This window comes from Callorhinchus milii, unplaced genomic scaffold (genome assembly GCF_018977255.1).
Source record: "Callorhinchus milii isolate IMCB2004 unplaced genomic scaffold, IMCB_Cmil_1.0 Scaffold21, whole genome shotgun sequence".
Lineage (NCBI taxonomy): Eukaryota > Metazoa > Chordata > Chondrichthyes > Chimaeriformes > Callorhinchidae > Callorhinchus > Callorhinchus milii.
Window position 1 is genome coordinate 6,872,749 of NW_024704762.1, and position 144,179 is coordinate 7,016,927.

A 144,179-nucleotide genomic window follows, 5' to 3' on the forward strand; every position below is an offset into this window, starting at 1 on the left:
TGGAAGTCTCCTGTTTGTTGTCAGTCAGGGTCTTGTGAAGACCTTCCTCGACCACTGGGCTTACTGTCACCTCCTCCACCCCCCCACCCCTGGCTCGGCATCAGGCTCCGAAACTCCTGCCCCGTGTGAAGGGCGCTGTATAAATGCAAGTTGCGGTTGTTGAAGTGGTTTTTGACTGTGTATTTTGTGGGCAAAACCCAGCATAACCCAATTACTTGTGGGAATTGGCTTACAGAAAAACATTCCTGTGCTCGGCACGAAAGTACACCATTTCACTCCAAGGAACTGCTGGATGGGAAAGCCCGAGACACCGATAATGCCACGTTGGAGCAGTAGGGGGCACTCTTCAAACATTGGTGCGGAAGCATATTTTTGCGGTTAAGGTGCTTTTCTCTGTATTTATTCCATGCTGTAAGGGGCAATGCATTTGTACCGTGTTGTACCAGATTGCTGGATAGCAGCGCAGAATGAGCTTTACAGCGATAGGTAGCCTTGCAATTGGGTTACACAGTTCAGAAACCAAGCGAGCACTTTTTTAAAAAAAAATAATTGGGATTTTAAAAAAAAAGGATACAGATGGAGAAGGAGTGATGGGACATGTGGCAAACGTGGGCGCGAGGACAGTATAGGCGATGAGATTTGACAAGAAATGGATAGGAGGAGAGGAGAGACTGCTTGGTGTGAGGGGGAGGGAGTGAAACAGCTCTCAAAACATCTTCCTGATGCTCACTAGACACACACACACACACACACAGGCTTGTCACAGCTCTTTCAGTGCAATGTTGAGTAGTACAGTGTATTGAGGCCCCCTAATTGGCGTTCTACTGCAATCTCAGGCCCTTTAACATCACCCACTGCTCTCCACTGTCAAAGAGAGCAGCCAGGAATTAGCAAACCACAAGCCAACTCTCAAATCCTTGTCACTCCCTTTTGGTACTCTGATACTCCATCGTTGTCCTTTTCTGGTAACTCCACACCTGCAGATAGATCCCTCAGTCCATTCTCACTGTTGTCCGGGGGTTCAGACATCCACATTATGGTAGTGTTCTTGACCCATGTCGCTTTAATAAGCTGCATAAAAATGCAAGCGTTTTAATGTAATTTGCCTGTTCTTTAGCAGGCAATCCTAGATTGAATTCCTCTCTGGAGGTGGAAATAGCAATGTAATGTACAGTCCTGTCTGGTGTCTCAGAGGATGGGAAGCAGGGAAACAATTAAGGCCCTTACATCCCCCACAACTTCCCCCAAAACCCTTGAGTCTCTCACCTTCTCATCAATCCACACCCCCTCCTCTCTCCCCATCTCTCTCCTCCCCTCCCCATCCTCCCCCTCTCCCATAATTCCTTACCTCCCCCATATGTCCCCCATCTCCCCTCACTTCTCTCCTCCCCCTCCCATACCTCCATCCAATCCCCACCCCCCCCCCCCCCACCCTCCTTCTCCCCCATTGAACAGTAGATGCTAACTGAGGGCAGCAAATTTGATTGAAAAGACTTAACCTTTGCTCTCATCCATCACTCAAGCCGTCTGTCTCCCCTGCCACCCCATCCCCCCATTGCTTTACATTCATAGCCAGTTCGGGAGGAAAATTCCTATCATTTTCAAGGCAGCAGCCCATCTGTTTGGGGATGGGATGGTGCTGATCCCAGCAGTTTCAGCCGGTGATGTCTTCCCTACCTTCCCAGAGAACAACGCCATCAGGAACATCATCATTTGAAGTCATATATATGTGTGTGTGTATATATATATATAAAAAAAAGCTCAAATGATTGATTGACTCCTCTGACAGTCTTTTGTTATTATTTAGGAGGGCACACACACTGTGTCAAGAACTATTTAATCAAACGCTTGTAACCAAGCTCATAAAAACTTCAGGCTTTATAGCCGTAACAGTGAATTACGTCCGATAAATGGAGTTACAGTGCTCGTTTCTTGTGTTAAATCGAATGTTAATTAATTTCAAAGGCGGCATGGGGATTAAGTAGGCGAAATCCCTTCTGAATTCAATGCATTCACCTGGTTTTAAACCCATCAGAGTTGAAGTTGCCTGACATTGGATTCTATTTCTTTTTTATCATTATTTCAGAAATGCCATCAAGCTCCCATACGGTGTGTAAGAATGAGCTTCAGACCTAATTAAACTTCTGCATAACACTTTTTTTTTAAAAAAGGGAAGGGTGCAGTCCAATTGGAAGCTCTGAGGGCTGGGAGATGCTGGAATAACTCACTCTGAGATTCAGCGCCATAGACGTCACCCAGTTAAAGAGTTATGTGTTTGTTTGGTTTCAAAGGGAAGCCACACCTAAAAACCGACTGTATTCCCCCCACCCCCTTATTCTCTGACAACCATCTCTCAAATATCACCAGGCAGCGGAATACTGCACTAAAGTACAGGGTGTTCACAAGGGGCTGTTACCCACTCCCCTACCCTGTTCTTTTCTTACACTGATTTTTTCCCTTCATTTTCCGTTGCAGGTGAGTCGAGTGCAACAATGTCGGTCTGATCCCAGTAATTTCTTTGTCACTCACTCACTCACTCACTCACTCACTCCATCCATCCATCCATCCATCCATCCGTGTTACGGAATGCGTGACACCGAACATGGCAACAGGTCACTATCCGCCGTGAAAATGATGCCACTCACACACACACACACACACGGATCCTCGGGATGTCTGAAGGCACTTAAACACTTGCACTGAATGCAATGAAACACTTCTAAATATAATTATCATCATTCTGTCCACGTGTTTCAGTTGTTGGTCAGTGCACTGCAGTGAAAAAAACTTTGCGAACACCCTGTAGAAGGGAATTTTTGGGTGCTCAGCCGGGTGTCCGACACATGCCTTGTGATGAGCTGCTTCAAATTGCCAAATTGTGGAATTATTTGTCTTAAACATCACATGGGGGGGGAGATTGTGGTTGATCATTTGGCGGATCGTAAAGAACACTTTGAGTGAAGAAGGCCCTTTGGCCCATTTAACGTCGTCGTTTTACAATCCCAACCCTATCATCTTCCCATTACAGAAGCCACCTCCACCTGTTTCTTAAATGAAACCCAATGTCCGGTCCTCAACTGGTAGCCCATCCCGGCTGTGCTTAAAGGAATACTTATTGGTGCTTCTGCCCCAACCATTTACGTTAAACATGACATTGGGTGAGCTTGTCTCTCGTGCCCTCCATTCCACCATTGGCGGCCGCTCTTTCAGCCACTATGCCCCCAAACCCTGGAACACTCTCCCTCCATCCCTCCACTTTGCCCCCTGCTTCCCCATCTGCAGGTCAAACCTAAAGACCTTCCTCTTTGACCGTGCTTAAGGTCACCTCCCCTGCTCTCCCGGCTCGGTGTCTGGCTCCACCTCTGCCGAGTGCTCTGGGACTTTTGTGTGAGGGGACGCTACATAAATGCAAGTTGTCCGTTGTTATTCGGGTTCGAGTAGAGTGGAGGCTTTCAATACCCTCGATCCACAAACCGTCAGGTCACTTAACGTTGTATTCCGTGAAGCGCTTCGGGACGTCTCGACGACGCGATAAAGGCGCTGTGTCGAACGCAAGGATTGTTACGATTACTATTGCCGTTCCTGTTATCATAACGAGACAGTAATAGAGCCCGTTCCCCGCTCTCACCGGGACTGATGTCAGGCTCAGTGAGTTTTAGGCAGAGCTAACAATGTGATGCTCTGCACTGAACCAAATTGAGATGTGATTTAATATGCCTGTCGCATCCATCTACTCTCTCTGTGCTCCCAGATAAACCAACCAAAGGGAACGATCCCCTGTCGTGAATGCAAGTGCTTGTGACTCAAACCCATGTCCCGTCTCTGCTTTTAAGAGCCCCGACAATAAATTAGCACTGTCACCAAAGGCAAAGGTACCAGTTCACAAAGCAGTTTCCTTCCCAAAATTCACAGGACGACAACCCCCGGCAGCTTCCCGGTTCCAGTATTCTTTTATTACTCTTATTATTATGATGTTTTTTTCTTAAATTAAAATGAAGACACTGCGACAGTGCAGTCACTCCGCTGTGGGTTTGGGTTGAGACGGAATCAAATGTCTTGACTGCATCTCAGCCCTTTGAATCCATTGAAGCCCCTATTGCTTCTCAGATCAGTTGGAAAATTTCTTTTTTTATATATATATATATACAGTGTATATTATTTACTGTGAGACATGCGTGGAAATCGGTTTCCTCGGCTGATCGTTCACAGAACTACTGTGTGTCAGTCTTTCCGAAGAATTCGCAGGACACTGAGTTCTGAATAAAAATGCACTGAGACGTTCTCATCTCCTCCTCCTCTTCTTTCTTTTTTTTATTTTGCATTTCTATTCAGAGGTGCGGGAGGGGTGGGAGGGTGGGGGGTCGGGAGGAATATATAGGAGGGGAAGGGGTTTTTTTGGGGTTGAAATCAGGAGTGTGACGATTTGTGCACAAGTTATTGTTCAGATGCTGCTTCTCACACACACACATACACACAAAAAAAAACACAGCAACAGAGACCGACTGCAACGCCAGAGGTTCCCACAACTCATCATTCAGCAAAGGAGAGCTTGAGTTGGGAGAAGTTTCCCCCCCTTTCCCCCCCCCACACCCCTCCCCAGAGTGTTTGAATCAAATTGCTTGTGTGTGTGTGTGTGTGGTGTGTGATCGGTAGGTCGGCAGCTGAGAAACACCACGAAAGGTGTGTGTGTGTGTGTGCGTTGTGTTTTTTTTTCTCTCTCCACCCAAACGGTTTGGAAGAATCGTTTTTATTTCCATTTCGCAACTCCTTTTTTTTTGACCACACACACACACACACACACACACGCACAAAATACACAAGAACGTGAAAAAAAAACACAACGTGTTTGGCATATAACCAGAACATCTCTGCTATTACAGAGATGCTATTACTGTACCCCCCCACCACCCCCCCCCCCCCCCACCACCACCCCCCCACCCCCGGAAAAAAAAAGTGTCTGCCTACCAGATATTACAGGGTCTTACACACAAAATCAGAAGAAAAAAAAAGCAGTATTTTTTTTTGCTTTTTGTGTGTACAGGTTTTTTTTTTGGGGGGGGGTGGGGGGGGGGGGGGGGGGGACGGGTTCCTGACCTGACCTCAACCGCCATCCCCCCCCAAAAAAGGATTATAACATTATTATTAATTCATAATCCTTACCCTTTAAAAGAGACGACCTAAACCCTCTCCCCCCCCCATGTGGTTGTGACTGCGACTCCCGCGCGGAGGGGACGTTTTACTGAATGGGGCCGAGATGGCAACATCGCCGAGGATTCCGACCGCGCCGATTGGCTGCCGCTCCTCGCCCAAACCCCGCCCCCCCCACTCCAACCCCGCCCACCAAAACCCCGCCCACCAGCAGCCGTGGGGGGGGGACGGGCGGAGGGAGTGGGCGGCGCTTCCATCGCGGGGCGGGAGCGCGTCCAATCCGCAGAGCGGAACCACCCGGAGTCCCGCCCGCCTTTATCTCCGATTGGCTCCGCGGCCGCCGGCCGGCGGCGTTTCGATTGGTGGACGGCGCCGTCGCTCGCCCCGCCCCCCTCCTCCAGCCCCGCCCCCCCCTCCAGCCCCAGCCCAGCAGGGTAGGTTGAGCGAGTGTGGTCGCCGCACCAGGTTAGGTTGGAGCAGAGGCTGCCGCCTCTCGTAGAGAGAGAGAGAGAGAGAGAGAAAAAAGTTGTGTGTGTGTGTGGGGTTCGCACTCCACCGCGTGGAGGCGGCGGCGGCGGCTGTCGCTCGGTGGGGGCTTCTCTTTTCGCGTTGATTCGATTCGGGCTAAAGGAGCTCTCTCGCCCACCCCTTACCCCCCCACCCCCCCACCCCCCGGGTCGGCCACGATGAACGTGGAGGTGACTACCCTCTTGGCCGCCCTGTGGGTTTGTGTTTGGACGGAAGACGCGGGGAAAATAGTCGCTGATCGCTACGCGGTTTACTGGAACAGCAGCAACGCCAGGTACCGGTGTGTGTGTGTGTATATGTGTGTGTGTATATGTGTATGTGTGTGTGTATATTATTTAAAAACACACACGCACACGCGCGTGTGGACGGACGCAAGAGCAGAGAGGGTGGGAGAGGATGGGTGGGTGGGTGGGTGGGTGGGGGTGCAAGTGAGATGGGTGGTGTTGGTGGTGGTGGGGTGGGGGGCGAACCAAAGTTGCACACTTGCACACCAGCCCCATCCCCCCCCCCCCCCCCCCCCCCCGCGTGTGTGTTTTTTTCTCTCTTTGACTTACCCTTTTAGGTGTAATAGATTGAAACCTACAACAACCCCCAACGCCACACGACACACAACACGACGAGGTTCTCTCTCTCTCTCTCTCTCTCGCTTTATTTCTCTCTTATCTCTCTCTCTCTGTCTCTCCTCAGTGGTGTGTGTGTGTGTGTGTTACAATTTCACTCTCTGTCTCTCTCTCTCTCTGTGTCTCTCTCTCTTATGGCAAAACTTAATTGTGTATTCATCCCTCGATTTGCATCGGATTGACTTGAGGCTTTTTTCCCCTCTGCGCGCACTCACACACACTCACTCACTCTCACTCTGACACACACACACACACACTCACTCTCACACTCACTCACACACGCAGAGAGAACGAATTGCCTTGAATTAGCCATAGAAATGCACAGGTCTGTTGACACGGTGGAGGCGAGCGGTCCATCCCGGTCAAGTAAGACGTCGGTGGCTTTTGTCCTCAGCCATTCCATCCCATCCCATCCCGTCCCATCCCATCCCGTCCCGTCCCATCCCATCCCATCCCATCCCATCCCATCCCATCCCGTCCCATCCCATCCCATCCCATCCCATCCCATCCCATCCCATCCCATCCCATCCCATCCCATCCCGTCCCGTCCGCCTGTCTTCCCCCGTTGTCGTTTTTTGCATCTCGTGAAATTCGCACCGTTTCCTCCACCGTTTCATGAACTCAGCGATGGCTCACACAGAGATGTGTGGTGTGTGTGGGGTGTTGTGTGTCCTTCTCAACCTAAAAGCAAAGGGAAAAAAAACCAAATAATTTGGTTGCAATGGGGTGAAAGGCTAAGAATGTCCTTTGGGCGGTGGGTGGGTGGGGAGTGGGGTGGGTGGGGGGGGTGGGGGGGGGGGAGTGGGGTGGGTGGGGTGGGTGGGGGGGGGGGGGGGGGAGTGGGGGTGGGGGGGTTGTTGGGGGGAATCGATTGCAGTCGAAATTGTGGGTGTTTTGTTCACGTGTGTGAAAAAATCTCAGAGCCCTGACATCGTGAAATTGAGGCACCCGTTGGGTCGGGACAAGACACACCAGAGATGCTGACAGGGACCTAAGATGGTTCCCTGGCGTTTAAGAGAGAAGCATTTTCTTTTATATATGTATATATATATCATATATATCTATATATCTCTATATATATCTATAAAAAAGCAGCAGAACAGAAAGCGAGAACAGTTACCGCCTCTCAATAATCCGAACCTTTTCAGCCCAACTCCAGGAACACAGGACAGGTTTCCCTTCACTGAAGTTTACAGAGCATTCCTCTGCCCCCACACCCCCCACCCACACCCCCACCCCACACTCCCACCCACCCCCACACACCCCCACACCCCCACCCACACCCCCCCCTACACCCCCCACCCACATCCCCACCCCCCCCACCCCCCCCCCCCACACCCCCACCCACACCCCCACCCACACCCCCCCCCACACCCCCACCCACATCCCCACCCCCCCACCCCCCCCCCCACACCCCCACCCACACCCCCACCCAATTCAAAAAGGCGCAAGTCGTTTCTGCCTTCTTCTCTTTTTTAATATATAAAAAAAATAATAATAAAAATTAAAAAAAAAGACAAAGGAAAAAGCTTCGGTCTTAGGAAAAGTTCACTCGTTTCCTCACTAGTTTTCACCCCCTGTTGAGGAAGTCCTAAATTCAAGTAGACGCTGTGTTAGGAAACACGGTGTGTGTGTGTGTGTGTGTGCGAATGATATATAATAATAATATAATAACGTGATATATATATAATAACAATATCGCATTCACGCTGTGGATTTTTAAGGCATCGATTTTGTTGTCTTATGTGAGTCAGAAATCATTCACTGCATTCGCTTCCAAACACGACCTGAACACCTGGAGATGAGGCGATGGAGATCACCGGTTGTCTCTGTCTGTTCGTTCTCCAGAAAACCCGCAGATTGGGAATATATATATATATGTATATATATAATTTATTGCCAGATTTGCCAAACGAACGGTGAATGAATTGCCTGTGATTTTTATTGCAGGTTTATCTTTAGTTATCTTTTTTTTGGGGGGGGGGGGGGAAAGGCTGATTTTTGGGTGTGATTAGCAGATAACTAATTTAGGGTATAACGGGGAGAAGGACGGTTCCCAGAGGTGGGAAAGCTTTTGTCGGACAGTGATATCAGTGACCAACTCTGCGGCTTTAGCTGTTGGGGGTTTTAACTTGGGATCTGGAACGGGCGCTGACAATTCGAGGCAATATCCACACCCACTGTGTTTCCTAATCATCCTTGTCCTGTGGGGAGGGGTGCAGTGTGTGTGTGTGTGGGTGGGGGTGGGGGGGGGCGTGGGGGGGGCAGCTTTAATTTAATTTCAATCTGCTATTAAGCACTGTATAGAATCAGCTCCCAATTGCCCAAATCCTTTTTTTTTGTCCAAATCCTCAGGGTTTGCAATCTCAGTGGGGTTTGCACCCCCCCCCCCCCCCCCACTCACACACACACATACCCCCCCCCCACACACACACACACACACACACACATACCCCCCCCACACACACACACACACAAGAGAGCCACTGGATGGCCTCTGTTTGTAACTGAAGACATTCACTCATAAAACGAGTGTGTAACAACCAACCACATAATCACCGAAACCGCCCAAGAAATCCCAAAACCTTCTCCCCCATATCTCTCCCCCCACACCCTCCCCCACACCCTCTCCCCCCCCTCCCCCCTCCCCCCCACCCCCACACCCTCTCCTGCCCTAAATCGAAATTGTTCCCACTGTGCAGAATGAACTGGGTCACTCTCCAACTCAGTCTCCACTCCGTTTCGCACAGAGCGCAATACAAATTAGATTTTTATTTTAACTTGAGGCTAAATAAATGTCTTTGGAGGATCCTGAGCCACAGCCACGACGACTGCATATTTTTTTTTGGGGGGTTGGCCTATCCTTCCCCCCCAAACCCCCCCCAACCACCACCCCCAACCCCCCCCCCCCCCCTCTCTCTCTCTCTCTCCTCTCTCTCTCTCTTGTCACCTCCTTTCTCTGGGTTCAGAGGGGGAGAAAGGAGCAGAAACCCAAGATTTCTGGCTGTGCATTTTTGGAAGCGAAACCTGTCTTAAAGTGTTCGTTTGTTTTCAGATGATTTTATGCTTCAGTTAAATGAGCCCAAATGCAATGGTGCGCGTGGAATCTAATGCTCATTTTTGGCTCTGTGCGTTTTTGTGTTTCAATCTATTCTACAAAAAAACTCAATCCGGATTTCTGGCCAATGCTTTGCTCCTCAAGTTCACGTTAATGATACTCACACACACTCACACTCACACACACTCTCACACTCACTCACACACTCACTCACACTCTCACACACACACTCACACACACACACACTCTCACTCACACACACTCTCACACTCACACACTCACTCACACACACTCTCTCACACACACACTCAGACACTCACACTCACACACACTCACACACACACTCACTCACACACACTCTCACACACTCACTCTCACACTCTCACACTCACTCACACTCACACTCACACACACACTCACATACACACACACTCACACAACGGTCCATTTTAAAGCGCGTTCGTGATGTGATTAATGTGGTGTTTTTTTTCACGATGGATTGAAAACGAAACTGGGGAATAAGTCTCCAGTGGAGATCCTCTGACTGAATGGGTCTAAAACTATTCCTCTGGTGTTTTTTTTGGTGGGGGGTGGGGGGGGGGGGGGGGGGGAGAGGGGAGAGAAATAAAACTGTGTGTGTGAATCAGAGAGACACAGAGAGAGAGTGCAGATCAGGACCAGTGATCCCTTTAAACGCGCTCTGTGACGCTCTGGTGACTAAATGTTGGGGGGTTTTTTGGGGGGGGTTTGGGGGGTCACTTTTTCACTGAAAATAAACGGGGAAGATTCTCTGACTGAACGGACTGGGTCTGAAACAATTTTGCTGGTGGTCGGATGAACACTTTCCTGAGTTTTCTCCAGTAAAGACTGTGTGTGTGTCTGTGTGTCTGTCTCTCTCTCTGTGTCTGTGTGTCTGTCTCTCTCTCTGTGTGTGTCTCTGTCTGTTTGTGTGTGTGTGTCTGTCTGTCTGTTTATGTGTGTGTGTCTGTTTGTCTGTGTGTGTCTGTCTGTGTGTGTCTGTCTGTGTGTGTCTGTCTCTATGTGTGTGTGTGTATGTCTCTGTCTGTGTGTTTGTCTGTGTGTGTCTGTCTGTGTGTGTGTCTCTGTGTGTGTCTGTGTGTCTCTGTGTGTGTGGGTGTGTGTGGGTGTGTCTGTCTCTGTGTGTGTGTGTGTCTGCCTCTGTGTGTGTGTCTCTGTCTCTGTGTGTCTGTCTCTGTGTGTGTGTGTGTCTGTCTCTGTGTGTCTCTCTGTGTGTGTGTGTGTCTCTGACTCCGTGTGTCTCTGTGTGTGTGTGTGTGTGTGTGTCTGTCTCTGTGTGTCTCTGTGTGTGTGTGTGTCTCTGACTCCGTGTGTCTCTCTGTGTGTGTGTGTGTGTGTCTCTGTGTGTCTGTGTCTGTCTCTGTGTGTGTGTGTGTCTCTCTGACTCCGTGTGTCTCTGTGTGTGTGTGTGTGTGTGTGTGTCTCTGTGTGTGTGTGTGTCTCTGTGTGTGTGTCTGTGTGTGTGTGTGTGTGTCTGTCTCTGTGTGTGTGTGTGTGGGTGTGAATTATTTGTGTGATCACAGAGAGAGCAGAAGGGCAGATCGGTTCAGTGATAACTTTAACCGTTTCTCTGCAACGCTCTGGTGAATAAATGCACAATAAATATAAAATTCACCCACCGTGTCCAAGCGGACTGAGTGTAAGCAAAACAACCCCCTTTGCACTTGCAGGAGGAAGAGGGAAGGGGGGGGGGGAAGCAAAAAAAAACACATAGAAAGCTAATCTCTATTTAAAAAATAATATTATTCACAATTAACTGGGAATGCAGTGAGCATCTCAATATCTATTTACACCTCTCTCTCTCCCTCTCTCTGTGTGTGTGTGTCTCTCTCTCTCCCAACAGCTCGTCATCACGTTGTGCAATTAAAATATCAATAAATATCTTAACTAATTTATGCTAATAGCAAATTTACAAAGGGGTTTGACTAATAACAAGCTGGACAGTCAAGCAAACGACTGGGCTCTGGGTTTTTGCACTCATTTGAATTTACAATGCAAATGACTTGAGTCCAAATGCAACGCAGGAGCTCAGACCTCATTATAATAAATTGTTGCTCTATCAAATTGATAGCCCCCAACTCACAGACAGACACCGGTAATGGGAGATTTTTTTTAATGAAAGTGGCCATACGTGGGTAATTTATACATGAGCTCCACAACAACACATTGGTTTGGGTGGATTGCAGTTTTTCCACACACACACACACACACACACAACCACACACACACACACCCCCCACCACCCCCCTGGTGTCTTGATGAGAGACCTCATCTAACCCCCAAACCAAGTAGCTATGCCAATCCATCCCTGGGACCTACCTAATCAACCCACACCCACCCCACCCTACACACCCTACACACCCACCCAACCAACCCACCCACCCACCCTAATGCTCAGATCAACCCAAATCCTGGCTAAACCCACCCAGACCCCAGCTATGCTCACAACACTGGTACAGTAAAATCCAAGGCAGTTCATCTCCCACTTCTCCCCCCAACCCCCTCCCAAATTGCCACCCCATAAAACACCAACTCTGGCAGTTTAATAGCTTTTTAATGGATTTTAGAACACAGCCCCAGTAAGTGGGGGGGGGAGGATATTTTTTATTTGGGCAATTTGTAATTTATTTGGGGTGTTTGACACATGCACAACCACTGTCGCCTTGAGCGCCCTGGGACACTACCCTGAGGGGTGCTGTATAAATACAAGTTGTTGTTGTTGTTGTTCGGTGCTTAAGAGCGAGTATCCAAACCACACAGAGTTCCATGGATTCCCACTTGCCCACACGTGGAAAAATTCCACGCAGATGATTTTAGGAATTAGGACAACTGCTAATTAGGGCAACATTATTAGTAGTTTTTGCAACTTGTATTATAGTGTATGATTGTTTTTTGTGTTTGTTATATATGTAATATATATTCTATATATATATTCTATATATATATTAGACATATATGCGTACAGGGTGATCAGAAAGAAGTGATACCATTACAATGACTATGCCTTAAAGAAATTATGATTTTTTTTAGATAGTAGGGTAGATATCATGAATTTTTGGACACCCTGTAATATATATATATATTGCAACATTATTAGTTTTTACAACTTGTACTATAATGCGCAATTGTTTTCTTGTGTAATATATATAATATGTATATGTGCTTTTTTTTTAAGCATCAACACACTGACTCATTGTAAATACTATAATTGTTAGGCAACCAGTGTCCCCATTCACGTTTCATTTGTCCCTGGGACACATGGGCAGTTGTCAGGAAATTAAATCTGACTAACGAGCACCTTTTTAAAATGTTATTTTTCGGGGACTAATAGTTCCCATGGGGGTCCTTAAACAGGCAAATCGATTAAAATCTGAAATTTACCAGGTAATGTTAGTGAATGTATAAAATACGCATGATAGGGTTTTGCATTTAGAAAGATTCTAGTTAGTGGGGGGAGAAAGGAATGAGGTCCATTTTTTGTTGGCAAACAAGAAAATGAGACTTGACTCAATAATGCAATACAATACAATGCAACACCTTTAAGCCTCTAGCAATGGACATGACTCTCATTCCCCCTTATTGCCAATTGCCATCCCATAAAACACTAACCTGGACAGTTTAACAGCTTTTTAATGAATCTTTTATTCAGCCAGTAACTGGGTGGGGGTGGGTGGGGGGGGGGGGGGCTTCCTTTTTTAAAAAAATATTATTATTATTTTAAAGAAGTTATAAATCTAAGAAGGAATACGAGAGTGAATTTCAGACCATCTGAAACCCCACCCCCGCCACCAAGAGGTTGCTTATACGGCCCCCGCTCCCATCCTTTGTTGGAGTTTTTCTCTGCCTTTTCAAGCCACTGTAGTGAGATTTAAATTCTAGACTGGAACCAGCCCGCACAAAATTATTCCCACGGTTTCGCTCATCCGTGGATTTTGAGGTGACTTTTGTTCCCCGCTTGTTGGAGGGGCTGCAAGTCCACGCCCTTCAATTCCATTTCTGGCTTTTCTTTCTCCGTTTCATTGGGACTCTCTCTTTGGGAAACGTTGACATCTTTCGTGGTGACTTTCTCTCTCTCCCCCCCCTCCCCCCCCCCCCGCCATGACAAAAAAAATGCACAGGTTTATTGAGCGGCTGATTTTCTGAAATAAATATATAGCTACTGAGAACCTTTCACTGACGTCTCTCTCTCCCAGGCTGTACGGACAGCTTCGAGACCGAGGGAAACTGAGGAAGCAAGGATTTGGGAGGTTTGGGAGGCAGTGACTAGTACCTGTGCTATTAATAATAGTAATATTCCATTGTCTGTTCCCTCCACCGAACCCTATTCCCAATCCCACAACATTTTAGCTCCAGCACCCCGGTCCCGAATAAAAGGTTATTGTATAATTGTCAGACGCAGTCAGCAAACGCGGACAAGTGCCTTGTCAGGTTTTTGTGTGAAATGTTGTGGATGTTCAGGGAGAAAAACAATGTGAGAATCCGTTGGAACCACAACCCGAGCACTTTTCTGCCACCTTTCGTCTCAGTTTCTGAATTCACTAATTAACAGGGTGGGGATAGAGAACCTGCTGTTTTAGCAAATCCTCTTGTTTTTTTATCCCCCCTATATATAAAGCTGATTATAACGCAACATTCCTCGGAAAACATCTCCCCCTTGTCTCTGGTGTAGCTGAATTTCATTAATAATAATAATAATAAGAAGAAGAATCCTTGCATTTGATACTGCGCCTTATCACGTCGTTGAGACGTCTCAAAGCGCTGCACAGAATATACTATAAAGTAGATTGACTGTGTATTCTGTAGGCAAAATGCGGTAGCCAATTGCCCACAACAGTATCCCACAAACGGTTGTGGATTGAGTGACCAAATTTTTTTCTGAGGGATTATTATCCCCCAGAAAGCGATCCGCTAATCAAATAAACAACCAGGTTCCTACTTACTGCTAGGTTACCAGAGGCGTGTGGATTGAACAAAACTTGCCTAAGGTTTCGCACTGACGGGAATCGAACCTGGGTCCTCTCGCTTGCAAAAGCGAGTGTACTAACCACTACATCACAATAATGCCTGGGCTTGGCTATGCCACGTTCTATCAGGTTGCAGGTTGGTTATTGAGTTATAAATGACAAGCCCAGTTTGAGTTGTTTGAATCTAAGCTGCTGATGGTTTACAGTGGCAAAGTGGTGCTATAACCCAGCTGTGCCCTCTGATGCCAAGTACTATTGTAAAACCAGGCGGGTGGTGCCCTAATAGTGGGCAATGTTGTCTGGCTACCTTGGCAGTGCCAAGCGGTACTTTGGTGCTGAACAGCTGTGCGTCTTTGGCTGTAGGTTTTTTTTTGCATCGGTTTCGATTTATAACCATAATAATAATCGTTGCATTTGATATAGTGACTTCAAACCAGACCTGAGCATGTCTCAAAGCTCTTTGCAGGATTACAGTAATACTAACGATAATCCTTGCATTTGATATAGCGGTTTATCACTTCGTTGAGGTGTCTTCACTGGAGAGTGGAGTGTGTGTGTGTGTGTGTGTGTTGGTGGGGGATGTGTTAGTCAATCAGTGTGAGGGGTGCTTGCCAACAGCAACGCCTTGTGTGGGTTGGGCAGTCAGGCTCTGTTTGGGTAGTGGGCTCACACTTTTGAGTCTTGAAGATTCACAACTTGACCTTGTGATTATCACTGTTACGGGGGTGCGCGCGTGTGTGTGAGAGAGAGAGTGCGCTTGGGCTTCCGATACCTGTGCACAAAACCTTTTATGTTTGGCCCACAAAATACACAGCCAATCCGCTTTACAGTGTATTCTGTGAAGCGCCTTGAGACGTTTCGTTGATGTGATGAGGCGCTATATTAAATGCAAGGACTATTGTGATTAACATTGGGGCTGTGATGCAATTAATATACAGGATCAACAACAACAAATTGCATTTATGGAGTGCCTTTCATGTCGGTTATCCAATCGTAGCCTCGAAAAAAACGAGTGGAAAATTCTGAACCTCACTTTTCTGAATTTGCGAGGAAGCAGACATTTTTTTGCAATCAATATTTTTGTTAAAAAAAATTGGGCTTTGATGCTAATTTGGTAGAAATTTCCACAATTCCTTGAGATCTCTTAACGTTTTAAGGTGAAATGGTTTTTTGAAGGCGGCTTAAGTCGGGTGGAATTTCAGGCGTCTGGGTGGCTGGGGACAGCCTGGGATTGCGGGCTCACAGTCCTGGACCTGGGGCTCAGTGTTGTATTGGGGTTTGAGAGGCGCTAACGGTTCAAAGCTAACAGTAGCCAACGCACGGAATTTGCATGTCTTTTGCAGCCGAGTAGAGAGTTTCTACAAATGGACATGTTTCGAATCAGTTGAGGGTTTTAAGGCTACAATGCAAACCTCTAACCTAGTTGCCCCTTTTCTCTCCCTCTCCCTCTCCCTCTCTCCCCACTCTCTACATGTAGCGGAGGGTAAATTGATGCCGTCACTTTATGCACTGCTTTGAGGGACGAGATTGAATTCAGTTCCCGATCGATAAGTCTGAACTCAATTCCATCCAGCTTATAAGCAGCCCATAATTATGCTTTAGACACAGTGGGCCTGTAATAGCCACACTATATATGCATCGCGCCAACACAGAGCAATCATTTAACCTGCTTTTTCAATATGCCTCACAGAATGTGTGCTCTCCCCCCCCCCCCCCCCACTCTCTCTCTCTCTCTCTCTCTCACACACACACACACAGTGAGCAGTCAGCCCAGCCTCGCTCTCTGCATCCGCAGGGAAAGATTTCACTTCCCCATTAACACTTGCCTCGCCGAGGATTAGTAACTGCCTCCAAGACGTGGGCATGAAACTCCCAGTTTATCACTTTTCTCCACACCGGCCTCTGTGTTTCAGTCATGATCTCTGTCTCTTTCTTTCTCTCTCTCTCTCTCTCTCTCTCTCTCTTTCTCTCTCTCTCTAACTTTTTGGTCACCCTGTTTATTCCCCCCCACCCCAAGGGATACAGGTCTAATCTCCTACACAACCATGGACCGCAAACACATCAGTTGGCGCGCGCAATGCTATGTAACACCCTAATGCTTTCTCCAGAGCAAAGCCTTAACTTGTCTGAGACAACTGGTGTCGAATTTCCCCTGCAACCAAGAGCTTCTGCTAGAATCGCAACGCTCAGATCAGATGCATTCTGATCCAGGTATATGTTTTAAAAAAAACAAGGTCCCATCCCATTTGTAAATATATTTGCCTACAAATACACAGTCAATCCACTTTACAGTGTACCCTGTGAAGTATTTGAGACGTCCTTCCGACGTGATAAGGCGCTATAACAAATGCAAGGATTATGATTATTAATTATTATGCCCTCGTTCCCACCCACTGCCCCACCTAGTCCAAGTAGTTGACAAAACAAGCCCTTATAGGGGCTGGGTTGGGGTGGAGATACGCTCCTATTGGCTTTGGGGATAGACAGCCTCACTCCCCCCAAAAAAACTTTAGAAAGTGCTTGCAACCTGCACCCAGCGATCTTGCAGTGATTTCTCACTGCGTTGGTGCTACGTCTCCTCATTCCTGTTGATTTCCCTTTCATTGAGGAAAGGGACAATGGCGGCTTCTCTGGGAAGAGTCCCATCATGAATGGGCATAATCCCTCTTTGATTAGGAAGCTGCTGTCAGGATGTGTGAAAGGACTCGGGGCTGCGCTAGGTGGGGGGTTGATGGGAGATGTCACTCACTGGTGTAGTCTGTCTAATCCTCTGAGCTCCTGGGCAATGTTCCTGAGACGCAGAGCCACCCTAGTGTCATACCACCTTGCAAGACTGGGGCAGTTTAGCTCTGAGCTGACAGCTGAATAAAAAAAACGTCTCCAGTATTTCATCTTCAATGGCTGCTTATAGGTCAGGGCTGGGATTAAATTCAGCGGCTTTCACACTTAGCTTCGTGTTCTCACAAGTCACTGACATCCAGAAACCCCCGCGCCTTTAAAATACTTTTCATCGGTCACCAGCAAACAGGCACATTTTAGGAATAAATCAAATGTATGTCTGACTGTGGGGGAGAGGGGTCGTTTGTAGTAATGGAGAGGGCTGTGTGTATTTTTGGGGAGCTATGTGGAGAAGTTGTATGGGTATAGGGGGCTTGATTGTGTGTCTTGGGTATACGGGTTGGGCTGTGTGTTAATAATAATAATAATGATGATAATAATCTTTGCTTTTGATATAGACATCAGTTTTTGTCTGAAATGTTAATTCGTTCATATTTGAAAATGAACGTTTCACCTTTTTTTCTTACCTGAGGGATTTGGAGCAGAAATGTGCGTGAATTTCCTTTGGAAAAAAATATATATGTATTTATTTAGTGCGGTATTTATATCTTTACAAGTTGCCATGTAGCCAAGGCTTAAAGTTGACTTGACTGCAGAGGGGAATGGAGGCTGCCCACCTCCCTTGCCGCTAATCCCTGAAGGCCCCCGCCCATCGAAACAAAGTCTTGGGCATTTCATTTCTGCACAAACCAGTTCGCTAAAAACAACAAAGCAGGAAACAGCCAATTCTCTCACTTGCAGAGATGCCTGTAGAGTATAATGCACATGGAACCAGATTGACAGCATAGAAGGAGGCCATTTATTCCCTCCCCCCACCCTCCCCAAAAGATGTGGTCTCTCAGTCAACGACTGTTTGTGGGACACTGCTATGCGCAATTGGCTGCTGCGTATCGCCCACAAAATACACAGTCAATCCACTATACAGCGTGATAAGGCACTATAACAAATGCAAGGATTATTATCATATTGTTTTCTTACTTTGCCCTGGAATCGTTTAAAAACAAGTGTAAGAGCTTTTGAATTACTAGTTTACCTGCAGGCCACCTGCCTGTATCTATCGTCAACCCTGGCAGAATGATTCAACACTCCAGCCCAGCCCCAAGTACATGTAACTGCAACTACAGGAAGCTGTGTCAGGTTTGTACACATCTATTCTCAGGTTGGAACCCCATTACTGTGGCCTGTGAGAAATGGAGAGGTTTACATTTGTGACATAATAATTCTTGCATTCGATACAGCGCCTTATCACTTCTTCGAGACGTCTCAAAGCGCTTCGCAGAACGTACTGTAAAGTGAATGGACTGTATATCTTGTGGGCGAAATGCGGCGGCCAATTGCGCCCGGCAGCGTCCCACAAAGAGTTATGGATGCTATGAAAAACAGAAGTTTGTTCTTGTGCGTTGACCTGGTAGATTGTGATTGGGGGTTGGGGGGGAATTGGGCAGAGAGAGAAAACACTAGCCATCATTCAGTGTATCGGATCAATAGATTAATTTTCCAGTTCCTGCTATCGATTCTCTCTTCGCCCCCCCACCCCACCCACTCCCCACTGCTCTCCACAGTGCAATTGGGCCAATGTTCTTTCCTACCTCCATCAGAACACAGCACTGCTTGCTGAACGCTCGCTGTGAGCAGCGCACCACCCAATCAATGCTGATCAAATTCCCATTCTAATGGCGGTTCCTGTTAAGTGTATGTTCTTGTGTGGTTTAATGGCAGGAGGTTGTGCTCTTTACTGCAATTGACTAATGCATCTGCTGGAAAAAAATAATCCTTTATGCCTCTGCAGAGGCCGGTGGAAGCCACAGCCGGTGATGGATGGCTTTAAAAGCAGAAATGCAGAGAGGTCTCGGGTAAAAATGAAATAAAAATCAATTGTTTCAGACTAAAATAAAATAAAATGCTTTGGATTAGGGAACAATGAGGAACGTTGGAAGTTTAACCATTTGAGAGCTGAAAAGATCAACATTTCTCGCCTTTTTTTGCCAGCGTCCTCTCCCGGAAGCGTGACCCAGAACGCTACCCTGCGTGAAGGGCGCTGTGTAAATGCAAGTTGTTGTTGTTGTCGACCCGTGCTCAGGGACAGTTCCACACGGGTGCTCCCGTGTTCATGTAACCTCTGAGGTGCTGAGGTCAATTGTAGGTCCAATTATTGCCCTGGTTGAGATCAAGTGAATGGAGACCTTGGGATGGGGTCAGTGCTGCCCAGTGCTGTTCTGACCAGTGTCTTTACCCCTCACCCAATGGACGAGTTGAATTGTGCCTTGGTTGGGGTGACTGCTGGAGTCTAACCAGCTAAAACCACATAGCTTGCCATCGATAGCACAGTCTGGCAAGCTTTCCTACTGCTCCTTGTTAGGGCTTTGACTTGCAGCAACAGCAACAAATCACATTTCACGTCGGGAGGATGTCCCGAGGCACTGGGCGGTCAAGGATTTGCAGGGTTAACAGGAGTTGAGTGGGAGGATTCCCTGCCCCCAGAGACTAGTCTGCCCTTACAAGTCCCAAGGATGGGCCAGGTTGTCTTGGAGGAGTTGAACTTATTTACGGTGGAAAGATATATCTATAGGATGCCCAGGTGGGTATGAATAAGAACAGAGTTCTTGACAGCTATGACACAGATGTGCTGTGCATGTTTGTCCAGGGAGAGGGCACGGGGACAGGCAGAGGCGAATCCTGTGGCTTCTGTGGGAGATGTTGCCATTGTGATGTGTTCGCTGCCTGACCTGACATGAAGCCGGTGTTCACATTGGAGAAGTTTACACATTAGTCACATTGCATCTGTTCCGTCCTGGGCTGAATCACTGGAAGAGTAACACAAGAGTGAAGTAACATGGGAGTTCGAGTTATGGCAAAGGAGTTTTACAACGTGATTGTGCAACTTTGCACAGAGTTATTTTATTTTATGGATCAGTAAATGGACCCACATAGCACAGTACGTACTTAGTCATTCGCGCTCTGACTCCCAGGGTCACACCTATTACATGTGTATTTGGTGACAAGACAGACAGTCTATCAACAACACCTTGGATTAACTGTGGAGCCTTTCGGCTTTGACTGGTGCACCTTATTCGAGCCAGTTCAGCTCCAGCCGAGGTTGGCATATACCACGGGACCCTTATAGGGTGTCTGCTTGTATTAAGCAAGGAGGAGTTGCGTTATAACCTGGCATCTATTTGCCCCGCTGCTGGTGGTGATGACTCGGAACATTGTGTGAGTGAAGGGAGTGCAGCGTCTTGAATTTACGTTAGTCTGCACGGCTCCTGCTTAATTTCCCGTTGAATGTCAGTCCGTCCCTGGGGCTGCAACCCATGTAAGTCAGCTTTAACACAGACATCCAGCGTAAATAGCCTTAATATCTAATAATGAACAGAGTGGCACATTAAGCAGCCGCGGACACAGTGTGCATGTGGGAGTCGGAACAGCTCAGTGACTGTCGTCCATCTATTTTGCAGCAATCGTAACACAGAGAGAGAGAGAGAAGAAAAAGAACTCACCTTTTTATAGTGCTTTATCTCGAAATATCTGAGGCTTTTACAGTAATTATACCTTAGTGTAGTTTTGTTTTTTGTAGGCAAATTACTGTGAGGAATTTTGAACTATTAAATGACTCCCTGTTTGCGGAATTCTTATTTTTATCCACAGCACCACATTACCATCGTGGTCTGTTAATTGATAATAATCCATGCAATTTATTTGGCGCCTCTAAGGTCAGAGTTTCTAAGTGTTTCTTGGATAATTGACGTCGAGTTTAGTGACTGAATTTTTGTAGCAACCATTTTAGGCAGGTTTCCTTAATCCACACGCCTCTGTTTACCTAGCAGTAAGTGGGAACCCGGTTGTTAGTCGATTGGCAGATTGCTTTCCGGCGGCAATAATCCTCCGAAAATAAATAAATAGGTGTCGTTCAATCCACATCTGTTTGTGGGACACTGTTGTGCGCAATTGGCTGCTGTGTTTTGCCCGATAAATACGCAATCAATCCACTTTACAATATATTCTGTGAAGCGCTTTGAGACGTCTCAATGAAGTGATGAGGCTCTATATCAAATGCAAGGATTATTATTATTACTATCTGCACTTACAATAAACAACTTATTTTTCTGGCCACGGAGCCTGAAGGGGTCATATTTTGCAAAGCATTTGAATTTCACTTTGCGATTTGTGTATACTGTACAGATCCAGAAATCTCCTGTTCCAGATCGATGCTGTTTATAGACTGACTATACAAACCCTAATTACTGATCAATTTTTCTCGGCTTTTAGCAGCGTTGACCTGAATGGTATAATGTCATTTTGTTTTTTGAGCATCGCTGATTTGGTGGAAGCTATTAAGCAGCATCCATTCTTGACGGTGGTCTCTTGCTTCTCTGTCAACAAACTGCCTTTGCATTTTTTTTGCTAACATATTTGTTGAGTTAATCGAATTGGGTGAGTTTGTAAATGTTTTAGATTTTAAAACCAGTTGAAAACATGGCCGTACAATCAACTCTCTTCCTCTCTCTTCCCCCCCCCCCCCCCCCAGCACCCCCGTTCCCCCCCCTTAATATTGCATCTTGCCTGAATAAAATCCTTTTGTTTCACAGCATACATTAGAAATATTTGGCTCATTTGCTTTCATTACAAATAATTAAATCAAACCGTGAAAGAGGAAATTGTCATTTGGAAACCAATATCATCCCCATTGCAGAAGATAAATTCGGCTTCAATGGAGGTGGTTTATAATTGATTACAGGCACTGAAACCCTGCAGTACATTCCATTTGCAAAGAATTTGTGGCCATAATAAAAGGAAGATAATTGCTGACTTGATTGACCTAAGAGAATAGCTTCCCCTCTCCCCCGGGGCAGAGAAATCTCCAGAGGCTGAGGTGTGGGTGTGCTGTGTGCAACTGAGTACTTTGAACTCAGCATTGGGTCTGACCCAATTTCCAGGAACCAGCCACAGGAATGCATATTGTGTTTGTGTGTGTGTGTGTACACCGCCGCCACCAACAACTTGTATTTATACAGCGCCCGTCACACAGGGTACTTTGTGTGCATGCGTGTGTATGTGTACATGTGTCAGTATGTGAGAGGATCTCGACCAGTTCACCAGCCGAGTGAGCGGAGACTTAGATTGGAAGGAAGAATTGCCACTTTGCTTGAGAGAATGCGAGTTCTTGGCCAGCCCCTGCACTAACCCGTTGATAACGCAACAAAAGCTACCCCATTAACCAGCTGGTGACCTTTCAGTTTGGATGGGAGTTGGCACTCGTGCAAACATAGTGTGAGTTGTGCAAAGAGCTCAATGCCTGTAGTTGCAATTTACAAGGACTAATATCAAGAAAGATTTCTTCACGCTGAAGGTAATTAACACCTGGAACTGGTGATAGAGGCCAGGCCATTGGATTCATTTAAGCTGCAGTTCGATGCCTTGAATGGAAAGGTAATGATAGGGTGGGTATTCTGGAAGAATGGGATCAAATGGACCTTCTTCATCCAAACCTCTCTCGTGACATTTTGTTAATCCTCATAAACCGGTGTGAAACAGCAGCTCTGAGCCAGTAGAACATCGCTGCAGTTAACTGTTCAGTCAATGCTGGTCTCGTTCGTTCATTAGTGACTTATACATGTATTCAGTGCTGGAGGGCTGGATTTTCCAAATTGGAACATATCATTCGTCTGTATCTGATTTATCTGCAGAATTCCTAATTGAAAGTTTCCAGATGTTTTCCATAATGGAGATCAAAGGGTGAGTTTCATACACAGACAAACACAGGGACGTATAATCACTTAATTCCAACGGGTTTCTGCGTCTTAACACAGGAAGCTTCAAAGTGACCAGTGTTTGATTAAATAATTCCCGTTTTTTTGATGCTGATGTTAAATAACTTTTTTTATATACTGACGGATTCCAACAAGTTTCTTTCAGTAGTGGTTGGAAGCAGTTAAAATCTGTCTTCACTAGTCTTGAGCTATCTAATCGCTCCGAAACCTGGGTTGGGCTAGGCAAGGCTTGGATTGAGCCATACCTAGGATAGCAGTGTCTTGAAAGGATATTATAAAATACATAGGAGCTATAGGGAAGTTGGGAAGTTCTCTAGGATTTTTTTAGAAAAAAATAACCATTTCTCTTACTAACTGTAGCGTAGTGGTTAGCACGCTCACCTCGCAAGCGAGACGATCTGGATGGGGTGAAACCTTAGACTAGTTGCCTTACTCCACATGCCTCTGTTTACTTAGCAGTAAATAGGAACCCGTCGTTAGTCGATTGGCGGATTGTTTTCCGTGGGTAATCCCCCCCTCTTCCCCCAAAAGAAATTCAACCCACGGATGTTTGTAGGACACTGCTGTGCCCCATTGGCTCCCACGTTTCGCCCACAAACACACAGTCTACTTTACAGTATATTCTGCGAAGCGCTTTGAGACATTTCAATGACATGATAAGGTGCAGTATCAGATGCAAGTATTATTTTTACACAGGCAGATTAATAATAAACACAGCAGAGATGCAGCTGTGTAGTAACCGCAGCTTTCTCTAATCTATGTACATCAGAGGTTAAGAAATAAAGCTTTGCCGAGGTTGTGCAACGATGTCCTTCACTCTTTAAATCCAAACTGTGTGGAAATCAAAACGGCCTCTCCTACTCCAATGCGTTCTCCCCCAGGGTTTCCAGCTGTCACACCTCCCCTCCCTTCCCTTGATAAAGCAATGAGAAAGTACAACTGATAAGATTTCATTTGCGTTTTAATCTTCCTCCCCACCTCCTTTTTATTGCGTCCCCAACTAATAACCTGAGCCCTCTTTCAAGTCTAGCACTCTCCACCTTGAATCTGCTTCCCCTGCTGCTGTGTGTTACCGATGTGCATCTAATGGGTGTTGGCTACCTTGTCTGTGCCTGTAGGGGGAACTCAAAGGGCAACAACCCCCTCACAGATACACACACACCTCCTCGAATGTTTCTTTGCCAGAGGAATGGCATCAAGTCTTCGCAAGCCTTGCCCTAGTGCAGCTAAACCCAAGTGAGCGTTTACACAGCGTCAGGACTTGGCGCTGAGTTGCACCAGGTGTACAAACACAGCTTTCCAGAGCACGCAAACTGTTCCCTCTCTGCAATATAAGTGCGTTGCTGGGCCTGGGAAACTGAGGATTTATACGAAGCTATGGCTATTGTAATACAATAATTCTGGGTTGATGGAATGTGGTTATTCGCCAACTCAAACCTCCTGGCTTATCAGTAACTAAACACTGAAGTCTGTTTTTTTTTACAACTGGCAGTCTGTACTGAACATTCCCAGGGCCTGTTATTGTATGGTACATATGGTGGTGAAACCAGGCAAGTAAAGGAAGCAAAGAGTGGTGGGAACACAAGCCACCGACAGAACATCTCACTCACAGAAGAGAGTAGGAATGACTGCTGTGATTCATAGGTTATAGCTGTCAGCTCGACTTATTTTATCACTTACTCATCTTTGGGTCTGAAGATTGTGGGCTTTAAGCTCCGCATCTCACCTCGAGCTCACAGTCCAGGCTGACAGTACTGATGGAGCCCTGCTTCGGTTCCGTCCTTCGGATGAGACGTTAAACCGAGTTCCCGTCTGTGCCTGTTGAGGCGTACGTTAAAGATCCTTGTGGCACTTTTCAAAAGAAAGGGAGCTTCTCTCTCCAGGTGTCCTGGCCAACAAACCCTCCCAAATAAAATTGGTCACTCACTCTATGGCTGTTTGTGGGACACTACTGTGTGCAACTGGCGTTAGCGTTTTGCCCACGAAAACAACCCCACTTTACAGTATCTTTTGTGAATAGGCTTCAAGACATTCTCAACGACATTATAGGGCGATATATCAAATACCAGGATTATTATTATTAATATTATTATTAAGTCTGCGGACTCAGGTGGACATTGAAAGATCGCACAAGGCTATTTGAAAGGAGAACGAACAGGATTTTTCCCAGTGTCCCGGCTAACAATCCCCCAAGGAAAGAAAATTGTGTTAATTCAGTGGCTGCTTGTAAGATCAGTTCTATGCGAACTGGCTGGAGGCTTAGCCTCTGAAATGCACAGTTGCTTTGTGAAACACTATGAGAGGGTTCAGCATCACAGGCACCATGTCAAATTCAAGGATAGATATTATTATACGGGGAGCGGGGGATAGGAGTTGGGGGGGTGGTCAATGGAACCTCATCCCAGCGTGAGGCAAAGTCTTCAAGAGGAGGGGAGAATGAAATTTCCCCCCGAAAAGATTAGCTGTGTTCCTTTGACCGATTTATAAATCCCAGCATCTGTCTGTCCTTTTCTCATTCAGTAGTTCTTACGCGTTTGAGACCTCGGCCATTCTTTAGAAAGTTAATGAATCATTAGCTGCCGTTCCTAAATGTAAAACTTTATGACGCAGCGTAACCTGAACAGCACAGCGAGGCTGATCCCCCTCAACAATGACCGGCTGTGATGTGGATTTAGGGAGCCGTTGGAAGTCAGGTTTGGGGGTCTGGGGGAGGCGGTGAAGTTGGAATGCGAGGCTGGAATCGGGCACAATGCAGAGCTGAGTCACTCCTATTAGTGCGGGGAAAGGAAGGAGCCGCGATTGCATTACAGGAGAGGTCAGTTCCTGATTCAGGGTCAATGAACTCTAAATGCAACACCCCCCCTCCCTTCTCCCCCCACCCAACCCCAGAGACGTTTTGAGGCCACAATATGTTATCTAAGAATAATTATAATCCTTGCATTTGATACAACGCCTTATTACGTCTTCGAGACGTCTCAAGGCGCTTCACAGAATATATTGTAAAGTGAATTGACTCTATATTTTGTGGGTGAAACGCGGCAGCCAATGGTTGGGTTAATGTGGGGTTACGAGCTGCATTGATGCCATGTTTTGGGACCAGGGCTGCCCCTAAATAATGCACTCAACGTTCTTGTATCTCTGCATGTACGGCTTGGTATGTACCCCGCTTAATTTCCCCCTCGGTCGTGACTAGTTAGCCTGACCTCGGGAAGTTTACTGCTGCCAGTAATGTGTCAGATAAGCATAAGCTTCTAAATATATCTTGGTTTATATTTCAGTTTATATACTGTCACATAGTACAGCGAATTGTCACAGGAATGCTGCTGTCTTTAACTAGCACTGGGCCAGGGGTGTTGAGGTCAATTATGGGCTCGATTACTGTTCCTTTGCTGAGATCAGTAACTCAGCACAGATCGGGGGATTAGAAACAGCTTCTTTTTGGTCTGTGTGTTTGTTGTATCATTACCCGTTGTGGCACAATATTACCTCATTCGAACCCTAACCTTTTAAACCGAAATTTGCTGCAAATCTGAAGGAATGAGTCACTGAGCAAGGAAGGTGTAACAGATTTATATCAAACTCCTTTAGCTATGCCCTTGCCTCTTTGGAGGAAGACAATACCAAAGTGTTGAACTCCAGCCTTTCCCAACGTCATGCCGAGTTTCTGCTAATTATTTTCACCCTTGATCCTTTTTATGGTGTCTTGTTACCACGTCAGCTTCACGTGGGCTCCGGGAGAATCAGAGACTGAAGGAGTGTCTGCTCTCTGTGAACACTGTCCATACCATTTTCCCCCCATGCAAAACAAGAGTGAGATGTGATCTGAAGAGAGACCTAATTGCGGAAACTCCCAATCTCTGGGAGAGATCTCCACTACAGTATTATAATCACAATAATCTTTACACTTTTATGATGCCTGGAACTTTGGAACGTCTCAAAGCCCTCCATAGGTAATTGCAACCAAATGCGGCGACTGTGTGTTTGTAGGCAAACTCAGTTGCCAGTTTGTACTCAGTACATTCCCACAAACAGCCATGAAGAGAAAGACTGATTTCGCTGCAGCTTTGTTGGCCAGGACACCTGAGTGATGAACTGAAGACCAAACATGGTCTTCTTTTGGAGTCCTGTAGTGTAGTGGTTAGCATGCTAGCCTCGCAAGGAAGAGAACCTGGGTTTGATTTCCGGCAGGGCAAAATCTTTGGCTTGTTTTCTTACTCCACACACCTCTGCTTACCTGGCAGCAAGTACGAACCCAGCAGTTAGTCAATTGGTGGATCACTTTCCTGGGGTGGTAAAGCCTCCAAAAACAGAAAACAATTAAATTGGGTCACTCGATCCACGACTGTTTGTGGGACACTGTTGTCCCACTGTTGGCTGCCGTGTTTCACCCACAAAGCATACAGTCAATCCACTTTACGGTGTATTCCGTGAAGTGCTTTGAGATGTCTCGAAGACGTGATAAGGTGCTATATGTATCAAATTCAAGGATTATTAATGCAGCGGGATTTGAACCCATAGTTTTCTAACTGGCACAGGCAGCGCAGACGGTGGACTTTCCAGTTACATTTCCAGCTGAGCAAACGCTGGGCGCCCGCGTCTGTCCTTGTGAATTGTTTCAGTCAGCGCTCCCTGTGAGACACTTGTCTGGGGAGTTGCGGGCGGGTGGTGGGGTGGGTGGGGGGTGGGGGTGAAAGGCCGAGCAGTGCGATGTGCTGCTGTCTGTTTCAAACAAAAAAAAACAAAAAAAAAATCTGCTTCGACCAGGATGTCTCTGATCCCAGGTTGCAATTATCTGTAGGAAATTTCCGGTGTTTAATGAGTGTAACAATGCAGATGTGCCCCTGTTTAATGCGCCGATGTGACTAGCGGTGGTGGGAGGGGGCAGTTCATCCCCATTGGGAATTGGCATAGGGAACATCTTGTGATCACAAACGTGTAATTGCTCCAAAACCCATGACTCTCTCTCTCTCTTTCTTTCCTTTCGTAATTGATTTTGATATTGCTCAGGATTAAACAGCTGAAACTGTGTTGAACCAGAGGAGAGCGAGCTAATCCACACAGGATCAAGAGGGCCGAGGGCTGGGCTCCGTTCTCTCCGTGGCTCCTCGCTAATTTCACACCTAAAATGTTTGTTTTATTTTCCAGTCGAGGATATTGTAACGAGGATTAACCCTGTGGGCATCAAGGTCCTTCAGCTGTGTCTCTACCCCTTCCGCTCGCTTTGGTGCGTGTGGGTGTGCGGTTGCACTGGTGCAAGGACTGCAGTGGTGCAAAGGCTGCACTGGTGCTATCGCATGCCAATGATTGGCGAGTTGCGGCCGTTTGCCATTGTTTACATTGGCTTGATCGGCCCCGGGAAGTGACTGACAGCGACGCACATTCCCAGCACCCGGGGACACAAGCTGCGCTGATAACTATTTACAGACACTTGCCTCCCTCGTGGCTCAATGTGGCTTCACGCTGGGATAATTTTGCCCTCGGCAACCTTGCTCGAGTGGCCATTCTTCAAGTATTGGCAGGGTATTTGACCTTAGACGTGGAGGGTATAACAGCTAAGCCCCAATCCTGCCCTCACCCGTCATGCACATCCGCAATGCAATCCCCAGCACGAGGGTCTCTGAATAGCCCCAGGAACAGGAAGAGTGGCTGACACCTTTGTCAGTGAAGGCAAGGCTGAACTCCATTTGTTTTACAGTAAAACTTGCACAAATCTGATCTGCGCAAATCGTACATCGGCCCAAGTCTCGTTCAAGAATTTTTATTCATGGCAAGTTTGACATACTTCAATAATAATAATAATAATCCTTGCATTTGATATAGCTGCTTTACATATCTTCCAGGTGTTTCAAAGCGCTTCGCAGAATATACTGTAAAGTGAATTGACTGTATAATTTGTGGGCGAAACTTTGCAAAAGTCGTATTAAATGGACCCAACTAATATGACTGATGTGAAGTTTACTCTTCCAGGAACTTAGCTGATATTAAAATTTGGCTGCCAAATCTGGGGAGAGCGGGTTTTTTTTTTTACACAGCATCTAAAAAAGCATTTTGCAAATAAAACCAAGGATAAAAAATTGAAAGTAAAAACAAAAAATGGGCCAGAAATTCAGTGTCAGCTCCCAAGTCTGACACATTTGCAAAACTACTCTGTTCCTCGCCTTAAAATATTCCACAGGGGAATCTTGGCAAATCCCTCAAGATAATTGAAATCCTTTGGGAGTGATTTCTGTGTGTATTTAAAGGCTAAATTATAAAAAAATGTTTACACCCTAAGCATTCCACTGGGAAAGGTGCAACTGTGTAGTAATAACAGTAATAATCTTTGCATTTGATGTCGCGCCTTACCATGTCAAAGGGCTTCGCAGGATATATTGTAGAGTGGAGTGACTGTGTATTTTGTGGGCAAAACGCTAACTAACTAATTAATTAATTAACGTGTGTGTACCTGTCTCTTGTCTGCCTGTTTCGCTCTCACTATTTGCACGCAACTTTCTATCCTTCTTTCCTCTTTCTCTTCTCTCTGTTCTCTCCTTTCTCTTTCTCTCTCTCTCTCTCTCTCTCTCTCTCTCTCCTTCTTTCTCTCTGAAGCAGGAGCACGATCCGGATTTTGTAGCTGATTTTTTTAAAAAAAACGAGCGGCTGTTATTTGTAGGGAGACTGGACTCTGACCTACTCGAGCCGTCACACGGCATATCCGATGCCTCCACATCCGTGACGACCTGATCTACACGATTAACAGCGATTTGAAAACCCACGAATTTCCCATTAATTCCAGCTCGTAAATTTCCTGTTAATTAAGTGAGGTTTGTCTACAAGCTCCTGGTGATATTGAAAAATGTTCTGCTGTGAATAAAACCCAAGTTACACGTCTCGCCAGCGATTCCCTGTTAATAACACATTGGATTTTGCGTTGAAACGCACTGGATAAGCATTATGAAATGGTCTCGACATTAATCCCATTAACACTACTGCAGACGAACACAGGCCCATCTAAGTGGGGCTGAATACTGCTGGTAATTGAATAACATTTTCTGTCAAACGGGTTAGTCGCTTCCCTGAAATAGATGGCACTTGACTGCTGTGTCGACCTTTTGAACGCTGAATATCCTTCGGTCTCTCAGTGCTCCCCTGGCTCTCATTGTGTTTTCCCCTGTGGTGGAGCCAAGCTCCGACTGAATATTGGTGTTAATTAGTCCTGTATCACCACAACAAAATGGTGTTTGTTTGGCATTTTGTGGCGACTTTAAAAGTGGTGTATTTGACGGGGAAGGGAGAGAGAGTAGAGTAAAAGTAGAACAGGCTCGAGGAGGGAAGTTAGTGTGTTGGAATCTTTGGACTCCGAGCAAGTAAATACTTGGATGTTTCGCCTGCAAAATACATGGACGATTCGCATCTCTCTGTTCCGGGTGTCTCTTGTCACTCTGTTTTCTTCCGAGACGTCTCAAAGACGTGATAAGGCGCTATAACAAATGCAAGTATTATTATTATTATTATTATTATAATACTGGCCGGCTATACCAATTGATGGTGCGCCTCATGATTGCAAATCATTTTTAAAAAAAATGTATATGTATTTATGTAAACGGAGGACTCCGTTTGCAGAGGTTAGCAGCGGAAGTGCACCCTCTTTCAAAATGAGGGCATTTCGTAAGGGGAAAAAAAACATGTTTTGAATGCAAGTCGTGTACATCTGAGGTGAGTGCGCATGCGCGAGGGGTCTGGCTGGAGCTCACACCCTCTCACGCACACACACACACACACACACACACAAACACCCACACACACACCCACACACAGTGACGCTTCTATCCACTGGCGTTAGCTGCAATGCTGAATTTTAACACGTGACGCGGTGAAAATAAAGCGAACGGACGTCCGTGTCCCTTTCTCTTCCACAATGTCTTGTCTGGCAGGTTTTCAGCTCCAGTTGTGGCGTTTGATTCAAAACCAGAAAATGGACACGCCTGCCCTGAAATTCAAGTGTTTAAATACCGTGATTTCTCAACCACCCCCTCTCCCCCCCCCCCCCCCCCACCCCACACACACATATATGTTTGTTGAAAACGCTCATTGAACGAGAGTTTCTGCCAGTTGGGATTGACGTGTCTGAGTGTCGTCTCTGCAATCATGGCGCTGTCAGTAGAGACGCCATACACGGGCGGGAGATGGTTAAGGAGTCTCAGGTTCTCACACTCTCCTGCTCCTTATTCAAATCCTCCCTCCCTCCCAAACTTCAGTCCCCACCGAGCACAGAGGCTTTGCTTCACTTTGTTCTCCTCTCAGCCTCCCGTGCATTGTCACATCTGCCGTACCCATCGCGCAGGGCATTAGCTCATGTTCTCAACAATCGCTGGCCACAAGAAAAGGGTCTGATGGTTTTCACTGCAAGGCCTTGTGTTTGGTCAAAGAGCGAGTGCACAAAGCACAGGAAGGGGGAAACGGGTGTATTGTAAGTGGAGTATCATATTATCCGGTCAAACCTCAGTCAGCACTTAACACATTATCCTGCCCAGCCATGCGTTCCACACTAAATATAGGCAACACCTCCTTTCCCCTTTCATTCTGCCTGGTCTCCGCATTCAGAATGGTGAGAGACGGCCATAATTCAATGGATTATTCCTGCCTTTGCGCCCATCGAGACGCTACAGAGAGAGCCCCCCCCCCCCCCAATGTATTCGGACTGCGTGAAAAAGCCATTGAAACACATCGAATTATCATCGGATTTCCCAAGCGATATTGTCCGCCCACATTCGCCTTTCCGAGGGCCGGATTTCCAGTGCCCTTCACAGCCTCGGACGCCCTTTCCCTTCACTTTCACCCGTATTGTATTCGCGTCGACTTGCAGGCGGCTTGGAATGTGTTGCAGAAAGCTGTGCGGGGAAGAGAAAGCCTTTGTCTCGCGAACACGCCCTGAATCCTGCACCGGCTCTCTCCCTCTCTCTCTCTCTCTCTCTCTCTCTCCCGTCGCCATTAATCCTCATCGATGGACATGCTGGAAAAATTGCGGGTTTGGATAAAAAAATATCGAATTCCAATGACTGATGCAAATGAATGCGCGAGAAAGGGTTTTATTTGAAAATGACAAATTGTTTATTGACATTAGGAGGTTATAGTGCACTGTGGATTATTGTGAATGCCAATGAATATTGCGTATCAGAAGTAAGCATCCTTCAGCTTTGATAGTATCGGAAATCTTATTGTCTAAGTGACCCTGTTCTGAACTAGCTTCTGTCTGTGCTATTTTTGTGGAGTACTGTAGCGTATTGGTTAAACCAATTGCCTCGCAAGCGAGAGGACCCGGGTTTGATTCCCGGGTAGGACAAAACGTTAGGCAAGTTTCCTTACGCCACACGCCTCTGCTTACCCGGCAGTACTTGGTTGTCAGTCAATCGGAGGATCGCTTTTCCGGGAATAATACCCCCCAAAAAATTAATAATAATTTGGTCACTCAATCCACGACCGTTTGTGGGACACTGCTGTGTGCAATTGGCTGATGGTTTTGCCCGCGACTTATCCAGTCAATTCACTTCACAGTATATTCTGTGAAGTGCTTTGAGACGTCTCGACGTGATAAGGCGCTGTATGAATCGCAAGGATTATTATCATCATTATTGCTATGGGTGTAAGAGTGTTTTGTGACGTGGATCAGTTCGTGTTTCTGTCACTGGTATGTAAAGTGCTGACCTGGATCAAATTTAAACTCACCCCAGTCCCGAATCTTTTGAATTTTAACTGCCCAGCACGAGATAAATCAGGTGTTTTACAGTTTTGCTCTTTCAAGAGATTTATCTTCCAAAGGGACCTTAGTGGAAGCGCCAAAGCGTTAAAGAACTTGCATTTTGATTTTGCTTCATTGAGACATCTCAAAGCGCTTCACAAGCATTTTGCCTTGGTGAAACATCTCAGAAATCTTTGCTGTCACTTGCAATGACTAAAATTTTGTCGGAATCACAAATTTCTCATCGTCTGAGCCTTACTATTCTCGTCTTAAAGTTTGGAGGCTGTGGGGGATTTTTTTGTTTTAAAAATTCTTCATTTGGAAGCTGCTTGTTTTGAAAATTTTAATAATTCCTTCCAAAAAAAGTTAGGTCGCTCGTTCCATGGCTGTTTGTTGGGACAACGCTGCGTGCAAATTGGTTGCCGCGTTTCACCCACAAAATATACAGTCAATTCAAAATACGCTATATTCTGTGAAGTGCTTTTGAGACATCTTGAGATGACGCGATAAAAGGCCTATATCAAATGCAAGGATTATTATTATCGTCATTATCATTGAAAAGGGCTTACACATATAAATGCAACGTGTTGTTGTCGTTGTTGTTGTTGTGCGCATTAAATTTTAATGCCAAGCACCGTTTCAAAATGTTCAGTCTTTTCCATTTGTCAGAGAGCGACTGAGGCTCGAAGGTAAATCAACCGCTTAAAGCGCTGTATTTCCATTCCATTAAAAGTTCCTTATTTTAGTGGTGGAATCTGTTCCCTAGAGCTCCGGAGAGGGTGATGGGCAGCTCAATAGCCTCACTGCCAGATAAAGCCTCCACGGTGTTTGACTCAGTATTCTCATGCGCTGTGCAGTCAGTGATGTATTGGAATCATGTTGGTATCCAGTGAGTGAGACTTCAGGAAAGCAGATGGTTTTCTGGGATAACTTGTTACGGGCAGTTTTTGTTCCGTTGTTGTGTTTCTTTTGAAAAAAAGTGCATGATATCCCGGCTGTCATGATTCTCTGGGACCTAAAATCTGATGCATCATTTTTTTTCTTGCAACTTGAATTCCGTTGTCTCTGAATCTCGGAGGGGAGGTGTGGGGGGTGGGGTGGGGGGAGATGGGTGAGGGTGCAGGCAAACACAGCAGACGTTCGTGTCAGATTGTTCCCATGTGGGGTTTGAACTCATAACCTTCTGAGCAAGAGGTGAGAGTGCTTCCGACTGAGCCAGGCTGAGACCCTTTGTGAGCTGTAACGGATCCGGTGTTAATCTAGTTCAGAGCGATATGGCTTTTAGGCCCCCAAATCCACCTGATCGAGCACTAATACTGTATTTACCACAGAGTCTAACTCGGAGCACAGAGAGATGATGGGTGTGAGAATTCACCGAGGGCACTCTTCTGAATTTGCACCACAAAGTCTCCACCCAACAAGTTTAAACCATGTGAAAATACCATCCTCGCTCAGCGGAGTGTGATATCTTGGTGACTGCTCCCTCCTCCAATCACAGAAACTAGAGGGAAAGGGTGTGGGAGTCAGAATGCCGAGAGCTGTAGTTAATGATAATCTCTGCTTTTGTGGCGTGGCTTATAACATCAAAGCATCTTCAACTGTGATTGCTGCCAAATGTAGTGACTGTATTTCTAGGCGCAATGAATGCAAAATCCCACACACCACTGCCCGAGTTGAATGACTAATTTATCTGGAGGGTTTTTGGCGGGACATGGGAGAGAAACTCCTTCCCTCCCCCCCTCCGTCCCCAAAAGTGCTGCGGGACCTTTAAGGGGAAGATCTTTGCCATTTGTTGGGGATTTTGGGGAGGTGAAATCCCCAAATTCCGACTTTGCCTCCCTCCCTCCCTTGCCTCCTTCGAGGCACGTCTCGAGACCCTCCTGTTCGACTGCGCCTTCGATCATTGCCCCCCCCCGTCCCCCACCCCCTTCCCCACTACCCTCCCTGCCCTCCATCCCTACTGATCCCAAACCCCCAGCTCGGGTCCAAATCTCTGGCTGTCCAGCGCCTTGTGACGTCCTTCCCAACTTGAAAGACACTCTGTGTAAATGTCATTTGTTGTTGTTGTTGGATCTGAATTCAGATCGTCGAGTTGTAGCTCGTTGGCTCTCTCTTCGGGCTGAACTTAACATTCGGAGTATAAGAGTTGATTTGTTGACCAGCTTTGTGCAGGGCAGGAAAGGACACAGCTTCACATTGAAGGGAGACAGACAGGAATCTGGGCAGCCCTTTTGTTTGTGCCGACATTTCCCATTCCGTGTTATTTTAAGTGCCTCTCCTCCCCGCCACGGATTACACAGAGACAGAAAGTGGATATTGGAAACAATAAAGCAGCATGAGAGAGAATATTCCACTGTTTGCTTTTGAGTTTGTCGCATTGAGTATCTGACGGTGAATTCTACCCGTGGCCCCTGACCATCAGTCTCTGCTCCCTCCCCGCTCGCCCCTCGCCCCAGTCTGCGATTTCTGCCCCCGTTTATATTCGATGTCCCTCTGTCATTGTCTGGCGTTGAGTTCCCGATGGGAGGAAGCAAAGGCTGACCTGAGCTAAATAATCCCAATAACTCAAGTGGTTCCAGCATTTCATAACAGTAATTTTATGCATTTTCAGACCGGCTACAGCTAGATACCAGTGCCCGCCACTTGGCTGGGTGCATAGAGTTTACAACAACGACAAATTATATTTGTCTAGGGCCTTTCACGTTGGGATGACTTCCCAAAGCGCTGGACAGTCAGGGATTTGGAGGTATTGATGCAAAATATGGCCCAAGCCTCCGCCAATGTGTTTCGCTTTCTTTCCAGTTAAACTTTCAAGCACTTTTACTTATTGACGGTGCTTCCTGTGAGGTGCTCGACAGACAAACTTTTTACTGGGAATCTACCTTACTGTATTGTCCGAGCCTGGGAATAACAGAGCTTCTAATAAAGCAAAAGACTTCAAAAGCTCCAGCTCAGTGTCCAATGCTGTGCTCTGACCCAAGTGGGAGCGAGCTAGTAATAATAATAATAATAATAATAATCCTTCCATTTGATACAGCGCCTTATCACGTCCTTCAGACGTCTCAAAGCGCCTCACAGAATATACTGTCAAGTGGATTGACTGTATATTGTGTGGGCGAAACACGGCAGCCAATTGCGCACAGCAGTGTCCCACAAACACTCGTGGATTGAGTGACCCAAATTATTATTGTTGTCATTTTTTGGGGGAGACAGGATTATTACCCTGGAAAATCCATAGTAACCAATTCCCCTGCATCCAAAGCATCCAAAGGAGGAGGAGTGCTGTACTTTAGCAATGTATTACGTATTGTTAGCAAAGATTTATGAATAATAATAAAAAATAATAATGAATTTATTTATTTATTGCGAAACACAATAAGATCATTCCTTTGAGAAAGTAAAACTGAGGTGAAACGCCAGCCAGCCTTGGAGTGCAATCTACCGACTAAAATAATGAGCTCAGTTTACACCGATTTTCACCGATTTGAGTATTTGTGTGTGAGTGTTTGTGTGTGTGTATTGGTTGGGTGTGTGTGTCTGTGAGTGTTGTGTATGTGTGTGTGTGTGTGTGTGTGTGTGTGTGTTGGTTGGGTGTGAGTGTGTGTGTGTGTGTGAGTGTTGTGTATGTTTGTGTGTGTATTGGTTGGGTGTGTGTGTGAGTGTGTGAGTGTTTGTGTGTGTATTGGTTGTGTGTGAGTGTGCGTGGCAAGGGAATCATTAACCCCTTCACTTACACGAGCCTATAGTTAGCGTTGAGTCAAGTGGGGCTCTGTGTTGTGCTATTGCTGTGAGAATGCGCTGTTTCACCAGGTTTCGTTCCGACAGCGAAGGAACAACAGTGCGTTGTTGGCACCTTCTGCCTTTTACGGAACGAAAACCTTCTGCCAAATCACCTTTACAGCCAATTAACTCCCTCGATTAGGTGCAAAGTATTCCTATTGTAATTAATATTCAATCCTCTAAATTAATTTAAAAGGGGATTTTGCGAGGCAATTTCATCTAAAACAATGTTTTTTTTAAAACACAAAGGACGCGGAGAGAAAAAGAGGAGTAGAATTGGGGATTTTATTTATAGGTACCAATGAATAAATAATTTTAGACATGAAAAAAAGAACATTAATTTTTTTAAAAAAAACACTTGATATTTTGGCTTAGCCAAAGGGGGAAATTTCAAGAGAATGAGAGAAAGAGAATAAGAGAGAGAGAGAGAATGAGAAAAAGAGAGAATGAGAAAAAGAGAAAGAGAATAAGAGAGAAAGAGAATAAAAGAGAGAAAGAGAATAAGAGAGAGAATGAGAGAATGAGAAAAAGAATGAGAGAATGAGAAAAAGAGGGAATTAGAGAAAGAGAACAAGTGAGTGAGTGAGAGAGAGAGAGAATGAGAGAGAAAGAAAGAGAATGAGAAAAAGAGAGAGAGAATGAGAGAGAAAGAGAAAAAATATGAAAACAGAACAAGTAATTAAGCCAACAATAAAAACCGGTGGGTATTAAACTGGACACGATTTTTGTTTCGTAACGAATTTATCAATCGATCTGCAAAACAGTCCCACCCGGTCCCTGGTTCCGTTATGTCGGAGAGTGATCGCGAACAGCGCAGCGCAACGCCTTCCGTTACGCCGGTGGGATTCTGCGCTTGCGACCAGGCGTTCGATTCGCAGCTCAGCGCCTGGACTGCGCTGTCACCGGGACATCGTAACAACAAGTTCTCTTTATTTTATTTTCCCCGTTTCTTTACCAAACCTTCTCCCCCCCAACCCCACCCCCATCCCACCTCCCCCTCTTCCATTCAACCCATCTCACAGCCCCTCTCCATCCCCTTCTCTCTCCCAGTCCCACTTCCTCCTTCTCTCCTCTCCCCCCTCTCTTCCCCCCCCTCTCTTCCCCCCTCTCTCTACCCTCTCCCTCTCTCTCCCCCCACTCTCCCCCCTTCTCTCCTCTCCCACCCCCTCTCCCCCTCTCTCTACCCCCTCCCTCCTCCCTCTCTCTCCCTCCCTCTCCCTCCTTCTCTCCTCTCCCATCCTCTCTCTTTACCCCCCTCTCTTTCCCTCTCTCTTCCCCCCTCCCTCCCTCCCTCCCTCCCTTTCTCACCACCCCCCTCTCTCGCTCACCCCCACTCTCCCCCATCCCCTTCTCTGTCTCCCTCCCTCCCTCTCTTTCTCTCTCTTTCCCTCTCTCCTCCAATGGTGCCATTGGATGTGACCATGGAAGTAGTACCACAGGATGGTAGAGAGAGAGAGGAAGGGGGAGAGGAAGGGTGGGAGAGAGAGAGGGGGGGAAAAGAGGGGTGGGAGAGAGATAGAGAGAGGGCGAGGAGGGGTGGGAGAGAGAGGGAGAGGCGGGGTGGGAGAGAGAGAGAGAGGGAAGGGGAGAGGGGGGTGGGGGAGGTGGAGGCTATTGGGTTAATCGGATCTGTACCACTTCTCTCTGAGAAAGAATTATCCGTTTCAGGCTATTTCTCCCCCTCCCCACATTTTTTTTTATTTCAAACGTGTGTTTTAATTCAATCCACAGTCACTCCACTTTACGGCATATCCTGTGAAGCGCTTTGAGACGTCTCAACGATGTGATAAGGCGCTGTATCAAATGCAAGGATTATTATTATTATTATATATAATTTCCCTCTGAAAGCAATCGTGAACCCTGCTTCCGTCACTGTTTTAGTGGGAGTTCCTGATAATTTATTGTTTTATTTTATTGGGAGTTTCTTTCCTAGGAAATTAGTTGTTATTTTTTCTCGTGTGAAACTTGGGGGGAGAGAGAGAGAGAGAGAGAGAGAGAGCGCGTGGGGCAGTTGAGCATTGTGAACAAGCACACTTAGGGGCGATGCATAAATTCAAAACAAATCTGCGGGAACCCTGTTTCAGTGAGCGAGCAATAAAACGTATGGGACAGGTTCCCTGAGGAGACGGTTGAAGCAGAAAGCGTTGGTTCTTTCGAAGGCAAATTAGGTAGATTTCACTTAAGAAATAATATCTCGGGAATCAGCGTACGGTTTGGGACATGACGTGAGCAAAAAGTGGCTGCCGGGACGACGAAAGGCAAACTGGATGGACCTCGGTCTTCCTTCATCCAGCAATTCTTATGTCCTTAAGACACTTCTTACTGCAGTGGATAGATGTATTGTGCAGTGAAGTGCCGTTACTCCTGTGTTGTGTTTATGACAGCGCGATGGACGGACAGAGGAGCCTGAGAAACACGTTACATCAAACAGCCCCCTCTCTCTCTCTCGCTCTCTCTCTCTCTCTCTCTCTGCTTGCCCTCAGCTCTGGGATTTTATTGTGAAAAGAGTCTCCAGACCAGGTTCCTTCGCTCGGGAGTGAACAGGCAGCAAACGCTCTCCTTTCAGATTAGTTTCTTTTAACAGAAAGCAACGCATAACAAAGCATCTTGAAGTCCCACACGCTCTTTCGCCCACAAAACACACAGCCGATTCACTTGACACCGCTCCCCGCAAAACGCTTTGAAATGTCTCAAAAGACGTGATACGGCGCTCTCGCTAACGCCAGCGTTTTTCTAATGATATTATCATTTAGAGTTGGAGTCTGTTACTTTGAAGGGAAACCGTACCAGATTTTTTTTTAAAAAAACAACAACAAAAGGCAAAAAAATCAACAGATTTTTATGCTTTTGCTTTATTCAGAAAAAAACATTGTATTTTGCATTTATTTGATTTGTTGATCAAGTTTCTGCCCGAAAATTAATTTGCACGGAGCACTCGATACAGCAAAACTGTATTTTTACTTGTGAATATACAGTACATATATATATATTTCTTTGCTGTTACAATCAGAGCAAATGCTATCTGCTTTGCACATAAACAGTGGGTATCAGAACAGAGAAATCCTCTAGCGATAACCATCTCCTGATAAACCACACTAGGAAAATTGACACCGGTAATATATATCTCATTCTAAAATAAACCTTTTCCCAACTCGATGCAAAATCCATTTTTTTTTATGTATTGTTTTTTTAAAAAAATGATCGAATTCACTCAGTTGAATTCAACCGGTTTAATTCAGACAGGCTAACACTTCAACCCACGCAAGTCACGTTATCCTTACTTTAATTTTTCATTTCGTTCATTTAATTTTATCTGACTTGAATTTTGCGTTTAATTTTTTATACACAATTGCTAATTTCTCAGGATTTGCCTTTTGCACAGCTTACGGGCCCTGGTTTAAAGGTGTAAAGGGTTTTATTTTACAAAGTTAGTGAGATGCATTTTTTTTTAGTGAATTGGGCGCATTTTTGCTCCCTATTGGAAGATTATTCGCTAGTTAAATGGTTGATTATTTGAAACGTTGTCTGTGAAATGCTGCTTTAAAATCTTGCCTGGCAGGAGATAAGGGGTGATTTAATTTTGGGGATTTCATACGAGTAAAATAAATCCATATCATTTTGTCTTTGCTTTGCTGGGACTAGGTATAGTTAAAAGATTGCATTTTTATATATATATATATACATTTATCTCTAAAAAAATATATATATATATATATAAAACGCGCATCTCCATTAAGTTTCTGCTTTGCACCCAGTAGGTTTGATATGTATTCCTGAACTGTAATGGAATTTTTAAGGAGGTTTTAAATAAAGATAAGGTACTTTTTTTTTATTAGCAGCGATACAGTCACAGGGACTGAGGGAACCTGCTTGTGGTTTTATCGCAGTTTCACTACTGACTATCCTTGCCACTGGTGTGTGTCTGTGTGTGCGCGTGTGTGTGTGTTTCACCCTAATACATTCCTTGGAACAGTTAATCTCATTTTACCCTTTGGGTGAAAAAAGCAAGCCATCAATTTGGCTTCCAGTTTTATTTTTTTTTCGAATTGATGAAAGATAAATGTAATTTCCTGTGAGTTGCAGGTACCGCGTAACTTTTTTCCCCCCACCTCTCTCTCTCTCTCTCTCTCTCCCTCCCCCTCTCTCTATCTCTCTCTCTCTCCCTGTGACATACTTTCTACGTGTTTCTACTTTATTTCTATTTGATTAGGCTGTGACTGTCCGAACTGGTGTTAAACGTGGGGGGGGCGAGGGTGGTGCGCGGAAGGATGAACGGGATCACGGTTTTATTTGCTGAATGATGTGTCAGTAATGAAGGAAAGGGGGAGTGTTGTGTGTGTGTGAGTGTGTTTGTGAGTGATTGTTTGCGTGTAGGGGATATTTGTGTGTGTGTGTTGGGGGGGGGAGAGAGGGTGTGGGATTGTGCTCTATTATTTAAAAAAAACAATTAACATTGTGCATATTTTTACACGGTCCTATTCGTATCTTTATGTCCAGTTTACAGTGCCAGACAGACAGCACTGGGATTAAGCAATCCGTTCGCTCCCCTCCAATAAACTAATCACTGCTTACGTTGCAGGATCTAAATCGCTTTCTCAAAAGGCTGGAAGAGTTTTCCTTTCGTTTGGTCTCTCTGCAGAAGGCGAGTCGAGGACTATTTTGGCCACATTAAATGCGAGTTATGTTAGCCAGAGCTGTGCTCGGTTCACAACATTAGTGAAAGATTTCTCTCTTTCATTCCCATTTCTCTCTCACACACACACACACACACACACACACCCTCTCTCCGTTGCGTTATTATTACCAACAAATCATTTGTATTTTTTGTAAAAAAAAATCCTCCTTTTTTTTCTCCTTTCTTTTTAATTTTCAAATCCGGGATCCTTTTTTTTCGTATGTTAAGAAAAAAATCTTTTTTTTAATATACGTATATAAAAAAAAGAAAAAAATCCTTTACAGGGGAAAATAAAGGAGTGGGGAGGAACATCCGAGCAGTTTACTGGCAGGTGAAAGTAATAAGAATAATCCTTGCATTTGATAGAGCACCTTATCAGCTCGTTGAGTCGCCTCAAAGCGCTTCACAGAATATACTCTAAAGTGTAGTGACTGTATATTTTGTTGGTCGGAACCCGGCAGACATATTGCGCACAGCGGCGTCCCACAAACAGTCGTGGATTGAGTGACCGATTTTATTTTTTCCCTGGAGGGATGTATTACCCCTGGAAAAGCTCTCCATAGATCGACTAACAACCGGGTTCCTAATTACTGTCAGGTACACAGAGGTGTTTGGAGTAAGGAAACCCGTGGATTGAATTTTTTTGGGGTGGGTGGGGGGGGGGAAGCGTATCGCGTTTCTGATCACTTCGCAAACCCGGCCCGTGTGTGAGTGTGAGTGTGTGTGAAAGTGGCCCCCGTGCCCTTGCCCTCAACGGAGGGTGACAGCATGTAGCGCTGAAAAGTGGGGTCAGCCAGACAGCGTGCCTGTGTTGTGGAGTCTCGGCTACACGTTTCCACAGCGACTCAGACAAATGCGGCGATGAGGTAATAGCCATAGGCGGAGAAGTATTCAAACGCGGAGAACGGGGGAGAGAGAAGGGGAGAGAGAGAGAGAGAGGGAGAGAGAGAGCGAGAAACTCCTTGCAAAAGCTGGCTGAATAGAGGAGGCCACCGCTAACAAATACTTTAATCTGATTAGCCTTTGAGTGACTGGAAATGCAAAGCAGAATGCGTCTCAGTGTTTGTTGTGATGGGAGAAGCGGGGACCCATTACACAGAGCCGAATTAGGTTGGGGGGGGGGGGGGGGAGTTTCTAAAAAGAAACAAAAGTATGTCTCTCTTTGCCCTCGACGACCGTAGACTTCAGCTCTTTGTGACGGAACCCTGATTAATGCCCGTGTGAGAGACAGGGGCACACTGGCATTAAAGGGGACGGAGACTGCATTAAAAGGGGGAGACTGGGGCAACCTGGCCTCATTCAGACTGTTTGTCAACCACTTGACACCGAGCAAAACTGCGTCAAAAACATGCTCCCCCGTGTGACAGGGGCGCAAAAGAAAGCGACACGAGGCGGTTTCTTGCGCTGCCACAATGCACCTGAGCGTGCGACTCAAGAGAGGCTCCGTGTTTCCCATAGGTTTTTCTCAGTGGTCAAGTGCGTGGACCAAACAGCTGTCAGTCTCTACGTTGAGGTGCAGAATGATGATGGGGGAGTGGGGTGGTGGGGGTGGTGGTGGTGGTGGTGGGGGGGGGAAGGATAGTGTCTTCGGAATGAATCCTGCCACTGATTTTAATCCGAGGTACTTTTATTTAAATTATTCAATGATCTGAATTATTTACCAAGACACATTGAGCTGCAGGGTTGTATGTTAATGGGCTGCACATTACCACCAACGTCACAAGGCATTCAGAGCATCTGGCAGAGGGCCTCGTGCCCAGGCTGGGTGTAATTGGCAATTAATCGATCCCAGCATTGGTTTACTTAATTGATTCAACCAGAGGAGGAGTGGGGGGGAGTGGTGGGGGTTAAAAGCAGTGAGCACTCCCTCTCAACCCCCCCCCCCCCCTTCACTGTCTCAAAGAAATGTTGAGTTATCCTGACTTGCTTTTCCTCTTTATGCAAATGTTGTCCCCGAATTCGCATTAATTGGTGACCCGTCTCCTCGTTTATACAATAGGAATGCGCTGTTGCGAATTAGCTGCCGCATTTGCCTTATGTGACAACGTTCACTTCGTTTGGAAGCAATTTTATTTGGTAAAGACCTTCAGAGTTTGTTAGGCGGAAGGTGCAAAGCCACATCAATGGCAGTTGTTGCTGTTATTGTAATAATTATTGGTTTTGCTGTTGGTCCAAAAAAAAACATTCAGGTTTGAGGGACTCTGTGATAGGGACTGAGTGGCTTTGCTTGATGTGGGGATGGAGTTCCGATTCCTTCATTAACAGTGCGCATCTCTGATCAGTGCCAGCCTGCCACTGTAATGTGCCCGAGTGTCAAACGTTTTCTGAGTCCCTGTAGGTCTCTGGAGAAGTCGAGCGGGCGGTTCCGTCACCTTTAGAGCTAATCGTTGGCGGAGCAACCAACCATTTCAGCAGTTGTTGGCACAGAGGGAGCCTGATCTCAATGTGAATGGTGGCGGGGTGTGTGTGTGTGTGTGTGGGGCCATTGCCCTGTGTGACAATGGATTCATAATTGTTTTACGTGCGTGTGTGTATGTATAATAATAATCCTTGCATTTGATTTAGTGCCTTATCACATCGTCGAAGGATCTCAAAGCGCTTCACAGGATTTTCTGTAAAGTGGAGCGACTGTGTATTTTGTGGGAATAGAAGGGTATGGGGAGATAGAGGCAAGGGAGAGTAGATTAGGATGAGTGGAGGCTTATGTAGAGTAGAAACACTGTCACTTTGCTGTTGATTCTACTGTATGTAATACTCAGGAAGATTAATTGACTACAAGCATTGACATCGTGTCATTACTGGAGCTGAATAACTACATATACTGAGATCAGATCACCTTTTGCGGCCAGTTCGGCAGAGAAACTTCCTTGTGATTCCTTTTCCCCGACCGTGCTCTCCCTCTCTCTCTCTCTCTCTCTCTCTAACTCCCCATGAAAAAAAACATCCTACAGAACGTAGGATTTGAAACCTCACTTGTAAAATAATTATTATTGCTGCTAAGAGTCTCTGCCAAACGGAAAGATACAATTGTAAAACCAGACTATTTATTTAGCCTACCCCTATATACACTTTGCAAAATCCCTTACAGCCGCTTTAATAAACATACCTCGAGTCCCAGATTTGCTTCATTTCACAAGGATTTCATTTTCCTTTCTAATCTATTATAGAGGAACAAGAGCAGACAATCTAGAGGCTGTGCTGTTCTTTCACCTCTGGGATACTGGTTCATATCCAGCCCAGACAGCTGGAATTAAGGCCTCTTCTCCACGACAGCTCTTTAACAATCTTAAGTGAAATAAGTCGAGACAGCCTGAATACATTTCTCAGTAGACGTGAGGCGATGGCGTAAGCACTAGGGAACATTTAGCCGGGCAGTGTCACACTGAGAGTTTGTTGTGGGCAAAGAGCGATCAAAACAACAGTAAAATGACATTTGTGTAGTGCCTTTCACGTCGAGAGGACGTCCCCAAAGCAAGGGGAGATGGTCTTAAAATTAAGACTAAGACAGTTAATAATAATAGTAATAATTATATTAATAATCTGCATTTTGTATAGTGCCTTTCACGTCAGAAGGACGTTCCAAAGAGCTTCACAAGATATACTGTAAAGTGGATTGTCTGTGTATTTGTGGGCGAAACGCGGCAGCCAATGCTGCACACAGCAGCGTCCCCACAAACAGCCATGAAATGAGTGACCATTTTATTTGGGGCGATTGTTCGCCAGGACACCAGGAGTGAGAAACTTCCTTCTCTTTTTGAACAGTGAGGCGGGATCTTTAACGTGCACCTGAACAGATAGACAGGACCATGTTTAATGTCTCATCCAAAGGACCAACAATGCAACATGACCCCAGCACTGCATTGGAGTATCAGTTTAAGTCCCGACGTGGGGCTTGAACCCACAACCTTCTGACTCGGAGGCAAGAGTGCTACCACCGACTGCGCCAGGCTGACACATCAGTTAGAAATGAAAGGAGGAACAGCGAGGTCACGATACCAAGAGACGCCTGGAATTTACGCTGAAACCCCTTTTAATCATATTTAGGCTGAAAATTCAAATAAAAAAAATAAACAGATTGATTTCTGATAGATTTCCTCAGTGGTAAAATACTTGCAAATGTTGACACTAGGTCTCGGCAGAGAGGATTAAACAAACACACCGAATACTCTAGCTGCCTGTGTCACACAAACGTTTCAACACATGTCGCCCTTCTTATTGTTTCTGCCCGTATCGATCCCACAATCAATGCCTGGGTCTTTTCTTGGCTGACGCGGTGCTCAGGAACGGTTAGAACAATTCCAGAAATTGATCAATGACGAGCAAACCGGGCCGATTAGTTGAACCGTGAGCAAAGCCCCAGAAAATCTGTCCCAGCACACGGTTGCTGATGGGTTAGTACGCAGTTCTCGACAGTGCAGTTACATAAGAAGTGCCAGCGGAAAAAAAGACCAAGCTCCATCTAATTTGCCTTCCACCTTCGTTCCTGGTGGTCGCATGCACATATGTCCCGAGCTACCTATGCACTCTATCCCATAATGTTATTTCCCATAAGAGTCGTATCAGTTGGGACCATACATTTAATACATTTCGTGCAAAGTATGAGTTACTACAAACTTGCATAAATTGTATCATCTATGACTTGTGTAAAGTTATGCATAAGTCGGATTTTATATGACTAACACTTAACAAATGCAGTACATAAATACTGTACTGGCTGGTGACACTCAGGCAAGGTTTCTGGACCATGTTTAACCCATGCATATTAAAGCTATGGAAGCCCATTCTTTCCATAAACAGTACATGGATTTAAGACGGTGGAATCTTTCCCTCCCTCGACCCTTCCTCTGTTTCCCGAGTCTTCCCTCCCTCCTACCCTTTTAAACACAAGCTATAATAATAATAATTCTTGCATTTGATATAGCGCTTTATCAAGTCGTCGAGACACCAATGTGGCAGCTAGTTCCATTCAGTGAGCTCACCAATGTGACCATCGCATGTGTGGTCTCGTATGATATCTGACAGTCAGTCTCCTGAATGGAGGTGCCACATTTCCTCCGTTCCCATTGACACACTTTGGGTTAGACTGACCTGTTGCGGCACCTCGGAGATCTGAACATTGGAGAGAGAAATGCATTGCTCCCACTTTCTCCTCAATCCGAGTGAGTGTTGGCTTCCGTAGTCAATGTGTTTAGAGTGACGGGGTGGGAGGGTGGGGGTCCCTCTTTGCCTGCTGGCTGTTGAGATCTTAAGCTTAAAAGGTGGCTGAGTGAGGGTCAATCCATTGCGGTTCACAGAAGTGCCTGTAAAATCAAGTTGGTGTTCAATATCTCCTGGGTCTGTGCAGTGTGCAGATGATGCATTGCTGGAAGGATGATGGATAAATCCCTCGGAGCTGCATTCTACACGATGAATGGAGACGGGGAAGGGGGATTGCGGGGGTTGGGGGGGGTAGTGCGGCTTTGTGGGGGGAAGGTTATACTGACTGACCCGCAGCCGTGGAGCAGTAATTTAACATCAGTCCACTCCGGTGGGTGACTTGCGAAATGTGTTCTTTTTGACCCAGAATTAAATCTGCCGTCCCGCTCTGAAAGCGATCTTGCCCCAAACACGTCGGATAAATTGTTCCACTTCGCTTAAATCAGGCCTCAAACTGAGAGACGCTTTCTCCAGATCCTGTCAGCTTAAGATAAAGGAATCTCCAGGAGCTGGAAATCTGAAACAGAACCGGAACCTTACGGCTGACAGCGAGAGCCAGAGACACAAAACCAGAGGTTAATATCTACAATCTGCTGGTTTCCGATCAAATCCGACCCCGGGTTTAATCATTTTAACCCCTTCTGAAGCGTTTCCTCGTATTTTGCTTTCATGCGTTTCAAGCCCTTTCCCAAATCCTTGACTGTCTTGTCTGTCTTTCCGTCGCTGATTGATTTGCCGATGTTTCTTTTCCTTCTCTGCTCTCAGTTGCTAAGTTATATGACTGCAGCTCTTTGCTTAACCTGAGCCTGTGTAAGAAACCAGCTTTAGTGCCACTTTATTGATCCCCCCCCCCCCCCCCACCCTTAGAAGTCCCCAAATCGTGACCCTCTCTAACCTGCACATAATCCTCTCCGGAATTAGGTAAGCTGTGTGTGTGTGTCTCCCTCTGGGGAGAGAGTGAAGGGCACATTCCTTTTCCAGACATGGATATCTCCATGTGTCGGTAGCTTACATGGAATTCTCGGTCTGGTTTGGATACTCTTGGAACTTTGGCGATAGGTTTCTGGACACGTCAGTTCAAAAAGTTGAAGTATACCAGACCAAACTCTCACCCAGAGTACTGCAGAGGGGCTCGAAAATCAGCAAGTTAATAGGGACGCAAGTATTTGGGACGTCCTTCCGACGCGAAAGACGCTTTTACAAATGTCATTTTGTTGTTGTTGTGTTTCTCCCGGCCTGAGCGAAGGAGGGAAACCCTGGTACCTTGTGGAGGAATCAATTAGTCGCCCAAACTGAAGAGTTAAAGGATATTTACGTTCATAGGTTCATTTATGTCGCAGTGAGAAACCATCTGTCTGGGTTGGGAAATGGGGTGGGGGAGGGCTGGGTGGCGGTGGTTCAGTGAGCAGCGAAGACGGCAGGACCTGTGAAACAGATCATCTGGAAAATCTTGCCATCGTTAAGGCAGAGCCGAGGCATCAGAACAGCATCTCGCTAATCTAGTCAGATCTCGGCCAGGTTTAGTGCTGTAAAACCTGATGTCTGGTCACTTCCCAGGAAGCTTTCGCCTGGAGTACTTCTGTCAATGAGACATATTAGGAAAGCACTGAATCTGTGAGCGTCCACCTGATAAAAAGCAATATAAGAAGAGGGAAAAGGGATTAGGGTTAATAGCTCTACTGGGGGAAAATAGCCCGAGCGCAGGCAGAATGGAGTTAGAGCAGGGGGATAGGATTAAAGTACGCAGTACACTTCACAATGTATCCCGTGAAGCGCTTTGAGACGTTTCAACCACTTGATAAGGCACTATATCAATTGCAAGGATTATTATCATTATTATAGTTCCAGTGAGGGAGTGATCACTGGCACAGATGGGCTAAGGAAAGGGTAAGGGTTGGTGTAGACAGTGCCAGCGGAGGAAGAGAGAGCGCCAACATGGACGCAGTAGAGGAAAAAAGTAGGTAATGGGATTAGAGGAGAGTGATGTGGTAGAGTCTCGCAGTACTTAACACGTCCTTTACAGCACTTCATAAGTGGCGGAGATTGACTGCTCGAATATATAGTATGTTATTGTATATTCTGCACATACACACCATCTGGATAATAATAGACCAATTCAGAGCGGCAGCAGAAATGGGGCATTTGGTTTGAGTAGAGCAAGCCGCTCAGAGGGACAGAGAGGGAAAGAGAGAGAGAGAGAGAGAGAGAGACGTGGACCTGGGTGAGACGTCATGGGTTTGCATGCCAGAGCCTCTCTCCTCTTTCCCTCTCTCCACCCCACACGCACAAACACACGCATGCACAGATGTTGCTGAGGAGACAAATCACTTCAACATTGAATTATTATTTAGGTGCTGGTTTGAATGGTCTTAACTGTCTTTAGTTGCAGTGGTGAGAGTGTCCCTGGTTGGGTTGGTGTGCATCTGTGGCGGTGGGGGGAAGGTGAGGGGAGAAAGAAACCCTGTGACCCAATAGCAAGTCCAGCCACAGCTCCTATCGATCTACCTTCGCCCCCGGCAACTCTTCCATTTGAGTGCGGATTTCGAACTGGATTTGCACGCGTTAAAAATTTCCGAGATTCGTGTTTGTTTGGAAGCGGCGGTTTCCATCGCGCCGTTTATTACAGATTTCCAATTGATTTGAGAACGAGATGAATGAAAGTGTTGCACTAAACTGCAGGGAGTTTTTAATTGGTTTTTTTTTCAAAACATAATTCAGTTTCCAGCACCCGGATCCGTCGCTGGCTCCATTCAGAATAGTTAATTCGAGCAGATTCTTAATTTACACTTTCTGTTGTAATAATTTCGGCTGTTTATGCTTTGCACATCCCCTGATATATTCAGTGCCAGTCCTCGCATGCATCTCTGCTTCGCAGATAATTACTGTCGAGTGTAGTGGCTGTTTTGTGTTATTGGTGATGTAAACTGAAAAGCACCATCATCAGCCCCCTTACCGAACACCAACCCTTTGGAGTTCAACGTGTGTTAAAACACAGGCGCATACATCCCAGAGCGAGTGAGTGAGCTTCTTTCCGTCACTGCCAGAACATTCCGAGTCAGTGGACTCTGTTGTATTTCCCTCTCACTGGATAACTACAAATGCATTTAAACATTTAAGCAAACATCAGACTTTAATCGCCCCTGAAATGCATAAAATTGCTTTCCACCTACGCGCGTTTAATAGCCTTCCACTGTGTGGAGAAACACAAGGCATAAGAAGTGACACACATCATTTTATTGACTTACAAATAAAACGCCATCAATTCTTCTCCGCGCAACAACAAAAAAAAAGGTCATTAATAAAAGCTGTTTCCCCCAGTTGCTTGTTGCTACAAGCGCACGGCACAATGGGAAGACGGATAACCTCTGACCGCAGCATTGCCACTCTCTGCTCACAGTTGGCGAGATCTTATCAGTGGGGGAGAAGGAATTAATTGTCGGCAGACAAAAGGCAGCTGTCACCCCAGGACCTTTCCCACCTCCTCCGTGGCCCCTTGATCATGTGCGACGTAAATCGCAGCCTCTGTGCACCATTGTTACTGATCAGCCATGTGTCGGGGCTACTTTAGCTGATGGTTGAGCTGGACACTGTGGCTGCGGCTCCAATTTATCCGAGGTTAGCCCATTCTATCGTCTACCTGCTGCTGTTTCAGCCACTTACACCTCAAAACTCTGGCACACTCTTGCTCTATCCCCTCCGCCTTGTTGCATCTATATCGGGATGGAATGCCAGAGGGTGAGGGGGTGGGGGGGGCGGAAAGCTTGAAGACCCGACTGACGATAGTGGAGCAGGTGGGGCAGGGGACATGGAGCAGATCAGGGTCTGCAGAGCGGAGGGAGAGGACGGGGATGGTGAAGATTTAATAGGTCGCAGAGGTAGGAACAAGCCACATGCGTGTATGAAATGGGGAAGAGTCCGAACGGGGCAGTGGATAGCGGTGACTGGGCCAGTCACACACTTTGATGGGCTTGCTGATGAACGTTAAGGTAGTTGGTAATTCTACCAATTTCACGTAATGAGCCACTATCGATCTCGCACGATCACCATAGATGGGTGTAAAGAGAAGGACCTGCCACCTCTCCATTACAACAAACAACAATAACAACAACACCATCGAGTTATTTCCTAAATGAGTTCAGCGTCCTGGAATTGACGTCCTTATGTTCTTGGTGACAAGCTATCGATTTCACCATCTGTGTAAATTCTTCCTTACGTCTGTCCCTAAGCTTTGCTTTCACCCGGTTGAACCAATGTCACCTGGGACGCAACCCTTTGTGAGGGGCGCTATGTAAATATAAGTTTGTTGTTGTTGTTGTTGTTGCCCTCTTGTCCTACTGCCTTGAAGCATCTAATAGTATTCCAGATTTACTTCCTCTAGTCCGCTAAACGCCTTGCCCACATCGAACGGTGCTGTGGCTTTTTGGAGCTCCCTGTAACCTTTATACAAGTGTACACAAACTCCCATTTTGTAGCTCGTTCGACTCAGAACCTCTGAATAATAATAATAATAATAATAATCCTTGCATTTGATATAGCGCTTTTCACGTCTTCTCGACGTCCCAAAGCGCTTCACAGAACACACTGTAAAGTGAATTGACTGTATATTTGTGGGCGAACGCGGCAGCCAATTGCGCACAGCAATGCCCCGCAAACAGTCGTAGATTGAAAACGACCGATTTATTATTGTTTTGGGTTTTGGAGGGATTATTATTGCATCCCGCTTATGAATGTATCCCGCTTGTGCGACCTGCACTAAGACCCAGAGGGCAGCCCTCGCTCAGCCCGTGGCCGGGCTAATTAGAGGGTGAAATGCGAAAAATTCTCTTCGATTAATATTTTAGCGTAGCCGAAAATTCTCTGAATCAAATCCCAACCCGTCAGTCAAACGGCCCCTCTGATGGGGGGGGAAAAGGCATCACAAGAACCGCATATTATTAAGGTCACTTCCGTTAAGTAGTGTCCTTTCATCTCTCATTCACATATCAAGAGGTGCCCCCCAATTAGGGCATTTGAAGTAAAAATGTACGGTTTCTCGCAGCTGCGAGTCTGCACGCCACATCAATTGATTTTCACATTAATAGGAGAAATGGATGCTTTTGCCCCGTCGCAGAGGTACGTGACCTCTTGCTCTCAGTGAATTGGGTTGCTGTAAAGGGGGCTGTCTCAAGCCGTGACCGGTATTTATAAAAGTCACGTCAACCCTGAATAATGCAGGCGTGAAAGTGACTGTGTTGAATGAGGCGAACGTGAGCTGTTTTGGGTCGGAATTAACTCGACTCTTTTTCTCTCTCTCTCTCTCTCTCTCTTTGGTTCGTCACGGCCGCTCAGGCACATTTGTGTACAGGGAGTCCAGTGGCGTAGTAGTTAGCTCGCTCGCCTCGCACGCCAGAGGATGCTACTGTTCGTGGAACGCTGCTGTGCGAAATTCTTTGCAAAGTTTCACCAACAAACTACACAGTCGATTCACTTTACAGTATATTCTGTGCAGCGCTTTGAGGCGTCTCAACGACGCGATAAGGCACTCTATCAAATGGAAGGATTATTATTACTATTAATATTAACAGGGCAACAGTTTGGGCTACAATTTGCCTCACCGTCCAGTTGTCTCAGTCAGTCTTGCAGTGCATTGTCTAGAGGCTCGAATAATTCACCGCCCGATGCCGACACTGCTCCTGGATTGCGCTCAGAGAGTAAGCCCCAGGCAGGGACACCACAATCCATCAGTCGGGGCGCAATTAAAGCTGCGTTTCCCCTTTCTCGGTAATTTACCCGTCAATTTTCCAGTCAGTTTGATCCATCGTGGACCCGCGGTTCCTGTGAGCAAACAGATTGACTGTAATGACAAGAACTTTAATACAAGGAATCATTGCGTGCAGATAATCCAAGTAAGTCTCAGCTGTAGGCAATGGGAGTTTATTAAGTTTCACCAGCAGCTTCTGCAGACATTATATCAGATCTATGGACTTGCTGTATTTAAAGACTCAAGATTTCCGTGTAATGTTATCGAATTTCTCATGCTCTCCCGGCCAGCAGTCCTCCAGATTAATCGGTCGTTCACCTCATGGCGGCTTGTGGGAACTTTGCTGTGCATAAACTGGCTGTTGAGATTGCCCATAAAAACACAAAGTCACCACACTTAGCAGCAATTGCCTGTAAAGTACTTTGAGGGGTTTTGACATGATGGGCACTGGAAGCAGAATTTCGCCTACAAAATAAACAGTCAATTCACTTTACATTATATTCTGTGAAGCGCCTTGAGACCTCTCAACGACGTGATAAGGCACTCTATCAAATGCAGGGATTATTATTATTATTATTATTATGATGATGATGTATCCAGGCTGCAGTGGGAATGTGTTGGTAGCTGTGAAGTTTGGCTCTGATCCAATAAACTACAGGAGATGGAGATTGACTCACAACAACTGGTTCAGTCCTTTGATGGGTTTACATGGATTCTTTTACACACAGACGGTCGTAAGAACGTAAGAAACACTGGACAAAAGAAAGACCAAGGACCATCTAATTCAACTGCCACCTTCCTTGGCAGTCGCTTGCACATATGTCCCGAACTACCTGTGTCCTATATTCCATTGAGTTATCAGTTTGGTTTGGACACTCTTAAGCATGGTGATGGGTTTCCGCGCATGTCAGACACCTGGCTGACCGCCCCAACACCGCCAAAAAACCATTAAGGTTGAATGTTAGAATCTTGCACAATTCTAGGTGGTTTTGAATTAGAAGACAAAGTGAACTCACAGGCAATGATATGACCAGGTGGAATTTCAGCCGTAAAGTGTCTTTAATGCGTGCGGAGAAAAAATTCAATAATTCCTGACGCTCGGGAAATACATTAGAGATTAAAATACAATGACGTTAAAGAGTGTGTGAGCGATGCCCTGCATTATGGACTCTAGGATCCGGACTTCAGTGTAGCCCAGATTGAGGGTAAAAGACTTCTTTGTTTGTTGTCTGTTGGGCTCCTTGTGTTAAACAATATTAGGGTCAATATTGAACTTGTTCCAGGTGGTTCCACACACCACAGTTGCCTGTAAAATAGCAATTTGTTTGCGGGAGCTGGAGGTGTCACTGATGAGTCCTGGATGCCCTTCCAAAAAATATACAGTCAATTCACTTTACGGTCTATTATGTGAAGTGTTTTGAGACGTTTCGAAGACGTGATAAGGCGCTATATCAAATGCAAGGATTATTATTTATTATTAGATCAGTCTGACTTTGTGAGAGTCTTGTGCTCTTGCTGATGTGGGGGGGAGGGGGGGGGGGGGGGCAAACTGAGGGCACAAATCCCCGAACTGGGTCAAGTGCTTAGCGCTGAGATCCTTCACCTCAATGAGCGCCAATAATTCACCCAAAGTGTGAATGAATTAAACACCCCTTGCATCCTCACACACTGTGCCAAGCCTGGAGGGTGAGGAGTGTCACTGTTAATCTACCTGTATTGCTTCACTCTCCACAGAGAGACCTGTGACCCCTTTACCTCTCGCATTGCAGGGGACACTGTGCTTCACTGACTGGATTGTTTGGGTGTTTACAGTATCGCTGGATTAAGAAAGAGATTGACGGTCCTTTGATTAATACCAATTGCTTCCAAGACCTGTATAATAGCAAAATTAGCGGAACTGAGGCAATACGAGCGGTAGGTAGCTCAGACGTGCGGGGATCCTGCTGGGTGAATCCCCCCCCCCTCCCCATTCAAGGCCACTGCCCCGCATTAGAGAAGGTCGGTCCGGGCTCGGGAGATTTGAGGATTGCAAATTTTTCCACTGCCTTTTTCATCTCTCTCTTTCCTTGAGAGAAAATAAATCAAAACGGATATCCCCCCAGGTCCAATCCATTACTGGGATGTCAGGAGCTCTCAGTGTTCATTGTTAACTGGGATTGTCTCATGAGAATCCAACCGTAGCCAGGAATATGCTGCCTTGGCTAACATCCGACTAGATGGATGTCCTATTCTGATGACGTAGGGTTTCAGGTGACCCAAAAACCTGGAGAGGCTCACACTGTACCTTGGCTTTGCCGGCCCAGAGTTTTTCCCCCCAACTAATATTCCTCCCTACCTCCATGACCTCCTAACCCTCTACCAACCCCTCCGCTACCTCCGCTCAGTGGGCTCCGGCCTGCTTCACTTCCCCCACCTTGCCCGCCTCTACCATTGGCGGGCGGGCCTTCAGCCTCTCTGCCTCACCCTCTGGAACTCCACCCGACAGTCCTTACTCATCACCACCTCCCTTGCCTCCTTCATGACCCATCTCAAGACCCTCCTCTTCGACCGTGCCTTCGGTCACCCTCCTACCCTTACCCTCCCCGCCTCCATCCCACCTGATCCCAACCACCAGCTCGGGTGGGGATCCCTGACTGTCCAGCGCCTTGGGACGACCTCCTGACGTGAAAGGTGCCGTGTAAATGTAATTTGTTATTGTTGTTGTTTGTTTGAAGTCCCTGAGCTGGATTGACATCGTTGTTGCCAGGGACAGGTTTCCCAACACTTGAGATAAGAAGACCTTCAATAATCTCAAGGTGGGCTCCATGGGCTGGTTAGCATTTCAGTGGTTTCTATCCAGCAATGGACACACATTGTATCTTTCGTGTGGATCTGTGTTTACAAATAATTGCTGCAAAGTCCATCAGGAAAATTTTTACTCACAATTTAATCTGGTTTGATGTGGGTGGAAGGGCTGTTGTTGAAAGCTGATATGTACATACACGCTCTGTTTCCTGGGGTTGTTATTTTTGTAGGAAAAGACACTTTGCCCTTAGGTGAGAGACACACAAGATACTCAATTGGCATCGACTCAATGTTGGTAAATCACCAAACAACTGAAAATCCTAAGTGGACCAGTGACAGGGAATTGCATTTCCATTGATAAATGACTCCTCGTGACAAAGTCCCATCTGTTGGGGAAATTGTGCTCAAATCTACACTTGGTCACAGCTTTGTACCACCTGCTTTTTGTTTCCCCAAATTGTCCTGTCGCTCCTTAATGTGCACAAATGAGGTATCTTATTTCTTCTGCCAAAGTGGTCTCACTTTCTCCCATGTCCAAATGCAAGGGGTGTAAGTGAAGGGATGGGCAGTGAGGAGATGAGGGGTAGAGGATAGCGGTTAGGGCTGGTGGGGGCTGCGAGTAGGGATAGGAGTGGTCAGAACTGGTGGGACAGGGTGCGCCAGGGACATGGAGCAGGTCGGAGCCCACTGAGCGGAGTGGGCGGGCAAGTCGGTACAGAATACAACACTGCATTGGACTGTCAGCACAGACTGAGTTCAAAGTCATAGTTAACATGTGGCTTGAACCCAAAATCTTCTGACCCAGAGGCAAGAGAGCTGCCAACAGGGCCAAGCTGGATGTGTCCTAAATAATGCATCGAATCTACTGTGCAAGACTTTCTGAAGCTGAATTGCAGCATGCACCTCGCTGCCTGCATGGAGAGTCTGCAGCCAGACTGACGCATCCTTCAGTGCAGTGGGCACGAGGCGGCTAACATTAGCAGGAGTTAATTCCCTGCTGATCTGCCTCGTTAATATTTCGGTCTTCTTCCTCGCTAACAGATCTGCCTTGCCTGACCCCAAAGCCACAGAAGGCTGAGTCAGACAGCACTTACAGTGACTTGTGGGACAGACACTGTCAACAAAGCACTTGGGAGAAAAGCGCTGAATAACGCTAGTGATTTTAATCCCGTGCGAAGATGGAAAACACAATGATATCAAACGCTTTGTGGCCCTTTGCCCAGATTTGTGCCAGGCTCCATTATGCAATGTTCCCATATCCACAGGAATTCCTGTACTTCTCGGGAACAAATGTGAGAATAGGAAAATAAAGGCGACTAGTATTCCACAGGGACGTGAGGAAATGGGAAATGGGGAAAATAGTAGCTGGCAATTCTCAGCAAAGGTCCCATCGAGATCTGAAAGAGAGATGTAGACTCCACCCAAAACACTAACCCAGCCACTCACATTCACAAGCCTGAAATTCCACATAGTCTTAGCCTGAGAGACTGTTTTTATCTTAAAAACACACATAGAGTGCAGAATTTTGGAAAATTCTTAAATCGTGTCCTTGAGTGGCAAACCAGTTTTCCCCTGTTCTTAGGGGGGCAGGGAATAATCCCACTCAGCTCCTGTTAACCCTGTAAGATTAAGCCCTAACAGGTAGGGTGGTCCGAGCTGGACAAGCAGGGGGAAAGCTTGCAGACAGCAATATCAATGGGTTTTTAGATGGTCAGGCTCTAGCAGTACCCCCAACACACACGCTGGGCTCCCCCAAGCCTTGACTCTTGCCAACCTGTGCCTGATATTAACACTTAGGACTGTGGCTCTTTTGCAATGCGTCGCATTGAGCCTAAAGGTAGCTGCCTGCCCTTGGCCCTCGATGAAATATAGTGTACAACTGTTTTTTTTTCTCTCTTTTGCCCCGTTCCCCAGCCATTTTAAACACAGTGGATCAAAACAAATTGCCCCAAGTGTGTAGTCTATTTCTGGAGGTTGCCAAGTGTTCCAGGCGATGTGCATCTGAGAAGCTCTCATCATTCAGGAGAGTCAATCGGCACATTGGGAATCAATTAGCCCCTGAAAAATGTTCTTCTCCCCTCCCTCCTTCCACCGTTCGAAGCAGCACTTGCCCCTATCAAGTACCAGTCATCTGTCAATAATAGTCCCCCAGGCCATTCCAACCATTGCAGTCAGCCTGTGTCTACTGAATAACAATGACATTGCTTCCAATCCTCTCCCGACTGTGGTTGCTGAGCACATGGAATGGTCCATCGCTGTAGAAGACTGGGAAACAATGGCTTTCATGTGGGAGTTAGTTCTTCCTTTTTATGTTTTGATAAGGAGCGTGGTAGGTTTACATAACACAGTGTGAGTGGGCTCTTGAGGTACGCTGACAAGTTTAGCAAGCTGTGCTGGGAAGATCTGACATTCCTGTCTGTAGTTAGCTGCAGGCTATAGGGGAGCTTGTGCAGCATTAATTTACTCTGCTAGCCCTCGCTCAGAGTTTATTGGCAAAGTATCAACTTTTACACTTTCTCTATCAAACTGGTTTATCTTTGAACAAATAGCACCTCAAACTGTTCCTTTACCAGCTTTCGTTTAGACCATCCCCGACAAAGAAGGAACTTAAATGCTGCTGTAATGTACGGGGGCTTTCAGGGAGGTGTCTGACTTGTTTAGAAAAATGCTTACGTGTCAAGGTTGATGCAAATACAGGCACCGCGGTATGCTGATGGGAGTAGTTGGGATAAGGTTCTTAAAGGTTTCAGGATGTTTCAGCTTTGTGGGGTGCAACTCTTATCTATGGTGTAAAGGCTGTTCTCCAGTTATTCTCTTTCTAGATAAACGTGTGGTTTTCCAATTCTAGTTCTAGAAGGACAGGTAGAGAGGGGGTGAGATGGAGGGGTAGAGGGAGAGAGTTTCAAAGGTTAGGGGCGTAGTATCTAACACAAGACACAATCATAGAATCGTAGGATTTTACAGCACAGAAGGAGGCCATTTGGCCCATCATGTCTGTGCCGACTCTTTGAAAAGAGCTGTCCAATTCAACCCCACTCCCCCACTCTCTCCCCATAGCCTTGCAAACTTGTCCTCCCCAAATAATTATCTACTTCTCTCTTAAAAATTGTTATCGAATCGGCTTCCACCAGCCTTTCAGGTAATACTTCAATTCATTTTACAATATATTCCGTGAAATGCTTTGAGACATCTCAACGACTTGATAAGGTGCTATGTCAAACGCGAGGATTATTATTATCTATTATATTACTTCATCTGCAGCTGATGCTGTCTGTACAGATTTAACTTATGTATTCCTGGCCCTATTTATAAAACCCACGTTCCTAGTGTGACTGTGAGAAGCTGTTGTTGCCAGACTTTGCAGCTCATTTCCATTGTGCGACATCCCACAACATGTCCCACTTACGCGGATACTTGCGGAGCGAGCGAGAACGAGAGATGGGGAAAATGAGATCCTTTTCACACTGAAACATAACCTCTTGCGTGACACAACTTGTGGATTGGACCCTGCGCACCTCGCCTCTCTTGGTGCCTGCCGTTCGGAGCTTGTGTTTGCATCTGGACAAAGTTGCAAGTGATTGCCACTGCTCCTCACACTGCATGTTCTGTTGTGTGGATCTCACACAGGATGTATTGCTGCTGCACAGTGAGGGGGCGGGAATCCCACTCAAACCTCATTATAAGAGACCTTCTCTGAGGAAACATGCTGCCTCAGTCTTTTTCCATTCTATGTGGATGAATCGCTGTATAGTTACTGTACAGTACTAAATTAAAGGGCCAATTGTGAGGTTGTAACTGATAAACCACAGTGTAATTGGGGTGATGGAACTAGACTGCGCATAAATAATAACATCTCATTCCAAGGATGGCCCCTCTGACAATGCTCAAGCCTTGATTCACTTGGCATTGAATCTGCAACCTTCACTTACAGGTAAACGTCCCAGAGGTTGTGATTCTGTTGCACAATTCTGAGGGAATCGCATTTGTGGGCGTGGAGAAAAAATGATGGTAATTAGGCTTCTCGTACTTAGCCGACTATTGCCACATATGGGCACCGTCAGAAAAACAACACCGTCAGATAGAATGGGGAACCAGAAACGAGTTGGGACTGTGAGAGAGAGATGTACCGATAATAATAATAATAATAATAATAATAATCCTTGCATTTGATAAAGCGCTTTTCACGTCGGGAGGACATCCCAAAGCGCTTCACAGAACACACTGTAAAGTGAATTGACTGTATATTTGTGGGCGAACGCGATGAGCGAGGGGAGAGGATAATAAATGAAGGTATCTGTCCTGCACCTGGAGCTGTCGGGTAAACTGTGAGGCCCTTACAGGGCCTTTGTGAGTGCGGCCACAACCCACGAGATGGTGGAGGGGATAATGGTAGGAGGTTGTAGAGCCAGCACAGAGTCCTTTGCTCAGTGGTTAGAGCACTTGTCTCGCAAGCGAGACGGCCCGGGTTCGATTCCCGGGCTGGGGCGAAACCTTAGACAAGCTTCCTTACTCCACACGCCTCTGTTTACCGAGCAGTAGGATTGTTTTCCGGGACTAATAATTCCCTTTTTTAAAAAAAAATCTGATCACTCGATCTACAAATCTTTGTGGGGCACTGCCGTGCGCAATTGGCCGCCGTGTTTTTGCCCACAACGTATACAGTCAACTCACTCTATAGTATATTCTGCGAAGCGCTTTGAGACGTCGCAACGGTGCGATAAGGCGCTGTGTCAAATGCAAGGATTATTATTGTCGGTGACAGCTCTCTCCTTGCGTCCACTTTTCTGGTGAAATCCAGGGTTTTGACTGTAGTGGCGAAGCTTGTGATTTTATTGCTTTGTGGTGCACTGGTTACACTGTGAGCTCCGACGATGCTGAGTTGAATAATCTGCAAGCATTCCTCCCGCTGCTACCTCAGCACAATGAGCCGGTATTACATTAATGAACAGTCTCTCCATGGCCCACATAATGGGAAGTGGATATGTTTTACAGGATTATGATTTTATTCTCTGGAAACCAGGCATTAATCCCCTCTCCCAAGTACCCCGCGCTCTTGAGAAAATGATAAGGCCAATAAAAAGTCATTTCTTTCGTAGCGCTTCGAAACAATGAAGCGATTGAAGTGTAATTGAAAATGCTTGGCACCTCAACACGTAGAATTTGTGAATTTTAAAACAAGATTGGCACGTAATCTCTGACTGCGGCACTTAAAGTGCGTTTTCAGTATTCAGCTGCTAAACAGTGACTCACGCCATCACTTTCGCAATCAATCTTAATCCCTTTTTTTTAACTGGTTAACTTTTGACGTCTTCCCCCTCTCCCCACCCCCATTCAATATTTTTCCCTGACCAGCGAAGGCTGATGATATAATCATCGTTTTTGCCTTGGTGGAGTTACTGATCCCAACAGGATGAGGGAACCGAACTGAGATGAATAAATACTCTCATCACCTGAAATCCTTCACTGATCATGTCGTTTTAACAATATTTCTGTGCTCCGCTAATGTGTGATGCGTTGATAACGTGACCTTGTTACTGTAGCTGCAGTGTAAATGAGTTGAGTTGTTGCCTCTGAACTGCATTAACTTCCCTTCACAAGGCGAAAGGAGCGTGATTTAGCATAGTTTTATTTTAATTTTTATAATTATGTACCATAATAATCCTTGCGTCTGATACAACACCTTGTCACATCATCGAAACATCTCCCAGCACTGTCATAGGAATTACTGTCAAGTCTAGCGACCGTCTGTTTATAGGTGAATGCGGCAGCCAATTTGCACACAGCATTGTCCCAACAAATAGCTAAAAGTGAGTGACTTTTGTAGGACTTTACAGTGCGGCACTGAGGGTGGAGGGGGAAATGGGGAGCGCTTCATGTGGGAAATGCCGTTCTTTAGATAAGACATTAAATCGAGGACCCGTCTGTCAACGTAGTTAGACATTAAAAGATCCTGTGATGCAGTTTGAAAAGAGAAGGGAGTTTTCTCTCCCGTGTCTAGGCCAAAAATCCTCTGGGTTAATCTATCATTCACCTCCTGAGTGTAGGTCCTTGCTGACACAGATGACTGCTGCGTTTACCTCTAGTCATGGTCACTGTGCTTGACAGTAATTACCTGTGAAGCACTTAGAGACATTTTGTGGTGACAGAGCACTTTAGAAAACGCTAAGTTCTTTCTTTAAGATGATGTTCTGCCAAAAAAACAACTCAGAAACTCATTGGCATCCTGTCGGGGCTGAAGTTTAATGAGCAGGATAAGGACAACATGTGGAATTAATTGAAGATATGTTACTTCGTAATGGACCCTGTGGAGAAGGGAAGATTCTCGTCCTTTATAAAATGTGGTGCACGATGCAGAAAAGTGTTTCTTTTTGCAATCCTTTCTTTTTGTGGCTAATTAGCGGAACTTCTTTAATATTATTATAATTTAAGTGTCTGGTTAGCATTGACTCGATAGAATCAATGGTCCCACTGAAGTTTCATTTGGAGATCCAATGCCCAATTGATTTTTTTTAATCACAAAAATTAGTAAGAAGCCAATCCATGGAGTTTTGTGTCTCGCTGTTCGAGGTCACTTATAGAATTCCATAGATTGTACAGTCCTTGCCATTGTCTATACCCTTCCCAACCCCATTCCCCCTTTGGCTCTTTATGTCTTTTTATTTTCTGCTTGCTTTTTTTTTAAAATACGACCCCCGCCCATCCCCAACCCCCCCCACACACACACGCGCACACACATCTCTAATTTTCTCCTCAATAGCTTTACGCGTGTCAAGTGACAAGTTTTCCAAAGACCATTCTCTCTAGGAGTGAAGCCAGATCATGAGTAGAACTTCTTCACTCACAGGGTGGTGAGAATGTCGAACTCATTACCGTAAGCTCTCGTTGAAGCAAAATGCATCAGTGTATTGAAGTGAGAACGTGATGTCTGCATGAGGGAGAATAGAGGGGTGTAGGAGAGAGGGAACAGGAATGGTGGGTGGTGGGGGTGGGGGGTTGTGTGGAGTTTAACCACTGGTTGGTGCCAAATGACATATTTCCGTGCAGTATCTCTATGTATTGTGCTGCAATTGGAATCGAATGCCACTCAATGATAACCTGGTTAGATTCCACCAGTACCCCAAACGCACACTCTGGGGTCCCCAAGCCTTGGCTGTTGCGTAATATTTTCCGGAATTGGTGAGAGAGTGCGCATTCCATACCAACAATCTATCTCTGGGATTTCCAATGTGTAGGTGGGTGGGATGCATAGAATTCCCAGTGTGGTTTGGAGAACTCTTAAGCATGGTGATGGGTTTCTATATGGGTCAGACTCCCCCCCCCAAAAAAAAAATCAATGATAAACCTCCGTGCAACAGAGTCCAGGCAAAGTCTTCGGACTCAGCTGGACATTACTGGAGATGTGACGGCTCCGTGACACCAAGCCATCCTCCGTTTTGTCTTGTTGGTTTGTGCCATAGTTCTGTATTCCCAAAGACATAACCCTCTTTGTATAGGGGTCAATCCACTGCCTTTATTGACTGAGGCTGCTAAAGCACGCTGGAATCAGCCAAACAACTGCAGAACCCTCAGTTAATGGATTAACATTTGTAACGGTGATCAAGGCGGGCATTAATCTGCGGCTTAAGATTGTATTTACAGACCACAAAGTGAACCAAATTAAATTAAGTTGAATTAAGATGGACCTTATTATTGTATATTTGCCCAAATGGGAGGATTCACACAATGAATGTGAGGAAATGGGAGCTGCTAGCTTGGTTGATTCTCTGCTTACGCAGTTCAGGGGGAGAGGAATGCACGGGGGCAGGGTGAGAGCGGGGGTAACATGCATAGGTTAAAGTGCCCCAACGGGGAGGGAGGTGTTGGTTGCTGGTCTGAAACACCGAGAGCGGGGGATGTAATACAGTGAATATCGAACACTAAACTTCCTGAAATCAGATGATATCCATTCAAAGCAGATTGTACAATCAACAGACTACACTGGATTACGTAGAACGTTACAGCACGCAAACAAGCCATTCGGCCCAACTAGTCCGTGCCGGTATTTATACTCCGCATCTTCCAATCCTTCTCTCCCACTCCTCTCTACCCTTTGTCCTCATGTAAGTGCAACATATTTATACGTATATATTTAAATAGCACTGATCCAAGGCTCTTTAAACTCATTGGCCTTTAAAGAGTTAATTGAGATTTGTTGACCTCCCCGCCACCCCCAGAGTATCTCGAATCTGAGGATAAGAGGAATTTGGAGAGTTGCATCCCTAATAGGTTAAATACAGTAATTCAAAGTAGTTCCATAATGGCAATATTGATTAGTCTCACTGCTTGAGTGCCTTTCTTAATGAGCAGTAATGCTAATGAGAGCTGATTTTACTGAATTACAGCAGCTGCCTTAAGCCCATTGAGATTTGATTACCAGGGAAATGACTGCTCAACGATAGCTATAGGTTAAATTACTGGCTTGTTTCCCTAATGATATATTCTTATCCTCCAAACCTTCCAGTTAATCTCATCATGCTAAGGCTTTAGGATAATGCAAAACTGATTTATATTAAAAGAAAAGTTTCAGGAACTAGAGTACGGGGTGTGAAAGGGCTTGTGCAGTGGGTGGGAGGGAGATTGATGTCTATTATTAATCCGGTGAGTGACGTTGATCTGAAGGTTTGAGGTGAATGGACGGACCCTCACCTCTTGCTGTGAACCTTTTCTGTTCATTAGCTCTTGTCGGACAGCGGTTGTCAGATAATAATGATAATGATAATAATAATGATAATGATAATAATAATCCTTGCACTTGGTACAGCGTCTCAAAGCGCTTCACAGGATATACTGTAAAGGGAATTGACTGTATATTTTGTGGTGTCCGGAGTCATTGCTGTGCTACTCTCTGCTGGGTATATCTCTCTCTGTAACGCCTTGTGTTATCACATGCTAATGCTTGGCTCCCGAGGACCACATTGTAATGCAGGTGGCACGGACCGCGAGTGACCTCTGCAGAGGTGGTTTGTAGAAATCACTGAAACTATTTTGTTCCGTTCACATCCTGCTTCTCAGAGGCTGCAGGTCCACAGGTACTGACAGCCCTCGGTACATCACCCAAGTGGTTGTTCTCCCATCAATAAACCCAGACAAGTGACCATGAGCAGCTTTATCGACAATCTTTATCCTGTCTGCACCGAACAAACATGCACTCACTGCCTAACAGTGCTCAGTAATAATAATAAAAATAATAATGATAATAAAAATAATAATAATAATAATAATCACCATATAGTATTTCAAAGCGCTTCGCAGAATATGCCGTAAAGTGATTGGACTGTATATTTTGCGTGCATTAGCAGTGCAAACCCTGACATCCCCCACCCCAGCTGAATGCGTAGTGACTGGGTGTTTTGTTGGGGAAATCAGGTAACTCAGCACTTGCCGACCGCAATTCTGTGCAGCACCTTCAACGTAATGTTGGCCGTTAATGGCATTGCCCCCATTTATGATCACCATTTTACAAGACGCTAGGAGTCACACCCACCAGAATTTCAACCCAGAAGTAGTTCATTTAACTAGCGAGTCACGGTGGGAGCTTCACCGAGGGGATGTACAGTTACACTGAGTAGAACAGCCGGGGGAATTGTATCCTTTCAATGACTGGAAAGACTTCGGAATTGAAATCTTCGAAGGGTTAAACGCAACCTGAAACGGAGAGAGAAGGTCACAGGTTACAAAAACGCTCATTTGAATGAAATTTTTTCGTTGCTTCTCTCATTATCCATTTATAAGCTGCTTGTGCTCCTGCGGGTGACAGTGCAGAGTGAGTGCGCGGGGAATCAAGGCTGCCGTACACAGCCTGTTTGAACCCATCTTCTGCGGATGGACTTTCTGCTTCATTGAGCCAAAAGCTGGTGAGGAAAATGAATTTTAAAACCTGCTGTTTTTCACCAGATGTGTGCCAGGTCCTGCTCGTTCACAGTGGCAGTACATCAGATGCCTCTTAATGGGAGCAAGAGGCATTTCGCCCACGAAATATACAGACAGTTGACTCCACAGTATATTTTGTGAAGCGCTTTGAGACGTCTCGAAGACGTGATAAAGCGCTGTATCAAATGCAAGGATTATTATTATTATTATTATTAATATTTAAATGTAATCTTGTTGTGCTTGCATTTGATGTGCCTGAAAAGACTCCTTCCACTAAATGTCTGTTCCCTGCAGCGATGAAATGAATGCACGGTTAATGTAAAATCCTAGGGATTGCATTGTCAGAGCTGTCCTTCGGATGTGACGTTAAACTGAAGTCCCGTCTGCTTGTTCAGGAGGATGTTAAAGATCCCACGGCACAACTAAAAAAAAACACAAAAGAGAAGGGAGTTTAAAATTGATCAGTCATTTCACGGGACATTCTGCAAATTGCAGCGTGAACCCACAAAATACAGTCTTTACACTTTACAGTAAATCCTGTATGAAGGTCTTTGTCACGTCAACCCGATATGAAAGGCGCATTGTATCAAATGCAAGAATCATTTATTTTTAAAACACCCTCTTACCTTAAAGAGCAGTTTGTATCTGCACTGTCCCAAGACAAGCCTTTGGATATGGTTCCTTCTTATCTCCCGATGTCCTGGCCAATAAATACCCTAACTAAAAATGGGGGCTCACGCCACGGCTGTTTGTGGGGCACTGCTGTGCGCAGCTGGCTGATGCGTTTCTCCCACGAAATACAGTCACTCCACTTTATGGTGTATCCCATGAAGTGCTTTGAAACGCCTCAATGATGTGATGTTGTATCAAATAAGGCGCTGTATCAAATGCAAGGATTCTTCTTATTATTGTTATTATTACCTGACCTGATTGTATTCGCCAATTCTCAGCTCACCCTCCCCAAATCCGAGCCGGGGGTGTAAGATCAGTGACTTGAGTTCATTGGAAAACCGAGGATTGGATCTTTGGGGAATCTCCGTCACGAGGAATATCAGGATACACTGAGGTTGTCATTTAGGTAGCTGCTCTGGAGATTTCCAAGATGCATGTGCAAAGGCCGTGGGGAATAAGAGCGCAAGTGTTCTGAGATTACATCGAGACAGCGAGAGAGGTGATTTCATTTGTGACCCATCACAGCTGTCAGTAAGTGCAGACTTTTATCTCTATTTCCCCCCGGGTTGGAGTCAAATTTGGGTCTCAAGGTAAAGGAGAATGAATGAATGTTTGATCACAGCACGTACAGCATTGAATTATCTCTTTGTTTTATAAACGTTTGTTGCTAATTTTCTCCTGTCTGCTCCAGGAGGCACAGAGATGTATGTCAGGATTACTGTCCACTGGGAATTTGCATTTCTTTGGTACCAATTTTCACTGACCAGATAATATGAGACCGACGCTAGATCTCTGTTGCTTTATAAATAACCTTACAAACTACGTCACCAAGACCAGCCATGAAAGGGGCAGGAATAGTGCATTGGGCAGATGTCAACTCAAATGTTCCGATCGGGGTGTTTTTATATTCAACCGCCACCACCGCCCCCCTCCCCGCCCCCGCTGGTTGGTTTGTGCCAGTTATTTGCATTGTACCTCGGGCCAGATTCGATCTTCACTTGTCCTCCAAGGATGTTCCTCTGCGTCAATTGTTGCTTGGTGTAACATCGTCACTGGCGAGAGTGAGTGGGTTACCTCGAGTGCAGTGTAAGCTTCTACAAAATAAGTGGTCCCATTGCCCCCATCCCCTCCGGAGATACTTCTTACCATGTCTCAATATCGATCCTTCGCTCCCACCTCTGGAGACGAGAGAAATGGGCGGCAGGGTAGAATGATGGGCTCGATGCTCCCCATTGCACTGGCTATATTTCTGGCTCCCGCCCCCCCCCCCCCCCACCCCCAATTTGTACACACTGCTGAAGATCACCAAGAGAGAGTGTGTTGCCCGTCACTGCTTTGCATTGTGTCCCACAGAGCAAAGCAACAAGAGCAGGAGCCCACCACCAGGAGCTTAGGGCAGCTCTGTTTTGATCTGCATCTCAAGTAGCCCGCAATATGCATGCAGCCCGCCAGCCGCTCTCTGAGCCCCAATCCATTCTGCATTATTACTGTGGCGCAAGCAGTGCCTGCTAACAAGTTCTTAAACGTATTGCGGTGCTCAGTCCAGCGATGGAAATCCATTTCGAGGAACAATTTGGAACATTTCCTAGGGCTTCGGGCCATGTAAACTAAAGAGAAGATCAAGTAAATGGAACGTGTGAAATTAGCTCCCATCAAAGGTTTGTGTCTAATGGTCCGTACTGGAACCTGTGGAGGTCTGGAAGGAAAGTGATGGAATAGTGCAGTGTGTTTGGCAGGCTGAAGCCAAAAAGCCCATCTCCTGCCACTTGGCTCAGTGCTGTGTAAAGACTGGCTTAGCACAGTGTATAAAGCTTGAGAGTAGACTGGGTGAGCAAGGGTTAGTTCATGTAACATTACAGAGGCTTGATAGCTCTCTCTCTCGCTTTCTTTCCCTCTCTCTCTCTCTGTCCTCACTGCATCTTCAGTGAAACACCTCCTTTCCAATTTCTTTTTAATTGTCTCTCGCATTCGCCTGCAAGGCAAACCACTACTATAATTTACGTTAAATCCTGCGAAGAACTTGGAGAACATCCTCCAGTATCAAAAGCAAGGATTATTATTAAATAATAACGCTAAAAAATATTACAGTAGAAAGCTGTTTATTTAGGGTTCACTTGTTTGGTCAAATCTTTTCTATTTACTTTATTCTAAGTGTTGTGCTCCTGGGTGAGGGATGTTAGTGCTGCAGAATTAAGCACATTTAATGATAATAATTGTAATAATTTCCATTTTGGCACAAAATATCAGCATCCAACACTGGTACAGATGCACAGGAAAAGCTCCCTCCACTCTGTCCTGTCCAACATCCCCAGTTCAGGTACAGCACAGGTTCAATGCAGAGCAAATCTCCCTCTACAATGGCCCACCAGCACTCCCAGTCAGGAACAACATGGGTTAGATGCAGAGTAAAGCTGTTCTATCCATTGTACGCAGCTTCAGTACAGCACTCGTTAGATAACGAGTTATATACAGAACATCCCAACTTCGGTGTAGAACATACAGAGACTGCTACAGCATGGAAACAGCTCATTCGGCCTGGCGAGTCTGTGCCGGTGTTCATGCTTCATACCAGCCTCAACCCCACCTGACTCCCTCTCCGCATTGCCTTCTATTCCCTTCTCCTTCACGGATGCATCCAGTTTGCTCGCTGACGTCACGGGTCAGACACAGTGCAAACCTCCTTTTACGCTGTGCGTACTTGCACAGGCTTCCGTTTCCATCGATACACCCCCCCGTCCCTCCCTCTCTCGGAACAACGCTCGTTTAACAAAGAGGGAATGGAAATGCACTCGGCAGCACGTCACCGTGCAGGCACGAGAATCATTCAGTGAACATCGCGCCTGGAGCCCAGGCCGCTAAAATATTCCCTATTTGCCGCTACTTGCCTCATTGCTCCTGCCGATGGACCACCTGGGTACTACGGACTTGCACAAGGGACCTTGGAGATGGAGACATGGCGGGGTGGGGTGGGGAGAGGGGGGAACGTGTGTGTAGCTCTTATAACTCTTACAAATTAATTACCTCAACTTTTTGTTTAAGCGTGTATTGTTTTGCTCTGGGTCCTTTTTGGGTTCCCTTCTCTCTGCTTGTGTGACAGCGGGAAATTAAAGATTAACACGGTACAAAGGGATTGTCAGAACAGGCAGCGAGTAATGAGCTCGTGTTCGACGCTCAGAAACATGAATTTTTATTGAAATGTGAACAGCTCCAACTTCCCTCAAGGTCATATTGTGTATTCTTAGTTCATGTAAAATCTTTCAGACTCCGCTGTTCGACTAAGTGTTACACTAGCTGTCTCCGATATCGAGTGATGGGCGCAGGAACGCTCGCCTTGTTTTTTTTTTTCTCTCGTTCAGGGGCCTTTTAAGACTTCGCCCCCAAGAGGCATCTCAGTCCCCGTGTCATTGAATGCAGGAGGGAATATCTGAGGATGATTTGGGCGAATTGTCTTGAGAATTTGATCCCCAGTTGTGGGCTAATAGCTGACTGGCAGTACGTTCGCTGGTATCGAAGGCAGCTTGTTTGCTCTCCACTCGGTCCCGCTGATTGTCTGCCAGTGTGGCGCTGTCATTGTGAACAAGAGATCCTATTTTTTAATGAGTAAACGAGAGAAGCGTAACTCTAATCGCAGCCGGCCTGATGCTGAGAAACTGCCTTTGTCTCTTTGGAACAATGGCTCAAGTAGATTTTTTTTTACACATCAATGTTTATAATATAATAATAATAATCCTTGCGTTTGATACAGCGCCTTATCACGTCTTCGAGACGTCTCAAAGCGCTTCACAGAATGTACTCTAAAGTGAATTGACTGTGTGATTTGTGAGCAAATGTTTGTTCTCAGGGGAGACGGCTGAAGTTAATACGCACATTAGACATTGTCACCTTTTGCTCATTCATGGCACTGAGCTTTCTTGGTTCAGATGGGACTCAGGTTGGACTCATCACAGACTCTCTGAATCGCTCTTGAGAATATCCCTTTATAGCTCTCCGCACTCCAATTACACCAGTGCAAGACATTTGAACCTCATTACGATCAATTTATTATTACAAACCTCTCATTACAAGGATCCCTGGTCCTAAAGCTCGTAATACAATCTGCGGAAGATCTTTTAAAAAACTTTGATAATCTAAGTCCCCTGATTAGAACAATGCCACTGATTCCATCCAGTTTGTAATAAGGGGATTGACTGTATTTCCATTTCCCACACTCTATCCTCTTGGTCTCACAGACAGAGTTTGCTAAATTAGACCCAATTACTGTCAAATCCTAGAGCAGATTCCCCGATAGCCTTCTGCCCATTGGGAACTGCATTGAAAGTGCCTCAATTCATTCCACTTAACAGCCACCAGATACAGATATGCTCATCTCCTCTGCCTCTCCCAAAGAATAGAAGGAACTGATTCAAACCCGGCTTCTGCCACTACAGAAAAGCACAGAAATGTTTTTTTTGTTGTTTTTATTTATATATATATATATTCCGGGAGGGTTGAGAAGGGAGACACATTGCAGGGAAATGCTTTTTTGCCGGTCTCGGAAGTGTTAACCACTAATGATTTGAACTGGTAATGATATGCAACAGTGTAAGGATTATTCAAATACGGTATTTGATTAATAATTTAAAAAAATTCCTGCGAATTTTACATCGACATCATTTGCACATCACAAGTGGCTCTGCAGTCCCACAAGGTTATATCTCGTACATCATGTGCACAGGCAAAGCAAGGCAAGGTTAATCTGCAGAGGAAACCTTTGTGGCTTGGGTGGGAGTTAGGTTAATGAGAGTGCCCACATCCCCCTCCCTCTCTCCCATGTTTTTCACATAAGCTTTATGTACATACATTTGTAAAACATGAGGATCTGTGAGCTGGAAAAGGATCGTAGATTGTAACCATAAAACGCTCTGATTACAATTATTTTTAAGCAACTGATAATTATTTTCCTGTTTATCCATCCACTGTTCTCTCAATCTCCCGTTAAATTACTATCTCTGATGGGGTGAAGGGGCCCTGAAATGGTTACGGCAATTGCAATCTCACCCATTGCTTCATCTGAGGTCATTCTAATTCAGCCAGACTGGGGGGGGTTGAACCCAGAATCACCCATGTCTAGATGGGTCATTGAGTTTACCAATTGAGTTGTTCGAGCAAACATCCCCTGTGAGGTAACTGTACAAAGCTATTTGCTTTTGTAACCCAATATCTGGGTTAAAATATTGGTGTTAAAGATCAAATCGACCAAATTATTTGGAGGTGGAACAGGGACCGTAAGGTGCTTTATTTTGCAATGGGCAGGAAAAAAAACAACAAATTACATTTGTAAATTACCTTTCACGTCGTGAGGATGTCCCAAGTCGTTGGACAGTCGGGGATTTGGACCCGAGCAGGGGTTTGGAATCGTGAGGTGCGGAGGGCGGGGAGGCTAGATGTAGGATCGGTCAAAGAGGAGGGTCTTTATAGACAGGCCTTGAAGGAAGCAAGGGAGGGGGTGAGGCGAAGGGAATGTGGATGGAGTTCCAAAGAGTGAGGGCAGAGAGGCTTGAAGGCCGATGGTAGGGTGAGACATTGGGAAGGTGGGGTGGGGTTGGGGGAGGAATGAATCAGGTTGTGCCACAATCGATCACAATTGTGCGGGGATGTGTTTTATCATTCCAAAAACCGCTGCCCACATGGGAATTTTCACTTTCGAAATCCTGCAAAACAGAGAATCGTTTCAAAGCCGGAGGGTTGGGTGGCGCTGTCCGAACGAGGAATCTCATCACTTCTTCGGTGTCGGGCAAGGAGGAGGGAGAAAAAAATTGGGTTGCCGTGAAAATAAATGACCTGCTCTGTAAATAAGTTGAGCAAAAGAGTAGCTGGTAGTTGCCAGAATTTTTTTTTTTTTTTTTTTTACCTTTGAAAACATTCACAGTTAAATTACCGGCAAAAAGTAACCAAGTCTGGGAAGAGAAATGGGGGGAAAATAAAGTATTGATTTCTCAAAGCACGTATTCGGTTGAATTTCTTCTGTTAGCGATTTCATTAAACACTTGACTGAATCCCAGTGATTGGTTGAAAAGGCAGGAACCCAGTGGGATTTGAGTGATATTCTTATGGGAATTGTATTTTTCTTTGTAAAAAATTTTTAAAGGGCGGGAGTTGTTTTGTTATGTTTTTTTTGCTTCTTTCGAGGCGGGAGAGAAATTTCTTTCACTTTCATCATAGTTGGTGAACGGTTCCAATACTGTGCGCCTTCTCCCTCCATCTCTTCAACTCGTTGTGATAAAAATGATAATTCATTGCGTTTGTTATAGCGCTTTTCATGGTCGAGAGGATGTAAAGTATAGTGACTGTGTATTTTGTAGGTGGATGTGGCAGCTAGTTTGCTCACAACAACAACAAATTACATTTGTAATTCACCTTTCATGTTAGGAGGACATCCCAAAGTGCTGGACAGTCAGGGATATGCACCCAAGCTGGTGGTTGGATCAGGAGGGGTGGAGAGCAGGGAGGGTAGGGGTAGGAGGGTGACCGAAGGCACGGTCGAAGAGGAGTGTCTTGAGACGGGTCTTGAAGGAGGCGAGGGAGGGGTTTTATTCGAGGTGGGAGGTCTATTGGCCAGGACACCGTGAGAAATTCCTGTTTCTCTTCAAATAGGTCCACGGAATCTAAATTCTAACACCACCTCTGGTCAAATTAAAGTGCGCTGAACGGCTCATTTGACACAGCGCCTTATCAGGTCATCGAGAAGTCCCACAGGATGCACTTGCGAGGTGTAGAGACTGAGTGTTTGAAGGGGAACAGTTGAGTTATTTGTATTGGAGGCCAGGCAGAGAAAAGGTACGATTATACATGTGACAACCCTGGGCTCAATCCAACCAGACATCCAGAGGCAGGTGATCTCTCCGTATTATCTGACAGGTACATAGACTAATGGGATTCTTCCACACGGAATGATGGCTGCAGAGCACAGAATAGAACGTGGCCACCTTTGGGAAATCAAGCGAGTGACTGTCCTTGCAGTAGGTTAACTGATTCTTCTGTGCCCGACTGTAAATATGTCAAGCAACTCGGGAGCCTCTGATGGTTTGTCCCATTCTCTTTGTAAACGATCAGCCATTTACAGTCTGATTTCTCTCCACACCGCTCCCAGCGCTCTGGACGAGGGTGGTTAAGTTGGAGAAATAACCAGAATTCCAGCTTTACTCCCTACTATTTTTTCTACAGTTATAATAATAATAATAATAATCCTTGCATTTGATATAGCGCTTTTCACGTCTTCTAGACGTCTCAAAACACTTTACGGAATATACTGTAAAGTGAATTGACCGTATATTTGTGGGCGAAACGCAGCAGCCAATTGCACACAACAGCGTCCCACAGACAGTCGTGGATTGAAGTGACCAATTTATTATTGCTTTTTTTTCTTGAGGGATAATTATTAGGGATGTGGAGTAAGGAAACTTTCCCAAGGTTTCGCCCTGCCGGGAATCGAACCCAGGTCTACTTGCTTGCGAGGCAAGTACTCTGACCACTGAGCTATAGGACTCCACGGTAGGAGAACCAGGAAGAAAGGAAGGAAAATGACTCCAGTTCCTCCCTTTCAAGCTGATGTGCCAGTCTGGGAATACAGTGCCGGGGGGGAGTGTTGGATTGTCGGAGAAGCTGTCCTTCAGATGAGACAAACCATAGTCCCCGTCTGCCTGTTCGGGTGCAATGTTAAAAGAGAATAGAGTTTCTCCCGCTGTCCTGGCCAAGTAAAATTGACCATCCACTTCAAGGCTGCTTGTGGGACATTGCTGCGTGCAAATTGGCTGCTGCGTTTGCCTACAAATACACAGTCACTACACTTCACAGTGAAATCTTGAGATTCACTTTGAACTGTCTCGACGAAGTGATAAGACGCAATATCAAGCACAATTCCCATAATTTCCAGGCTCTTCCTATCCTATCCTGGCTCACAGTCGTCGTAAGAACAGCCTCGCTGTGTCAAACGCACCTGCCCACGACCTGCCAGAGTTTGAGCTGGCGGAGGTGAATGATTGCTACAATAAAATTCTAATAACTTTCACAAAGGAGAAAATTGCGGGAGCGAAAATTATTATCTTTAATTTCGCTGTAGATTTTAATTAGAAATCATCACAAAGCTCAGAAGCGTTCAAATAATAGACTTCAGCAACAATGTGGTAATCGTACCAAGACACGCGAGTGCGTCTGTGCACACGTGTGTTTGTATACCTAGGCAGGTGTGTGACTGCACCTGTTTTCCCTGCTCTCATTTTCCTTCTTTCCCGGTTCTCCTGACAATTATTGCAATCCCCGAGATTGTAGGGATGCAGTTCAGTGGACGCACTCATTAGCCAAGTGGACATTAATATGTGAGGTCAGAGAGTGGGTGATGGATGGCTCAGTGCCTATGGGGAGCAGCTCAGCTGAGCCCCATCTGAGAGTGACACAAGGACACATCCTCGGAGCAGTTATTGAGCTGCTTTTTCCCTTTGCTGTCCGGAGGGGGGAATCAGGAGGGGGAGAAGAAGTTGAGGGCAATTGTTGCCCCCGCTGACATCCTACGAACGTTGTTCAAACTGAGTTTCGTGAAATCATTCCACTTTTATCAATACATTGACCGTGATGGAATGCAAAGCAAGATCAAACACTGCTTTAAAACAACACAGAGAGGAGTACACCAATAACTTGCATTTATTACAGCACCTTTCGCACGGATAACGTGTCAGAGCATTGATTAATGAATCGAAGGTTAACATATTTATTTTCAAATAGTACGAATGGAATGGACTATTCCTGCCTGAGATCAGGCCAGTATTATAATAATAATAATTAATAATAATCCTTGCATTTGAAAAAGCAACTTATCGTGTCGTTGTGACGTCTCAGAGCGCTTCACAGAATATATTGTGAAGTGAATTGACCGCGTATTTAGTGGGCAAAACGAAAGTATGTGTCAGGCCAGTTTTGTGGCTCAAAGCAAACCTGTGAATATTTAGAGAAAAGTGAGGATTGAACAGTAGATGAAAAGAAAATCCAGGGAGTGAAGAATAATTGTTTCTTTTTTTATTGGTATTCAGTGAGTGTGTGTGTGTGTGACAGAGAGAGAGAGAGAGAGAGAGGGGCAACGTGGAGAACTCATCGATGGGATAACCTTTAAATCAAAAGTATTTAAATCCTTCAGGTACTCAGGACGAAGGCTTCACGTAAGTGATGGAATGCATTAAACCAGACATCAGCATTAGTGGCACTCTACACAACCTGTCTCACTGCCTCTCTCTCGGCACACTGAAATATCATTCGCCTATTGTCGGGATTTTGTTAATAATAATAATCCTTGCATTTGATATAGCACCCGATGATGTCGTTGAGACGTCTTACCGAATATATTGTGAAGTGAATTGACTTTTGTGGGCGAAACACGGCAGCCAATTGCACTGTGACCTGGTGTTGAAAGGGAAAGAAACTTAGCCAGAGATCCTCCGGGTAGAAAGCATTTGTGGATAAATAATCTTCACATTGATACAGCACCTTTCACGTTAGGAGAAAGAGCCTCACAGGAACTCACTGTAAAGTAGAGTGACGGTGGGTTTGATGGCAGGGGAACATGTGGGGACAGGATTTAGGTTCGGCTCTTATATTTGAATAGTCTGCCGAAACTCATTGGCCAGACTTGTACACCAAAGGTACGGTCACTGAGGGGAGTGTCAGACAAGTCTGCTCCAGCATGAGAGAGAGCGCGGGGGCTGAAGCAAAGACTGATTGTATCTGTCAGTCAACAGAACAAGCGCCTCAGGACTATGGGAATGTGCATGCAGGGGAGAGGGAGATGGAGTGGGAGGGGGGGGTGTGGGAGTGAGCAGTCTGTCCGGGTGGGCAGGCACAATGGGGGCTGGCAATAACCGCGAGTCTGAGGGTCTTGCAGGGTGCAGCTTAGGCCTTGACCTTATCGCAAGCGAAGCACGCAGCTGGGGCCTTCGGACAATGGCAACCGCGCTGCTTAGAAAGCTAAAGCCGCAGGATAAGAGCCGTCTATCCCTCCTTGAACCAAAATCCTCGCTTACAATTAATGGGCTTTGATCTAATTCAACCCCGGCAGCTTCTGAAGCGCGCACCAATTAGTCTCTTAAATATTTTGCGGGATTTTTCCTGGCTCTCTGTAACCCTCGCCTCCTCTTTTTTTTTGTGTGTGTGGGGGGGGGGGGGTCCCAATATTATTGGGTGGCGTACAGTAACACTGCACTGTTGTGCCCCTTTTCAATGCAAAACGGCATTTCTATGCTGCACCCTTGATCTTCATTAGTCCCAGGCCGACGTCTCTGGGATGTAGCCTAGAAAACGTGCTTTGTTCGGGCTAACATCATTCACGGTGGGGGAGCGGGGAATTTTGGCTAATCGTCGCTTGCTAATAATCAGGCTCATTAGAGCAGCGCTGCTGAAGAAAGCGTCCAAAGCAATTCTGAAAGAGCGGCTTCACAGGGCTTTTGTGAGGGAAAATAATCCCAGATTCTGAGCTCCTCTGATAGATAGAACAGTCGGTAAAGGCCTCGGGCAAGGGACTGAATGGAGGGAGAAGGTCTCCAGTCTAAATGCCTGGTCTGTGCTGATCTCAGCAGAGAGAGACAGCAACAATGGGGTCAATTTAGGGGTACCATTCGGTGCCCAATGTCTGTACTTGTGTGTGGGTCATTCGCACTTGGGTGAAGCACCAGAGAGAGCAATCAATGGCTTATCCCCCAACAGAGAGGAGAAAATAAAACAGAATAGCAATTCTTTAGAACTCAACTTTGAGGATCTGAGGATAATGTATAAACACGTGGGCATCAAAGAACGTAAGGGGAAAGAGCTGGAAAATGGGACTGATAAAATGAGAGGGTAAGCTAGTAATATGAGCAACGTATCGCACACTTGATGGTTACCAGGATCGACTGGGTAGGTGAGGCCTTTTTTCGCCAGAGAAGAGACATTTAAGGCGGTGGGGAAGAACCTAATGGTGGGGTTTAAAATTATAACAGGTACGGAACAGGCTCCCTCGGCTATCTGGAGATACAGTATATAGTTTGGGACACGACATGTCAAGCGACTGCCAGGATGGTGGAAGGGTGAACTGGATGGACTTTGGTCTTTTTTTTCTGCCCAGCAAATTCTTACGTTCTTACGTTCGATAAGGTTAACGTAAATAGGCTAATTCCACTGGTTGAGGGAGGCCGTAAACAGGGGACACGTACATAAGTATACACAAATATACAGTCAATTCACTTTACAGTGTGTTCTGTGAAGCGCTTTGGGACGTCCTCCCGACGTGAAAAGCGCTATATCAAATGCAAGGATTATTATTATTATTATTATTATAAGACAGAGACCAGGGCATCAAAGCTTGCGTCACAGCCCAGCGCGATGGGACACATGAGCTCCCGGATGGCGTTTTTTTTTACACGCAAAAGTAGCACAGCGGGGCTTGTTGATTCTCGTAGTGATTGCGCACCACACTTGTGATGTTCTCATTTCTCTCACCAATTTGCCACAAAGCTCTTGTTAGGCACAGCAGTCTGCCGTGCCACTCAGCGATGCAGCAATCTGCCCGGGCGGAGTGATGCCCGAGAACACATCGCCGCAGGAAAACGGAGATGCGTTTTAAAATACAGCCTGGAAATTTTAAACAAGGAATAATGTGCTTTCGTTTTCAGAGAGCTGTCATCACGGAGAGGGTTTGACAGCCAGGACTAGGCTGTCATAGGGCCCTGGGTTGAGCGTTTGTAATCTCAGAGACACCGGACTGAGACCTGACCTGAAAATTCGAAGGAATACGAATTGTGCAATTTTTTTTTTCTTTTCGCGATTAATGCTTAAATTGCTCCCGTTCGTTTCGGGCTCAAGGGGGCCTTTCCCTCTTGAGAGACGTGAATGTTTCTGCTCACCTCGCTTTCTTAAATTCTCCATTCTAAAGTCTTCCTATCGAAAAGCAACAACAAGCAGAAACTCGGGGCAAAGTGCCGGCACAGCTGAGACTCGGTGAAATTCTCCATCGCTTTCTGGGGTAATAATCCCTCTCGAAAAAAAATGTTGCAACTCAATCCACGACTGTTTGTGGGACACCGCCGTGCACAATTGGCTGCCGCGTTTCGCCCACAAAGTACACAGTCACTACACTTTATAGTATATTCTGTGAAGCGCTTTGAGACGTCTCAACGACGTGATAAGGCGCTGTATCAAGTGAAGGATTATTATACGATTATTACATTTCCGGTCTCAGTTCCCTGGAAATCCGGGTCTTCACATTAAGCTGGAAAACAAAGCGGTGGAGAGAATCCTTGGAGCAGAACAAAGAATAGGACGCTTTCATTCCAATGCTTTCGCTCCCCCCCCCCCCCCCATCTCAAAATCTCAATCCCTCTACATTAATAGCAGTCAGCAGAAAGAAACTGAACGTGAGAGATAGATAGAGAGAGAGATACCCTTTTGTGTCCAGAACCGAACACTAAATAGGAGGTCATCGAAATAGAGTCAAAGAGAAAGAAGGAGGTGATGGTAAAAGGCTTCAGTATTCTAACGCTCCTTCGCTTGCTCCACGCGGCGTTCCGAGTCTCGTGCACCCTTGCTCCGTTATCCTGGGCAAGGAGGCTTCATCCTTGATTGCAGCCGGAGGAGGAGACTTGCCCTGATGCGCTTAACAAAAGAGGGATTAACTCTTGTGATCTGCTTTCGAACCCTTTGACAAAGCCTTTGGGGGAAACGGAGCACTGCTTTGTTAGTGAAGAGGAACGGATGAGAAAAGCAAATGGGAAAGACACTTCGGGAACACCGAGCGACAGCAGGAATTCAGCAGTCTCAGGATTTCCCACCGGGAACCCCGCGAGTCAGGAACCGTGTCGATAGGACGGAATTCTGGGCTCGATGATGTATTTTGCAGGATTGTGGCTGGAATAGTTGAGGGCAGTTTAGGAGAAACTTTTCACACAGTTGGTTAGCAGGATGCAGAATGCTTTGCCCCCAGTGGCCGTAAGAATATTTAAAGGGATTTTGCACAAACTTTGGAAGAGAAAGAATACGAAAGGTGTCAGCCTGGCTCAGTTGACAGCACACTCTCGCCTCCGAGCCAGAAGGTCGTGTGTTCGAGTCCCACGTCGGGAGTTTGAGCTCGCACAGTCGAAGATCACGCTCCTGTGCAGTGCTGGGCGGAGCGTTGCATTGTCAGAGGTGCCGTCCTTCGGATGAGACTTTAAACCGAGATCCCGTCTGGCTCTTCAAGTGAACCTCAAAGATCCCTAAAGGGCTGTTCGATAAGAGAAAAGAGTTTCTCTCCCAACAATCCAGGAGAAATAACACTCGCTTCACGTCTGCTCGTGGGGCATTGCTGTGTGCGAATCGGCTGCCACATTTGAACCATCTTTCGCGGTTTCCTGGGTATTTAAACTTTAAACCCATCAGTGGCTGACACAGGGGCGTTCTCCTTCAGATAAGATAGGGCCATATCTTGTTGCCTAGTGTTTGCGTAGCAGCTATTGCCCTAAGATAACCGTCTGTGAAGCAACTTTATATCCCGCAGAGATAAAAAAAAATTCTCTGACATTTCACAATACTATAATGAAATTGAAACGTGCCTCCGCGCTGCGTTTTAACAGCCGTATATAAAAAAATATGAGCCCATTCGCAATGCGGAATGCAGCAGCTCAGTTGGGTTTGGCTTTTGTTAATCAAATAGTCTGTTTACTCTGTGGGTCAGATTCAATACCAACGCAACAGATACAAATTGAATCTGAAACGCTGTCTGCACAACACTCTTGCCTCGACTCAGTGGGTGGATTGAGTTGGCAGCCCGTGAGTCACATAACTCCTTTAAACACAGACCTTTTTCACCCCCGCCCCCCCCACCCCCCGTCAACTTTGAAAACCTGCCCCCTTCTTGCCTTTATTGTTCAACGCCAATAATTGATGCTGTTTGAAAACCAGCACGGTATTTACTAGGTTAACCTTTGGAAAATTAGTGAGTTGATAGATACCTCATCCACTGTCGAACCCCACCACGGTGCTGCTGTAAACTGCTTTGTGTTCCTATATGATCTGTACGGAATCTGCATCACACCCACGTGAGATAATGGTCACTTTATTCTGTTCAGCATTTTCGTCAGTAAACTGCTCCTAAGTCCGCAACATAATCTGGGGTTCACCCACCAACTCAGGCCCGAAGGGAGAACTTGAGGAGAAGTAGTTTTACTCACGGGGTTGTTAGGACATGGGACATCGCCCACAAATACACAGACAATCCACTTTACAATATATTCTTGTCAAACGTTTTGAGACATGATCAGGTGCCATATCGAATGCAAGGATTATTATTATGATTGTGTATCCCGCGTGGCTGTAGGAGGATCCAGAATATTTTATGAAAGGGAATTAAGACAATCATCTGAAAGGTTGTGGTGCGGAAAAGAGATGGCGAGTGGGAACCTCTTTCTTCAGAGAGTGGGTACGGGCACGAGGGGCCGAATGACCTCCTTGTGCGCTGTGTGATTCTACCAGCTCACCTCTTACTGATCAATCATGACGGCTTTCGAATTGATGCGGTTTCAGATCTTGTCAGATAGAACCACTGGGAACGTCAGCGAGCATCCTGCTAGACTGATCTAGAAGAATCGTGTCACGAGTATCCATCCCGTGATGCGTGTTTGTGGCACAGACTGCACCATTGCTGTTGGGCAAACTAATAGCAGGATTTCACTTGTTCTGCTGTTTCTGCGCTGTGTCCTTCCTCACACTGCCCTGAAGCCTTGCAGGTTCAGCTGACCCTTCTGTTAAACAAGGGATAATGTTTCTCTTCCCCGTGCAATCACACAGCGAGCCTGGCTATGAAGCACCTTTAATAAAGTGTCCAATTAGCCTGGATCTATAGGCTAATGGTAGCTGACAGACTGCGTCGTTGCTTCTGGTAGTAAATTGTCAGGTGATACATTCCCCCAGAGAGCTGCAGCAAGACACTCGCAATTCATCTCCATCAACAGACGCTGTCTCAGCCTTAACCTCGCCACTGCCAGACTCGGTGACTTCACCCTCGTCACAAAATCGAGTTAAATTCTCCAGATTCTTCGGTCGTTTAATGAATGTTTTTATTTCCCTGGTTGAGATTGGAAGCAATTCGCGACCGGATTGTGAATGGGCATTTGGACGGTGGGGTCTAGTTTGGCCGGGCAATAAATCGGAGAACCCTTTAGGTTTGGTGAAATCAGGGCAAAGGGTCAAGGCTTAATTATAATAATACTACTAATAATAATTCTTGTTTTGATATCGCTCCTTATCATGTCGTCAAGATGTCTCAAAACCCCTTCACAGAATATATTGTAAAGTGCAGTGACTGCATTTTGTGAGCGAAACGAGGCAGCCAGTTGCACACAGCAGTGTCCCACAAACAGTTGTGGAGTGAGAGACCATTTTTTAAAATTTGGGATTGTCGACCAGGACACCGGAAGGAAGAAACTCCCTTCTCTTTTCGAACAGAGCCATGGGATCTTTAACGTCCACCTGAACAGGCAGATGGGACCTCGGTTTAACGTCTAGTCCGAATGACAGCACCTCCGCCAATGCGACACCCACTTCCACTGGAGTGTCAGCTTAGACTGTGTGATTCCAAGTTCCGTGTAAATCTCCCCTTACTCACCTCTGCAAAGTCCCCTCTGAGTTGTCTCTTTTCAAGTCTCAACTTATCTAATCGTTCCTCACAGAGTCTCTCTTAATCGCTGGGAATCAGACTCGTTGCTCTCCTGCTCACTGCTTCCAGTTATGTGGCTTCATCAAACTCCGGAGATACCACAACTCGCCTATAAGATCCTCTGGATAGTTCCAAAGGATATCAGCTCAACATTTCTCCAGGGCTGGGCATGCTGGCCTGATGTCAGCTGAAGATTGCCGACAGTATAGTGTCATATGAGGTCCAGGTGGATAAATAAGATGCTTTTAGGAGTTGTCAGTGGTGCTTTGTATCACATCTCCAGCACAGTAATTTAATCACCCTGAATACATCAAGAGAAAGTGCTCAGAGATGACTTGTGATTTAAGGCTGCTCATCCATAAAATCAACACTTGTTTTAAAATACTCTTCCTATTCCCACGGTTTATTTTGTCAGAGCTCGGGTTCTGTGTAAAGGCTTCAAATTGTTACACATTCTATTTGCATACATCAGTGCCGACTCCAAGTAGCTGGCAATTTTTTTTGATGCATAAATTTCCCTTCACTCATTATGTAGGGCCAGTGTGAGAGCGTTTGCCAGATACTGGTTGAGGTACAGGGATTACGGGTGCATTAAGCGCTTCGAGATGCCGCCCGGCTTGGAGGGCAAGTTGCTGTTGTACACCGTACAGAGTGGGGGGGGGTGGGGAGAGGAGAGGAGGCTATACTCTCACTCTATGATAATAATAGGGTAATAATCCCTCCCCCCCCCCAAAAAAAAAAATATTTGGTCACTCAATCCATGACTGTTTGTGGGGCACCGCTGTGTGTAATTGGCTGCCCCTTTTCGCACTCGAAACACACAGTCTTTATGTTGATGTCACCCCCACTTTATGATGATATCACCTCCACTTTATGATGATATCACCACCACTTTATGATGATATCACAACCATCGCTGGTGGCACGGCGAGACCGCAGTCAGGGTTACAATAGGCCTCGGTGCCCCTGGGCTATAGAGGAGGAACATCTTGCTTCTGATTAACTCGCCAGCAACTCGCTGCTGGGAAGGGCGTGTTTGGACACGGGAGAAGGGCAGAACAGGGGCTTGGCCGGGCTTCAGTCGCAAGGTGGAGCTTAATCGAGTTTGCCGAGAGTACCTATAATTTATGTGTATAATTAAATTTTCCATCTAAGCAACATTATGTATAATTTAAAAATGATATTACAGTAATTTACAAGCACGCAGCAACAAGTTCTCTGGAATTAGTGAATGAAGTCGAACGGCACTTAGCCACAGTAATGAATTCGCTGGCACACGTCAACAACAACTTGCATTTTCATAGCGCCCCTCACGCGGGGTAGGGTCCCAGAGCGCTCGACAGTGCCGGAGCACGACACCGAGCCGGGGCGGAGGAGAGGGGACAGGCGAAGGTGACCGTAGGCACGGTCTAAGAGGAAGATCTTTGGGCAGGCGCGACCTGAAGATGGGGAAGGAAGTGGGGGCAAGGCGAAGGGATCAGAGGAAGAGTGTTCCAGAGTTTTGAGGGTGGCAGAGAGAGAGAAACAAAACCCTTGGACTTTGCCTGTCGTTGCCAAAGAGGCAGATATTTGGCACAGTCCTTGTTCATTGCAGATCTTTAGGTGAAGTTTTCTACTTCTTCTCTTCTTAACTCGCCGTGGAGAGAAAAAAAAAAAACGAACATGTACGTTAGTAACTAGGGGGCAGAGCCGGGCGTGCAGGAGGGGAACAGCATATGGAAGGAGTTGTAGAAATCGCAGCGACTTGATTAGAGCCACTCAGGGAGTCAGATTCTGATTCTCGCACAGCTGGAGATAAGTGGAGTTTCACAAAAGTGCGCGGCTGCATTGAAGGGGCCCACTTTACATCCTGCACGATTACGACTGGCCCCTTGACGTCTTATCAGCTTGTGGTGGTCTTAATCAGCCGAAACACAGCACGCGGGGACGTGCCTTTGAGAGAGGCTATTAGCAGTCCACTCTCTCTCTCTCTCTCTCTGTTCGTTTAACCGTGTATCACTGACAGTGCTTCGGTGCTGTCTGTGTGCTCAATCTGGGTTAAACGGTCCCTGTGGTGTTTTAAGGAGATCCAGCTCAGAGATACGAGCAATTGATTTTTTTTTAAAAAACAACGTGGAATCTACAGGCTACGTTTCCCGTGTTCAACTTTCTCCCATCAGATTAGTACCCAGCTCGCTGTGCCTGTGTCTGGATCGAAGGGTTCGGGAGTAATGTCTTTGGCCTCTCTGTAACTATCTGTCATTTCTCCCAGGTAACTGTGATCAATCTGAGGTGACCCTGACTTTTCACCCAGTAGCAACGCTCTTGAGTTCTGCTGCTCATCCTCATTACATGCTGGTGTTACAGCGAGGGAACTTTACTCTCTGTCTAACCCATGTTATACCTGACCTAGGCATCATGGTAAGGACAGCGTAGAGGAAGCTCTACTCTATATTCAGCACACTGTGTACCTGACCCGGGAGTAATGGATGGACAGGATAGAGGAAGCTTTACACTGAATCCAACCTTTACTGAACCTGACTTGGGAGACTGGATGGAACAGTATAGGTAGAGGGTGGTTTATCCTGTATCTAATCAATAATGTATCTCACCTGGGAGTGCTGGATGGTGCAGTGTAGAGTGAAGCTTGCTAAATCCCTTACCTGGGAGTGTTTGATGCTGGGATTGATACTATAAAGCACCTGTAGTTAATTCCCCATTACACTTGCACCCATTACTTCCAGTACTGTGACTAAACTCAGGACAATAAATTTAATGGGTTTGTCTTTAGCTTTGTGCTTTTTTTCCCCTCCCGGTAAGTCTTACTGGAGCAAGAACAATCTGCCTTTTATGCCTGCAGGCAGCGTGGAACAAAGTGCCTCCAGGTTATTAACCTATATTTAGTTTGCAGCCCTTCTGTGAGCAATCAATAAGATTCATTGGTTTTATTTCCACCCTTGCTGTGACACTCGCGCCTTGGTGATTCGGATGGTTTATTTTTACACACGCAGTGTTTCTCAGGACATTTAGACTCCAAAGCATATTCCTTGTTGCTTTCTGCTCGTGAGGTCTGGCTGGCTGGGTCTGGTGTGGTTTTGTGGTTCGGGTGGGGAATGGGATGGGTTTCCAAGGAAGCACTGTTGGATCCTTAGTGTCTCGGAACTGAATAATGTACTGAAACCGCAAGCTTCACTAAACCAAGCTTCACGTCACTATTTCAACTCAGTGAATCCTGATGTCCAGCTCCAAGCTTAGTAATAATAATAATAATAATCCTTGCACTTGATACAGCATCTTATCACGTCGTTGAGACGTTTCAAAGCGCTTCACGGAACATATTGTGAAGCGGATTGACTGTGTGTTTTTAGCCTCTCAGCCCCTAGGCTTTGGAACTCCATCCCCCAGTGCCTTTGCCTTGCTTCCTCCCTTTCCTCCTTCAAGGCCGGTCTCAAGACCTTTCTCTTCAGCCGTGCCTTCAGCTCTCTAACCCCTCCTCGCTCCCTCCCTCCCCTCCCCTCACCCTGACCATTTCCCCCTGCTCGGGTCCCGACCCAACTGTCCAGCGCCTTGGGACGTCCTCCTGATGTGAAAGGAGCTCTATAAATGCAATCTTGTTGTTGTTGTTTTTGTGGGTGAAACGCAGCAGCCAATTTTGCACAGCAGCGTTCCACAAACAGTCTTGGATTGAGTGACCACATTATTTTTTTTGGGGGGGTGGAGGGGGAGAAGGATTGTTATCCCAAGAAAGTGATCTACCAATCGACTAGCAACCGGGTTCCTACTTAATGCTCAGTAAATAGAGCCGTGTGGAGTAAGGAAACTTGCCTAAGGTTTTGCACCGCCCGGGAATCAAACCCAGGATCTTCTTGCTTGCGAGGCGAGCACGCTAACCACCACGCTACGGGACTCCCAAGCTTCTTCATAAATGGAATACAACCGGGGAAGGAGAGGGACCGGGTCTCGAATGGCAATGGCCCGGGTCTCCCCCTCCTGTGCGCCTTGGCCACGCTGTGAATGGCAGACAGTGACCAGCCTCCAGTTACTGTACACAGTGGTGACTGATTATCCCCCCCCACCCCCTACACCCCCTCCCCAAGCACAGACAGTTAAAGGCTGATGGGAATCAATCTGATGGAAAGGCAATCTGTTTCCATTCACAATGTGGCCCTTGTCTGGCTGAGCAGCGCTGAGTATCAGGCCCATTCTCCGCTAATGAGCCTGCGATTGTGGGTCTCCATGCTTCATCCCCAGCAACTCAAGTGCTTCTCCATCTGTCGGCAAATGTGCCCCTTTGTTATGGCGGGGAGATCCGTAATGTTTCAGGTCTGCGAAAGGTGGAGCGTTTCAGGAGGTTGGAATTTGCTGGCGTGGGAAGATGGGAATTAATATCACTCTGCGGTTTGTGTTGCTGTAGAATTAGACTTAGACTTTGGCTCCACTGTTTTCTATGTAAAACTCAGTTGCACCCAGACAATGGGGGGGGGGATATAGAGAGAGAGAGAGAGAGAGAGAGGGCAGGAAGTTCTCTATCTGTATCTGATGCAGTTGCTCTGCTGAACCAGTGGGGCCTCTGCACTAATTAACCACAATGTACGTCTCGAAACATTGAACTGCAAAAATATTCTTATTGTAGCATAATTAAAGGGCAGGATCAAATTCACTTCTGATTTCCTGAAGAGATGAAACATAAAACTCAATTGTGACCATTTTTCTCTCTCAGCGATCCTTTCTCTCTCTCTCTCTCGCGCGCTCTCTTTCCATCTCTCTCTCTTGTTGTTGTTCCCTCTCCTTTCGCCTCTGTATTTAGATACCATTTCCAACTGTATCTGCAGGAAACTTTCCCAATAATGTTTTGATTTGTGTCACTCTGGCTGTGTTGGCAGCACTCTCGGCTCTGGGTCAGAACAGTGTGGGCTCAAGCCCCATCCATGCTCATGGTCTCTACTGACCTGACAATGCAATACTGGGGGAGCGTTGGATAATCAGAGGTGTCATCTTTTGGGTGAGATATTAACTGGGTGCAGTCTACTCTCCAGATGGATGTTAAAGATTTTGAAACAGAAGAGAGTTTCTCCTGGAATCCTGGGTAACAATCCACTAGATAAGATTGATCATTCACTTCTAACCTGTCTTGTCCGTGTGTGCAAACTGACTGCCGGGTTTGCCTAACACGTACAAAAGTCACTGCCGTATACTTGACACCAACTCTCTGTTAAGCGCTTTGAGGCGTTTTGACAACCAAGGTGCTGAATCAAATGCAAAGATTATTACTAATTTTAATAATAACGTTAGTTAGGTAGGATGATGAGTTGTGAAACTGCAATAAACAACCCAACTTCTGCTGCGATTTGCGCTATGTGTGTCCGCTGTCTGACACTTAGCAAAATTCTTCAATTCGATCACAATTTTTAAGACGTTTCTTTTGAAGAACGCCGGAAAATTTCAGCTTCCAATCCGGCGCAGGAACCTTTGCAAAATGAAGGGCGTATTTCAAAGGAGTTGTTTTCCTCTTTTCTTGCCTCCTTCCTGAAAAATCGCTGAAACGCTGCCATGTGGTGAGAGATTTGGTCTCTTTTTTGGGGTTTCAGGACGCACAAACGGTCCACTTCGCCAGATGCACATCTGGCCGCAGGGCAGATTGATGTGGTGGGGAGAGGCATGAATCTAGATGATAAAAGACTTGTGTGGAGCAGTGCCGTTCCCAAGCTGGGAGCCTGGGAATGCCTGTGTGACAAGCAGCCGGTCAGGCTGACTGATGGGGCCACGTTAGACCTGTTGCTCTCCCAGCGAGACCCACCTGGGGGGAGAAGGGCGTAGGGGGTCAGGGAGAAACCTTTTCCTGGAAGTTTGTCTTTCAGTTGATTTTCCTCCCAAAGGAGATTAAGTAGGTTCAGATGCTCGGTCCATTTGGAGGAACAACGGAACAATCCCTTCATGTTCTACAGTCTCTCGGATCCTGGGGCCGGAGTGGGGAGGGGGTGGAATGTTGTCCATGGGACGGAAGGAGCCAAGGCTGTATGCGTGGTGGAGATGGCTAAATATTCTTGTATTTTTTGTGTATTACTTTCGAGGATCAGGGGGGTCAATTTCTACAGAGCTGCTCCCTTCCCTCGGGCTACGAAACAAGAGTGGGTGAGCAAGGGCCAGGCTGGGGTAGTGCCAATGTTGGCGTCGAGTGCCAACATGCAGTTGTCCATGTATCCAGCAGGCAGAGCTGTTGATGGAGGCGAAACAGCCATTGTGAGGTCTTGGTTGGGAGGCATTGGAAGGTGGACTACACAATGCCATGTGCAGAACATGTGGTCAGAGGAATTTGAGGCGCTCTACACTGTACAATTAGCCACCGATGAGAAGATTGGTTGTTAGTTTTGTAACTAATAAATCCATTTTTTAGTTAGATTCTCTGAATGTTGGCGCTCGCCTACGGAATGCGCAGTCACTACACTTTACCGTAAACCCAGTGAAGCGCTTTGAGACGGCCTCTCAACACGAGCGTCGGCCCGATCACATGGTTTACGTGGGCATGAGAATGGAGGGATGATGAATTCGGAGATGGTTGATTTTATAACAAGGAGATGAGTGTCAGCCTGGCCTGGTGGGTTAAAATTGGCCGTTCACTTCATGGATGAAGTGTATCCTAAACCATTGCAACCTTCCCCCTCGACCCAACTTTCATTCCAGCCGTGCGTTTGCTTAACCAGCCCGAGCTCAATGGTGTCTTACATCAGGGCCTTCGAGATCTCCCTGGAGTAGATGCAATGAAGGAGTGAATGGAAGCAAATAATCTAGACATAATAGATAACATGGGCATTGCCTATTAGACATAATAGATAATAGAGAAAGCCAGTAATGACTTACAGCAGAAGCAGGGACAGAATGAGAAGCAATTGTGGAATCAGGGAAATGACACATGTAGTAAGTGGCTGCTTCAGTTCAGTTATTACATTAGCAGCAGATTCCTCGGTGGCGCTCTCTCCGGCTCATTTTTTTTGGACTAAATTTGACTCGTACAAAGTTACAATTCATTTATTTCGAATTTAGCTGGAATAGGATTGCTGGTGTGTGCATCTAGTCAAGGAGACTCGGCGCCTGACATCAACCACATACAAGGAAGGAGCAAAATTTCTTTAAAGAAACGCAAAGGGTTCCTTGCAAAGAACGCAGAATGAACGTTGTCTCTTTTAACCTTACGTTCAGATTGCGAGCAGGTAAATCGCGAGGCTTTCCAGTAACTTAGATGTCAGAAACCACTTTGAACCGATTTACGAACAGAAACGAATTCTGAAGCCTGTGCTACACATTTCAACCAAGATACCTTTTACTCTTAAGTGATCAAAGTAGAACGTATGCCTTTGGCTAAGGTAGGCCATCATTTTCGTAGTAAATGTACTTTAACTTGCTTTTAATCCCACTCATTCAAAAATATACAATCCTGAGTTTGCGCACAGCAATGCGCCACAAATAGTCATGAAGCGAATGACTCATTTTATCTAGGAGACTGTTGGCCAGGACACCACAAGAAACTCCCTTATCTTTTTGAGTAGTGACTAAGGCACAATTTGAAAAGAGAAGGGAATTTCTCTCTCTCTCACAACATTCTCCTTGCCGGTCGGTCTGTGTTGCTCTCTCTGGCTGGGGCACCAGCGACACACACAGAGATACAGGTAGGTATCGATTAGTTAGCTTTGGCTTAACTCCTGGCCAACATTCCCCATTCAATAAAATTGGTCACTCACTCCATGGCTGTTTGTGGGGCGCTGCTGTGCCAGCGAGCTTCTGCGTCTCACCCACAAAATGCCCACAAAATGCACAGTCAACCGGTTTACAGTATATCCTGTGAAGCGCTTTGAGAAGTCTCGATGACTTGATGAGTCGCTATATCAAATGCAAGGATTATTATTATTATTATTGTTGTCATAATTATTTAAGCTTTCCTTTCTATGACCTTCTGTGTCGAGGATTTCCACAGGTCAAGCAGTGTAGTGTGTGTAAACCACAACGGGAAGACTCGGCTTCAGGAGCCGCTGATCAGAGCTATGTAAATGACGATTAGGAAGCTCCTGTTGTTTGAGGTGGTGAAGTGTAACATAGCACAAGGTAATACAATACCTCCCACCACCCCATTAACAGGAGCAGGGCAGCGGAGGGCGAGCGTGAACTCAGCCAGCGGGAGTTCAGCCTAATCGGAAATGATTGCAATCTCATAGGGGGCTGAGTGCAGACATGGGTTTGTTTGCCTGATGCTGATCGCGAGCCGATCAGTCGGTCGGTCGGTCTGTGTTGCTCTCTCTGGCCGGGGCACCAGCGACACACACACAGGTACAGGTAGGTATCGATTAGGTAGCTTTGACTGATAGTCACAGAAACCACGCGTTCTTATCTCCACCAAGGCTCCCCGTGTGGAACAACAATAGTCTGTTCAAAGGCTTAAATTCTGTTTCATTGTCGGAGGCGCCTTTCTTTAGATGAGGCAAATGTCGGGAACCTCATTACACAGGTCTCTGGCCGCAGTGGGGCTTTTGCTAGCGTCAGGAGCCATGAACACAGTGAGGTAAAGCTAGGACTTCTGTAATATTAGCTCCTAGTCTCACATCACAGTAATTGTAACAGGGAGCCTTGGTGGAGATAAGAAGGCGAAAAACAACAACAACTTGCATTTATGTAGCGCCCTTCATGCCGGATGGTGTCTCGGAGCGCTTAAAGCCAAATAATCGATGCCTACCTGTAACCCCCTCCTCCCTGTACCTGTGTCCCTCAATCTCAATACTTTTGTCACATTGAAAAGCGGACAAAGTATTGAGCTAGTTTGACACTTGAATAATCACTGCAACGCCACAGGGAGGGAAAGAGAGAGAGGAGAGAGCTCACAGAGGGACTATCGACTGTTGGCCTCTGGCTCACCAGCCTGTGAAGGCCATATGTCATCAGGAACCTTTCAGGCACGAAATTCCTATTTATACACTAACTGGAATATTCGGGCTCGTCAGGAGAGACATAAATGAAGAATCTGCAAAAAAAAATAACTAGGATGATTTCAACACTGATGACAGACTTTGACAGGTTAGCTTTCTCTTGGTTTCTGTGCCCGGGAACACAAGACTCCCATCAGATTGCCCAGAATCTCCGGATGACAATGTCAATCGGTGCCAGGGATTGGGACACCCACATCTCACCCCGAAGTCGATGGAATTTCACGGATATCTTGATCCACTTTGAAGAGCGTTTCGGAAAAAAAGTTTACTTTTTTTTTGGTAAGTGTCGGCAGATTTGATGCCTTACGACATTGCCCATTCAACAACTGTAATTGGCTTCCGTGTTTGGCCCGCAAAATATACAGTCACTCCACAGTATATTCCATGAAGCGCTTTGAGACTTCTCCAGGACGTGAGGAGGAGCTATTATCAAATGCAAGGATTACTCTCATTATTATTTTCCACTTGTGCCATCTTCCAGAATAGCACAGATGGTATGTGGTACCTGAATGTACCCTAAACGTGTGGGATCAATACCAATATTATCCCATTTCTTTGGGTGAAAAATGCGCTGGGTGATGCGATAAATAACACGTTGACTAAAATTGAGGTTAGCCCAATTGATACTTAGCTAATGGTTATATCATCTTTGCCCCCCCATCACCACCCTCCAAAAATGCCTCAAACCGCTTCACAAAGTTTCTGTAAAGTGTAGTGACCGTCTGTTCGTATCGGATTCAAATCGGTGCTTGTGTTCGGACTTCAGTCAGTCCCAGCGTAGCCATTCGGCTTCCAGCGCTGACGTTTTATTTTTTTACACAGAAGTTTGTTGTTTTGTTTTTGCCCCAGACTATGCATTTGTGTCACGTAGCTCAATTGTTCATAGTTATTGACTCTCGAAAGCAGTTTTGCATTTTTAGATGTGAAATCTGTTTGAGTCCTAACGGCTGAAATGTAAAACAATCATCAGTTGCACAGTGCGGTGTAGAGCCATATCAGCAGGGGGTACAGAACTCTGCTATTACATTCTGAGACATGCTCCGTGAGCCCGAGAATCGTTTTGAGCAGAAGGGGTTAACCAATCATAAATTTGATTGTACCTTTGTGCTGACATTTACCTGTCATATTGTACTGCCTTAAGCCAACACATGACAATCCCTCAACATCTCAGCCGCGCTGATGTGTGCAGGCCAGTCATGAAGAATAGCAGCCAAGCGTATGACACTGCTGGCACGGACTTGCCAGATGCCATGTACTGTCCAGAAAATGATAGGAAATGTCCAAAAAGGAGAGTACGCCATTAATAATTGACTTCTCCCCCATGAATTATTCATGGGATATTCAATGAATCATGGCACTCTTATGTAGATTTAATTTTTGATCGTTTCTCTAACCACTTTTGACACAAATGTTATGTTGGTGTTGCAATCTGTGTCCGAACACTTTTCAGCGGCGTTTTTGTGTGTCATTTTATGTAAGTGGAAATTGCAGACACGAGCCCTCACGCAGTGGTCAAATCTAACAAGCTCGAAAAACAAGGCAACACTTTGCTCCTTTTTTGCTGATTATTTTTGACGTGCGCTTATCAAGGTGAAGTGGAACCTGATCCCACTTTGCCTAACGGCAGCGTAAAAGCTGCTTCGTTCGGTCTTGTGTGTGCCAAAGGCTTATTCCACTGCACATTCCTTTCCTCCCACCCACCCTGCACTACAATATTAGTTAGAGCACCTGCCTTCCAAGTGAGAGGACATGCGTCAATTCCCAGGCAGGGCAAAACCTTTGGCAAGTTTCCTTACTCCACATGCCTCTATTTACTTAACAGTGAGTCTCAATGACTGCGATAATACCCTATATCAAATACAAGGATTATTATTATTGCACTAAGTAACATTGCACCGTATCCTTACTTGCTTGTGTACCGTACAAGTGTCATATTTCCTACGCTATCACTATCCCATTTTTAGAATAATACTCTCATTGCAAATTGCCTTCCCGCTGGTATGCTCGGACTGTTGAGCCCCGTGTTAGTGACGGAAGCTCGCTGGAAGATGTTGGAAAGGGGCCAAAAGGAAGGGCAACAATGGTCCAATTAAAATGTCAGTGTCAGTGTTGGTGTCAGCCTGACTCAGTTGGCAACACTCTCGCCTCCTGAGTCAGAAGGTGAGTCAGTGGCTTCGAGCAAAGTCCAGGCTGACAGTGCAGTTTCCATTGCCCGCGCCAGCCGTCCTTTGGCCAATGAAGGAGAAACCAATTTGCCGTTACGTTATCTTGAGTGTGTGCGTGTTCCTGGTCGTGCCAATGCCCAACCCATTGTGTCGGAAGGACTCATGTTCTCTCTCCCCCCCGGTTTCCATGTCTCCGCCAACACACATGCACTTTGCGGAGAGAGAGAGAACCTACCCAGGTCCTCTCGCTTGCGGGGCGAGTGCTCTAACCACTGCAGGACTTCTGCTGTGCTGTGCTCTGCTCTGTGGGGATGGAGAGCCATCATGTTATTTCCAGCTAAGGAAATTACTTCCGACTAACAATGTGTTAGTTTGGCCGAGTAAATGAGGTAATGAGACAGTGAAGCGAGACAAACAGAGGTGTGGTACATCAGTCAGGGGTAGCGGGAGCCGGGAGCGCATGAATATTTCATTCCATTAGAAGACTAGCGTTGCCAATGAACAGAGGCCACACAAAGCACTCAGCTGTGCCGAGCGGAATACCGGATCAGAGGTTGCTTTAAAGTGAAGCAAAATGTTAATTCGCTTCTGCGCAAACAGCCGTGGATTGAGAACCAAAATACGCGGAGACAGTAAACAAAGGTGTGCGGAGTGAGGAAACTTGCCTAGGGTTTCGCCCCGCCTGGGAATCTAACCCAGGCCCTCTCGGTTGCGAGGCGATGGTGGCAGTTTGGATGAAGAAAGTCCTTTGTCCAATCTGATCTCACACCCCCACAATACCTACCTGCCTTTGACCACCGTTCCTGGCAACCCGTTCCAGCCTTTAATTACCCTCTGCGTAAAGAAAAGCTTTCTGAGACATCTTCTCTTAAGACTGAAGAAGCCCCTAACTTGTCTAATTGTTTCTCAACTTAGAATTGGGAATGGGGGAGGGGAGGGGTGGGGGGGGGGTGTGGGTTGGGGGGAAGAATCTGCATCTGCTGAGCCCAATCTTTGCAAACATTCTGGTCACTTGTTTAAGTCTAGCTGCAAAGCAATTAATTGTCAGCAATGAAGGAGACTGCAATAACCTGGGATACAGGCAATGCATGATCTCTTCACTGCCATCCCCCCCCCCCCCCACCACCACCCTCCGCCCTTTCAGGCTCAATAACCACTACTCACACGCGCTATTTAACTTTGCTTCACGTTCGGGTAATTTTTTACACAGTTATCTATCAGAAGGGTTTGCGACTCCCTGTAACTCCCGTCATCCGCACAAACCATTTCAGTGAGGAGAGTTGGCAGCAGCGATTTCTAATTGGATTACAGGGCAAAGCGAACTGCAGGCAGCTCCCAACAGCTGTCAGATCTAAAACCGTCCGAAGCCAAAGCAATAACTCGCTCGTGTTGTAATAACATCCTGCTCTTTGGCTGAGAGATCATGAAATGTTTCTTAAACAACACCAGGCTGGCTCAGCGCCACACGATACACAGTGGGCAGCATGGCTCCACGCGCTGGCAGGGGTACAGGCTCTTACACAACCTCGCTGAGGTGTTGAGGCTGGTGTGAGCTAGCGGGCATTGAAGGGCAGCCGCCCAGGGAACCACTGGTCTGGTGGATGGAGACTGCGATGGATGGCTCTAAGGGCAGCTCCGCGATCCAATTGAAGGGTTCAGCGTCTCCAGATCCAGCTATCCACTGCCTGTAATTCCTCTCCATCGCACCTGTTCTCACTGCTGGGTGCACCAGGCAAAGGGGGATGGAGGGGAGATCTTATGAAGAATCTGGGCATTGTTATTAGTTCAGATTTGATATCTCCTGGTCCGCAGATAAGGGGTCAATGGGTGTTGGTCAGAGGTCTGGTGATATGGATTTGAAAGGGCCACAAAATCACCACAGTGCTTTGAAGGTTGTTCACACTACAATGGGTCTAATCCACTCTGCATGCAACTGGGAGACCCATTGCACACAAGTTCACGTTCTGATTCATAATAATCCTTGCATTTGATACGACACCTTATCACCTCGTTGAGACGTCTCAAAGAGCTTCACGGGATATACTGTAAAGTGAATTGACCGTGTATTTTGTGGGCAATTTATACAAACACCAATTGCGCACAGCGATGACCCACAAACAGTCATGGAGTCAGCGACCAATTTTTTTTTTTTGCTTTGAACGGATTATTATTCCCGGAAAGCGATCTGCCAATCGACTAACAACCGGTAACTTTGCATTAACTTCAAATTTATGTGACGTTACTCTTAGGCGGTGTGATTGTGGAGCTCACTGTGTGTGTGTGTGTGTTTTTGGGGTGGGGGGAAAGAGCGATGTGACACATAATGTTTCTTTCAGTATGAAGGAATCAGAAACTTGCATGTTTATAGCACCTCGCATGTCAAATGACTCGAAGCAGTTTACCGTAATTATTACCAAACGTGCTGCAAAACCAGGTGCTGTTGACATATTGTTCCTCTTGAAATAAATAGTTTGAAGCTATTTTCCTGCTCGCGGAGTAAGGCACAGATGTGCTGATTAAAGGTCCCGGGTCAATGTAAAGCGCCCTGCCTGCCATGGCATTCTCAGCACCGCATTTACCACCAGTGCATTCTCCTCCCATCGCATTCCCTAACAGCGCATTCCCACCAGCACTACACTCCATTCCCCAACACTCCAGTCCTCGGCCTGCCTCAGGGGAATGTCGGACCTTTGACAAAAAGCAGCCGACACGATCACAAAACACTTTATGTTCGCTGGACGTTCAATGAAATAGACCGCTGATTAGAGCAGGGTTAGAGCTTTTTGCTGCTGGCAACAAACGCCCGGAAGGGTTAAAGTCAGCGTGGCTCCTTGACTGAACTCCGGTACTTTTCATTACTCCACAGGGCTGAGTGGGTTTAACGAGAGAGCTCGGTTCTGTGTCTGGAATTAACTGAGTGTGAGTGAGGGGACCCAGCTGACTCAGTGCCTTCTTCACTCCGTGCATGTTTCATCAGACACTGTTGGTTCAAAGCGCAACCTGCTGCTGGGGGAGGTGGGCGGAGGGGACACTCGGTCTGTGAAGGCAGAGTCTCCAGGTCAGGGGCGGGAGAGGGGAAGGGGCAGGGGTATGGAGGTAGGGGTGGTGGGGAAAGGGCAGAGGCGTGAGATTCAATGTATAGCTCTTACAGTGGTGCTGCACAATGGCTGAATGGCCACCTTCTGTGCTGTAAAACCTTGTGTTTCTATGACCTGAGCGATATGATAAGGGCCTATATCAAATGCAAGGATTATTATTATTGTTATTATATAGGAAATGTGCTTCCCTACAGATGACCCCTGTTATTATCCTCCCAAAAAGCCAGTTAAAAGTAATTAAGATCGAGAGTGCTCTCTCCTCTCGCTCTCTTTCTCTTTCTCTCACACACTTGCTCTCTCTCCACCTGTGCCCACTGGAATGAGTACCGGGGATGGCAGTGAAAGGAACTGGTAAAGTGGAACTCCGCACCGCACAGCTCATTAAGCCTGAAGTTAAAGCAAATTGACAGAGAGAGACGGGATAGCTGCTCCCGTCAGCCCGCACAGCTCACGTCCCACTGCCTCCGTCTGCCCAGGACTCACAGCTGTCATTGCATTTTAATTAAGTGGAGCCCTGACGCCGCAAGACGTGAAGGCTGCTCTACTCGCTCACGGGGAGCTACCTGGGGTTCTGGGGCTGTGTCACTGAGCCGCGGTGAGATGGCAGAGAGTTTGGCTCCCAACCACACTCCGCTGCAGGTCTGAACTCAGGTTGGCACTATAAATGGCTACGAGTAACACATAGCCTCACCTCACTGTGCTGATAGCTGTGTTGAACTTCCCCTCCCACCTCCTCCCCATCTCCTGTGACAATCACGGTAGTAGCCAGTCCATCTGCTCCTATTCCATTCCACTTTTTTTCCTTCTGGGTTACCCCTCTCTCTCTCCCACCTCTTCCAGCGCCTTGGGACGTCCTCCTGACGTGAAAGGCGCTTTATAAATGGAATCTTGTTGTTGTTGTTGTTCCTCTTGTCCTCGAGTTGGTGGCTAATGTACAGATGTGAGGAGCCAAAACTGCCGGTACAAATTGACATTACTAATCGTGCGGCAGTCTGGTCAAGTCTTTGATTGAGACAGAGAGTGAACAGTGTATCTCACTTAAGCAAGTTACTTATATCGCGATTTCTACTTATATTTCTCACCCGCAAAATATTCAGTCAATTCACTTGACGGTATATTCTGTGAAGCGCTTTGAGACGTCTCGAAGGCATGTGGTGCTGAATCAAATGCAAGGGTTATTGTTACAGTGCAGTATCTACTGGGTATTACTCACCAAACACTATCTGTTTTGCATTGCAGGTTTCACCAGGGGGATTACACGGTTGGCGTCTGCATCAACGACTACCTTGACATCTACTGCCCTCACTATGGGGAGCGCGTGCCCGAGTCCAGGACGGAGAGCTACATCCTGTACATGGTGAATTTTGACGGGTACCGGAGTTGCGATCACAAGAACCATGGCTTCAAACGGTGGGAGTGTAACCGGCCCCGCTCCCCCAACGGGCCCCTCAAGTTCTCAGAGAAGTTCCAGCTCTTCACTCCCTTTTCTCTGGGATTCGAATTCCGACCAGGGAACGATTATTATTATATATGTGAGTGCCTCCGAGATTTTCTCAGCTTTTCTTCCTCCTTGCGAATGAATCAATAGGACGGTTTCACACTAATTCTACCCCTTTCCCAGCACCAGCACAGCCCCAGGTCTTGAAGCTAAAGTCCTTCAAATTACGAAGGGCTCAATGACAGGTTAACGGTGGTAGATTGCTTCCATTGATCAATTGGTGTTGAGCAGAGAACACATATTTAATACAGTCGCATAAGACATTAAGGAGTGGTTCGAAAAAATTGTCTTGTTTCGGAGGGTGATTGAAAGGCCACAAACTTGTGACACTGATCCAAGTCTATAAATTCTTTACATAGATATAGGACATTTGGCCCAACTGTTCCATATCGGTCATTATTCCCCCCCTCTCTCTCCCCCTTTGGCCCACAAATGGCCTGTTTTGGTGCTCTAACACTGAATGATTCTATGACAGTTTCAGCAGTGAATGAACAGCTTCTGTGACGGATACAGATTTTCTGAGCTCTGGCATTACTTTTAGGGTCCCTGCCGTGCAGTGAAAAATCTCCAGGACGGTGTAATTTCAAGATCTGGGCCATAATCCTTGTTTTATTAAGCTTCCTATTAAATGTGATGCCCGTCAAATTGAAACTCTTGATTACTGCAGTGTTCCCAGCCCCCTCGCTCAGCCGAATGTCCTAATTGAGACTCCTGAACGAGTGAAATAACCTCCCAGCTCTTACGGCTGATAACGTGGTTGTCAGAGACTAGGTGAGCGCTGCTCACAGCGGCAGGGGACAAGTGTTTGAGAGTCATTGGGATGACATTAGTCACAGTGACATCGATCTGCTAAGAATGTACAGAATGTCATGAGAGACCCAGGTTTGATCATTAAAGCCACGAGTCAGGCTGTCGAATGTTATGCCGCCACTCCAAAGTACCGTAGCTATTCACAGCAGCCAAGCGCTGAGATGACTGCTCAATGGTGATTGTAAGTGTGTAAAATATTCCTTCAAAAAAAAAGCTGGAAATCCAAAAGGTGTGTAACCGTAACATTATTGGGCTCCACCATTATTAAGCGCCCGGCGTGGAGGGCGCTATTATAAGTGCAAGTTGTTGCTGTTGATATTGTTCCCCAAATCAACCTCCCACGTTAAAACAGCAACAACTTGCATTCACATAGGGCCCTTCACACAGGTAGCATCTCGGACCGCTGAGTAAAGCGGCTGTGTGTTTGTAAGTGACCGCGACAGCCCAGTTGCGCGAGGCAATGTCCCACAAACAGCCGTAACAGCATTAGGAAGAAACAGAGTCTGCTGCAGACTGTTCCCCCCCACTGGCCACTGTGCATTCATTGAGCCAGCGAGTTTAAGCCACCCGTGATGAATTGCTGTACTAAAATAAAGTAGGAATTAGTATTCAAATGGCGTTACCCATGAGAAATTACATCTTAGTTGGCTTCACTGCAGCTTCCATCAGACAAGAAAAATATATCTATCCCTTTGGAAACAAAATCCCATTAACCTCGGAAACCCAAAACCACAGTTAACATGTTGTATTTAAGCTTTCCCCTCTCTGTCCGGGGAAACAAAACCTTTTGTCCTAATTGCAGATTGCAATGCTAACGATTGCTCTGTTAGACCATTAGAGCTTCCTCCTAAAGCGTCTGTACGTTAACCCTTCCCACCTGTCCTATTTCGTTGCCGCATCTCGCGGCAGGAAAGAGATTAATCCTTTGCCTTACCCAGCATCACACCCAGTTTGCAACCCAGAGGAAACAACTTCAATGTATTCGGATGGTTTATTTTTCTTGGGAACATAGGAACAGAAGTAGGTCATTCAGCCCCCCCCCCGAGCCTGTTCCACCATTCTTTTAGATCATGGCTGATCTGTACCTCAACTCCAATTACCCAATTACCCGCCTTTGCCCCATATCCCTTGATTATGTAGCTTTGAGGCAATTTGACTTCCTCGATGGTATATTTTACCACGTGGCATGGGACTAAACTAGTCATTCGAAAGGGTTGTGGCTCAGTCGCCTGGGCTGTGCCGAATTGACATAGGATTACAATTAGGTTTAACAATCATTGCGCCATTTTATAGGGAATAAAATACACCAGAATGCTCACTCCTGATCATTTATCCAGGGAACATCTTCCTCCCTCCCTCCCCTCGCTTTGCGCTCTGGGACAATATCCCGCGTGAGGGGTGCTATATAAAATGCAAGTTGTTGTTGTTGCTGAACAGTTGCTTGTGTTGATGTCAGGTGAGGACAAGATTGGACACAGATTATCTGGACTCACGCAAGTTGCCCACTTGTTTCCCACTTGGGCTAAGACCAAAAATTCCCAGGAATCTCATCTCCCAGCCCGTGTTAGTACCTACAGGAGTGGAGAGGAGAAAATTGGTAGTGATGTGGGGGAGCAGGCGAGCAGGGGAAAGAAAAGGAATCAGCCCAAAGTTGATTGGCAATTTTGGAAACTACATTCCAAACTTCTTTCTCAGCACTAACTGCCGATTTAGTATGAGGCATTTTGAGAGGCCGTAAAAATCCCAAATGAAAGATGGTACATTTTTAGATTGTAAAAGTAATGGCAGACTTGCAGTTGCATTTGCTTGGAGCTGATTGTGAGTTGCTGGGAGTGAGGCAAGGAACATAAGAACATAAGAACATAAGAAATGCCAAACGAAAAAAAGACCGAGGTCCATCTAGCGTTGCTTCCAACTTCCTGCCGGTCGTATGCACATATGTCCCAAACTATGTACTATATACTGTGTATTATGTACTATACTATAGGAAGGAAAGGCCAAGTGAAGGGAAATGGGCTGTGGATGTGAGTATGAGGTTTCGAGGCCACTATTCTTGCTTGTCAGTAAGGACAGTCTTCCTCCTCTGAGCCGTGAAATCAAAGGCATCCAAGCTTCGGGGATGGTGGCGTTTTCTTTAGCTCTGTTGTCAGGCTCCAGGTGAGGAATATGATCCAGGGCCCATTGGCAAGCTGATAATAAGGATCTCTCTGTTTACCTACAGCAGCACTCTGAGTCCATGTCTGTTGGTGTCACAATGAGTGCACTTCATAAATAACACGCGATTGATTGTCTCCTTTTCTTGTGACATTGTTAGGAACAAGATCTGGTAGACTGCTCAGGTGGAAGTTTACTGAAGGAGATGCATAGTGCCCAGTGCAAAACGGGGCTGGTTCAGTACATAAAATGAGCTTAGAAAACAAAATGACCTGGCTCCTTGTGTTAAGCAGTCGGAGGTAGATTTTAGTCAAAGCAAAGAATTATTTTACTTGCATAATTCCTTACGAAATGAATCGACATTAGGATTTACAAAAGCAGTTACTTTCACACAAGATGAGCACCTCAAGGCGCTTCACAGAGACTAAAGGAATAATAATAATAATAGTGATATGGCATCTGAAAGACGTCGAAAAGAAGCACTAAGCTGGGAGAAGAGGACAGACACCCTTAGGTTGACACTTCAGGAAATCCTGCATTGAGAGAGGTGCCACCTTTTGGATTCAACTTTAGATTGAAGTCTTTGATGTTAAAGATCCCATATAACACTGTCCTCCCGATGTGAAAGGCCTTGACATCAAATGCAAGGATTGTTATTATATTATATGGTGCCTGGACTCACAATCATAGTTTCTGGCTTCATTCACAATTTCTTCAGTAAAGAGAGGATTGAATTTTTGCAATCTGGTTGGCCGAGAGAATAATATGAGTGTGCGATGAGCTGTCACAGTCCAACAGTTACATCACAGCTTTTTGTGCAAATGAACCTTCCAGTGAGCTTGGTGATGAGATGGGGACATTGGACTGATTAAGATAACCAAGCTGCATTAATCAGCTCTTCCTATTCCAATTTAAGGAGCAGCGCAATGTTCATTAGAAGCACATTAATCTACAGAGCGACATCCAAATTAAGTTTCAGTCTTGACATTTGTTCACAATTGGCTCCCTTTGAGAAAAAACTTTCCATATCCCACTTGGACCAGTTTGGCTCAGTTGCTAGCACTCTGGGCAGAAGATTGTGGGATCAAGCCCCATGCTAGGATTTTGAATCTACACGTCTAGTTGATAGTTTAGGGGTAGTGGTCGGCCAACAAAATAAATCTTCTTGATTGAATATTTCTTGATTAATGCCGTAAATCAGGAAACGCTCCAATAAAGAAAAACCTGGAGACACATTGCCGATCGAACACAGATTTACCCAGACTCATGCAAATGTTTGGGGGACCAATTATTGATGGTCCACCAAAGTTGGCCACCACTGCTTACGATCACCTCTTCCCTCCCCCGACTCGATGTGAGGCTCCGCCACTGTTAAGCGTTCCGAGACACAGCCCCATATGAAGGGCGCTATATAAATGCAAGTTGTTGTTGGTGCTTTAGGGGAAGCCCTGCATTGGTAAAGGTGCCATCTATTGAGTTTAGCTATAATTGAAGCTTCTGGATATTAAGGAAGGTTCTGGCCAACAATTTTCCAATTAAATTGGCCACTCACTTGATGGCTATCTGTGGAACTTTACTAGGCGCAAATGCCTGCTGTGCTTACTTACAACTGCACTTGACAGCAATTATCTGTGAAGTGTTTTGAGATGTTTTGATGTTACAGGCGAGTGCAAGGATTAATTTAGTTAAGAACTTCGGAACTATGTGCTGTGGGAAGCACTAAGACAGGTACAGGACAGGCTCAGGCACTTCCCAAGAGAACAACAGCACCTGTCACATATCCTGATGTGAAGTGTTGCATTAGAGGTAATAAGACAGAGAGCAAAGTCACACGTATAGCTCCAAAACGAGAGACAATTACGTCTTTGAAAAATTTCTGAACAAAATAGGTAAAAATGAAAGGACCATTAACGGAGACGCTAATTACAGGACATTTCACTTCCCTCACCTGTAATTTAGCGCACAAACTGCAACAGTTGTGGGCAGACTATCACTGAACATCTCTGCGGGTCTGCAAATGTTTAACCCTTGCTTGTTGCTGTGATCTGAGCATCAGCTGTCAGAATTGGGTGCTATAATGATCTAATGGCAACAGGTCTTCAAAGCCAAGATGACACTTAAGGTGCTTAATTGAGGCTTAATCTGGATTTGTGCTTGATCGGAATTGAAAGGCATCCTGCAGATGAACCTGGAGGCGGATTAAATGAGACCCTGAATCTTGCAGCAATGGCTTTGATCAGGATTGTATCCGATGTCCGTGGCACTGGTGCCTGATGGGCAGCTCATGAACATAAAGATCCCTCCAGGAGGCCGAGATTCCTCCAAGGACATATAATCCTCCCAATCATTGATGAAACTGCTCACACTCCTGAAAGGGGGAAATAAACAAGATTGAACAGACTCCTTTTTAATCAGTAACAACTTGGGTTTACATAGCGCCATTCACGCAGAGAAGGGTCTCAGAGAGCTCCAGCCCATCCGTAATAAAAGCCAATAATCTTTTAAGGTTCTGTCATACATTCTCATAAACAGGGCACGATAAGGTTTATGTGTGTGCGCACCAGAGGGGCACCTCATGGTGACAAGAGAATGGAGCGTATATATTGCTTTGTGTTACCCGTGTCTCGCGGTCCTCACAGAGTGATGTACCTTTAAGACATTCAACCCCATTCAGTAAGACGAACCTGCATTTCATCTGCCTGTCATTCTGGTCCCGAATCCCAAGGCCAGACAAAGATCTGTAGACAAAGAATGTGTCTATCACCAGACCTGCTCTTACAGACATCCCAGCTGACTGTAAAGAAGAGAGCAGGACAAAAAGCTAAATTCATCTTGTCTCACTGGGTGAGCGCTCCTTGGCCACGCTTTGTTCATTTCCCTTTTTCCCTGTTGAGGTCCAGTGCACACGGTTTAGCCAGAGACTGACATCTGGGCAAACTCGCTTTAGAATTTCAAAACGCTTTAACCCTTTTCAGCCATACACCAAGGCACCGTTGCTTTGAATGGTAAATGTCAAATCGCATCTCAATGGATCCTGGGGTCATTATTGTTTGACCTTTTTAAAGACTGCGGCATTATGTAAACTCTGTGTCTAAATGCACCGTAGTTTTGCTTCCGTTTGCCCCTATTTTTTTCCCTCCGGCTCCTCAATGCATCTTGTCTGAGTTATTCCTTGTACGGGGCCCTGTTATGTTGATACCTCACATGGGTGCTTCCAAAAGGGATACAGGAGGCGATAAGCCTGGGTACTATTCCCTGACAGCCAACCAACAATTGGCCTGAGAAGTAAAACTCGTCGCTCTCACAACTAGCAGCGTTGGTTTTCAACCTCAGGGCTATTTGCAAACTGGTAAGAATAATACAATACTGAAAAGACCCAGCGTTCAGCTCGTTTCAAAGTGCATCGACTCCCCTTCTTCTCTTTTGACTGGGTGCCGGTGTCAAAGTGATCAGGTTTCTCTGGTCACACTCACTATGAGGGCTCCCATGTAAAGGGCGGTCACTTTGGCAACATGCCAGAGGGGTGCTGGGTGCCTGTGGAGTCAGCACCTACAGAAGAGAAAGCGAGAACTTTAAAGGGTGGGGTGGGGGGAAAAATGCCATAAGATTAAGTTTTGGTCTCCTCATTTAAGGAAGGATGTACTTGCCTTGGAGTGGGTGCAGCGTAGATTTACTGGGTTAGTACCAGGGATGAAGGGGTTGAGTTACGAGGATAGGCTGACCAATTTGGGCCTATATTTTCTAGAATATAGAAGAATTAGAGGGGATCTTATAGAAAACTATAAGATCATCACAGGGCAATGATAGAGTAGATAGTGGAAGATTGTTTTCCCCGGTTGGAGAAACTAAAACCAGGGATCACAACCTTAAAATCAGAGGCAGCCCTTTCGCACTGAGTTGAGGAAGAACTTCTTCACTCAAAGGGTGGTAAATGTATGGAACTCACTACCCCAAAGAGCTGTTGACGCTCAGTCCTTGGAACAAATTCAAGACTGAGATAGATAGATTTCTTATTGCAAAAGGGATTAAGGGATATGGGGATAAGGCAGGGTCAGGTTATTAGCTGGAGTTAGATTAGAAGATCAGCCATGATTGAATGGCGAGGCAGGCTCGAAGTGCCAAATGGCCTACTCCTGTTCCTACATGTTATATTATGTTATGTTATATTATTAATGCGCTTGAGAACTGCCATTTCTTCTAAATAAGTCTAGATTCAGGAAGAACTGTTCCAGAAAAATAGAATTTTTCGACATGCAGAAGGCCATTCGGCCCATCATGTCTCTGCTACCTTTTTCAAGTCGTCCTTTTTATTAATCCCACATTTTTCTCTTTCCCCGATCCCTGTAATTTTCATTTAACATCGCAGATGTTTTATCTATTTCCCTTTCGAAAAATTCCACTACGTATTGCAAAACTTTTGGTAGAAAGAGCTAATTGGTCTTATACCCTTCAATGTAAGTAAACACTACTTTCAAAATGTCTATTGCAAAAGCAACGGGTTTAGAGACGGTGGCTGGAATGTGATGTCTACAAAGCAAGGCTTTTCTGCTCCTGAAAGCAACCTTGTGACATGTGGTTATGAGACACACTGACAATCTTTTATTATCTTTGCAGCATCACCTCACCCTAATATTATTGGGAAGCCATGCTTAAAGCTAAAAGTATACGTTCGACCAACAAGTAAGTGCTTTACGCCTCCTTCCTGAAATGTATAGTTGAGAATTGTTCCTTTCAGCTTGTGTCAGGGCTGACGCTAAATGTATGAAGTGAAACCTCAGTAAAACGCTAAGATAATCATTGCTCTAATGCACTTCTCCCTCACTATCCTACTCACATTTTCTGCCACTTTTTTCATCTTTGCCGATGTATCTTAATATTAAGGCTGCCACAACCAGTGCACGAAGAACATTCTCATTTGCCCTTGGTTCTAATGCCTCTGCTTTGCAAAGGCATTGTTTTAGGTTTCCTTCCTGGTTAAGTGGGTGGGTTGGGAGTTGGAGGAGATTAAACTGGGATGAACTAGCTCCCTGATCCAGAAGGGCAGCCTTAACCAATTCCCTGAGAAAATAACCGATGAACTTCACTGTCATCCAGTTGTGGAAAAGGATGGATGGGAGATGGTGCAGAGTAGGAAAATGTAAAGGGATTAGATCAGGAAAGGGAGGTGCCTGGCTCAAGGTGGGTTTAGTGAGTTTGGTCAGAACTTTTTACATTTTAGATTCTGGCTTTTTTAAAGACAGATATTTAATGAATCGGATAAAAGTGGGCAGAGTGTTCATGATTAGGAAGCCATTATTGGGCATGTCCCCGAGGGAGAATTGCTTTAATGAGGGAAAAACTAGCCCCTTGATGGGCAGGTGATACAGAAACTCAAAGGGTAAGTTAGCCGCAGAAGCCATTGATGAGAGCTCCAGGTGAGATGAGCATAGGCATGAGAGGGCTAATCCATCTGTAAGGGGGGGAGACAAATTACTGGAACTGAGGAATCGTAGAATCTAGATTTAGACCTCTAAATGAGCAATGGGTATTTTGAACTAGATTAATATTAGATGGGGAAGAAGGCAGGGGTCAGACTCCAAAGGATGAGCACAGTAGTTGCTCCAATCTGTTGTGTTAAAGGTTTTTTTAGGGACTTTGGGATTCTAGGAGTTTAAGGGACTAAAAGGAGAGCTCTTTCATTGAGTTAGCACAGACACAACGGTCTGGGTAGAATCTGAGGGGCATTGTTGTGTATTGCAGTTTGATGGGCGTTAAATTTCAACACTAAAGCCAAACCTAGAACCTTATTAAAAGGGGGTATCTGTTGAGAAAGTGATCCCTGATGCAGCATTGGTCAGTATTTCAGGACCTTTTCCCTTAACATATTTAATGTTTTCTGAAAAAAGGGACTTTACATTTGATTCCTTTTTTTTTGCTCACTAACCCTATGCTTTGAAAATCACCCTCACACTGACATGTAGCTACTGTGTCTATTTCTGTCATAGACAGTTGTATGGAAGCAGTAGGGGTGAATGAAGGTGATTTCGATGTAAGCAACAGTTCAGTAGAAGCATCAGGTCAGTAATATCACAGTCCCTTGTCTCTCTGTCAACCCATCTTCTGTTCCTGCTTTCCCTTGGTCTGTCTCTTCTCACATTGCACCCAGAGTTATTGAAAACTGTACGTAACTTGCACTCAATTCCACCTTTAATCTTGGGGGATGTAAATTACAGAGTGCTTGAAAGAAATGATCAGAAAGAGGCTGCCTCGGTTGCTGTTTTACACACAGCACCTCAGTAACACAGCAAGTGATAACGAAAGTCCCAGCCCGGATCCTTGCCTGATTCAGTGAAAGTGCTTCCGAGCGTGGGTTCGAACGGTGGGGGAAGGGGGAAATTTGGCGGAGGGGAGTGAAGGAATGCAAATCTAAAACAAAACAATTTGATTGAATGAATGGTGGTGGTCGGGGTGGGGTGGGGGGATTTGGAGACATAAATTGTCTCCCCTCCCCTCAAAAAAAATGTTGGCTTTGAAAACAACTTAGTGCTAATAGTCCTGAATGTGCTTTCAGCCTTTTCTGCATTTCAGACAGAGTGCAATAAGTGTCACTCACCGACCGGCCCATCTCTATTATCTGCTATTGTAAAGGCAGTCTGGCAGCTATTAGAATTGAAAGATGTCCAATTTTTATCGTAATGTAATTATTTTTGTCTGGATGTTCCTTTTTCTTTTAATCATTTCTTTTCCCATTAAGAATCCACTGACCTTGTCCTTGTGGTTCAATGTTTGTGCTGTGTGACCCAGCTCTGTTAGCTGGGAGACAAAAAAATTTTTTGAACGGGGTCAAGAGTTATTTGAAGGCCGTCTCTCACTAGATGAGTGTTAAAGGATGAATGCCTCAGCTGCCAATCTACTGCTTGCGATGGTTTAATCTTAGGGGTGAAGCCCTTTCTCCCCATCTCCTTGGAACCTGTGAGTTACAATAAAATAATAATCCCTCCCCCCAAAAAATGTGGCCACTCAATCTACGACTGTTCGTGGGACACTGCTGTGCGCAATCGGCTGCCACATTTCGGCCACAAAATATACAGTATGTCCATTAGGGAAAAGCGGTGAGAAAGAATAGTGTAGTCGTGCACCTCACAAGGAATTAAATGCATTGTGCTTGAAGCACCCAAATCAATTCAACGGCCTTTTTTTTTTGCATCTGGTTAATTTGTAAACGTTTGCGTCTACAAATTCTTATAACATTCAACGTTTTGCAACAACCAGTTCCTCGAAATTTAATGGAATAATTGACTTGTATCGTCCTTCGTGTAACACTTTCTCGTGTAGCATCAATTATTGACGCCTCTCGCTGACTAACAGAGAGGAACGTTCCATTTCTGTGCAGCGACGCTGAGTATAATGCATTTCTCATGTGGCAGCAGCATTGCATGCAGAGGCTCCTGCGTTTCAGAGTTGGTTCACGCTGGTCCCAAGTAGGCCAGATGCGTCTTGTACATTCAGTGACGCGTTTGTGCTTCCAGATCTCAAGATGTTCCTTTTCTTCAGCTGATAAGAAAGCAGTGGTGGTACTTACCTGCCCTAGAATTCACAGGCCTCACGTTTCGGTGTAAATTTCCCCATGGGGCAGGTCCGGGGTTGAGAGAAGGTAGATAGAACACTGTGGAGCATCGCTGAGTGTGCTGATGTGCATCAGTGTTACATACTGTGCGGTGAGACCACCTTGAACATAAATCATTCATTCCTGCCACCAGAGCGTCCATCATTAATTTACGCAGGGGCCTTGTGTTATTCTTAGTGTTTGAGTCCCGTGAATGTTGGCAGGTCACTTGAACCACTGGGGGGGACATCGACCCCACGCGCTATCCAAACATGTGCACTTTCCAACAGGGCTCAAGGTCTAGATTGGGAACGGGAACCCTAGCTGATATTTTTTACCCTCTCCTCAAGCCAAATGAGGACAATTGTAGCCCCATCTCTTTCCCAGGCTAAGGCCAGGTAACCCAGCACAGACTGGGGAATGGGGCCCGAGTGGCCTTAGCTTTACGCTTTACCAGGTTAGCTATTGAAACACACTGCTTAGGTCCACAATAACTCGTGCTCGGAACACAATAAAAACTGAGGGAAAGATCTGAGCTGGCAAAGGGTTTGTAGGCAGGAATTTTCACGCGGGAAAATTAGCCTTCATTCTCAGCGCATTTCAGTTTTGTTTTCACCTTAAAATTTGGGATCAAAAACAAAGCAAAAACAAATATAAACACTTTGAATGCTAATCTTAATATAATTGTGACCTGCATCGGGGACTAATCTCTTAATATATACTGTACCGCAGACTGTTCCTGAAGTCTCGCTTAATGATATCTTATGAACAGCAGAATCTGGCTGGCACTAATTTACTCACCGGTTAAGCATTCATAGAGGGTTATTAATAACGAGTGACATTTTAAATAACATTTAACTTCTGTTGTATAATGAGACTACAGTGGGTGATTGAGTGGGCTGCGGGTTGGTAGACGGGGTTGAGCCGATTATTGCATGCGCCGTAGGCTGACCTTCAATCAGCTCAAAGCCCGTTTCCCAATGAAACTGATTCCATTTCACACTGTGCCATTAGGGGAGGCGACTGATCCTGTGCGCAATTGGCTGTATGTGTTTTTTGCCCACAATATACACAGTCACTGCACTTTACAGTATAATCCCTTTAAAAAATAATAATAATAATAATTTGGTCACTCAATCCACGACTGTTTGTGGGGACGCTGCTGTGCGCAATTGGCTGCCGCGTTTCATCCACAAAATACATAGTCAATTCACTTTACAGTATATTCCGTGAAGCACTTTGAGACGTCTCGAAGACGTATAATGGCAAAGATTATTATTATTATTGATCCCTGTCTTGTATTTGTGCTGAAGGTCAGGGAGGGCGTTTCAGGAAAGACAAGGCACTCACCTCCCCTATCGTCACATCAGAACAATAGGAGGGGCGAGGGCTGTAAACACCCACTACCCACTGCCTCAGCAATAACTCTCTTTTCTTTAGTGAGGAGCTGAGATCAGTGCTTTGCTGGGTGTGGGATAGCCTTGGACAACGCTTGGCATTGGTGCCAGTGAATCTAATTTGGTTCCACCTCAACAATGTCATGTCTTCATGTCTCCCTGTGGGCGGCTGCTGTTGTCCGTACAACATCAGGGTCCGTTGGCACCAAAGAGCGGTACAATGGCAGAGTAGCCACCCGCTGGCAGAGATGCAGCTTCTCCTGGCAGGCGCGATGCCAGGTTTGGTTGGCAGATGCAGTGGCTAATCCCACAGACCCGAGTTTGATGCTGGCATTAGCCCTGGAGCTGCCCCCCTCACCCACCGCCACCCATCTCAGCTGGGAAAGGTCCGCACAGAGAGGAAAGCAAGGAATGCCAGCCAGGCCAACCAAACACAAGCTGGCACGGGTTTCACAGCTGGCTGCGTGGGCTATTGGCACAGTGAGCTATTGGCAATAGGCCAATGTGAGTCACGGCATTAACCGCTCAGTCAACTCATTGTAAACCATGAGCAACATTCAATTCAGCAGGGAATTGGGGAAAATATAAGTGTTAAACATAGCCATTACTAATTAGCTGCTGCGGTGTGCCTACATAACAACATTCTGTACCATTTAAAATTTTATCATTTACTTTCAGATTATCATCCCATTTTTTGATTGTGTTAATTTTCAGTTCAGTGATTCCAGTGGATTAAAAAGGGCTTTGAAATTTCAAAATAAACACGCCTAGAGTTTTTCTCCAGATTATGCTGGTTTGTATTCTGTCCCCAATCCGAATTTACGCAAATTCAAATTAATTGTCTATTCATCTCATGTTCAATAGGATGTTTCTGGGTACAGATTAGCTACTGCCTTTGCATATTTAACAACATTCCCTCACCATAACCATAGCTCTTATTCAATTATGTTTTGTGAAGTGCTTTCGAAACGTTTAGCTTTTCGTGAATGGTTCGGTGAGTGAGGCTTCTGCTGTGCTCTAAACGCCAGATGTTGAGTTTAAAAATATTTCATATTATTTAATAACATTTAACTTCTGTTAAATATAAGATATACAAAATAAACAGTCAATTCACAATTTGTGACTGCTCATAAAATATACAGTCAATTCACTTTACAGTACATTCTTTGAAGCGCTTTGAGACGTCTCGAAGACGTGACAAGGCTTTCTATCAAATTCAATGATCATTACTATTATTATTATTATTATCGTTAATCTGTTCCGTTTGGTAAAATTCAGCCCAAACCATGCCAGATATTCCCAAACAAAGACAAACACGTTATTTAACGTTTAAAGGAACAGCGTAATGTCTCAGAGCAACTGGGGCAGACAAGTAGAGATCCACCCAGCCATACTCATTACAGTTGTGCCCTTCCAGCACAACCTCAACTCTGACAGGGACACAAGAGAGGTTCATATAAAGACCTTTGGCCCCATTTGATCTCATCCTTCCAGAATCCCCTCCCCGCCATCCCCCCGTCACAGAGCGTGTAGAGCTGACTGTTTTTTTTAAAAGCGAGCGAACGACTAACATTACGTTAAGCATCATTTCTGCCGTCAATCAGATGCCTTTTTTTTTTAATCAGGGTTTGCTAGAAAAATGAGCAAAACAGAAAGGAAGAAAGACCTTGCAGATGCTTATTTGTGTTGTGTTTTTTTTCTTTCGCAGACGATTCTATATATGAATCTCCAGAGCCATATCACGATGGCATGACGACCTTAAGGATGTCCTGGCTGATCTTAGCCACAGCATTCCTCCTGACCCTGCTCACGTCATAGCACTCGAAACACAGGCGATTTCTGTGTAAAGGACTTGAACCAAAGTGTAGACGGCACACGTGAGTGACTTGGGTCAGAACAGAAGAGACCCCATTTTCTGAGAGGCGTTGCCGTTAACACAAATCATTTGAGGAACAGATGTGATCCATTAATGCTTTCCGAGAAGGGAATTTCTCATTTTCTTGTGAAGTTCTGCCCTGGGCCACCGAGGCTTGATATAAAGTACAAAAAAAATAGCATCAGATATCTCCGCGGAGGTTTTTTTGCAGATAAACGTTCCTCAAATGGAATCTATGTTGGTGCAATTATTCATTCCACCAATAGGTCAGGACTCAAGACGGGAAAAACGGAGATGCCTTTGGGAGAATTCGATCATCCATGGTCCTTTCAGCACTGCTCATCATGTTAATACCATGCTGATTTGCCACAAAACCGACTCATTTCTTTGCTACTTAGGGTTTTATGTTTCGTTTGCCTTTTGATTGTTTCACAAAAACGCCTGGGTTTGAAAATTCTCCAGCAAAGGCCGATGGCTTCATTCATGAAAGATGGCATATATCTAGTCTCAATCCGAATGGGGTCTGGGGAGGGCGAGGGGTGGGAGTGGGGGGGGTTGGGGGGCGGGTGGGGTGGGGTGCTTTAATACTGCATTTTCAGTTTGGGTTTGAAGGCAAATGCTTTGTGAAGGTTAATACAGTAACATAGCCCAGCCCAGATCACAAGGGGGTTTGCTTTTCTATGAGATCCCACGTACATGTTCCTCTGACTCTGGTTCTGACACACTTGCGTACTCATGCCCTGCATCCGAATAACACAGAGGTTTAATGGGGTTGGGTTTAAAGTCGCGGAGTTATGGATTCAGACAAACAAAAGGTGAGAAATCGCTAAGTGAAATTGCCAATTTGGTGCTAATTAGAGCATTGAGCCCAAGTTGCCTAAAAAATCAGGTCAAGACTCATTTCACATGGAACTCCCCCCCCTCAGTCAGAGACTTTCATCATATCAAGTATGGGTTACATTTCAACCCAGGTCCCAGGGGTACAAAGTTAGCGTCTAATCCATTTCACCACCCTTTTCCTTTGCTGATTAACTTAAAGCAAGGGTTTTATGAATGGGGTTTTCCCTGCGTTGTAACCTGCAGTATAACCTGTAGAATACAAAACACAGGAGTGTGTGTGTGTGTATGTTATATAATAACTCTTGCATTTGACATAGCGCCTTATCACATCATTGAGATGTCTCAAAGCGCTTCACAGAATACATTGTAAAGTGAATTGACTGCATATTTTGTAGGCCAAACCCAGCACCCAATTGCGCATACCACTGCCCCACAAACAGTCGTGGATTGAGTGACCAAATTATTATTGGAGGGATTATTACCCCTAGAAAGCGATCTGCCAATCGAGTAACAATCGGGTTCCTACTTACTGGTAGGAAATCACAGGTTTGTGGAGTCAGAAAACTTGCTTAAGGTTTCGGCCCATCTGGGAATCGAACCCAGGTCCTCTCGCTTGCGAGGCAAGAGCGCTAACCAATGTGCTATGGTACTCCAGTTTATAGGATCCTATCAAGACCATCTGATTCCTGGCTGGGACCCGGTCATTGAATTAAAGCCTGTTCTGCACAACGACATCTGTGCAGGTTTATAGACTTAATCGATAAAATTCGAAACACTTGGGGCCATCGCTGGTAATTTGGAAGTTATGCGAACACTCATTGCAATGAGAATCTTATTGATTCTGTCTCACCAGAACAATTAAAGGTGTTTCTGAAGCAATGAGGCATTTGCTCGCCCACACTCTGTGCAGGGTGGTCTAACAGCAGTCCACTTTACACTCACTAGACCGGAACTGGAGTCATCGAGATTCACAATAGCAAAAGGCACAGGAGTCCGGTCAATAAAATGGGTACCGTGTATCCCAATCTGACAACTGAGATAAATATATAATTATAAGAAGTATTTACATGCTTAAAAAGAAATGATCATTGAACAATGTAAATATTGTACTGAGTGTAACAGCTACACAATGGGACTGGACCAATAGTTTATGTTTTTGGTGTATTAATCCAAGTCTGTACATTTCTCTTCATCTGATGCTATTTGGGTGATTTCCACCTGTGCTCCCATCTCGCTCCCAAACTCCATCCAACCGACCTAGTGGAAAGCCCAGATCATCGTATTTTTTAATCAGTAAAAATGGCAGAAACGGGCAGGACACGGGAAAAGAGAAAGAATAGAACAATAATCCTTACGTTTGCTGTAGCGCTTTGCACATCGGGAGGATGTGCTAAAAGCACTTCACAGGACATTTTGCAAAGCGCAAAGACTGTATGTTTGTAGGCGAACGCAGAGGCCTAATTGCAGACAGCAATGACCCACAAACAGCGGTGAAGTGAATGACCAACTTTATTTGGGGGATTGTTGGGCAGAACGCTGGGAGAGAGAAATTCCCTTCTCTTTTTGAATAGCACCACAGGATCTTTAACACCCACCTGAACAGGCAGGCAGGCCCTTGGATTAATGTCTCTCATCTGAAGGATGGCACTTCCGACAATGCTATCGAGTGTCAGCCTAGACTAGGAGCTCAAAGTCCTGACATGGGGCTTGAACCTACAGTCTTCTAACTCAAGAGACTAGAGTGCTACCACCTGAGCCAGGCTGACACCTCACTCTCACGTTTCCAGGTGATAAAATAATAGACTATAAAGTGAAGCATTAAATATTGTGAAAACATTAGACATTTTTTTCCCGAAATAGCTGAGTCCTCAGGCTGCGCATGATTTCTTTTCTCTGGTTTCTCCACGGTTCAGAAGGCGTTGACTTGTGCTGCAACCTCACCCAAATGGCTGTTCTTCACCCGCAAAGCTTGACAGCTTGTGTCGGCAGGTGAGGGGGCATCGCAACCAAACCCAGTCTTGTTCAGACTTCATGTCAACAGCCGCGCACACAGCTTCCTGCAGAGCTCGCTCAGGAGTAATTAGTAGCAAGGACCCTGGAGACTATGATACCCCATTAGTGTCCTTCATTACTCATCCCCTATCAGCTAACAGACAAGATTTCAAATCTTGGACCTTCTTGGTCTGTGGGATTTGGTGATCCACTGACCCACACAGTAATGTTGCAAAATGCTTTCACAAAGGTGTGTAAGATCCCTGCCATCCAAACCTCCTCGGCTCCATCTCCCTCCTGACTGAGGTGAAAGCATCACATCCACTAAGACATAAGCACATAGAGCTCAAGCCAGCTAGCAGTCTGGTTGCTTGCTTTCCAGCGAGCTCACAGAGTTGATCATTTATTAAGAGGAGGGGGGGAATGAGGGAAACAGACCCTTCTTATCATCCGCAATTCATTGTCGGCTGCTCAAGACAAGGCAGTTTTGGTTCGTCTTACAATCAGCAGCTAAAAGTTTGGTTTTGTGTATAGAGTTCCAATGATAAGCTGGGGTATTTGGAATGATGGTTCTGTGTAATCATTTGTTGATTCAGTTTGTCCAATGTACAATGTGATTGGCAGTTATCAGAGATCTAAATACACAATGAACTCAGTGGTGATAAATTAACAGAGAATGTAATTCAGTCAATCAATCAACCAACCAACCAATCAATCAATCAATCAATCAATCAATCAACCAACCAACCAGTCAATAACAGAGAGATTTAAATAATGGATTTTACGTTGCCCACTCAATCCAGCACAAATTCAGCAGCTGACCACAACACTAAACCTTCCCGACTGATGCAGTTCTCTATTTTTCTCTCCTGTGGTCAGCTGGGTGTCTGACACGTGTGCGGAAACCCATCGCCAAGCTTAAGAGTATCTGAATCAGATTCATCAATGTCAGTCTTAATTTGGAAGCTGTGTTTCCTTTTGAGAATTGTGGAAAACCAGCTTACAAATCGGGACTGAATTTAAGAATATTTTCACCAATCTGAAATCATAAACCAAAACGGTCTCATGGCCTAAAAACCATCTGCAATTTCAGAGCTTGGATTAGATGGTACCTGATCTCAGTCAGGACAGCAATAGAAGGGTTACACTTTGCCTCAGTGGCTGTGGGCTGGCAGTTAAGAGTCACGCTCTAATCATCACCCAATGACCTCCCCTCGCAATTGGCAAGTGTACATTCGGACCCTGGAGCTTGCCTGTGATGTCCTGTCTCTCTGCCTTCCCCATCCTCAACAAACACAGAAGTCGTTCATTGCCCGTGATCTGTACCCAAACAAGAGCAGGCACCTTTCAGAGAGGAGGGGAGAAATTGTTGGGAACGAGCATGCGGGAAGGGTTAATGTGAAACTGCGGCGTATTTTACACGTGTTCCTGTTCTGACATCCTGCCAATTTACCATAATCTTGTGATCTAAGTTGTTTGACTCTCATTGTTATAAAATCCCGAGTCTCCAAGGCTACATCAAAGTCAGGTCCACTCCTGTTGGGACCTATGCCTTCTCCCACGGCCTGTCACGCCATTGGGGTTTGAATGTATAAAGTACATTAAATTGAATTTGATCTTACACAATTAACCTTCTGGATAACACCACCACAAACAGGAAAATGGTTTTGTACATGATTAAAAAAAAGGACCTTTGGTGGGATGTGATCTTATCAAAGTTTATATTCAGTGAACTGCAATGTGTTTCTTACTCTGAATGTATAAATAACAACAGTGTGAAAGGCATTTGCATTTACATTCAGACTGTTGGATTACTGTAAAATGCTTTCTTACAGTGTGACTGAACTCTCTCCAAGGAAAGTTTTACTGTATTCATTGTAAATAGTTGTTGATGTAATAAAATATCAATAAACTTTTATAGCTGCCGATATTGTATCGATATTAAATAATATTTACGCTGCATGAAATCTCTTCGCTTAACACGGTGCTTTCAGAATAGCCTGATTGAGTTTTATAGAGTCATTAAATATCCTGGTTTGTAACTTCTTAAACCCTGGAGTAAATTACGGTTTATATTGTTTCTGAACAGCATTTCCATACATTGTCTGAAAACGATTTAAGCTTCCTTAATATTTATCGCACTATTCTTCCGTTTTGTAAGATCTAGTTTTATTTTCTCACCTCTGAGATGGATTGCATTGATCCAGACATCTGCATGTATGGGGCAGGCGGGCGGGAGGGGGAAGAGAGATGGAAATCTTGATTTAATACTGAGAAAGTGTTCGCAAAACAGAATTCAAAAGGAAAATAAATCATGGAATAAAAATGTTTGAAGTCAGGTTTAATGGGGGTGGGAACAATATGCCCAAACACCTAAATAACTGGACTCGATGTTTGACTGTAACTTCAATGAAGTTATTACTTCTACTTGTAGGTGAGTTCCAGAAAAAGGGGGGGCATAACTATAAGATAGCCCGTAGCAAATCTAAATAAAAAAGGAGTTTGGGAGGAACTTCTTTATGCAGAGGGCGTTAAGAATGCGGAACTCTTTGTCGGGAAGCTGGGGTTAAAGCAGAAAGCGTCAACATGTTTGAAAGGAGACAGAATGCATACATAACAACAATAATAATCCTTGCATTTGATATTGCCCCTTGTCACATTGTTCAGAGACACGAAGGGAGGAGGGAATAGAGGGGTATAGGAGAGGGCAATAGGGAGTGAGGCTCATATGGAATATAAACACAGACACAGATTGGGCCAAATAGTCTGTTCTCGTTCTGTAGTGCTCTATGTAATTCAACACCTCCAGATGCTATTGATTGGATTGTTCAGGCAGAAGAAGTGATTGCTGGATATCTGTAAGGAGCATATTATTTATCTCTGGTTACGCCAGCATGTTGAACATACAAAAACAGGTTGTTTTGCATTAAATTTGGGAGTGGCAGGTGGATGTGTGAAAACACTGCCCCCTTTCTGATAGCTGTAAGGTTCCCGCACAAAATGGGTTTGAGCCATTGTCAATCAAACTACGAAACTGCCCTTAAAGTTGATCAATTCGGAGGCTGCCAGTACGTGGCTGATCCGATTGTAATGAAGTTGCTCTTGAGATCAAGTGGGTTTGTTATTTCACTACATCGATGCGTGAGCCAAAATCTTTACAAACCGAGAGCTTAGAATTTCTTGTGCAGTGTTAGTGGGAAAATATCTTAACCTCTCAGAGGGAGAGAGAGAGAGAGAGAGTTGTAAGTTCCTAATGATCCCATGAAAGACTGACTCAGCGAAACTGTGGGCAACAACATCAAAATGTACGACATGCTAATTTACAAGTTGATGTAAGCAGATTCCACCCACAATTAGATTTGTTACAACAATACATCGCATCCACAGCGGGCCATCCTGTTTAAGACAAGATTATCTCAGATGTAAATGAGCAAAGGTCACTTTAAACATTTATATCGGAGCTAAGAGTACAGAGAACACGTAGAAGATGATGTAAAGTCACAGCACATAAATACTCACCAGGTTTACAGCACGGCAGCATAAAACTATCTTGGCATCTGCAGAATACAGACTTTATTAAAGTGTAAGTGGGCATCAGTGGTCTTTTAAATGTAGTAATTGTAAGAGATGCTTTAATAATAATAATAAGACGTAGCGTCTTGGAACACTGTGGCTAGTAAATTGCCTTTCCTTCCCTCAGATATGCCTCGTCACCGTCCACAATAATCCAAAGGACAGAGCTAAAAATATCATAATTAAGCGATCATCATACAGCGAGTTTGCATTTCTGGGTTTGTACTGCACTTTAACATAGTCTGGCTTTGCCATTAGATTTTTATGAAGAAATCTGGGTGAAGAGTCACAGCCCATCGCCTCAAGGCATCACCGAGGTTGAAAAGAGTAGCAGAGTGGAGGAGGCAGACAGACAGAGGATAATCAGCAGCTGGAACAGGTTTTCAAGGAACATGAACTGAGGCCAAGACACTGGGAGAGGGAGAGGGAAAAGTAGATCCCTATCGCTATTCAGAGACTCTTACTGGAAAAAGTGTAAAGTGGACAAGAATAATAATTCTTGCATTTGATACAGCGCCTTATCACGTCTTTGAAACGTCTCAAAGCGTTTCACAGGATATACTATAAAATGAATCGACTGTAAATTTTGTGGGTGAAATTTTTGGGGCAGCCAATTGCACACAGTGGGTCCCACAAACAGTTGTGGATTGAGCGACCAAATTATTCTCATCGTGTTTTTATTTTTATTTATTTAATAAGCAAGTCTTACTGTTATTTCCCCCCCCTCACATACACACATAGACTCCTTCCCCCCCCCCCAAGACTCTCACGGTCCAGGTTCACGCGCACACACACACATATACACACACATCAAGGATGCTCACTTGGTAGTGAGGGGAGTCTGGCTTTATGGAACCGTATTCGGCAAATATTGCCATCGGGGAAAAGATAAGGGGAGGAGAGAGATTGGAGGGAAATTATCTTGCTACTTAACCGAATGAAACGTCTCTTAGAGGTGACTTGTTCACTTTCTCTCTCTCCGCATTTGGCTATAACTGACCTTAATCGCCAACCTCTCAGTCGTACACAATCTTCACAAGAGGATTATGATGTGATTTCTTTCTCTCTCTCTCCACAGAATAGGGAAAAGTCAGCACAATGGCTCCTGCCACCGACTCGCTCGTACGGATGAAAATGACTGAAAATGAGAGCAATTATTTTCATTAGGGCAGCACAGAGAAACAGTCTTCTCCGAAAGCAGACAGAAAGCCTGACGCACAGGGGAGTGGGAATGTGGGAGCAAGCCTTGGCGAAAAGACACAGGGAGCTTTTTTTTAATGAAAAAAAATAAAAATAACAATCTTTGCGGTCGACATGCTGCCGTTCACATCGCGAGAGTGGCTTTACAGCAGCAACAACAACAACCTGTACTTATATAGCAGGGTAGCGTCTCAGAGCACTTAACAGCAGTTGCTGTAAAGGGGTCTTCAAATCCCTTCGTGTCCTGGCACGTCCCTACCTGCTTACTCCCCAACCCGCTACCCATCACCTCCGCTCGACAGGCTCCAGCCTCCTTCGTGCCCTCCGTTCCACCAATGGTGGCCGTGCTTTCATCCACAACGTCCCGAAACTCTAGAGCGCTCTATCCCTCCACCTCGCGCCCCCCACCCCCCCCCTCCTTCCCCATCTTCAAGTCGCTCCTTCCTCTTCGACCTTGCTAACGGTCACCTCCCCTCAGCTCGGTGACGGGCTCCGCCAATGTCAAGGGCTCTGGGACGCTACCCTGTTGTGAGGGGCGCTATATAAATGCAAGTTGTTGTTGTTGCTGTAAAGTGTTGTGACTGCCATGGTTTTTGGAACCACGGTTCACGGCCGCATGGCCAGGGGAAATGCTCTGAAGTAGCGGGAGGGATCGGACACAAACTGTCAGCGTGGTGACAAGGTCTTGAAGAATTTAACATGAAGTTATTCCAAGCAGCGCTCGACCAGGCAATCAGAGGATAACATCCCAGGCAGTCACTGGGAGACAGACTGCTTTGGTCTTGGGTTCAAACAAAATGAATAGGTTTTAATAAATGAATTTGAATTAACACTGAGGAGCAGACACATGACCTTTGCTCTGAGTTCCAAACTCCTGTGCGTTGTATATTAATGCACAAGTTCTACTGACGCAGTTTGCCAGCAGAAGTAGCACATGACCGATGTTCTAACCTAATCGTATTTGTTAAAGTGACTGGGAGTGGCTATCACTGAGAAATGTTTCATTCTCTCGCTTCTGGTTAGACCCAGTAACCTCTGATCCATAACAATAGTAATGATCCTTGCATTTGATATAGCGCCTTATCCCTCCAAGATGTTCCATTTTACTGTGAAATGTAGTGACTAGCGTATTCGTAAGCAAATGTAGTCAATATTCTACAAACACCCATGAAGTGAGTGACCAATTTTAACCTGAGAGATTGTCGGTCAGGACACCAGGAGAAATTCCCTTCTATTTTTGATTAACAGACACAGCTGGGTCCACACCTCCAACAATGCAACGTCCCCCCTCAACACTGCATCAGAATATCAACCTAGATGTCTCGACATGGAGCTTAAATCATCGACCTTCAGACTTAGAGGGGAGAGTGCTATTAATAATAACAATAATCCTGATTTATAATAATAATAATCCTTGTATTTGACATAGTCTTTATTTATCACATCTCGAGACGTCTCAAAGCGCTTCACAGAATATGCTGTAAAGTGAATTGACCGTATGTTTTGTGGGCAAAATAGGGCAGCCAAATGCGCCTCGGGGTATCCCACAAACAGTCGTGGATTGAGTGACCACATTATTTTTTATTTATATTTTTTAGAACATACTATGAAATAACACCTATATATGTTTCACAGCGCCACACAGGTAAATGCCGACAAGTGGGGTGACTGTTTATTTGTAACACAGCAGTGCAGGAACCACATGTTCCGGTTTGACTGGGAAAAGCAGACGTTTTAATTCTGGCTTTGATCACTGGCTTGTCTCTCTCCCAGCGACTTTCGATCATTAAAGAACATTGCTGCAAAAAAAAAATCAATACGAAATTGGCCTGAGGACGGGAAGCCGATCTGACAGATTGCAGGGCAGAATCCCTGCAACTTTTCAAATAAAATTCCCCGGCAAGGTTCGAAAATCATGAACAATCCCGAGCAAAATGTCGTCTTGACTTTTAAGACGTGCTCCGTGCCATTAATCAGGATTAAATTCACTGACACTGCGATACCAGTGAGACGATGGGACAGACTGTGACGCTGGCGTGTTCAGCGAGGCTAAATTGCAGCCTTTCACCACAGTCAAATTACGTTCTGTAATCTAGCTTTTAAATTTCCATCATCAACCTGCTCGGAAATTCTCCTGGCCCCGATCCTCGCCAGCAGAATTTGACACCAGATGCAATAGCGGCAGAGAAGGGACTCTGAGTCAAAAAAAAAACCATCTGTTTTATTCTCTAGTTTTCTCTGCTTTATTCCTGAAGGCGCTGACCAGAACTGGGGTGTAGTTTTCGCTGTTGTGTGCCTCGCCCACCCTCCCTCCATCCCAACCGATTGCTCCCTCTGCAAACCCACTAAGACTTTACCAACCTGTGGGTTCCCTCCGCTCAGAGGGCACTCGCCTGCTCCATGTTCCCCCACCCCCTCCAACATCAGAGGTCAAGCTTTCAGACTTTCTGCCCCCACCCTCTGGAACTCCATCCCAGAGTCCCTCTGCCTAGCCCCCTCTCTTACCTCCTTCAAGGCCCGTCCCAAGATCTTCCTCTTTGATCGTGCCTTTGGCAATCTTCCCAACTCCACCCTCCCTGCCCTCCACCCCTCTTGACTCCAGCCCCTGCGCTCGGGTGCAAACCCTTCACTATCCAGCGCCTTAGGACGTCCTCCCGATGTGAAAGGCCCAATATAAATGCAATCTGTTGTTGTTGTTGTAGCTTGAGTATGATGTTTGAGGATCTGAACTCAACTGATTTGTTTCCACTGACCCCCCCAACTCAATCCCCTGTTCCTTTCACTTCTCCACCATCGAACTCTGAACACGAATGGGGTGTAAAGTGGAATGTTACCTAACGGGATTGCAGAAGGTCCTCCGTTAAAAGGTCTAAAGCAATTACTGATACATCCACACCCCTCATTAGTTTCTCTCTCATAGGTAGGAGGCACAGAGCTCTCAGTTTAGTTTGGATCCTCTTAAAGATGGTGATGGTATGTGTCAGATTCGCGGCTGACCAAAAAATAGGACACACACAGAGATGAAAGTTTCGACGCTTAAGGAAGCTTTGTTATACCTGAAAGTGAAACATGCAGCAGAGAACCAGCTCCACACGGGAGCCAAGACGCACAAGTCAAAGCAGGCGGGTCCAGAGCACCAGAGCAATGCTGCGAGAGATCAGACTACAAAGAAAGCATTAAACACAAAGAGACAGTTAAAGGATTAACTTCAGAACTCAGCAATGCAATTAAAGATAACTAGAGGCTCCTCGCAATGTGACTGATAAAAGTCAGGACGTCTCAATGACTCTGTTGCTGACGGCCCCTCCCAGCGCCATAGAAACTTACACAGAAGGAAGACTCCAGGGAATCAGTTAACTCGTCACACGGAGGGAAAGGTCTCAGTGACCAGCTACCAGGAGTGGCGAGTTAGGCAAATGCGTAAATAAATGTGGCTGGTATGATATTGACAGCATTATGACTTAAGTGGTAGTGACAAGTTAAGCCAGGCTCGAGTTATCAAGAATCGACTGTATATGTTGCGTCGATTATGTTGATAATTTGCAGCCATCCAGCCTCACTTGCCTATCTCCCCCTACCCTACCCCGCCTCCCGCCAAACCCCCCCACCCCCCGCACTGGGATTTAGTTGAGGTTCCAGAGATGAAATGACTTTAGTCAAACATGAGAGATGATGGAGACAATCTCTCTCTCTCTCTCACCTGCTACCCTTTCAGTTTTGGGCTGGATTCCAACCCAAACCCTCAAGGCAAAAGGCCAGAGTCTAACCCAGTGCACTGACAGGGCCCCAACTACAATATCGTCAGGGAACCGAAAGTCAGATTTATTGAAAAATGATACTCTGATACGGTTTCCTTTCACCACGTTCGTAATTGCAGTGGAAGTAAAGCATAGGTCTGCGGGATTTTCCCAATGCTGTTGCCATGTAAGGTGAATACAAAAAAGGGAACAAGATTCAGTCAGTCGAAGGCAGCAGAATGTGATCAGCATGGATCAACAACCACAACAAATGACATTTGTATAGTGTCTTTCACGTCAGGAGGTAGTGTGCGAGCGCACACACACACACACACACGTCTCAGTCAAAGTGTCCGCAAGCACCTCCGGGAAGCTTCGTTTTCCGTTCTCCCGGTTCACAAGATGTTGACGCTCACAAGGGTGTTGATGTGTTAAGCGACCAAATGCGTTGGTGAAATTAATTTCCTTCTTCGCCGGTGCATTTGCTTCTGCGCCGTTGACGGTGAACTGGTCGAGGCGAGCTCTTAATTAAGTCCTGGTAGTGCCTGAATGTTCCGCTCTGTCGTTCGTCAGCAGGGCCAGAAGACTGATTACTCTTTTTTTTTAAAAAAATATGAGCCATCTGTGTGGTTGAGGTGACAATTACACACTCCACATTGTCAGAAGAAGCAAACATGATAATGAGCCAATTAAGGAAGCAGCCCTTCCAATTACTTCCTTCCCAGGTTTGATTTCCAGCAATTGACACAGCAATGCTAACGGTTTTGACAATGGGGGTGTTCATAAGCCCAGCCAAGACACGCAACACGCCATTCACAATTTCAGCAGGATTGTTTAATTGCTGGGATCATAGAAAACGAAGGGAGTTAATACCGTCTGTTTCATATCAATTTGCTTTTTCTTGTTGTCCTCTCCCGAGGGGGCACTGATGTACAATAATTATAATAATCCTCGCATTTGATATAGAGTCTTGTCACGTCGTCGAGACGTCTCAAAGCGCTTCACAGAATATGCTGTCGAGTGGATTGACTGTGTTTTCTGTAGGCTAAAAAGATGGCGGCCAATTGCGCACAGCGGTGTCCCACAAACAGTCATGGATTGAGTGACCAAATAATAATTTGTTTTAGGGATTATTATCCCCGGAAATCGATCCACCAATCGACTAACAACGGGTTCCTACTTATCGCTGGGTAAACAGAGGCGTGTGGAGTAAAGAAACTTGCCTAAGGTTTCTCCCTGCCCGGGAATCGAACCCGGGTCCTCTCGCTGGCGAGTCGAGCGCTCTATCCACTGAGCTACGCGACTCCAGTTATGCCGGGATATGATTCCTTCAGCGCCCTCTGCTACCTGCCCCCAGGGAGCCCTTCACATGTGAGCTGAGATGCTGGTGTGGGAGCTGAGCTCCACCCTGCACCGATCACACATTCTGCTCAAGGCATATCCGGGGTTTAACCTCTTAGCGTTCTCCACAGAGAACAATTGCATTCTTGCCCTATCTGTCTCCTAAAAACCCTTCATGCAATAAGCGTTGAATGTTTCATTGGATGCAATTTACATTTCTACGGCGCCTTTCACGTCGGGAGAATGTCTCGAAGTGCTTTACACCAGTGACTGGACACTGGAGCTTGTGTAAGCGAGTTTGAGGGGGAGGAAAGGTGACCGAATGTGTGGTTGAAATGATCGGAAGGTGGAGGGTCTCCGAGCTGGAGTTCCAGAGAGCGGGACACTTTCTGTGGCACTTTCCGTTGGTCTCATTGGAACAAGGAACGTAATTTAGTCGACCTTTTACTGAACAGCCTGTGTTCATTCCGTTCCTAGAATGTGCCGTCATTGTCATTCTGTAGCAGTTGTCAGCGGAGTGTTTTTTTACACACTTGCTGGTAAACTCTGTTCATCATTATTGTAATGGTAGCTTAAATATTCAGGGACGGTGCTCAATTCTGCGCTGCGTGGCATTGGATAGCGAAACACATGGGCGAACTTGCTTCTGTGACTCCCACAGCAATGGCTGCCCATTCTGGGGGAGTGGGAGGGGATCTAAATAGCTATAGGGGTGCTGTAATAATAATGATAATAATAATAATCCTTGCATTTGATGTTGCACCTTATCAAGTGGTTAACAGCTTCACAGCACATACTATAAAGTATGGAGTCAGGCTCCGTCACTGTTAAGAAGTTGTTGTCGTCGTTCTTGTTAAGTGCTGTAGGAAGAAGCCCTCTTTCCATATCTCAATCAAGGTAAAAAAAAACTATCTATTCAGTTATTAACTTCACCCCAACTCACGGCACCTCCAAAGTGTTCACTGTGAGTTCAACCTTCTCCTGAGAGAAACACATCCAGCGCTGGTGTAAATTGGGCTGATCTGCCACACAGCCGCGCTTAATCCAAATTGATCCAGGTCTCAATTCACATCAGCGCAGATGTGTGCGCCTGGGCCTTTGGCTGCCTGGATCTATCCAAGCACCCAATTAATCAGCTCAACTCCTAGCAAAGTAAAGAGGACAGCGAGATGAAGCAGAACGCAGGAGAACAAAATCTTACAGATCTCGTTTAAACTCGCATTCCCCGACAAGCCGTTGCTGGCAAAGCAGTCGACTTAAAAACCTAAAGTGCGGTCTCAGTGCGGTAATTAATAAATTAATTGCTCCTCCGCTGTCATTAAATTCCACCAGCCGCTATAAACTCAGGGCATATTGCAATAAGCACATCTACCAGAACGAAAGAAAAAATACCCTCTACCAAGAATCCCCATTGCAGATTGAAGTGATTATCGGTCATATTAAAATGATTAGCGAGATAACTGTTTTATAACTGTCCTACCTTCATGACTGTGATGTGGAACCTCTTAGCATTTCGACCACACACACACACACACATTCTCTGAAGACCCTCTGGAATGTAAACCTAGCAGAGTTCATCAACATACAGGATGTAAACACACCGGGAAAATCTGCACAGGATTCTGCGAATCAAACCAAAATAGTAATGTGGCATTTTACGTGCTATACATGGTAATCGTTGCGGAATTAATCAGCGGTGCAGCGAACATGGTTGAAGATTATTTAACTCTTTGATATGTTTGTTTTCTCACAAGAGTAGCAGAGCTAAATTAGCAAAATCCCAGATTCCTGACTTGTGTATATATAAAAGATTCTAAATGGGAACAAGAAAGTGATCCCAGAACACGACTTGCAAATGCATCAAAGCAGCAGAACCACAAGAAACATGGTTCAGGGCTGTAAAGGGTGATTTTTAGGACAGAAAGCAGGAAGTATTTCTTAATGACGAAGGCAACTGACAACAGGAACAGGTTATAATAATAATAATAATAATCCTTGCATTTGATATAGCGCTTTTCACGTCGGGAGGACGTCCCAAAGCGCTTCACAGAACACACTGTAAAGTGAATTGACTGTATATTTGTGGGCGAACGCGGCAGCCAATTGCGCACAGCAATGTCCCACAAACAGTCGTAGATTGAAAATGACCAATTTATAATTGTTTTTTGTTTTTGGAGGGATTATTATTAGGCTCTGTGTGAAGTAAGGAAACTTGCCCAAGGTTTCGCCCTCTGCCTGGAATTGAACTCAGGTCTCTCACTTGCAAAGCGAGTGCTCTAACCACTGAGCTACAGGACTCCAGGTTACCAGGGAAGGAGGTGGTCATGACCAGCACACTAGACTCATTTAAGAAATAACGTCAACAGGCTATCTGTCAGAACAGCAGTGGTCCTGGGATCAAGAAATAGTTTGGTGTCATAACAGCAACACATAGTTTGAAAGGATTAGACGAACTGGCTGAAGAGCCTTTCTTGTCCGAACTTTGCATCAGCCTGGCTGAGGTGGGGAGCTCTCGCAGTCAAGGCAGAAGGTTGTGGATTCAAGCCCCATAAGAGGAACTTTGAACGCTAGGCCTAGGCTGATGCTCCGGTGTACGCTGGGGAAAGTTGGGTTTAGCAGTGGTGTATTCTCAAGTGGCTCATCTTCACTTACAAGCCTCTGGAACCCTCTCCTTATCTGGATCAGTTGGGATCTCCAAACCTGGATCAGTTTGGATTTGGTGATACATATGCAATTCCAGCAGGGATCAGTGTGGGGGATATTTCCCTCCTTAGTCTCTAGGGTAAGGAAGCAAAAGGCCAATTGCAATATCTCCGAGATACTGCCGAGCGTGAAGGGCGCTATGTAAATGCAAGTTGTTGTTGTTGTTGTTGTTGTTGTTGTTGCTGTGTGAGATCAGCTCGCTCCGCACAGCGCAAGGAACCAACCCTCACACTTCTCTTACTTGACTCAGCATCACACGCCAGGTGCATTTCCGATTGAGCCATCGAGGGAGCCTGATTCCCCCTCATTATAGCAACAAAACAGCCTCGCACATAATTCAGTTGGAATCCACAAAAACAGGCAAACCTAACAGCACAGAAAAAAAGGAACGGCGAACGGAATGGGGGGCATTTTAGGGATGTAAATCTTCCGTCGTATGTGCTTTGAGTTAATAGAGTCGGCTTAATACAGAGAGCTATCAGTGAAATGTGTTTGCGGTCTGGAGGAGCAATCCTGCAGTGGACCCATGTGTCAAGTAGAAGGAGCATATCAGTCACATCGCTGTCAGAGTTGCATAATAAACTGGCAATTGGAGGGAGTGAATGGTACACCTGATGCTACATAATGGGGATATTATTTTATGAGGGAGATTTTCGCAGGAACTAATTGGTTCCCAACAGGTTTGAATCGGCAGCAATGAATTCTGCTCGGCGCAGACAACTGGATATTTTATTGTTGCTGAGTAACGCGTTTCAATAGGACTTATTTGTAGCACTTCCAATTTTACCTGATAACAGGCACCGACCGAGGTGTCTGCCAGACATCAGATACAGATGTTCGTACAGTAATTGCATATAGATCAGGGATTCACAGCTCATAAGCTCAAGTTCTATTTGGAACCTAATTGGTGGTGTCGGACCAGAAAGTACACTTAACCGGTTCTAAAACTCTTGGCTCTTCGAAGAGTCTTAAAGGGTGTCCGCCTACAAAATACAACAGTCACTACATTTTACAGTATATCCTGTCAAGCACTTTGAGACTATAGTTAAAAAGAAATAAATTCAATGAATGAAATAAATGAAATGTATTATATTTTGTGAGCGGATTTTACAGAAGAACAGACCTGCCTGGAGCCTGAATTGGCCAATGATGGTGGAGTCAATAATAATCCTAACTATATCCTTGATATAGCGACTTATCACGTCTTCGAGACGTCTCAAAGCGCTTCCCAGAATATACTGAATTGACTGTATATTTTGCGGACGAAATGCTCAATGTCAATCAGCCCCAGCGATTCATGATCAGGAGAATCCAATGACAACTTGGGTATTCTGGAGATTTGAAACAAACATTGGCTAACAGATCTTTTCACGTCGAGATCTGGTGGCAACCCTTCAGATATGCCAAGGGCAATCATTCCGGGAACCTGGAAAACCCATCGGAAGGAAGGAGCCCTGAGCATTCGCTTCCAAGTCTGGAATATCAATTTCCCAAATCGAATCGAGAAGCCTGAGGCAGGAATTTTCAAGGGTGACGGAATTGTGGTCCCTGTATCTGCCTTTGCAATTTCCTTTCGAATGCTTGTGTGGGAAAGGTTAGACCTGCATCGAGGAATGCTTTGCAGGGTTCACTGACTTGATGTAGTAAGCAGGGGAGCAGTGAGCAGTCCTGAGCACCATCACCACTGGATGTGGACTCTTTAACTGTGTCATCGTAAATTTTTACATTGTTCTGGCGCTAGAAAATGATGGATGACTGCTTTCACATAGCGGTCATCCTTAAAACTACTAAACACAATTCACATGTAATCCCTCCCAGCCTCAGGCACCGGCTGACCCTGGCTATGACCCTCTGAGCGAGGCTCACACGTAAACTGAAGTTTCGCATGCGGGACTGTATAATGGATTTGGACAGCAGCAGATTTGCGTGTCCAAGCGTTCAGCTTCACAGGCAAGCTCGGCACGTGGAAACCCGCTCACAGAACACTCAGAAGCAAACTGCGCCTTTGGCTGGAAATCGCAGTCAATTATTGACCAACTCGTTTACTTTTCTGGCATCAACTTCAAGTAAAAAGTTTTAAGCGCTGGGGAAATGAAATCACCACATCAGAGGCTTAACCATTTCAAAGGCTCACAGTGTTCTCACCGTGACTATAGTTTGAAACAATTTTCCCCTCGTTTATACCTGGAAAATGGTGATCTGGGACTCTACAGATCGCAGGGAAAGTACAATGAGAAGCAACAAACTTCTGTGTTAACTCAATGTAATACAGTACAATACAACACAAATTTACATTTGTGTACTGCAGTGCCTTTCGTGTCCCGAGGACATTCCAAAGCGCTTGATATTGCCGTGAACTCCATCAATATGAGGAACAAGAGGACCCTCTCCGGAATTAGGTAAACGGGGTGTGTCCCTCGGGTGAGAGAGTGCCCATTTGCGTTATAGGCACAGGGTAATTTCCACGTGTGGGTGGCGTACATACATGGAAAACTCAGACTGGTTTGGATACTCTTAAACACGGTGACGGGTTTCCACATATCAGATACACGACTGAACAAAGGAAAATGTACCCCAGTACAATGTGCAACCACTGAACGTATTCCAGCAACACATGCAACCGTCAGTGCATTCCCCGACCCATATGTAACCACCGATGCACTTCCTACACTGGGTACCGATCATCCAATGCATTGAGGCTCCGCGCGCCACAAGCTGGCAGTTAATTCATTCTATTTATTTTTACCCTCTTCCCTTCCTTGAGGGTCACAGTTCACAGCTCAGCGTACAGGGAATCCCAAAGCCCTCGCCCCATTACGCGTTTGGGAACATTTCTTTCGCCCCACTCTACTGAGAGGCCGAGATCATTATTTCGCTCGCTCCATAATTAATACCAACTGGAACAAGGTTCTTCAACAGCCACATGAGGCACAAACAAGGGCGCATGTGCGAGTGTCCTGGAATAGATTAAGTACAATGTATGTTCACGTGCATTTAATTACCCGAATTACAGTTGATCTAAATAGAAGGTGGTTTTGATTTTTAAATCGTGCATATTTAACAGAGTTAATTCGCTCAGTGAGGACGCACGTAAGTGAAATTGACAGTGTATTAAGTTCCGTTTCCTCAAGACCATCTGGAATACTGTTCATGCAGAGCTTTGAAGGGTCTGTCGGGATGGTGCACATCAAATCAGCAAAGTGCCGTAAAGTTTGTCAAAGAGAAAAGTCAGACACAAAGGGTTTTCTGCCCCGGGTTATAATTTTAAAACAAAATGAGTTAATCGATAAATGTGATTCTGGTTGGCACGTGGGCTGGAATTAATGGACATTAATGTTCCACAGCCTCTGAATGTTTACTTTTTACTCTCAAAGGCATTCATTCGAGTGTGAGATTAAGGCTTCCTGTCCCCGTGTCTATGATGAAGACGCAAATAATAATAAATGATAATAATACTAATAACCCTTACATCTGACCCAGTGCCTTTTACGTTGAGAGGTCGTCTCAAAACGCTTTACGTGATATACTGCAAAGTATAGTGACGGCGGATTTTGTAGGTGAACGTGGCAGCCATTTTGCGCACACGACAATGTCCTACAAAGAGCTAAGAAGTGAGTGACCAAGTGGGCCTCTGAGTCAGAAGATTGTGGGTTCAAGCCCCACGTCAGGACTTGCAATCGCATAGTGCAAGCTGACACTCCAATGCAGTGTTGGGGGAGTGTTGCATTGTCGGAGGTGCCATCCTTCGGATAAGACGTTAAAAGCGAGCTCCCGTCTGCCTGTTCAGGTGGACATTGCAGATCCCACGGCTCTATTCGAAAAGGGAAGGGAGTTTCCCTGTCTCTCCCTGTGTCCTGGCCAACAATCCCCCAAATAAAATTGGTCACTCGTTTCATGGCTGTTTGTGGGACACCGCTGTGCGCAAATAGCTGCCAAGTTTCACCCACAATCCACTTTACAGTGTATCCTGTGAAGCGCTTTGAGACATTTCAACGACATGATAAAGCGCTGTACCAAATGCAAGAATTATCATTTTTATTTATTACAAGAGGAGGAAAGGAATAACGGGAAGGGGTGTAGGTGAGAGGAATTGGAGGGGTGGAGGGCTTGTGTGGAGTATGAACACCAGCACGGACTAGTTGGGGCGAATACACTGTTACACCGCGCCTGTACGTAACTGTGTGACTCTGAGTATCACTGGAGCAACAGAGTGAAAAGATAAACTCATTCAGGTGCAGTTTTTCGAACATCTGAGACGCTTTGGTGAAGTTCTGTTGCAGCAGGTTTATCCTGTATATCCGGGGGCTGTCAGGCGTGTATTGTGTCTGGGAGGAGACTTTAAGGCTCATCGCATTGCCTGACAAGCCCGCTCCTCACACACAGGAAGCTCTGACAGAATTTTATCAGCCTTTCATGAAACTGCAGCTGCAGAACCTGAGAGAAAAAATAATACATTTCACAGCTCAATTCTCTCTCCCGTAGAATACTCCTCAATCCTCTTTAGGAAATGGGGAATCAACTTGGAAGCGTGCAACTAAACATCCGCTCGGGAGCAGCCTGCGTTAGATAATAATATACTAAGAATAATCCTTGCATTCGATACGGTGTCTTTCATGTCTGGAAGTCATCTTAAAGCGCTTCACTGGATATAAAGTAAAGTGTAGCGACTGTGTATTTTGTAGGTGAACGCCAGCAAATTTGTACTCGTTAATGTCCCACGAACAGCCACGAAATGATCAACCCATTTTATCTGGGGGAATGTTGACCAGGACGGAGGGAGAAACTCTTTTGGAATAGCGCCACAGGATCTTTAACGTCCACCTGAACAGGCACGGACAGGACCTCGATTTAACATCTCCGTTACTGAGGCTAAAATGGCTCAAGGCAAATGCCGTCAGGTTTAAATTGCAGAAATCGGTTGTCGACCACTGCAATCTATGTGGCAGTAAAGTTCTAACGCTTGCAATCTGGCCCCACTTCAAGCCAGAAAACATACATATCTGTGACTGCTCACAATTATTTCAGGTGTAGCAAAAGGGTGATGGTGGGGTGGAGGGGGGTGGGAGGTGGAATTGTAATTTTTCTGAGCGGGACAGAGGGGAGCAAGCTTGCTCCGCATCTGCGCTTTCCTACAAAATGCACAGTCACTACACTTTGCAGTAAACTCCCATGAAGGAAGCGCTTTGAGATGTCCTCCCGATGTGGAAGGGGCTGCATCTCAATGCAAGGATGATTATTATTATCTTAACGGTGTGATAATACACCCAGCCCGATCGTAACAGCGGTTGCAATAATTCCCACTGCTGACACCCGTAACCTCAGTGAGTGTAAAAAAAAACCCTAGGAGTCTTTATCATATAATTCAGTGGTAGAAGATCTAGAAATTAGCAATTGTGTAATTCCGAGGAAGAGAGAGAGAGAGACACAGGACAGGTGTGCGACAAGACTCTTATTATCCGTTCCTAACACACTGTTTCTCGAGGCGTAAATTATTCATGCATTAGTTTTATCAAGGCGAACATTATCGGGATTAAAGGAATAATGCTCCGTATTCTGTCGAGAAACTACTTGAAATTTGCAGGGGATTATTGCGAGCTCATTATATTTTCGCTGTAAATCTCTTGTCCAGAGAGTAGTCGGGAAATTGCGATGAGTGTAACTGAAACACTTTAATACGGTATTAAGAGCCCAGACATGCAACTTCTCTGCGGACTAATGAGAAGCAGCTTGTCACAGAGGTGCTAATGTAATAATTTCTGCGCTGCTTGATTAAGAGCATTCCTGATGCTCATCCACCTCAGTTTCAGAAATACGGCCAGATAGTATTCCCCCCCCAACCCCCAGTACAAATTACTGAAATCTCCGCTGTTAATTCTGACTATTATGCAACTGCCCTCTTCTACACTTCAAAAAGACCCGCTGATTAGTTAAACACTGTCAAATAGGCAGCTTCCTCTGTACGGCGCCACGATCGAACGGAGAAGGGTCCAGTTTCCCGGCCAACAATCCCCCCCCCCATCTCTGAATAAAATTGTTTGTTTACTTCACGGCCATTTATGTGATGTTGCTGTTCACAAACTGGCTGCCGTGTTTCACCTACAGAAATGCACAGTCACTACACGTTACAGTAAATCCTGCCAGGGGTTTTGCGACGTCCACCCAAAGGTGTGAGAGGCGCTATGTCAAATGCAAGGAATATTATTATTATTATAATAATCTGAGTAATAGTAACATGGAATCTGAGTTTATGGTCTCAAGCCACTGCATTATATCAGTGTCACCCTGTGTATAGGTTAATGGTTAGAAGTATACACTAAATACTGTACCCATCTTTACCAACTACACGTACACTAAACCTGGCGGGTATAACTGCGCGAGTGAGTAGTAGACTTTTGGTGATTACATTGTGCAGCCCATTGATTCTTTTAATATAAATTCACACCATAAATAACTAGCTGTATCGATCACCGCTGAACAGTGTGAAGCATGCCTTCATCAATTACAATCTCCCAGTAAGTAACCAGCCTTTTTCTATTACATCTTCAGTCACTAAGCAACTAGTATATTAATTACTGCTACACAGCACGTAGTGAGGCTTAACTGAGTGCAACAGACTGATTAACCAGCCTTTATCTGTCACAAATACACAAACGTAAATGGGCTTTAATCAATTACAACTACATTGTACTTCTGTCAATGCTGCAGCAAGGCTGACTGATTGCAGGAATATACTACACTATTCAGATGGTGTTGGCCTGAGCTCAGTTGCACTCACTCTTGTCTCGGAGTCAGGAGGTTGTGGGTTCAACGCCCAACTCCAGGGCTTTGAGCTCACAGTCTTGCTTGACACTCCATTGCTGTGTTGGGGAAGTGCTGCATTGTTGGAGCTGCTATTCTTTGGATTAAGCATTAAACTTGAGGTCCCATCTTCCTGTTATAAAAATAATAACAATCCTTGCATTGGATAATAATGATAATTTGGTCATTTATTTGTGGGACACTGCTGTGTGCAATTGGCCGCCACGTTTCGCCCACAAAATACACAGTCAATTCACTTTACAGTATATCCTGTGAAGCGCTTTGAGACGTCTCGAAGACATGATAAGGCTCTGTATCAAATGCAAGGATTATTGCTATAATTATTATTATTATGGTGCTTTGATGACACGTCACTGCAACATGTCAAGGTGCTTCACCGGATTCTTACTGTGTAGTGACTGGGCATTTGTAGGTGAAACATACCAGGGATGAAGGTTATCAGCTATGAAGAGGGAGCTGAGAAGGCGTGACATTTTCCTTTGAGCAAGTTTGTGGTTTTATTTTATTGGGTTGGGGGGGGGAAGGGAGGAAGAACTAAATTTTTGCGTAAGCAGCGATTAATCAGGAAGGAATTTGCTTGCAAGTTCCAGCTGGACTTAAATTAAAACAATCAATCAAGGACATAAAGTGATTGATTCAATGTCTCAACATGATATTCTTTCCAAAAATCTACACCGCATTAAGTCCTTAAACTGTGGGTGCGTCCAGGAAAATGTCAGTCTCCCTGGACTGGTTGGTTTCTTAAATACCCAATTCACCCAACGCGTAAAATGCCAATATTGCTTAAGTTCACATTAGCTACCGTGACAGGAGTAATGTTACTGCCACATTGCAACTAAATAAACCTGTGGCCACAGGCAAGTAAACTCGGGCCATCAAACCTGTGCTGCAGTGCAGTAAGTAATAATACTAAAAATCCTTAGATTCGGTATCGCACCTTTTACACGGTGGAGGTGTTTCAAAGGAATTTTACTCTCAGGAAGTGACTGTATTTTGTGGATGAACGCAGTAGTAGCCGCTTTATGCTCTGCAATGTCCCACAAACAACCATGAAGTGAGTGACCAATTTCGTTTTGCAGGATTGTTGACCGAGACACCCGGGAGAAACTCCCTTCTCTTTCCGAGTTGCATGGGATCTCAAACGTCCACCTGCACAGGTTTAACAAAGGTTGGCCCTTCCGACAGTGTAGCACACCCTCTGCACTGCGATGGTGTGTCAATCTAGACTATACGGGTTGAAGTCGCATAGTTGGGGATTGAGCCCGCAACCTTCTGACCTCAACAGATGAGAGTGTTACTGACTGAGCCAGGCTGACCCCCCCCACCCACCAAAATGGGGATAAAACACTTGAACGTGACCTTTTAGTTGGATGTCTTGTCTCATTCCAAGCAACTTGTGGCTGAGGAAGTTGTAACTGTTCCATGTGCGATGAGTGTACAGTGAACACGTGGTGAGAAATATCTGCCTCGGGCTCAGTCGGTGATTGTGTTTGGATATTAATCGCAACTGTTTATAAAAAAAATCTTCAAACGCTTAACCCTAGTTGGCAGCAGTCAGCGTTAAGCCTGCTCTGACCATGGCTCCTTAATGGGCAGATTCCGAGCCTGGTAACAATCAGAATTGCTATCTCTGCCAGCGCCACATTTTTAAGATATAAATACCATTTCCCCCCCAACTCCCATCCCCCCCACACCCCCACTTCCCCCAAAGCTCGCTTGTGATTAATCCCTGGGTGCGGTGTCTGCCTGCCCTCAAGTCGAGATTCCTTTCAGGACTTGCACAATCACGTTGAGTGTCAGCTTATTGGGTGCGTGAGAGATTGGGGAGCATTGGGGGGAGATATTACAGTCAGAAGAGGCAGGAACTGTTCACTGCATCAACTAGCGTCAACAACACCACCACCAGTAACTAATTGTGTATACACAGCGATTTTCATGTCAGGAGGATGTCCCAAGGCGCTGGGCAGTCAAGGGTTTGCACCCGAGCTGGGGGTTGGAGTTAGGAGGGGTGGAGGGCAAGGAAGGGTGGAGGTGAGAGGATGACCGGTCAAGGAGGAAGGTCTTGAGACGGGCCTTGAAAAAGGCAAGGGAGAGGGTGAGGTGGAGAATTCTAGGATGGAGTTCTAGAGGAGGGGGGAGAAGCAAGACCATGTAGGGCTTTGAAATTGAAGATGAGGATCTTAAACTAGAGAGAGGAAAAGAGTTCTAACGAAGGGTCGTGGACCCGAAACGTTGACTCACTTTCCTTTTTCTCCATAGATGCTGCCTGACCTGCTGAGTGCTCCAGCGACTTCGGTTTGCGTTTCAGATTTCCAGCATCTGCAGGATTTTGCGTTTCGAGAGCAAAAAGAGTGTCTACCCTCTCTCCCTCCCCAGGAAAGAAGCGACATTTCTGCAGTTGCACAGACTTAAAACTCACTGGCTTTTCACGCAATGATTCACTGCACCGTTATACCCCTCCCTGAGTCACTGACGTTGCCGTATGGCAATGAGAACATGTTTCCATCCACCTGCAGACAGAAGCCACAATACAGAGGAGCCAGAGGTCTGAAGCTCTGCCTAGCATTAGCGTGTAGGGACCATTTCCTCTTAACGTTTAAGATTGGGGAAAAATCCCAAATTCCGAATCCATTTTGTTTTAACGAGCTGCAAGAAACCAGCTTCCAGGTGCGGAACGAACTTAAGAATCTTAATAATAATAATCCTCGCATTTACCACTTCTTCGGAAAGTCTCAAAATATACTGCAATGTGAATTGACTGTATAATGTAGCGGGCGAAACTGCCACGAGCCACCCGGCAATTCTGCACCACCGGTAAATTTTTACGGCGACATTGTCTTGTAATACAGGCTGACGCTGGCCGGAATCTGGGGCCTGACTCAAAGAGAGAGAGAGAGAGAAAGAGAGAGAGAGATAGCCGCTCGCGATCAGCCTGCGACTGGTGAGACGTGAGATTCGGGCGAGTCCCTTTGGCATTGTGGCGGCAAATTAAACAAAGTCCCGACGGAGAGATCGAGTTGCTTGAGATGTGATTTTGATTTATGGTTGGGTGCAAGACCACCTGACAATAAAGGCTGGGAAACTCATGGGTGGTCGCTGGTGAGAGGCTAGACTGCCTTATACACATGTGGCAACTCAAACGCTGTAACTCTAGAGGATATCACATCAGTAACTGCGGTGCAGCAGCCTCTGCTCAAGAACAAAAGGCTTGAAAGTACAAGCCACAGGGTTGCGAATAATGCCATTAGTGGTACAGTGCCCACTCCCTCATTCCTACTGGGGGCACGGATGGTGAGAGGCAAGAGTCGGAGCTGGGAAATCATGGGTGGTCTCTGGTGAGAGGCCATTGTCGGATGAGATGTCGCTAAGAATAGGCATTATAAAGCCAAGGTCCCTTCTGCCTGCTCCACAGGTGGAGGTTAAACTGGCACAACTCGTAAGGAGAAGGCAGTTTCTCTCTCTCTCTCTCTCTCTCTCCCCGGTCCTGGCCAACAATCCCCCAAATAAAGCTGACAAAAATGGCGGCTGAACTTACATCATTGGCCGTGCGCAATTGGCTGCCGCGTTTCGCCCACAAAATACACAGTCACTACACTTCCCAATGTGTTTCTGTGAAGCGCTTTGAGACGTCTCAATGACGTGATAAGGCGCAATATCAAGTGCAAGGATTATTAGTACGAAAGATCAAATGGAGTTATTGGAAAAAAAATAGTTTCTCCGATTCCCCCTCAAATAAACTCCTCTTTTGCCTTCAACCTGGTGTTAGCACCGAGTTGTCTCTTTGATACATTGATGACATTTGCTTCAACCACAAGCTCCCGGCAGCGAGGAACAAGACATAGACCAGAGAACAAGCTGGAACCTGAGAGCGCGTGTCTGTCTACCGAGCGCGGTGAGGAGAAAGCCCTTCTGACACGTTTTACAAGGGAAGAGCTGTAATGGCAATCGCTGTGAGAGGCCTCCGTGATTACAGAAACAAAATGTAATTCATGTTTTTTTAAAAAATTGATTTCTTCGGTTTCATCCTCTCGTCTCATCTCCGGTTCTCGGTCATGTTTGGTCACACGGACCCACATTTCATTACTGCTGCCCCACTAAACATCACAGGCTTGTTTGTCTGGCCCACTTCCCCCCCTCTTCTCCCTGACACCCTCAAGTCCGCTCCTCCTTTTAACTATGTTTGAAAATCGCTGAGACCTGTCAGAACCAAATCCCAGTCTACGTCTGCATCAACTGCACCGCAGCGAAGTTTCAAGCCAATTTTTTTAATTAACACACAAGATATTTGCCCCCGAGACCCCCGGTGAAAAAACATAAGACAGTGGCTGAGTAATTGAGGCCATTTTGCGTGCCTATCATACTGGCTGCGGCGAGTTAGTGACAAGAGGGAATAAAGTTTGGAGAGAAGCAAAGAAAAGAATTGAAGGAGAGGTTGAAAAATAGTTTCGGGCGGAGGATGGTTGGAATGTGGAACTGTCTGCCACTAACTGTGGTTGAGAACCGAATCCATCGACTGCTTCGAAAGGGAACTGTTAGATGCGAGCACCGTTGGCAATGTCCGCCACACATTGAAACTCCCCCTCCCCATCCCGTTACATGGTAAACTGAGTAAACTGATAACTCCACCCTGGCTTAACTTGTCGCTACCATTTAAATCATTTTGCTGACAATATCCCGACTGAGCCTAGTCATGTATTTATACACACGCCTCACTTGCCACTCCAGATAACTCGTCACTGAGCCCCTTTTCCCTTGGAGTGACGGGCTATCAGGAGCTCAGTAGAAATCATGCATCGCCGAAGGCGTTAGACCTAACGCTGCCCGGAATTTCAGCCCAACGGGGGGAAAAAAAAGGAGCGACAACAACAACTTGCATTTACATGGCACCCCTCAGGCAGGGCATCATCCCAGAACGGTTGACATTGGTGGAGCATGACGCCAAGCCGGGGGGAGGAGGGAGGTGACCGTAGGCATGGTCGAAGAGGAAAGAAGGACCTGAAGGCGGTGGGGGTGGGTGGGGGAAGGAAGAAAGGAAGGGGCAAGGAAGACATAATGGACAAATGGTCTGTCCCTGTGCTGTTATGTTGTGCGAGTCTGGAGGAGTCTGAGAGGAAGGGGCTGGGCTGCCCCAACACACCATCTGCAAACTCTTGTATATTTCTCCCCAAATCCTCTCCACCTGCTCACACCGCTCTCTCCTCCATCCATACCAGAGCTATCCATTTTGAAAGCATGCTTGGAATAATTGATTAAAGCGTGGTTTACCAAAATCAGACACACTTGTTCTGCCTTTGATTTGTTGAAACGATATCCCAGATTCATTGCTCTCATTTTAAAAGCCGATCTTCTTTTAACTTTAAGGAGTCAGGCTCTGTTTGCTCTCTGCTCCTTAACCCCGTGAAGACTTGCCATGTTTTGTTCCTTTCGCCCACACCCCCCAACACACGCACACACATCTATTGCCAATCAAAGGACCTCTCCTCGCAAAAATTCTATGCTCCTTAAAAAAGCCTCCCCTAAAATGGGAATAATATTTTATTAATAAGAATAACAATCCTGGCATTTGATATAGCGCCTTAGCACATCATCGGGACATCTCAAAGCTCTTTACAGCATTACATGTTAAAATGTGGTGACTGTGAATTTGTAGGCAAATGTGGCAACCGATTTACACAGAGCAACGTCCCACAAACAGCCGTGAAGCGAGTGGCTGATTTTATTTGGGAGGACGGTTTTTATTTATCTTGGCCAGGACAGTGGGAGAAACTCCCTTCTCTTTTCGAACAGCGCTGAGGGATCTTTACAGTCCACCAAAACAGGCAGACGGGGCCTACGGTTTAATGGCTCATCCGAGATAGAGTAGGTCAGGCCAGAGCAGGTACACAATCAATGGGAACAGGGTCTGATGAAGTGAATGGACTGTCTTCTGTTTAATATACTGTGGGGCTTGAGGTGGGTTTCGACACGATGATAATTGAATTCAGTCGGTGAGTAATTCCCCACCTTAACTACCAGACTGAAGAGACAGTCAGCCCACCTCATCGCAGCTGTGGAGAGAATAACAAGAGTAACTGCACGCCAGTTAACACAACACTCTCTGACCGTGCCAGACAGCCAGGGTTAGATTTCTCTGTCCGTAGCCGAGATGCTCAGTTTCCACAGGGTCCGAATCTGATGACCCGGTCAAGAACTGACAAAAGCCCATCCGATCCGCGACTGACAGGTTCAAATGTCAAGCAGCGCCGGGAATGAGACACAGGAGGACACAGCTCGCCTGTTATCGTGCCAGAGCCACGCTGGTAGATTATAAGAGTAGGATTAAACCCCTGGGTCCTATAGATATTCATAATCCACCCCCCATTTACTCTTACACAGAGAACGCTGAGCTCAGAGTCGCTGAACACAGTTCTGCCTCTTTCAGTGACATTAAAGAACAAACAGTGAGGTCATTCAGTTCAAACCATTTCTTCAGAGCCAATAATTATTGATCAAGTTTCCTCTTTTGTCATAACCCAGGAATCTGAGCCTTTCTTGTGTGAAGGTTTACCTTCCCCTCTCCTCTCTTAAACCATTGCCCTACGTGCCTAACAGGCAGCCTGCTCCCAGGCTGGATAAGAATAATAATCCTTGCATTTGATATAGCGCCTTTGCAGGTAGTCTGGATGTCAGGATGCACTGTAAAGTGGAGTGAGTGTACTTTGTGGGCGAAACACAGCAGCCAGTTTTATGCACAGCAACGTTCCACAAATAGCCACGGAGTGAATGACTAATTTTTATTTAGGGGGATTGTTGGGAGAGAGAATCTCCCTTCTCTTTCTAATGTTTGCAACAACAACAACAACAACAAATTAGGAGGAGTTTTACTTGACTTACTCTCGAGTCTTATAATCATAATAATCCTTGCATTTGATACAGCGCATAATCACATCTTCGAGACTTCTCAAAGCGCTTCACAGGATATACTGTAAAGTGAATTGAATGTGTATTTTGTGGACCAAATGCAGCAGCCAATTGCGCACAGCAGTCTTGCTCTGAAAACAGAAGAAACCCCTGCAGCACTTGTACCTGGTATCAGCGCAGAGCGCAAATTGCTCACCGGTTAAGACCTGCTCAAAATCAACCCTGCTTGTTCCAGGAGTGACTGAGGTGACACCAGGTGTGCCAGCTCTAGGGCAGTGTTGAGAAGCATTTAAATTGTTGCCTTCGGGAGTTACAATGGAGCCAATCACGACCAGAAGAAGCTCTAATTATCTGCTGCCTTATGGAACGTCTGAAGTTGAGGAGCACAGCTTTGTAGCTGCTCCAGGTGGAAGTTTGACTTACTTTCCCCTCCCTCCCCAGAAAGGAAAGCTCCTGACTGTCATAGCTGTGTATCCGCATGAAGACCTTCCTCTTCTAACCTGCTTACTATCGCCTCCATCCCCCCACCCCCTCCGGCTCGGTGTCAGGCTCTGCCACTGTTAAGCGCTCCGAGACACTGCTTTGCAGTGAAGGCCGATATGTAACCTCAAGTCGTAGTGTTGCTGTCGAATCTACATTACAGCTTTGCCTATTCTGTTCCACCTCGTGCTATTTGGAAGCAGCCCTGTGTCTCGCTTGTCTCCTCGGCTCCCGATCTGGGCTCCGATCCAGCACCAAACGGAGGCAGACCTGGAGAGGGTGGGTGGGAGAGAAGGCAAGTCAGTGTCTGCCTTGCCTCGTGTCAATCTCGGGCACTTTTGCTGTCTGATTATAGGGTCAAGGGCCCAGCAGAGGGTCCCGGATTCTCTTTCAGACAGATAATGATCTATAATGGGGGGAGGGGAGCACAAGCAAAGCACTCGCATCAAATTGTACCTTCGATACGCCCAGCCTTTCCAACTCTTATTGCATTGGTTTCAATTACGGCAGATGTTTATCTCCTCTTACAGTAAAGGCAACTCACCCCAAATAAAATCGTTCCACCTCACTTGACGACTGTCTGTGCAACATTGCTTGGTCCCAATCCAGATTGATTGATTGGTGTGTGGCTGACAACAACAAGTTGCACTTAGGTAGCGCCTTTCATGTCGGGAAGACGTCTTCTGAGTCGCTGGACAATGAAGGGTTTGTGTCCAATCTGAAATTGGGGTTGGAACAAAGAGGGGTGGAGGGCAAGGGGGTGGAGGGGTGAAGTTGACCGAAGGTGGGGTTGAAGAGGAAGGTCTCGAGGCGGGCTTTGAAGGAGGCAATGAAAGGGGGAGAGATGGAGGGGCTTAAAAGGTGAGGACGAGGATCTTCAACTCGATCACTCTGGGGTTGGGGAGACAATAAAGCCGGGCAAGGGTGGGGGTGATCGGCTCAATACCGGGAGAGGAGCCTGCACAATACGCAGTTACTACACTTCACAGTAAAATCCCTCGAATTTCTTGGGTTTGCTTTGAAGTAGGAGGTTGGGGTGGGGGGAAGGGGGAGAGCTTTGGGAAGACAACCTGAGTAAATAATTGCTGCCTTTGGAGAAAAGAATCTCTCTTGAGGAAGGCACGCCCTAACTGCGGGTGTCCTCCTATCCCAGGCAGCTGGTGGATCTTGGCTCAAGCATCTTGAAAGTTTGGCTTAAGAAAAAGAAAACCTGCTGTGAACGAACATGACAGATTTGTTAATCTGAACAATTGATATTCCTAAAGGAACGCACTTTGCATTGTAGCTAATTGATGCTTTGCTAGAAATCAGTTAGCTAAAATACCTCCCGACAGATTTCCACCCCCCTCTCTTCCTCCCCCCACCCAACCCTGCTGCTGAAACATAACCTCGTGGGCCTAGTATGGGATATTAACACCCACTGATGATAATTAGTTCTGAAGATATTGCTTCCAGATGGGGTGGGGTGATTGGCCAACTCTTTTCATTCGCACTAAAATGTGGTGTAAAGTATCTGAAAGAATGTTCATTTGTAGTCAGTCAGCAATGAGTGCTCCATCAGTAGTACAGACAAGTGCTGTAATGTGGGAATAAGAGGTTCAAGACACCGTCCAGCTAGAGGTTTAGGGACAACTGGAATGGAGTCCTGCATTGGAGTGGTTAGTGCTTTCACCTCACAAACGAGAGGACCCGGGTTCAGTTCCCGGGCAGGGCAAAACCGTAGGCAAGTTTCCTTACTCCACACGTCCCTACTTACCTAGCACTAAGCAGGAACCCGGTTGTTAGTTGATTGGCTGATTGGTATCTGGGGGTAATAATCTCTCGAAAAAGAAATGGTCACTCAACCCACGACTGTTTGTGGGACGCTGCTGTGCGCAATTGGCTGCCGGGTTTCGCCCACGAAATACACAGTCAATCCACTTTACAGTATACTCTGTGAAGCGCTTTGAGACATCTCAACGACTTAATAAGGCGCTATATGAAATGCAAGGATTATTTATTATTATTATTACTTTTCATCACCAGTAGAGATGTGTGCAGACCTGGGGGTGGTGGAAGGGGAAGGTGTGATGTGCAGGTTTCTGAGCATTTAGAGCCATAAATATTCAAATGTTAAGGCTCGGGGAGGGTGGGGGGGGGGGGGGACTGAATAAATGGTATTGTTTTGTGTGGTGAAGGACAAACCAGCATTAATTTATGATCAAAGGAGCTTTTAAGTCACTAAAAATGGGACCCAGTGTGTTCCTAATTTCAACGATGCCTTTGTCGGTGACATTCCTCTGCGACATTCTTGACTTGAATCAAAACTAAGAGCAGAGACATCAATTCACTGGGGTGTTCTGTCCATCTTCTACTAACTAAATGTCTTGCAGATGTAGAGAGCCAGATTTGTGCAAGGACAGGCAGGGGGGAAAATCCAGCAGATCGACCCATCTTAAGATCTGTCGTTCCTTGTTAGAGTTATTTTGCTGGATGACAGATGAAAAGGCCAATTAAACTTTGATGCCGTGATTAAATGCCAGGGGGGATATGAGATGAATTCATCCCTTTAATACTAAAAAAAAAGCAGCGTCCATTTTCATTTAGCAAAATATAGATGTTGCTGCTGAGAGCTTTACATCGGTCATGTCTGTCTGTCGTAATTGTGCAACTTGTGATTTCTGCTGCTTGTTCTTCTTTTAAACCCGGGGTGTCAGAGGAGTTAGCAGTTTAGACGTCACAGATTTATAATTCAGATTCCCTAACCCCCCCCCCCCGTCTCAGCTCATGTTCACTTAATTTCCCTTTATAAAATCAGGACTGCCACTCAGATTCTGTTCGAGCAATACTAAAGTAGGATAATAACAAGACGGATATCACTGATGATCTGCTGTGTGTACTGTACTCTGGCAAAGGCAACATTAACTCCTGCACAAACTCCAATAAACCCCTTCTGTTATAAACACAAAACAAAATGATTTCTGACTGCGGAGTGAGTCCTCCGTGTTACACAGAACAGCGACTAGGAATTGAGGGGATTAAAGAAAGAAACTCTTGTGCTTTAAGGTCCCCACGTGGCACACAATAACTGAGACACATAGACCAGGGAGGTCTCAGCCAGAGCATCAGTAGGGTCGTTAGAACTGAATTTAATTTCAATTTAATGGGACATCTTTCTAGTCTGTGGCTGAGGGTTAGGGTTTAAAATCTCTCATCACAGTGTCCGTCCACCACTCCATGTGAAGGGCTCTGAGACGTCCATTTACCTGGGACACTACCCTGTGTGAGGGGCGCTGTATAAATGCAAGTTGTTGTTGCTGTCGAGAGGAGCTGAATGAACCCGAGGCGTTGTGTGGTGTCGGGATTGATCCACTTTCGATTCAGAGTTCCGGTTCAAATAGAATTGTGCAGCCGGGTTAAACCACGAGACATCATTTCGCCTGCTCTGGGGGAATGGCAGGAGTTTTTTTTCAAAATCCTGAACTCTGACGTGCTTAATTGGAACAGGCTTTCAGTGTGTGCTAATCCTCTCGTGCCTGGCCGCTCTGCAATTCACAATTAACATTTTCAAAGAGTTGCAATCGACTTTATCTAAAATTCAGTCTATTCAAACTCAATAATCCAGGTTTTACAGGAGTAAATGGATATGCGACTGAGCTCAGCACATGAAAACTATATGACTAAGGTCATAAATTCCCTGTACAGTATTTACAGCAGCTGCCGGGGGAAGCAGGTTATAGCTTATTACATTTTATACAGTTTGGTCCGAGTTATTTTAATGTTGGCAGCTGTTACTATTGGCTTCCTCTTTGGGTTGTGGATGAATAAGGTCAGCATTCAGAGAGGCCGAACACCACACCCTGGGGTCTCATCTGGCAAAACCATCGTTCACTGAGCCGCACAGACCACGGTTAATGGCTAAGGTTCAATCCCCGGTGATGTGTTGAATTCGCTGATGT

The 144,179-nt window shown here is 45.7% G+C and overlaps 1 protein-coding gene across 2 annotated transcripts; it reads left to right on the plus strand.

Annotated features, from left to right (window-relative positions):
- Positions 1-5,834: 5,834 nt before the first annotated feature.
- LOC103181940 (ephrin-A2) lies at positions 5,835-111,178 on the plus strand. 2 transcript variants are annotated; one of them, XM_007898740.1, is made up of 5 exons: positions 5,835-5,950; positions 96,576-96,868; positions 104,413-104,478; positions 105,783-105,854; positions 110,489-111,178. In XM_007898740.1, exons 1-5 carry the CDS (start codon positions 5,835-5,837, stop codon positions 110,596-110,598), a joined length of 657 nt encoding a protein of 218 aa, XP_007896931.1. In that variant the 3' UTR covers positions 110,599-111,178. The 2 variants fall into 2 exon arrangements, with proteins under 2 accessions (XP_007896931.1, XP_042198635.1); XM_042342701.1 differs by lacking the exon at positions 105,783-105,854.
- The last annotated feature ends 33,001 nt before the right edge of the window (positions 111,179-144,179 follow it).

What these genes read in the sequence shown, in the direction of transcription:
- LOC103181940 (XM_007898740.1), top strand. Translation starts at nt 5,835, where the DNA reads ATGAACGTGGAGGTGACTACCCTCTTGGCCGCCCTGTGGGTTTGTGTT. An exon ending in GAACGATTATTATTATATAT is followed by an intron (nt 96,869 to 104,412) that starts GTGAGTGCCTCC and finishes TTATCTTTGCAG; the next exon opens with CATCACCTCACCCTAATATT. An exon ending in AGTATACGTTCGACCAACAA is followed by an intron (nt 104,479 to 105,782) that starts GTAAGTGCTTTA and finishes TTTCTGTCATAG; the next exon opens with ACAGTTGTATGGAAGCAGTA.